This window comes from Salmo salar, chromosome ssa15, assembly GCF_905237065.1.
Source record: "Salmo salar chromosome ssa15, Ssal_v3.1, whole genome shotgun sequence".
In the NCBI taxonomy this organism is placed as follows: domain Eukaryota; kingdom Metazoa; phylum Chordata; class Actinopteri; order Salmoniformes; family Salmonidae; genus Salmo; species Salmo salar.
Window position 1 is genome coordinate 20,603,803 of NC_059456.1, and position 144,179 is coordinate 20,747,981.

General features: G+C 44.4%; 2 protein-coding genes and 1 pseudogene across 11 annotated transcripts; 1 reads left to right on the top strand and 2 right to left on the bottom strand.

Moving 5' to 3' along the window:
- Positions 1 to 2,857: 2,857 nt before the first annotated feature.
- Positions 2,858 to 29,626, bottom strand: LOC106571043 (homeobox-containing protein 1). 3 transcript variants are annotated; one of them, XM_014143690.2, is made up of 10 exons: positions 29,437 to 29,606; positions 27,997 to 28,286; positions 27,222 to 27,839; positions 21,812 to 21,897; positions 17,752 to 17,862; positions 16,214 to 16,367; positions 15,932 to 16,014; positions 14,251 to 14,346; positions 13,001 to 13,179; positions 2,858 to 3,257 (listed from the first exon to the last, which is right to left on the bottom strand). In XM_014143690.2, exons 3-10 carry the CDS (start codon positions 27,836 to 27,838, stop codon positions 3,123 to 3,125), a joined length of 1,461 nt encoding a protein of 486 aa, XP_013999165.1. In that variant the 5' UTR covers position 27,839; positions 27,997 to 28,286; positions 29,437 to 29,606; the 3' UTR covers positions 2,858 to 3,122. The 3 variants fall into 3 exon arrangements, with proteins under 3 accessions (XP_013999165.1, XP_013999164.1, XP_013999163.1); XM_014143689.2 differs by lacking the exon at positions 27,997 to 28,286 and having other exon boundaries at positions 13,001 to 13,176; positions 29,437 to 29,626; XM_014143688.2 differs by lacking the exon at positions 27,997 to 28,286 and having other exon boundaries at positions 29,437 to 29,626.
- Positions 29,627 to 36,507: 6,881 nt separating this feature from the next.
- LOC106571044 (kinesin-like protein KIF13B) lies at positions 36,508 to 95,036 on the bottom strand. Of its 8 annotated transcripts, none has more exons than XM_045695542.1 (43): positions 94,664 to 95,036; positions 94,429 to 94,524; positions 93,911 to 94,003; positions 93,558 to 93,651; positions 86,525 to 86,537; positions 86,349 to 86,409; positions 84,059 to 84,151; positions 83,460 to 83,640; positions 83,053 to 83,140; positions 82,724 to 82,858; positions 81,765 to 81,877; positions 81,525 to 81,636; positions 79,658 to 79,870; positions 73,115 to 73,225; positions 72,769 to 72,903; positions 72,452 to 72,582; positions 70,941 to 71,027; positions 70,592 to 70,779; positions 70,171 to 70,423; positions 69,682 to 69,844; positions 67,777 to 67,923; positions 65,637 to 65,786; positions 57,174 to 57,266; positions 55,964 to 56,137; positions 55,192 to 55,349; positions 52,004 to 52,136; positions 50,989 to 51,177; positions 50,437 to 50,536; positions 50,149 to 50,275; positions 49,853 to 49,908; positions 48,603 to 48,721; positions 48,157 to 48,333; positions 46,955 to 47,047; positions 45,857 to 46,015; positions 45,158 to 45,235; positions 43,853 to 43,912; positions 43,418 to 43,529; positions 43,083 to 43,216; positions 41,777 to 41,860; positions 41,566 to 41,589; positions 40,898 to 41,250; positions 39,459 to 40,867; positions 36,508 to 39,218 (listed from the first exon to the last, which is right to left on the bottom strand). In XM_045695542.1, the coding sequence occupies exons 1-43, from the start codon at positions 94,713 to 94,715 to the stop codon at positions 38,962 to 38,964; spliced, it is 6,798 nt and encodes a 2,265-aa protein (XP_045551498.1). In that variant the 5' UTR covers positions 94,716 to 95,036; the 3' UTR covers positions 36,508 to 38,961. The 8 variants fall into 8 exon arrangements, with proteins under 8 accessions (XP_045551498.1, XP_045551497.1, XP_013999166.2 ...); XM_045695541.1 differs by having other exon boundaries at positions 39,459 to 40,785; positions 40,816 to 41,250; XM_014143691.2 differs by having other exon boundaries at positions 39,459 to 41,250; positions 50,989 to 51,138.
- A 49-nt stretch (positions 95,037 to 95,085) lies between these two features.
- LOC106571045 (elongator complex protein 3-like) lies at positions 95,086 to 118,026 on the top strand (annotated as a pseudogene).
- The last annotated feature ends 26,153 nt before the right edge of the window (positions 118,027 to 144,179 follow it).

Below are 144,179 nucleotides of genomic sequence, written 5' to 3' on the forward strand. Positions count from 1 at the left end.
AGACCCGGCCATCCCGCTAAACTTTCAGCTCATACAAGGAGAAGACTGATCAGAGATGCAGCCAAGAGGCCCATGATCACTCTGGATGAACTGCAGAGATCTACAGCTGAGGTGGGAGACTCTGTCCATAGGACAACAATCAGTCGTATACTGCACAAATCTGGCCTTTATGGAAGAGTGGCAAGAAGAAAGCCATTTCTTAAAGATATCCATAAAAAGTGTCGTTTAAAGTTTGCCACTAGCCTCCTGGGAGACACACCAAACATGTGGAAGAAGGTGCTCTGGTCAGATGAAACCAAAGTCGAACTTTTTGGCAACAATGCAAAACGTTATGTTTGGCGTAAAAGCAACACAGCTCATCACCCTGAACACACCATCCCCACTGTCAAACATGGTGGTGGCAGCAGCATCATGGTTTGGGCCTGCTTTTCTTCAGCAGGGGCAGGGAAGATGGTTAAAATTGATGGGAAGATGGATGAAGCCAAATACAGGACCATTCTGGAAGAACCTGATGGAGTCTGCAAAAGACCTGAGACTGGGACGGAGATTTGTCTTCCAACAAGACAATGATCCAAAACATAAAGCAAAATCTATAATGGAATGGTTCACAAATAAACATATCCAGGTGTTAGAATGGCCAAGTCAAAGTCCAGACCTGAATCCAATCGAGAATCTGTGGAAAGAACTGAAAACTGCTGTTCACAAACGCTCTCCATCCAACCTCACTGAGCTCGAGCTGTTTTGCAAGGAGGAATGGGCAAAAATTTCAGTCTCTCGATGTGCAAAACTGATAGACATACCCCAAGCGACTTACAGCTGTAATCGCAGCAAAAGGTGGCGCTACAAAGTATTAACTTAAGGGGGCTGAATAATTTTGCACGGCCAATTTTTCAGTTTTTTTATTTGTTAAAAAAGTTTGAAATATCCAACAAATTTCGTTCCACTTCATGATTGTGTCCCACTTGTTGTTGATTCTTCACAAAAAATTACAGTTATATATCTTTATGTTTGAAGCCTGAAATGTGGCAAAAGGTCGAAAAGTTCAAGGGGGCCGAATACTTTCGCAAGGCACTGTATACACACACCGTCTGCCAGGGGAGTCTAACTCAGTCCACAGAGGGCCGAGTATCTGCTGATATTCACTCCCCCCCTTAAAGCAGGGGTGTCACATAGAAATTATAATAGACCTACATTTATACAGTTCCTTGACCATGTCCAGCCCACTATTAAATCCCTGAAATTAAAGCTGGACAGTCAGGGAGTATGGGAAAATCCATAAACGATGGTTAGAGGACTATCGTTTTAGCTAATTTTGACAGCGAGGAAATCTACTTTCAGTGCGGCCCTCCAGACTTCGTTGAAGACCGAATGCGGCCCCTGGGGGGAAAATTACTATTATTATTTTATTTTTTCAGCCAGTAGTTTTGAAAGTGGTGCTCATCCAATTGGGTACTACGTCATTCATTTCATATATGGTACGTCCTTCAATGAGGGCGAGTTAACCAAAAGCTTTGTACCGTCTGTCGACACTGAGATCGTCATTCACACGTTGCCGCCAATGGACGCGATCTTAGTGCTACCAAACTTCCAAGAAACTCACCCGCTGTTAGTTAATTTACTTGTGATCAAATTTAACCCTTAAAAAGACTAGATTCACCATCTCTGTAACACAGCTCTCAGGTCAGTTTGAAATTATATTATTATTATTATTATTTATTTATTTTTTAAATCAATGGGTGTATATCATTATTTAAGTCAGAAAATAATTGACCAAATCGCAGATTGTTCCTTTAATACCCACTGTCCTACAAGGCTAAACTGATCAGAAGTTAGCCCTGTGTCTTGTCTCATTTGGCTTTGGGTTACCAAGCCCTTCTGGCTTTCAGTATTGCTTTTTGCCGCATGCACATAACCATCCGCTACAGAAAGGAACTTCTGTATTTCTGGTGGCCATTCCATTTAAAGAACACCACGGACATGAGAAAAAAAGTCAATGTCAATGTTTACAAACCAAACGTTAAGATTCCAGTAGGAATGAAAGCTGTAGACTGCAGGATACATTGAACAGTAGGGAACAGTCTAGTCCAATCAGAACAGTCTAATCCACAGATCGACTACTCAACTGACTGTTCTCTGGCAGGGTGATAAACTACATCCCTCCCTCTCTTCCAGAAGTGTTAGTAAGAGGCAACTGATGCACTACCAATGCATTGCACAAGGAAATGGGTTCAGGGCAGCACAAGATGAGACAGTATGAGAAACCATAGAAATGGTATCACTTCTATTCTAGAATAGACAGACTTCTATTCTAGAACGTTCTAGAATAGACTTCTATTCTATGTCTCTGATGAGAACAGATACCATATATACAGTACAGCTGCACCCAGGCAGGATTGAGGTATGTGGGTCTGGGCTCAGAGAGGAGGAATGGGAAGACGATTTGACCAGGGCCCCAGGCCAGTGGCACCATATTGGGGTGGGGGGGTCCAGAGAAAAACAGCCATTTATTATCCTCCACTCAACTTTTTCACTCCGATGAGGACAGGACACAGTACACTGGGGCCGTGGAGGGCCAGGGAAAGGAGGATACAGTACACTGGGGCCGTGGAGGGCCTGAGAACCAGGGGAAGGAGGGTACAGTACACTGGGGCCGTGGAGGGCCAGGGAAAGGAGGATACAGTACACTGGGGCCGTGGAGGGCCTGAGAACCAGGGGAAGGAGGATACAGTACACTGGGGCCGTGGAGGGCCTGAGAACCAGGGGAAGGAAGGTACAGTACACTGGGGCCGTGGAGGGCCTGAGAACCAGGGGAAGGAGGGTACAGTACACTGGGGCCGTGGAGGGCCTGAGAACAAGGGGAAGGAGGGTACAGTACACTGGGGCCGTGGAGGGCCTGAGAACAAGGGGAAGGAGGGTACAGTACACTGGGGCCGTGGAGGGCCTGAGAACAAGGGGAAGGAGGGTGGCTGGAGTTTGATAGCTTCATTTGGTCGTTTTCACATTCCTTGAACACACAAACAATCTCTCACGCGCACACACACAAACACGACCTATCCTCTCTTGATTATTACCCTTCGCTCTCCACTCCTTCCTCTCACAGTCACTGTCCAGTAACCACCTCTTCAGTCATCGTCCGGGATCTCTGTCTTGATGTCGCTGGGCACCCCTCCAGTCCGGGACAGAGCCAGGATGGTGTGGTTGACTGCAGCCATCTCCACGGCCAGAGAGATGGGGTCCTGGTGGTCAGTACCATCATCCTGGAAGAAAGGGGGGGAGAAACAGATTATATATAAACTTGTTACTTTCTATTTTATTTAGAGGTCTGAGGGGGACTGATTTCTTCATCGCCTTCCTGCTGTTTTTCATAAATAGCCAGTGGGAGCGCTGTCTGACTCACGCAAGAACTGTGGCCCCAAACCCGACCGCAGGCTCGCAATGATATTTTACATGTACGTTAAGCGGCTCACTTTGCAGCCCCAGTACGAGCAATTTTGCCACCCTGAACAAATTCAAAATTCTATTTTTTGGGGGCCAGAGATAGACGTGGTATTATCAACCAATACGTTACACGTACACTACATGACCAAAAGTACGTAGACACCTGCTCGTCGAAAATCTCACTCCAAAATCATGGACATTAATATAGAGTTGGTCCCCCCTTTGCTCCTATAAACAGCCACAACTTTTCTGGGAAGGCTTTCCACGAGATGTAACATTCCTGTGGGGACTTGCTTCCATTCAGCCACAAGAGCATTGGTGAGGTCGGGCACTGATGTTGGGCGATTCGGCCTGGCTCCCAGCTGGTGTTACAATTCATCCCAAAAGGTGTTAGATGGAGTTGAGGTCAGGGTTCTATGCAGGCTAGTCAAGTTCTTCCACACCGATTGACACACCATTTCTGAATGGACCTCGCTTTGTACACAGGTGCATTGTCATACCGGAAAGGGCCTTCCCCAAACTTGGAAGTGTTTCCACTGTTCCAGCTATGCATTGCACATGGTGATCTTAGGCTTGTGCGCGGCTACTTGGCCATGGAAACCCATTTCATTCAGCTCCCGACTAACAGTTGTGCTTCCAGAGACTGTTTAAAAACAGAGGACAGACGATTTTTACGTGATACGCACTTCGCGGTCACGTTCTATGAGCTTGTGAGGCCTACCACTTTTCAGCTGAGCCGTTGTTGCTCCTAGATGTTTCCACCTCAGAATAACAGCACTTACAGTTGACCGGGGCAGCTGTAGCAGAGGATAAATTTGACAAACTGACTTGTTGGTAAGGTGGCATCCTATGACGGTGCCACGTTTAAAGTCAGAGCTCTTCAGTAAGGCCATTCTACTGCCATGTTTGTCTACGGAGATTGCATGTCCGTGTGCTCCATCTTATACAGGTGTGGCTGAAATAGCCGAATCGACTCATTTGAAGGCGTGTCCACATACTTTTGTATATACAGTGTAGTTTGAAAGAGAGCAGAGTTGGGGATAATAGGAACGTGGACACTTGACTTGAGCTACGCTTTGAATAACTTTAACCTGTTTAGGATAGGGGGCAGTATTGACACGGCTGGATAAAAAAAACGTACCCGATTTAATCTGGTTACCACTCCTACCCAGTAACTAGAATATGCATATACTTATTACACATGGATAGAAAACACCCTAAAGTTTCTAAAACTGTTTGAATGGTGTCTGTGAGTATAACAGAACTCATTTGGCAGGCAAAAACCTGACAAGGTTTCAGGCAGGAAGTGGCCTGTCTGACAAGGTGTCGTTCTTCTTGTCTCTGTTTATTGAAGAGTGAGGATCTTAGCTGTCCCGTGACACTTCCTACGGCTGCCATAGGGTCTCAGAAGGCGGCAAAAAGCTGAATCGTGGCTTTGCAGGCTCTGGCTGAAAAAAAGTAGCGCGTTTGGGTAGTGGCTGGTTACAGTACTGTGAGACTCAGGCTCGTGCCCGCGTCGACCGAAAGCTTTGTTTACTTTCCTCAGTTTAGCTAAATGGACATTCCCGGTCGGAATATTATCGCTTTTCTACGAGAAAAATGGCATAAAAATGGATTTTAAACAGCGGTTGACATGCTTCGAAGTACGGTAATGGAATATTTAGATTTTTTTTGTCACGAATTGCGCCATGCGCACGACCCTGATTTACCATTTCAGATAGTGTCTGGGACGCACGAACAAAACGCCGCTATTCGGATATAACGATGGATTATTTTGGACCAAACCAACATTTGTTATTGAAGTAGCAGTCCTGGGAGTGCATTCTGACGAAGACAACAAAAGGTAATCAAACTTTTATAATAGTAAAGCTGATATTGGTGAGTGCTAAACTTGCCGGGTGTCTAAATAGCTAGCCCGTGATGCCTGGGCTATGTACTTAGAATATTGCAAAATGTGCTTTCACCAAAAAGCCATTTTAAAATCGGACATATCAAGTGCATAGAGGAGTTCTGTATCTATAATTCTTAAAATAATTGTTATGCTTTTTGTGAACGTTTATCGTGAGTAATTTAGTAAAATGTTAGCGAATTCCCCGGAAGTTTGCGGGGGATATGCTAGTTCTGAACGTCACATGCTAATGTAAAAAGCTGGTTTTTGATATAAATATGAACTTGATTGAACAAAACATGCATGTATTGTATAACATAATGTCCTAGGGTTGTCATCTGATGAAGATCATCAAAGGTTAGTGCTGCATTTAGCTGTCTTCTGGGTTTTTGTGACATTATATGCTAGCTTGAAAAATGGGTGTCTGATTATTTCTGGCTTGGTACTCTGCTGACATAATCTAATGTTTTGCTTTCGTTGTAAAGCCTTTTTGAAATCGGACAGTGTGGTTAGATTAACGAGAGTCTTGTCTTTAAATAGCTGTAAAATAGTCATATGTTTGAGAAATTGAAGTAATAGGATTTTTAAGGTTTTGAAAATCGCGCCACAGGCTTCAAGTGGCTGTTACGTAGGTGGGACGAATTCGTCCCGCCTAGCCCATAGAGGTTAAAAGAGCGGGACGATTTACAGGCAGAGTAAAATACGTTATCAATATTTATTTCCTGTCAATGTCAGAGTCTAAACTATAGCCATACATTTTCATGGAAAGACCAATACATCGTTCTTCTCTGCCCAATAGATACTTTGCACTCAGATATTATTCAGACCTATCCTTGTTCCACATTGTTACGTTACAGCCTTATTCTAAAATGGATTAAATAGTTTTCCCCTCATCAATCTACACACAATACAACATAATGACTAAGCAAATATATATTTTTTTACTTAGTTAAAAAAAATGAAACATCACATTTACGTAAGTATTCAAACCCTTTACTCAGTACTTCGTTGAAGCACCTTAGGCAGCGTATACAGCCTCGAGTCTTCTTTGGTAAGACATTACAAGTCTGGCACACCTGTATTTGGGGAGTTTCTCCCATTCTTCTCTGCAGAGCCTCTCAAGCTCTGTCAGGTTGGATGGGGAGTGTCACTGTACAGCTATTTTCAGGTCTCTCCAGAGATGTTTGATTGGGTTCAAGTCTGGGCTCTGGCTGGGTCACTCAAGGACATTGAGACTTGTCCCGAAGCCACTCCTGCATCGTCTCGGCTGTGTGCTTCGGGTCGTTGTCCTTTTGGAAGGTGAACCTTGCCCCAGTCGGAGGTCCTAAGCGCTCTGGATTTGTTTTTCATCAAGGATCTCTTGCTCCGTACTTTGCTTCGTTCATCTTTGCCTCGATCCTGACTAGTCTCCTAGTCCCTGCCGCTGAAAAACATCCCCACAGCATGATAGTGCCACCACTAAGCTTCACCGTAGGGATGGTGCCAGGTTTCCTCCAGATGTGACGCTTGGCATTGAGGCAAGAGTTCAATCTTGGTTTCATCAGACGAGAGAATCTTGTTTCTCATGGTCTGGGAGTCCTTAGGTGCCTTTTGGCAAACTCCAAGCGGGCTGTCATGTGCCTTTTACTGAGGAGTGGCTTCAGTCTGGCCACTCGACCATAAAGGCATGATTGGTGGAGTGCTGCAGAGATGGGAGAATCTTCCAGAAAGACAACCATCTCCACAGAGGAACTCCAGAGCTCTGTCTGACTGACCATCGGGTTCTTGGTAACCTCCCTGACCAAGGCCCCCCCCCCGATTGCTCAGTTTGGCTGGGCGGCCAGCTCTAGGAAGAGTCTTGGCGGTTCCAAACTTTTTCCATTTAAGAATGATGGAGGCCACTGTGTTCTTGGGGACATTCAATGCTGCAGAAATGTTTTGGTACCCTTCCCCCAGATCTGTGACTCGACACAATCCCATCTCTGAACTCCATGGACAATTCCTTCGACCTCATGGCTTGGTTTTTGCTCTGACATGCACTGTCAACATTGGGACCTTATATAGACAGGTGTTCCTTCCCAAATAATGTTCAATAAATTGAATTTACCACAGGTGGACTCCAATCAAAGTTTTAGAAACATCTCAATGATGATCAATGGAAACAGGACACACCTGAGCTCAATTTCAAGTCTCATAGCAAAGGGTCTGAATACTTAGGTAATAAGGTATTTATTTTTTATACATTTGCAAAAATGTCTAAACCTGTTTTCACTTCCTCATTAGGGGGCATTGTGAGGAGATGAGGAAAAACAACATTTACACCGTTTTATCACAAGGCTGTAAAAAGTCAAGGGGTCTGAATACTCCAGGCCATTTAATTGAAACCACACATACTGTAGGCGCATTTGATCTCAACAAAGAGAGGAGCAGTAACAGGGCAATTCAATGTACTTATATTTTTGTTTCTTTGTTTTCTCTAAATAAGCTTAATTGTACAATTAAGTGGCCAAATACACTACATATCAAATATTTAGCAATAATAAAAATATTTGTGTGTGGGTCAATGTAAATTGTCCGGTGGTGATTTTTATGAATTGTTCAGCAGTCTAATGGCTTGGGGGTAGAAGCTGTTGAGGAGCCTTTTGGTCCTAGACTTGGCGCTCCAGTACCACTTGCCGCACGGTAGCAGAGAAAGGTCTTGGGTGACTGGAGTCTGACAACTTTATGGGCCTTCCTCTGACACAGCCTATTATATACAGTTGAAGTCGGAAGTTTACATACACTTAGGTTGGAGTCATTAAAACTTGTGTTTTTCAACCACTACACATATTTCTTGTTAAAACTATAGTTTTGGCAAGTCGGTTAGGACATCTACTTTGCGCATGACAAGTAATATTTCCAACAATTGTTTACTGACAGATTATTTCACTGTATCACAATTCCAGTGGGTCAGAAGTTTAAATACACTAAGTTGACTGTGCCTTTAAAATTCCAGAAAATGATGTCATGGCTTTAGAAGCTTCTGATAGGCTAATTGACATAATTTGAGTCAATTGGAGGTGTACCTGTGGATGCATTTCAAGGCCTACCTATATCATGGGAAAATCAAAAGAAATCAGCCAAGACCTCAGAAAAAAAAATTGTAGACCTCCACTAGTCTGGTTCATCCTTGGGAGCAATTTCCAAACGCCTGAAGGTACCAGGTTCGTCTGTACAAACAATAGCACGCAAGTATAAACACCATGGGACCACGCATCCGTCATACCGCTCAGGAAGGAGACGCGTTCTGTCTCCTCGAGATGAACGTACTTTTGCGCGAAAAGTACAAATCAATCCCAGAACAGCAAAAGACCTTGTGAAGATGCTGGAGGAAACAGATACAAAAGTATCTATATCCACACTAAAACGAGTCCTATAACGACATAACCTGAAAGGCCGCTCAGCAAGGAAGAAGCCACTACTCCAAAAGCTCCATAAAAAAGCCAGACCACGGGTTGCAACTGCACATGGGGACAAAGAAAGTACTTTTTGGAGAAATGTCCTCTGGTCTGATGAAACAAAAATAGAACTGTTTGGCCATAATGACCATCGTTATGTTTGGAGGAAAAGGGGGGAGGCTTGCAAGCCGAAGAAAACCATCCCAACCGTGAAGCACGGGGGTGGCAGAATCATGTTGTGGGGTGCTTTGTTGCAGGTGGGACTGGTGCACTTCACAAAATAGATGGCATCATGAAGATGGAAAATTATGTGGATATATTGAAGCAACATCTCAAGACATCAGTCAGGAAGTTAAAGCTTGGTCGCAAATGGGTCTTCCAAATGGACAATGACCCCAAGCACACTTCAGAAATTGTGGCAAAATGGCTTAAAGACAACAAAGTCTAGGTATTGGAGTGGCCATCACAAAGCCCTGACCTTAATCCTATAGAACTTTTGTGGGCAGAACTGAAAAAGTCTGTGCGCGCAAGGAGGCCTACAAAACCTGACTCAGTTACACCAGCTCTGTCAGGAGGAATGGGCCAATATTCACCCAACTTGTTGTGGGAAGCTTGTGGAAGGCTACCCAAAATGTTTGACCCAAGTTAAACAATTTAAAGGCAATGCTACCAAATACTAATTGAGTGTATGTAAACTTCTGACCCACTGGGAATGTGATGAAAGAAATAAAAGCTGAAATAAATCATTCTACTATTATTCTGACATTTCACATTCTTAAAATAAAGTGGTGATCCTAATTTAAAGACAGGGAATTTTTACTAGGATTAAATGTCAGGAATTGTGAAAAACTGAGTTTAAACGCATTTGGCTAAGGTGTATGTAAACTTCCAACTTCAACTGTAGGTCCTGGATGGCAGGAAACTTTACCCCAGAGATGGTAGTGCGGACGGCCCAGTACCTCTGTAGCTCCTTATGGTCAGAGGCCGAGCAGTTGCCATACCAGGCGGGGATCCAACCGGTCAGGATGCTCTCGATGGTGCAGCTGTAGAACCTTGAGGATCTGGGGGCCCATGCCAAATCTTTCCAGTCTCCTGAGGGGGAAAAGGTTTTGTTGTGCCCTCTTCACGACTGTCTTGGTATGTTTGGACCATGATAGTTTGTTGGTGATGTGGACACCAAGGAACTTGAAACTCTCGAACCCGCTCCACTACAGCCCTGTCGATGTTAATGGGGGCCCGTTTGGCCCGCCTTTTCCTGTAGTCCACGATCAGCTCCTGTGTCTTGCTCACATTGAGGGAGAGATTTTTGTCCTGGCAACACACTGCCAGTTCTCTGACCTCCTCTCTATAGGCCGTCTCATCGTTGAGAAGGCCTACCACTGTTGGGTCGTCAACAAACTTAATGATGGTGTTGGAGTCGTGTTTGGCCACGCAGTCGTGGGTGAAGAGGGCGTAAAGGAGGGGACTAAGTACACACCCCTGATGGGCCCCAGTGTTAAGGATCAGCGTGGTAGACGTGTTGCCTACTCTTACCACCTGGGGGCGGCACGTCAGGCAGCCCAGGATCCAGGTGCAGAGGGAGGTGTTTAGTCCCAGAGTCCTTAGCGATTAGCTTCGTGGGCACTATGGTGTTGAACGCTGTCCTGTAGTCAATGAACAGCATTCTCACATAGGTGTTCCTTTTGTCCAGGGGAGAAAGGGCAGTGTGGAGTGCGATTGAGATTGGATCATCTGTGGATCTGTTGGGGCGGTATGCGAATTGTAGTGGGTCTAGGGTGTCCGGGAGGATGCTGTTGACATGAGCCATGACCAACCTTTCCAAGTACTTCATGGCTACTGACGTGAGTTCCACTGTGCGGTAATAATTTAGGCAGGTTACCTTCGCTTCCTTGGGCATAGGGACTATGGTGGTCTGCTTGAAACATGTAGGTATTACGGACTCGGACAGGAGAGGTTGAAAATGTCAGTGAAGACACTTGACAGTTGGTTTGCATGCTTTGAGTACACGTCCTGGTAATCTGTCTGGCCCAGCAGCTTTGTGAATGTTGACCTGTTGAAAGGTTTTGTTCACATTGGCTACTGAGAGCGCTATCACACAGTCATCCGGAACAGCTGGTGCTCTCGTGCATGCTTCAGTGTTGCTTGCCTCGAAGCGAGCACAAAAAGGCATTGAGTTCATCCGGTAGGCTCGCGTCACTGGGCAGCTCGTGTCTGGGTTTCCGTTCGTAGTCCGTAATAGTTTTCAAGCCCTGCCACATCCGACGAGCATCAAAGCCGGTGTAGTAAGATTCAATCTTAATCCTGTATTGACGCTTTGCTTGTTTGATGGTTTGTCCGAGGGCATAGCGGGATTTCTTATAAGCGTCCGGATTAGTCTCTCGCTCCTTGAAAGCGGCAGCTTAGGAAAGTTAGGAGCACCAAATGCTTTTTTTGTTGAAGCACATCTGAAAAAGATTACGTTTCCTTTCTGTGCCACCAAATGTCTGCATATACTGGTAAAGACACCAGGTTGTTAGTAGGGCTGCATGATATGGGCAAAATTATTAACTTGTTGTTCTTTATGCTTCATATGGTTAAAAAGGTTGTGTTTTTTTACTCTTGATGAAGTACCGCATGCTCATTTGCTCATTACCGTAATGCGGTCTAATCTACAGTAACGTGGATCTGATTACCGAAACGCATCAATGATAAAATATGCATAGAATAATAATTACAGAATTCTAAATATTTGAGCATAAAATCTCATTTGCTCTTTATATTTGTGTACTTTGAAAAAAATACTAATTAGTTTAAAACGAATTATATGAACATGCCACAAGTTACGGTAATCAGAACGGATTAAAATGAAAATATACACAGAGTATACAAAACATTAGGAACACCTGCTCCATGACAGACAGACCAGGTGAAACTCAATATTAGAAAGGTGTTTTTAATGTTTGGTATAGTCAGTGTAATCAAAATGTTATTTTATGCAACGTTGGTGTAGTAACTTGTGCATCTTACGGTGTTACGGTAAAGACATTATTTTGGAAAATCTGCACAAATAAATTCAAATCTGAACAGGTAAGAAGATTCATTTAACAGACAATAATTAGATGGTATTTTATCTATTACAAAAATGCGGAAATTTTTTGGGACCAAGAGTAATACCAATATTATGAGAATCACCCACGTCATTCTGGTCCGTTTCCAACTGTTTGAAAAGCATGTTAGCCTGTCCACTTTGTTCATATGTTGAAATCAAGTGACCTACCTTATTTTGCCGAATTAGTTGTCAATTCATATTATAAATTGTGTTTTATGCGTATTGCACATTTATAAAAACACAAACTAGACAGCTAGTATAAACAGTCTTTGGCTAGAATACTGTTACATCGTACCATAATGCTGCGGGCGACAAACCGAGCATCCATTTCCCATAATCAATGTTCATTGATACTCTGGTTTTAGTTGTGTCTGCTCTGTATGCAACTTGAGGAGTTGAGACATAAGGGTATCGCTAGGAAAGGTAACTTCTCTCTTACAGTAAAATAACGTCTCTTTCATCTTTGTTGTTGTTGAGTGGAAGGTGGAGGGGCTGTGTGTGTGTGTGTGTGTGTGTGTGTAAACCGAAAGCAAGAGGTTTCACTCTTCGCCAAAATCTGTGCGTTTCTATGGCTTATTATGGAACTAAGCTTGTCGCCTGTTTTCCTGACTTTGGGGACAACGACTCCCATTGTTAGGGCAGAGATATGAGCATCTTGTCATTATATACAGATCTCTGGTGTGAATTAGAAGGTGTACACAGCAGAGGAGCGAAGAAGACCAGACCAAAAAGACAACATTAGAATAAGCGGACATAAATAATTTAAAAAAATTACAAAAAAATGTACTTGATTCTTGCGATACAATATTCCAAATGCCTGTGCAAAAATATAGATTCAAATTAAATCGAATGAATTTGATATCGCCCAGCCCTAAGAGGTAGGCTAGTGAACATGAATCAACCTGTGACTAGGACCTCTGCTTTTAATTCACTAGATGGCAACTACTCTTAAAAAAAAAATAATACATCTGCGGGACTAAAATATTTTCATCCCAAAGTTGTCTTCCTGACTGCCCGCTCCCACCCATAGCATGAAAAATTCCAACCGCGCCACAATGATATCCGTCAGGGCCCGGCGGACATCTCACAGGAATGCAGCTCTCTCTCTCTCCTTTGAATTGCATTTGTCAGGAATGTACTAAATAAATACAGTTTGATTTGGTTCCATACCTGTGTGGGTGAAGTGGGCTCTAGCCTGTAGAAGCCAAAGGGTCTGGCCATGGGTCTCTTGTCAAAGTAGGCCAGGTCACAGGCCTGTTCTGTGTAGTCGCCTCCATCGATGTCGTCGCTGTTGGAGTGTCCTCCAGGACTCTGGACGTCTATCCAATGGCTCTCCAGGATTGTGGCTTCTTGGGAAAAACAGAGCGCCGGTTATTATGACATAAAAACATTCCTTACCCTAGGATACTTCAACCTGGTGACTATCCAGGAGGACAAAGACAAAAGGAGCATCCTGTTTCTGCATAGATCAACGTATTTAGTGACGGGTCATAGGAATAGACTTACGTCCCAGCATGAATCACCATCAGAGCCTTATGACACGTCTGACTTAGTCAACTCCTCACAACTTCCTTAGTGTTACTGTCTGTGACCTCCAGCCAGGTGAAAGGTCATGACACCCACTGGATGGTTATGTCACTACGTGAACAATCTTATCACAGTTGGAATCTAGAATTCTCAAGGGAACACCACAGCTGTATACATAGATTTTTTTCCTATCAATTAAATTAATTTTATAATGCCCTTTTTACATCAGAAGTTAACAGACACCCAACCTAAACCCCAAACAGCAAGCAATGCAGAAGCACAGGTAGTAGGAAAAACTTCCAAGATGGAAGAAACCTAGAGGAACCAGGCACCAAGGACTGACCAGTCCTCTTCTGGCTGAACAGGGTAGACCAGAGAAACCAGGCTCTGAGGACTGGCCAGTCCTCTTCTGGCTGTACAGGGTAGACCAGAGAAACCAGGCTCTGAGGACTGGCCAGTCCTCTACTGGCTGTACAGGGTAGACCAGAGAAACCAGGCTCTGAGGACTGACCAGTCCTCTACTGGCTGTACAGGGTAGACCAGAGAAACAAGGCTCTGAGGACTGGCCAGTCCTCTTCTGGCTGTACAGGGTAGACCAGAGAAACCAGGCTCTGAGGACTGGCCAGTCCTCTTCTGGCTGTACAGGGTAGACCAGAGAAACCAGGCTCTGAGGACTGGCCAGTCCTCTTCTGGCTGTACAGAGATTTCTACGGGGGAGAAAGGGGGCCGTAGGATTAACCATTTAAACACAGAGACATGCAGCCAGACTAATAGAATAAATGGATGGCAGTGAAACAAAACTGAAGTCCTGCTGAAATCCTTCATTGTGAAACAGCCCCAGCGTCGCCCAGCCCACGTAACCAACGACGACAGAGAAACCCAGCCCACGTTACCAATATTAGCTCGTCTCTTGAGCTCCTTGCGTCGGTTGGCAAACCAGTTGTACACTTTAAGAGAGCTGACTCTCTCCAGGTCCGATAGCTTCTTCCCTGAAATAAAATAACATTCAGGAGATTAGATCATTACATTCCAAAGGGCAAAGTACACTGAAAAAAACTAACTCAACATGTAAAGTCTTGTTGCCGTGTTTCATGAGCTGAAATAAAAATAAAAAATCCCAGAAATGTTCCATTCTCACAAAAAGCTTAATTCTCTGAAATGTTGCACACTCATTTGTTTACATCCCTGTTAGTGAGCATTTCTCTTTTGCCAAGAAAAATCATCCACTTGACAGGTGTAGCATATCAAGAAGCTTGTATGGCGTAGTGCTGACTGACGTCATCGTTGTGGTGGATGTGGGGTTATGGTATGGGCAGGCATAAGTTACGCACAACGAGCACAATTGCATTTTATCGGTGGCATTAGAAATGCACAGAGATACCGTGACGAGATCCTGGGGTCCATTGTTGTGCCATTCATCAGCCGCCATCACCTTATGTTTCATCATGATAATGCACGGCTCCATGTCGCAAGAATCTGTACACACTTCCTGGAAGCTGAAAATGTCCCAGTTCTTCCATGGCCTGCATACTCACCAGACATGTACGACAGCGTGTTCCAGTTCCCACCAATATCCAGAAACTTCGCACAGCCATTAAAGAGGAGTGGGACAACATTCCACAGGTAACAATCAACAGCCTGATCAACTCTATGTGAAGGAGATGTGTCACTCTGCATGAGGCAAATGGTGGTCACACCAGATACTGACTGGTTTTCTGATCCACAGCTCTACTTTTTAACAGTACCTGTGACCAACAGATGCATATCTGTATTCCCAATCATGTGAAATCCATAGATTAGGGCCTTCATTTATTTCAAATGACTGATTTTCTGATATGAACTGCAACTTACTTAAGGTAGCTGGGCAGGACAACCCCTACACTACAGTCACAGGTAGCTGGGCAGGACAATCCCCTACACTACAGTCACAGGTAGCTGGGTAGGGCAACCCCTACACTACAGTCACAGGTAGCTAGGTAGGGCAATCACACACACTACAGTCACAGGTAGCTGGGTAGGGCAACCCCTACACTACAGTCACAGGTAGCTGGGTAGGGCAACCCCTACACTACAGTCACAGGTAGCTGGGTAGGGCAACCCCTACACTACAGTCACAGGTAGCTAGGTAGGACAACCCCTACACTACAGTCACAGGTAGCTGGGTAGGGCAACCCCTACACTACAGTCACAGGTAGCTAGGTAGGGCAATCACACACACTACAGTCACAGGTAGCTAGGTAGGACAACCCCTACACTACAGTCACAGGTAGCTAGGTAGGACAACCCCTACACTACAGTCACAGGTAGCTAGGTAGGACAACCCCTACACTACAGTCACGGGTAGCTAGGTGGGCCCACTACAGTCACAGGTAGCTACCACAGGTAGCTAGGTAGGACAACCCCTACACTACAGTCACAGGTAGCTAGGTAGGACAACCCCTACACTACAGTCACAGGTAGCTAGGTAGGACAACCCCTACACTACAGTCATAGTAAGTAGTAAAGCATCCTTCAGCTAAATCAGGTCTAGTAACAAAAGGCCAGTACAACAGTAAGGTGGACAGAAGTAAATACCTGGTTTCTGGATGACAGCGTTGCAGGCGTTAGAGATCTCCTCTCTCTTAGCTTCATCAGGGTACTGGTTGTCATTGAAGTAGCTGAGGAGAAGAGGTGGCCATCTCAAAACACAGATCTAGTCGGTGTCCCAAATAGCACCCTATTCCCCATGTAGTGCACTGCTTTAGACCAGAGCCCTCTCCACCCTATCCCCTCCCTCTCTTAAGTCATCTATGCTCTCTCTCCCCCTCCTCATCACAGCCAGTCATTCTTTCCTCTGGGTAAAGATGCTCTCCTCACCTCTCCATCACAGCCAGACATTCTTTCCTCCAGGTAAAACGACTTCCTCTGCGTAGCCGGAAAATTCCTGGGGCGGTACTTATATGGGGTGTGGTCTGTCTCCACTCCATTTCTTCCATAGCCATTGGGGCTGGGCGCATGTTTAGAGTGGCACCTAGAGGAGCCAATAGCAAGAAAGCATTAACTCACAACCTTATAACATGTCTAGTTTTCATGAGACACCAAATGAAACCAAAGAGGTACCATCTGAACTTCCGTCCAAATAGAAATAGTTGTTTTCATCCCCAATGCAGAATGTTTTAAAACCTTTTGCTCAAATGAATAGGACCCAGTATCAGAGCGGTATTACCCATCCTGTCAAAGTGATGCCTGCAGTCTTTGATTAATAAGGTGTTGGGTAGAGGTGTCCGGTCTTTCCATAATAAGGTGTTGGGTAGAGGTGTCCGGTCTTTCCATAATTAAGGTGTTGGGTAGAGGTGTCCGGTCTTTCCATAATTAAGGTGTTGGGTAGAGGTGTCCGGTCTTTCCATAATACGGTGTTGGGTAGAGGTGTCCGGTCTTTCCATAATAAGGTGTTGGGTAGAGGTGTCCGGTCTTTCCATAATAAGGTGTTGGGTAGAGGTGGCCAGTCTTTCCATAATACGGTGTTGGGTAGAGGTGGCCGGTCTTTCCATAATAAGGTGTTGGGTAGAGGTGGCCGGTCTTTCCATAATAAGGTGTTGGGTAGAGGTGGCCAGTCTTTCCATAATAAGGTGTTGGGTAGAGGTGGCCGGTCTTTCCATAATAAGGTGTTGGGTAGAGGTGGCCAGTCTGATTAATAAGGTGTTGGGTAGAGGTGGCCAGTCTGATTAATAAGGTGTTGGGTAGAGGTGGCCAGTCTGATTAATAAGGTGTTGGGTAGAGGTGGCCAGTCTGATTAATAAGGTGTTGGGTAGAGGTGGCCAGTCTGATTAATAAGGTGTTGGGTAGAGGTGACCAGTCTGATTAATAAGGTGTTGGGTAGAGGTGGCCAGTCTGATTAATAAGGTGTTGGGTAGAGGTGGCCAGTCTGATTAATAAGGTGTTGGGTAGAGGTGGCCAGTCTGATTAATAAGGTGTTGGGTAGAGGTGACCAGTCTGATTAATAAGGTGTTGGGTAGAGGTGGCCAGTCTGATTAATAAGGTGTTGGGTAGAGGTGGCCAGTCTGATTAATAAGGTGTTGGGTAGAGGTGGCCAGTCTGATTAATAAGGTGTTGGGTAGAGGTGGCCAGTCTGATTAATAAGGTGTTGGGTAGAGGTGGCCAGTCTGATTAATAAGGTGTTGGGTAGAGGTGGCCAGTCTGATTAATAAGGTGTTGGGTAGAGGTGGCCAGTCTGATTAATAAGGTGTTGAGTAGAGGTGGCCAGTCTGATTAATAAGGTGTTGGGTAGAAGTGGCCAGTCTTTCCATAATAAGTGTGAAGCTGATGCTGAGTAATTTGGCAGAGTACCATAGAGGTACATGATTCATCAGTGGACAAGGATGGTACACAGAGAGAGAGACGAGAGAGACGGGTACCTGGGGAGGTCTTCTCTAGCTGGTACCAGTGGTAGAAAGCTCTCTTCTTCTGTTCACTGAGGTCAGAGCCGTGTTGAAGCAACCAATGAGAGATCCTGCTCTGACTGATTCCTGGAACACACACACACACACACACGGTTAGAGAGGTAGCAGTCCTACCAACCAATAATAGTGTACCTGCCTGTGAGACTCTACACACATAGCCAGGAGAAGCCATCACTGCCGCCTGTAGCCCCGTCGCCTGTAGCCCCATCACTGCTGCTTGTAGCCCCAAAGCACGTAACAGGCTGACCAATACAAGGGTTGAAAAATTGGTGTCCATTCAGGCAAATTTGAGGCTTCTTGAGCCTGACAACGAGCCATCCTCAACAAGGTTGGAAAGTGACAGTGAAGATGAGGCCTCAGAGTCTGATGTTCAAGAGGTGGACATTGAGGAGGTCCAGGGAGAAGACATGGAAGCCTGAGAGGAAGACACCCAAAGCTTTAGTTTCTAGACTAAAATTTTACAGACGCATGTTGAAAATGTTTTTGGGAGAGGCGATGGATCATTGGGGATCATTCAATATTCCCTTTCTTTTGTTGTTCAGTGAAATCATACCATGTGAAGAGTCAACTCATTTCATTAAAGTTCAATTCATGACTAAATCGTTTTTCCCCCCCCATTTCTATTGGAAGGATTTAATAATTTGCAATTTTGTCCACATATTATAAGGTAAAAGGTTTATGTTTCTGTCTCCATTGTCATGACGTTGGCCTCTTTCTCTGGGTCCAGAGAACAGTTGAACCCCCTCCCTCTGCACCAGGCCTTTTCTATGCACCATCCCCCGACCTCTATACTTCTGACACAAGGCTGTGTGAAGGCTGTCGTAAAATTCCAAAGGAGAATGTCCTGCCTCATGGCCCCAGTATAAAGAGAGAGTGTTTTCATGGAGAGAACAAACGATTCTTCCACCTCACAGAATTGGAGAACCGAATGACATTTATGTTCTGGAGAAGGTATAAAAGATCAGGTGAAGAATCCAGCTACGAACTGGTCCGCTTGGTACAATTTTGTGAGGCTCATTAGAGACAATATGGCCATATTACCATACTAAGGTTTATATACTAGCCTCAGCGGTGAGACTTAAATCTAATGGTTGTATACAATGATTTAATAAGATTAAAGCTATTTGGAATATGTAGAGGCGCTATGTACTGATGTTAATGTGATAGAATAGTATTTCGGTTCAAAGCTTAACTCAGTCATCGGCACGCCCCCAGGGACACAGACAGGACAAGGTGTCATGTGACAGTTTTTCTACGTTCAGTATATAAGCCCACCCAGGGTTACTATCGAGACCAGGCCGCCACTCCATTACGAGTTGGCCAATAGGTTTGACCATGCATCCCTCTACTGAAGTTTAACCATACCACGTGGTTAAACTTTTAGACTATCAATACCGACAGAATAATAACAAGTCTTTGATATTAATTAATAGACCGCAGCTCGAAATTTGATATCATTGAACGCGAAGACCAACGAAACAGCCATTCTATAACGACATTAATGGGGAGAGAAAGAGAGAGAACTCTCCACAGAACGACGCTCCAACAAGGATCCCGACAACACACTGAGCGTATATATATATATTGATTGCAATTGTTCCCGAATGAGTGAGCGTTCATGTGCAAAGGATAAGCATATCAATTGTTAATATTTATCAACTCTGTAGGGTCTTCTCAGCTGACCCCCCCTTGTTGGTTTAACAAGCCACCATGCCGGTTTAGCCCACATTACTCTACCAATTCTTTGTGACGATAACTACTGTTTGTATGCTTTCTGTGAATTACTTTGTTTAGTAAATAAATGATTTTAAGACAGTTGATGTATGGATGACATAGTGAAGACTGGGTTCGTGCCGATACAACAATTTACGACGTTTGGAATGAGACTGGACGAGGTAAAATACAACATTTAAACCAGAAAATAAAATCGGTCAGATACTATAATATAGGAAAGTTATATTAGGAAAATTATAACTAATCTGAATATTTTCCTTGGTGTCGTGTCTTTGGGCACCATTAAACTGAAGACATGTTTATCAAAATAACTCCCTGTAATTATTATCACGCGATCAAACTGATTAATCGTTTAATTGTAATTAACTAGGAGATCGGGGCACCAAGGAAAATATTCAGATTACAAAGTTCTAATTTTCCTAATATAACTTTCCTATATTATAACATTATATATTATATTCTATTATAGTATAGGCCGATTATCTTCTGGTTTAAATGGTGCATTTTACCTCGCGTCCAGTCTCATTCCAAACGTCGTAAATTGTTGTATCTGCACGAACCCAGTCTTTACTAAGAGTCATCCATACATCAATTGTCTTAAAATCATTTATTTACTAAACTAAGTAATTCACAGAAAGTATACAAACAGTAATTATCGTCACAAAGAATTGGTAGAGGAATGTGCCCTAGTGGGCTAAACAGGCATGGCGGCCTGTTGAACAAAGGGTCATAAACGGTCAGCTGAGGAGACACACAGAGTTCATTAATATTAACAATTGATATGCTAATCCTTTGTACATGAACGCTCACTCATTCGGGAACAACTGCAATCAATATATATTTACGCTCAGTGTGTCGTCGGGATCCTTGTTGAAGAGTCGTTCTGTTGGGGAGATCTCTCTCTCTCTCTCAGCGACATTCATTAATGTCGTTATAGAATGGATGTTTCGTTGGTCTTCACATTCAATGATATAATTTCTAGCTGCAGACTATTACTTAATATCAAAGACCTGTTCTTATTCTGTCGGTATCAATAGTCTAAAAGTTAACCACGTGGTATAGTTCACTTTCAGTATAGGAATTGGATGGTCAAACCTATTGGCCAACTCGCAATGGAGTGGAGGCCTGGTCTGAAGAAAGTAAATCAGGGTGGGGTTTTATAGTGAACATAGAACAGGCTTGTCACATGACGCCTGGTCCTGTCTGTGTCCCTGGGGGGTGTGCCGATGACCGATTTAATCTTTGAACATAGAATGTATTTATCACATTAACATCAGTACACAGCATCTCAATGTATCACAAATAGCTTTATCCTTATTAATACATTCTATACAACCATGTGGATGCAAGTCTCATAGCTGAGGCTATTATGTAAACCGTTTTATGGTAATATGGCTATATTGTCTCTTCTGAGTATCACAAAATTGTACCAAGCGGACCAGTTCGTAGCTGGATTCTTCACCAATCTTCCATACCTTCTCCAGAAAATACATGTCATTCGGTTCCCCAATTCTGTGAGTTGGAAGAATTTCCTGTGTCTCTCTATGAACCATGTGGCAAGAGATTCACCTCTAGAATTTTACAACCCTTCACACAGGGCCTGGGTGGGGGTCAACTGTCCTCCCTGTACTCAAAGAGGGTAACGTCATGACAACACCATATAATATAGTAAATATATCTAAAGCAAACTTATACATTTAAATGGTATTAATATTAATTAGCATATATTCCCATTAATTCCCACAGAAAGTTTCCACCTCTGAATATTCCCCAGAATGTGCAACCCTAGCCATCACACATACTGTAGCCATCACACATACCATAGCCATCACACATACCGTAGCTATATGAGTAGATATGTCTGGTTAAATAAAATATATTATATTTAATTTAATGTCTGTGTGTGACAGACATCTGATTGCTGTGTGAGCCTTGTGGGAGGGGTTGTCAATTATAGTGGAAGCTTCAAGGTGTTACTGACCTGGGCCGCCGCAGTGTGCTTGTTAGTGACCTGGGCCGCCGCAGTGTGCCTGTTACTGACCTGGGCCGCCGCAGTGTGCCTGTTACTGACCTGGGCCGCCGCAGTGTGCTTGTTACTGACCTGGGCCGCCGCAGTGTGCTTGTTACTGACCTGGGCCGCCGCAGTGTGCTTGTTACTGACCTGGGCCGCCGCAGTGTGCTTGTTACTGACCTGGGCCGCCGCAGTGTGCTTGTTACTGACCTGGGCCGCCGCAGTGTGTTTGCTACTGACCTGGGCCACCACAGTGTGTTTGCTACTGACCTGTGACCTGGGCCACCACAGCCTGAGAGATTCTCCTGTTCCCCAGGAACAACTTGATCTCCTCCTTCACAATGCTGCCGTCTCTCCTGTGTACACACATACACAACAGTGCATAAATAGGCTAACCAGTGTTATTGTTATAATAGAATATATGCCATTTTAACAAAGCCTTTTAAAGTCCAAAGCGACTAAGTCATGAGTATATACATTTTGAAATGGTTTGGTCTCCAGCAGGAATCGAATCGACAATCTTGGTGTTACAAGCGCCACGCTCTACCAACTGGGCCACAACATTTTTGTTTTATCCTGAAAAATCCCCCAGTCCTTAGCGATTAAAAAAAATACCCATAACATGATGCAGCCATGTGTTATATTGAATTTGCTCCAAACATAACACTTTGTATTCAGGACAAAGTTATTTGCTTTGCCACTTTAGTACCTTGTTGCAAACAGGATGCATGTTTTGGAAGATTTTATATTCTGTACAGGCTTCCTTGTAACTCTGTCAATTAGGTTAGGGGAGTAACTACAGCGTTGGTGATTCATCCTCAGTTCTCTCCTATCACAGCCATTAAATGAACTGTTTTAAAGTCACCATTGGCCTCATGGTGAAATCCCTGAGCGGTTTCCTTCATCTCCGGCAACTGAGTTAGGAAGGAAGCAGTTCTGCATGGAAGAGCGGGCCAAAATTCACCCACAGGGATGTGAGATTTATCAACAACTTCCACGTTTGGTTGCAGTCATTGGAGCTAAAAGTTGGCACAACCAGTTAGAGTGTAAATGGGTAATTACTTTTACACAGGGGAAATGGTGTTGCATAACTTTGTTAACCTGTTGTGGATAGGGGGCAGTATTTTCACGGCCGGATAAAAAAAAACCTACCCGATTTAATCTGGTTACTACTCTTGCCCAGAAACTATAATATGCATATAATTAGTAGATTTGGATAGAAAACACTAAAGTTTCTAAAACTGTTTGAATGGTGTCTGAGTATAACAGAACTCACATGGCAGGCAAAAACCTGAGAAGTTTCCAGGCAGGAAGTGGCCTGTCTGACAATTTGCAGTCCTTCTGTTGCATCTCTATCGAAATTACAGCATCTGTGCTTCTAAATACGGTAATGGAATATTTTGAATTTTTTGGTCACGAAATGCACTCGCGCGTTACACTTTGGATAGTGACCTGAACGCACGAACAAAACTGAGGTTTTTGGATATAACTACAGATTATTTGGAACCAAAACAACATGTTGTTGAAGTCCTGGGAGTGCATTCTGACGAAGAACAGCAAAGGTAATCCAATTTTTCTAATAGTAATTCTGAGTTTAGGCTGCCCCGACGTTGGCGGGTCTGAATAGCTAGCCTTGATGGCCGAGCTATGTACTCAGAATATTGCAAAATGTGCTTTTGCCGAAAAGCCATTTTAAAATCGGACATAGCGATTGCATAAAGGAGTTCTGTATCTATAATTCTTAAAATAATTGTTATGTATTTTGTCAATGTTTATCATGAGTAATTTAGTAAATTCACCGGAAGTTTTCGGTGGGTATGCTAGTTCTGAACATCACATGCTAATGTGAAAAGCTGGTTTTTGATATAAATATGAACTTGATTTAACAAAACATGCATGTATTGTATAACATAATGTCCTAGGAGTGTCATCTGATGAAGATCAAAGGTTAGTGCTGCATTTAGCTGTGGTTTGGGTTTTTGTGACATATATGCTTGCTTTGAAAATGGCTGTGTGACTATTTCTGGCTGGGTACTCTGCTGACATAATCTAATGTTTTGCTTTCGCTGTAAAGCCTTTTTGAAATCGGACAATGTGGTTAGATTAACCAGAGTCTTATCTTTAAAATGGTGTAAAATATACTGCTAAAAAATAAAGGGAACACTTAAACAACACATCCTAGATCTGAATGAAAGAAATAATCTTATTAAATACTTTTTTCTTTACATAGTTGAATATGCTGACAACAAAAATCACACAAAAATAATCAATGGAAATCCAATTTATCAACCCATGGAGGTCTGGATTTGGAGTCACACTCAAAATTAAAGTGGAAAACCACACTACAGGCTGATCCAACTTTGATGTAATGTCCTTAAAACAAGTCAAAATGAGGCTCAGTAGTGTGTGTGGCCTCCACGTGCCTGTATGACCTCCCTACAACGCCTGGGCATGCTCCTGATGAGGTGGCGGATAGTCTCCTGATGGATCTCCTCCCAGACCTGGACTAAAGTATCCGCCAACTCCTGGACAGTCTGTGGTGCAACGTGGCGTTGGTGGATGGAGCGAGACATGATGTCCCAGATGTGCTCAATTGGATTCAGGTCTGGGGAACGGTCGGGCCAGTCCATAGCATCAATGCCTTCCTCTTGCAGGAACTGCTGACACACTCCAGCCACATGAGGTCTAGCATTGTCTTGCATTAGGAGGAACCCAGGGCCAACCGCACCAGCATATGGTCTCACAAGGGGTCTGAGGATTTCATCTCGGTACCTAAAGGCAGTCAGGCTACCTCTGGCGAGCACATGGAGGGCTGTGTGGCCCCCCAAAGAAATGCCACCCCACACCATGACTGACCCACCACCAAACCGGTCATGCTGGAGGATGTTGCAGGCAGCAGAATGTTCTCCACAGCGTCTCCAGACTCTGTCACGTGCTCAGTGTGAACCTGCTTTCATCTGTGAAGAGCACAGGGCGCCAGTGGCGAATTTGCCAATCTTGGTGTTCTCTGACAAATGCCAAACGTCCTGCACGGTGTTGGGCTGTAAGCACAACCCCCACCTGTGGACGTCGGGCCCTCATGGAGTCTGTTTCTGACCATTTGAGCAGACATGCACTTTGTGGCCTGCTGGAGGTCATTTTGCAGGGCTCTGGCAGTGCTCCTCCTGCTCCTCCTTGCACAAAGGCGGAGGTAGCAGTCCTGCTGCTGGGTTGTTGGCCTCCTCCACGTCTCCTGATGTACTGGCCTGTCTCCATGCTTTGGACACTACGCTGACAGACACAGCAAACCTTCTTGCCACAGCTCGCATTGATGTGCCATCCTGGATGAGCTGCACTACCTGAGCCACTTGTGTGGGTTGTAGACTCCGTCTCATGCTACCACTAGAGTGAAAGCACCGCCAGCATTCAAAAGTGACCAAAACATCAGCCAGGAAGCATAGGAACTGAGAAGTGGTCTGTGGTCCCCACCTGCAGAACCACTCCTTTATTGGGGGTGTCTTGCTAATTGCCTATAATTTCCACCTGTTGTCTATTCCATTTGCACAACAGCATGTGAAATGTATTGTCAATCAGTGTTGCTTCCTAAGTGGACAGTTTGATTTCACAGAAGTGTGATTGACTTGGAGTTACATTGTGTTGTTTAAGTGTTCCCTTTATTTTTTTGAGCAGTGTAGTTGATTGTTTGAGAAAACTGAATTGTGGTATTTTAGTTGGTTTTGTATTTCGCGCCATACGATGCCATTGGCTGTTGGCTAGGGGTTCCGCTAGCGGAACGTCTAGATGCAAGAGGTTAATTAAATAAAATAAGTATACATTTTTTTTTTGTTATTTGTAAACTATGCTGAACATATCTACTGTGCTATGATGTCTGAACTTGTGAAAACATAGACATCAATGATTGGTTCAGATTTGGTCCAGTCCGGAGCAACCAAATGTGGTATTTTTTTTGGGGGGGGGAGCTCATTACAATAATAGCCAGAGTGTAGAATAATACCCAATTTTGCATATTTCTACCTTTGTGTACTAATTTAGGGATCGTCACCATGAATATAATGCTATTCATATCCTTAATTTCTGTATAGTACAGATCAGGGACCCCATGATGTAATTCTGTTACCGGTTGTAAATCCACTTCACTTTACTGTAGTAGAATAAACAGAATAGATGTTTTCTAACTCAAGGTGTGATGTCATAGCTGACACCCCATTCTTTCTGCAGACATCTTTGAATCTTAATTCAGAGCAAATATTTGAGTTTCTGGAAAAAGGGTGGTAGCATACAAAAAAAAGAGGGAGATTTGACTAATTCTGTTACCAAACTTTATATCTGCACAGTTGTTCCAATAAATGTTGTTTCTGTGAAATTTGACACGTGGTAGCCTGACCGCTGGGCTCTCGATCAATTCACTTAAGCTCACAAGATCAGGCAGGTCAAACGAGGCTGTGTGGTTGTTCCATCAGATCAGGCAGGTCAAACGAGGCTGTGTGGTTGTTCCATCAGATCAGGCAGGTCAAACGAGGCTGTGTGGTTGTTGCATCAGATCAGGCAGGTCAAACGTGGCTGTGTGGTTGTTGCATCAGATCAGGCAGGTCAAACGAGGCTGTGTGGTTGTTCCATCAGATCAGGCAGGTCAAACGTGGCTGTGTGGTTGTTGCATCAGATCAGGCAGGTCAAACGTGCTGTGTGTTGTTGCATCAGATCCTGGTAACGTGGCTGTGTGGTTGTTGCATCAGATCAGGCAGGTCAAACGTGGCTGTGTGGTTGTTGCATCAGATCAGGCAGGTCAAACGTGGCTGTGTGGTTGTTGCATCCCATCAGATCAGGCAGGTCAAACGAGGCTGTGTGGTTGTTCCATCCCATCAGATCAGGCAGGTCAAACGTGGCTGTGTGGTTGTTCCATCCCATCAGATCAGGCAGGTCAAACGTGGCTGTTCCATCCCATCAGATCAGGCAGGTCAAACGTGGCTGTGTGGTTGTTGCATCAAATCAGAAAGACAGCCTTAAAATCGTGAGAGTGGTATGCAGTGAGAGTGGTAGCCTAAATGTGTTCATGATGTGTTTGGAGTGACTGGTATAGTCCTGATAGTGGTGGACTGGTGTATAAACTGGTATAGTCCTGATAGTGGTGGACTGGTGTATAAACTGGTATAGTCCTGATAGTGGTAGACTGGTGTATAAACTGGTATAGTCCTGATAGTGGTAGCGATAGTGTAGACTGGTGTATAAACTGGTATAGTCCTGATAGTGGTAGACTGGTGTATAAACTGGTATAGTCCTGATAGTGGTAGACTGGTGTATAAACTGGTATAGTCCTGATAGTGGTAGACTGGTGTATAAACTGGTATAGTCCTGATAGTGGTAGACTGGTGTATAAACTGGTATAGTCCTGATAGTGGTAGACTGGTGTATAAACTGGTATAGTCCTGATTGTGGTGGACTGGTATATAAAATGACATATTGAATAGGATCCCTGTTAGCCTGGGTACCATTCTGATAATCCATCATTCCACTCCTTGTACTCCATGTCACTCCAAATCCTTGCCACTCCTATGTTTGGCATGACACGGAGTATAAGGCGTGACAAGTTACCACAAAACAGATTCTGGATTTCAGGCTAGATCTCTGTAGGCTGGTGTGTGACTTTGACCCTGCCCTGACCCCTAACCCCATCATCACTGACCTCATAAGCTCCTCCACCTTATCATCGATTTCCAGCTCCTCCTCAGTTGCCTCGAACCCGAACGCCCTGGCGGCCGCTGCACTGTTCACCGGGTACCGCGGCGGCGAGAGCTTCCCATTGGGCGTCGCCACCAGGCTGTCCCGCCCCCCGTTCTGCGCCATGGTGACCAGTGACACTGGGGAGTGGCGGACGGCGGAGGGCAGGCTGGGCGGTGGGGAGGTGTCGTAGCTGTTGCTAGGCGACAGCCCCCCACGTGGTGAGAGGTACTGGGTCTGTGCGACGGTAGAGTTGGTGCAGGAAGAGGCCGGGGTGGTGTTGTTAACATTGCTGCTCCCACTGGTGGCATTACTATTAATAATAATACAGGAAGAAGATGTTGTAGAAGATGTGGTGGCTGCAGTGTTGTTGGAGGTGCAATTGGGGTCTGACACAGAGCCGCTTGCTCCTCCCCCGTAGGAGGTGCGATGCCCAAACTTGTCCCCGTGCTCGCGGTCCAGCCGATCTAGGGTGTCCATGCCGTGGAGGATCTCTTGCTTGGTCATGCCCGTACGCCGCAGCCTCTGGAGCAAGTCGATCTGCTCGATGGTGAAGCGAGGTTCGTCTGTGTAATGAGACATCCTGGAGAAGAGGAGGGAGAGGAATGGTAGGGGGGGTGAGAGAAGAAAAAAAATACACAGTGAGAGGAGAAGGGTAGAAAAGGCGTGAGGGAGAGAGAGAGAGGAAAGAAAGGGGAAGGCACAATTTTGTGGGGGACAGCAGCAACACACGCAGTCACCTTGAAAGCGTTAGCTGATCCTATCTCAATCATTTCGCTGTGCTTAAGAGCAATAACAAATGCACTTCTCCCTCTGAACGGCGTTCCACAGGCCAAGCATCTCTCTGAACGGCGTTCCACAGGCCAAGCATCTCTCTGAACGGCGTTCCACAGGCCAAGCATCTCTCTGAACGGCGTTCCACAGGCCAAGCATCTCTCTGAACGGCGTTCCACAGGCCAAGCATCTCTCTGAACGGCGTTCCACAGGCCAAGCATCTCTCTGAACGGCGTTCCACAGGCCAAGCATTTCTCTGTTTGGTTTCCATAAGCATTTCAGGGTAGAAGAGATTAATAGAGTCAACCAGGCTGCAGCACATTTTCCATCTTGTGAGGCAACATGACTAGATCTTTCTATCTTTTCTATCAGTAGAGACATGTTCCAAAGATGCACATAGGGACAGTTCTCTCTGCATGGTGTTTTGGAAAACAGATGTTACGATATACCGGTATTAATGCACGGACTGGTTTGGGTTTTTACTTTACCTTCTATAAAACGATAGTTGAATGTTTGGTTTGTTAAAAGGTAATAAGCCGTGTGTAACGCCCATTTGTATAGTTTACGTCGCTACTCGAGTCATCTCTCGCTCTCTTTCCACACAACCTAGCCCCCTGTCACTCAACGAGACCATTGCTGTTGCTGGAGTCAATGTTGCATATGTATCAATGACAGCGAGGCTGTTTTCACTTAGCTTAATATAAATCGACTAGCCTTCTATAATTACACTATTTGTTTGTGTTTCTTACAACTGCAAACAGCTGGGTGCGTATATAAACTGCCTCATGGACAATAAAAGTTTCCTAAATGGAATATGTATCTGGTTATTAAAGCTTGCACATGAGCGGAACACCCAGACTCAATCCCCAAATAATTCATGTCAAACATTCGTTTACATAACAGTCAATCTGTAATGCATTAGTTACCTCGCTGGCAAGTATGGCAAACAAAGGGAGTTGGTACAAAAACTGTTACTTCTACTGTAGCTAGTTAGCGTTCGTCGTTATGCCAGTCTATTTTTACTTGGTAGGTCAGTCTATCTGAAGGGCTAGTTAGCCAACGTTAGCTAGCTCTGTTTTCAGCTACAGTAGCAGTAACAGTTTTTGTACCAACTCCAACAAGCTAAGCTACCTAACTACTGCTTGTTTGGTTATTGGCTAACTCGCTATCAAACTCAAAATACTAAGTTAGCTATCTGACTTTTATCCATGCACTTAGCTAGCTAAAAAAATCGCTAAAACGACAACTGTTTCAGTTACATTTAAGTGGGTGCCTAGTTATTTTTACCAGATGGTAATATAGCTAACTGCTAAACCACCTACTGAAAAATGTTTGTTACAGGCTAGCTAGTTTACGTTAGCTAATTGACGGGCTAACGTTAGCTAGCTAAACATATCACATCTTACCTTGGCTCTCTATCTCGATGTGCCTCTGTACATTTGACCATTTAAATCGCACCACCACTGAACAGTGTGTGTGTGGGAGGGAAATGCCACTTTTTAACCGTCGCAACAACACATCGACCGCAGGATTGTAGATTTCAACTACAGGCTTATTGTCACAGAGTTTATAACCCCACAAGGGGAAACATCGCGAGATTTCCGGGAACGCTTCCCAAGCAGACCGGTCTGGGTTCGAGAAGTCAATAATTATTCCTTCGTTGTTCATTTTTTTTTAATCGAAATCTTAAAAAGGCACAACCTAAATTCGAGCCAATGCCTTAGGTAGTTGAACACGTTGTTATTCCAACCTCGTGAAATTGACAAACTGACACTATCTTTGTAAAAATATATATATATATTTTTTAGGTCGTGCCACAGCAGCCTTTGATTTTACATCTTGCAGTTCGTTGCGAGACGACCGTTAGACCAGATCACTTTGTGAGTTTAACGGGGATTTCTATTGTTATCAACAGTTTTAGACTATCTTTATAATGACTGTACTGTTTTTATTTTTTTTTGTACTGTTTTGACTTTGCAAGCACGGGTAACGGCATTTGTGGGAACCCGAGTGGCGCAGCGGTCTAAGGCACTGCATTTAAGAGGCGTCACTACAGTCCCTGGTTCGAATCCAGGCTGCATCACATCCGGCCATGATTGGAAGTCCCATAGGGCGGCGCACAAAATGGCCCAACATCGTTCGGGGTAGACCGCCAATTGTAAATAAGAATATGTTCTTCACTGACTTGCCTACTTAAATAAAGGTAAATAACGGAGTGACTGAAAGTGGGGGTGGCAGAAGTGGGCGGATCAACTGCTTTACAACAGCGCTCTGTAATTGGTTAGCCAGCTTTGATTGTGTATAGTTCTTAAAACGTTTTTGTTGATCAGATCTCTGCATGCAGAATTCTGCAAAAATATCCTCCGTGTACAACATAAAACACCAAATAATACATGCAGAGCAGAATTAGGACGATATCCGCTAATTATCAAAATCCAGAAAAGAGCAGTTAAATTCTACAACCACCAAGGAAGCGATTCCCAAACCTTCCATAACAAAGCCATCACCCACAGAGAGATGAACCTGGAGAAGAGTCCCCTCAGCCAGCTGGTCCTGGGTCTCTGTTCACAAACACAAACACACCCCACAGAGCCCCAGGACAGCACAATTAGACCCAACCAAATCACGTGAAAACAAAAAGATAATTCTTTCCAATGTGTCAAGTAATTAACAAAAAAAACGGAGCAAACTAGAATGCTATTTGGTCCTAAACAGAGAGTACACAGTGGCAGAATACCTGACCACTGTGACTGACCCAAAAGTAAGGAAAGTTTTGACTATGTACAGCCTTGCTCTTGAGAAAAGGCAGACCTGTCTCTCAAGAGAAGACAGGCTACGTGCACACTGCCCACAAAATGAATTGGAAACTGACCTGCACTTCCTAACCTCCTGCCAGATGTATGACCATATTAGAGACACACATTTCCCTCAGATTACAGATACACAAAGAATTTGAAAATGAACCCAATTTTGATAATCTATTGGGGGAAATACCACAGTGTGCCACAGCAGCAAGTTTTGTGACCTGTTGCCACAAGAAAAGGGCAACCAGTGAAGAACAAACACCATTGTAAATACAACCCATATTTATGTTTATTTATTTTCCCTTTTGTACTTTAACTATTTGCACATTTGACATTTGTATTGCCTATTATTTTTGGAACTTCTGTGAGTGTAATGTTTACTGTTCATTTTTGTATAGTTTTTCACTTTTTTTTATTATCTACTTCACTTGTGTTGGCAATGTTAACATATGTTTCCCATGCCAATAAAGCCCTTAATTAAAATTGAATTGAAACAAGCCTGGCAGAGCTAAAATACACTCTATTCTTGATAGAGAATCATACTGTGCCATTTGAATGTTAAAAAACACAAACACCTCACTTACAGCCTAAATATGAAAATAAAAGTAATTTTGACATCAGTTATTAGTCTACCAGTTTTTCATTTATTACCAATACACTATCATTATTAGTCCTATAACTTATGACGTCTGTCCAGCTATCATCTGATGACAAAATTGTGTTTTGTGAATAAGGCTAATTATAATTACTATTGTATAATTGGGCAGCAAACAGCCTATCAGTTTTTCATTTACCAATAAATCTATGTTTGATTATTATAACCCATGGCATCTATTTGACTATCATCAGATGACAGTAAAATAGTGTTTAGCTCAATATAATTACTCTTGTAGAATTGGGCAGCAAACCAGCTTAAAATGAAGAGTATTCAAGGACAAGGTTTAACAAAATCCATAATTAATATGACTCCCATCAGAAAACCACTGAACACAACAGACAAAAAGACAATGGCAAATGAACTTAATGACTTCTACATAAAGTTTTCTGCTATGTGTGTTAACATGCTCAACACCATTGTTACTGAGGACTGTGACCCCAAGTTAGAATTTAACCCTAGAGAGTCCACAAGAGTCTTTTAGCAAACTGACAACAGGGCCCGATGGCATCTCCGCTTTGTGCAGAGGAACTTACGCCAGCCTGGGTCCCTGTCCTTCAGAGGTTTGTACATTCTCACACGGTTCTACCTTGATGGAAGAAGGCAATCATCACCACTCTGTCTCACCAAGAAAACAACGACTGTAGACCTGTTGCTCTGACCTGCATCGTAATGCAGTGTTTTGAAAAACATCATGGTGTGTAAGCGTCAGTCAGACTAAAACACACTGTTGGACCTGTATCAGTTTGCTTACAAACGCAAACATGGCACTGATGACGCTATCCTCAGCATAGTGCATCTCATCCTGCGACATCTGGAGAACCCCAAGGCCTGCGTGCCACTGCTATTTGTCAATTTTAGTTCAGCATTTAACATCTTGCAGCTACACGTCCTCCTCAGTAAACTCAGACAGATGTCAGTCAATACCATCAGGTGGAATCACTTATTTCTGACCAATAGGAGCGAGTAAATGAGACCCTGTCTGAGCCCAAGGTCATTAACGGTGTGTGTCCCCCCAAGGCTGAGAGTTCACCCATCCTAGTCATAACTATACTGTCCAGTTTTCTGATGATACTGCCATTCTGGGTCGAAATGTGTAGACACTGACACTACTGTGTACAGGTCAGAGGTCAAGGATACAGTGTGTTGACCACCATCTCATCCTAAATGTCAAGTAAACTGAAGAAATAGTTTTTGACCTTTGTGGTGGTCCATAATGTGAACATTACTCAGATCCGCTCTTACAAATGTTCTGGGGTCCAACAATGCCTTTATTTTCTTCGTCGGTTCAGAGTCAAACAGAAGGTTATGCTCCTATTTTTATTTTACCAGGCAAGTCAGTTAAGAATAAATTCTTATTTACAATGACGGCCTACCGGGGAACAGTGGGTTAACTGCCTTGTTCAGGGTTAGAACGATAGATTTTTACCTTGTCAGCTCAGGGGATTCGATCTCGCAACTTTTCGATTACTGGCCCAACGTTCTAACCACTCGGCTACCTCCTACTCTATCAGGAAGTCATAGATAGCATTCTATTCAATGGCATTTCAGCCAAGTTTGGCAACTTGTCAGTTACTTTAAAAATCACAAATCAATTGCTTGGTCCAGACAGCCATGAAGATGATAGGTGTGAGGGAGGACTCGTCAACGCAGACTGTCTTTCAACAAAACTATCATGAGACACCCATAGTTTCAGCTCCCCCCCATTAGGCAAACGCAACAGGGTTCCGGTAATGGAAATTATATGATTAAAGGTTTGACTAAATGATTTCACTCAGAAACCATATAACCTGTTGAAATGTATTGGAAATAAGGCTATAATAATGGGTTAAAAACTATATTCCAATACTGTGTGTGAGTAAGACACTGTAACCACTTCAAAAAATGCAGGGCAGAGTTGATAAGACGACCTTGGGAAAGGAACAGGAGAAGATGTCTCCCTAAGTTAGGGAGAGAAACAACGGCCTGGGAATGGCTAGGCTGGCAAAAGATAAGGAGACAGGTGGTCTGGGTACTGTGGAAAAATACAGCCGCCTAAAGCTGGGTGGAGTTCTCTACTGGTGTGTGTGTGTGTGAATATAAAAGGCTTTGTACATTGTAAGGATTTCAGAGCTCTCATAAATAAACGTTTTGACCATTGTGGGCTGGTTCCCCAACCAGAATCTTACACACTCTGGTGGGGGCAGACTGAGTAGTTTAATTGAAGTTCGGTTTAAGAACATTGATAACTTAATTCCCGTAACAGTTCCTCAGTGTAAGCTGAACAGATATAAGCCCTTCTTCATCCCTGTCAGTCAAACTCATAACCAGCAGTATGTAGGAGGAGACCCTTTGCAATGTAATATACACAAAGTGTAGAAAACATTAGGAACACCTTCCTAATATTGAGTTGCACCCTCTTTTGCCCTCAGAACAGCCTCAATTTGTCAGGCCACAGAGTCTACAAGGTGTCAAAAGTGTTCCACAGGGATGCTGGCCCATGTTGACTCCAATCCTTCCCACAGTTGTGACAAGCTTTTACCTGGTCAGTCTATGTCATGGAAAGAGTAGGTGTTCTTAATGTTTTCTATACTCAGTGAACATACATACAGTACCAGTCAAAAGTTTGGACACACCTACTCATTCACTGGTTTTTCTTTATTTTTACTATTTTCTACATTGTAGAATGATAAAAGACAGCAACACAATGCAATAACACACATGGAATCATGTAGTAACCAAACAAAGTGATAAACAAATCAATATATATATATATATATATTTGAGATTCTTCAAATTAGCCACCCTTTTCCTTGATGACAGCTTTGCGCACTCTTGGCATTTTCTCAACCAGCTTCATGAGGTAGTCACCTGGAATGCATTTCAATTAACAGGTATGCCTTGTTAAAAGTTAACTTGTGGAATTTTCCTTCTTAATGCGTTTGAGCCAATCAGTTGTGTTGTGTCAAGGTAGGGGTGGTATGCAGAAGATAGCCCTATTTGGTAAAATATCATGTCCATATTATGGCAAGAACAGCTCAAATAAGCAAAGAGAAACGACAGTCCATCATTACTTTAAGACATGGTCAGTCAATTCAGAAAATGTTAAGAACTTTGAAAGTTTCTTCAAGGGCAGTTGAAAAAACCATCAAGCGCTATGACAAAACTGGCTCTCATGAGGACCACCACGGGAAAGGAAGACCCAGTGTTACCTCTGCTGCAGAGGATAAGTTCATTAGATTTACCAGCCTCAGAAATTGCAGACCAAATAAATGCTTCAGAGTTCAAGTAACAGACACATCTCAACAACAGTTCAGAGGAGAACCGAATCAGGTCTTCATGGTCGAATTGCTGCAAAGAAACCACTTACAAAGGACACCAATAATAAGAAGAGACTTGCTTGGGCCAAGAAACACGAGCAATGGACATCAGACCGGTGGAAATCTGTCCTACCACAGCATTCTGCAGCAATACGCCATCCCATCTGGTTTGCGCTTAGTGGGACTATCATTTGTTTTTCAACAGGACAATGACCCAACACACCACCAGGCTGTGTAAAGACCATTTGACCAAGAAGGAGAGTGATGGAGTGCTGCATCAGATGACCTGGCCTCCACAATCACCCGACCTCAACCCAATTGAGATGGTTTGGGATTATTTGGACCGCAGAGTGAAGGAAAAGCAGCCAACAAGTGCTCAGAATATGTGGTAACTCTTTCAAGACTATTGGAAAAGCATTTCAGGTGAAGCTGGTTGAGAGAATGCCAAGAGTGTGCAAAGCTGTCAACAACACAAAGGGTGGCTACTATAAAGAATCTCAAATCTAAAATATATTTTAATTCGTTTAACACTTTTTTGGTTACTAAATGATTACATGTGTTTTTTCATAGTTGACATATTCACTATTATTCTACATTGTAGAAAATTGTAAAAATAAAGACCATGGGAAAGAGTAGGTGTGTCCAAACATGACTGGTACTGCATTCGCTCCAGCCATTACCACGTGTCCGTCATCCCCTGTGGTCAGCTCACATCCCCTCACAGCAAACAGGACTCTCCGTGATATTATTTTTATTTCACCTTTATTTAACCAGGTAGGCAAGTTGAGAACAAGTTCTCATTTACAACTGCGACCTGGCCAAGATAAAGCAAAGCAGTTCGACACATACAACAACACAGTTACACATGGAATAAACAAAACATACAGTCAATAATACAGTACAAAAATAAGTCTATATACAAAGTGAGCAATGATGATGATGATGGCTACGTTGGTCTTTTAGACCAAGATCTCGTCTACAGCTACTAATAACTTCGGTAGCTACACCAAAGACACAGCTCAACGTGAATGGCAAAAATGTTAGCCTCTTTACCGTCATCTCTGCCGACCAAGACCAAACACTGTACATTTTAAAGCTCTGCAGCCACGCAAAACGGTATCGTGTCGCAACAAATATGCCCATGTAAACAAATTCGCTTTCCACAGGCATTATTCTGTTGATCCTCCCATTTATGTCGACACGCTACAGGTATGCGTTTAGTAGAGAGGAAGAGGCTGAACTCTGCGGAAATGTCTCCTTAGAGCAGATGGCGGTTTTCGTTGTTTGGTCAACAAGCAAGGTGTTTTTGTATGGAGAGCAATAAGTGTCGAATTTCGGAAGGTTTATTTAATCGAATATAAATGTCATAATTCTTAAGTTATGAGTGTACTGATGTAAGTAGGTAACGTGATATCTCGGCAATTTTGAGAAGGAAAAACCAACACTTTATATAGGAGTTGTGCAATTACCCATAACTGTCTAACTGACAACAGCCATACAGACAGAAAAACCTTGGAAGATGGATGATAGTTACATGGGAGTTGGAGCATGTAAAGAGTTTTAAGTATTGGTTCCAATTCATATACAAGGGTTAGTTACACAATACAAAATCCCGTTGTCTACAAAAAGTCAAAACAATTCTAACTTGGTAAAGATGCATCCACAGTAAAGTGTATTGGAACACCATATTGATATAAAACAAAATCATGTAGATCTGTCTCTTCCTCCATTATATATATTTTTAATTGTCCGTCTTAAAACATTCATAGTCAGATCAGATTGAATACCACAAGTATAAAAACATTTTGAAACGTATAAATTAAAAACAAGCCCAGTGTCAAACGTCTCAACCATTGTAGAGCTCATCATCCATTTGCTTCATTCTGATTCTCCCAGGTCTGCATTCTACCCCTCCACAATATTATCCCCAAATCACACTTGATCGAACAGATGATACACGGAATGATAAAACCTAGCAAAGTTTCAGTAGTATTATTACAAAATGGACAGAGTGCAAACTTGTTCAGAAGTTCAAGTATACAGTATATTTCCTCTTAGAAAAAAAACAGAAAATCAGAAAAAAAGGGCCATACTGTTCTACCAACATAGTTAATAAAATAAGGCAGATCATTTGTGGTAATGTCAATACACGTATTCCCCACTGGGTGGTGCACCAATTGTTAGTTAGAGCAACCCATTGGGCATCACGTATTTGGGAGTTCATCCCTATTCTCCAACACAATGAGACCCACTAAAGCCTTGTTCACACTAGCAGTTTGAAGTGACTCAAATCCCCTTTTTTTTTTTTAGGCATATCCGATTTTAAATCTTTTTTTTGTTTTTTCTGCAATCAGAACACCCAAAAAGCACATGGAATCAGATATTTTGAGATTCCTGGCAATGACTACTGTCTGAACTGTCAAATCTGATTTATTTTCCTTCAAGTGTTTTTTAAAAAACTTATTTGGCACATCTTGTTGCTTGCTACTCTGTTGACAGTTTCAACAACAACTTGTGGTAGCTAAGTAGCTTGTTAATTGTTTACAAACAAATTAGTGTATGTGCTAGCAAACTAAAACAGCTAGCTAGTTGACTGCTGTGGCCAGACAAAAATGACTCATTTTTAAAGTTGGATTATTTTATCCTTTGAGGCTTTATAAGTGTTCTCACGCTATGATTTTGAACATGCAAAGCAACTGGGAGACTTACATAGCAGGCATTGTTGTCAGTCAACTTAGCTTGCTGCACAACAGCTTTCTGAGTGAGAGGAAACACAAGCACCACCACCAATCAGCTTACAGCACCGCACACACGCCTGCCATTACCTTGACAACCAGCGCAGTCATGTCAGCCAATGACTACAGTCTGAAAACACACATCCGATTTGAGACATTTGTATAGCACGACGGGTGTGTGCACTGAGATTGAGGGACGAGCGTAGCAGTGACGAGATCTGACGTAAGACAATGCAGTCATTATTGATTTGCGCATTAAGAGCTGCAGTGTGAACAAAGCTTCAGAAGGACATGTAATGACATTACTTAAACCACATTAGTTATTTTAATGAGAACTTGAGAGTCCCTATCTGACTATGAAAGGCACTCAGGACTGGTAACAACAAAAAATACATTCAGATTATATGAAATAACAGTATAAAAGCCTGGATACATGGACTTGTACATTGATGCAGCATCATAAACTGGGCCTCTCCTCTATCTGTCCATCGATGGCTGGACTTTTAAAAATGAGCAAGATGTACATCTCTTGAAATGTTCCTGTGGTTTTCAGCTGCACCTCTACCGACCAGGGTTGGGATCAATTCCAGTTCAATTTCCGGAAGTAAACTGAAATTCCAATTTGGAATTGGAATTTCAGTGTCCTTCCTGAATTGACTGAATTGAACCCGACCCTGGTACCTTTTGTACAGCAATAGTGAGACAGAACTTCTGCACTGAACAAAAATATAAACTCAACATGTAAAGTGTCGGTCCCATGTTTCATGAGCTGAAATAAAAAGAACCCTGAATTGTCACTGAAATTTTGTGCACAAATTTGTTTACATCCCTGTTAGTGAGCATTTCTCCTTTGCCAAGATAATCCATCCACCTGACAGGTGTGGCATATCAAGAAGCTGATTAAACAGCATGATCATGACACAGGTGCACCTTGTGCTGGGGACAATAAAAGGCCACTCTAAAATGTGCAGTTTTGTCACACAACACAATGCCACAGATGTTTTGAGGGAGTATGCAATTGGCATGCTGACAGCAGGAATGTCCACCAGAGCTGTTGCCAGATAACTGAATGTTTATTTCTCTACCATAAGCCTCCAATAACATTTCCGTGACCAACAGACGCATATCTGTATTCCCAGTCATGTGAAATCCATAGATTAAGAACCTAATGAATTAACTTCAATTGACTGATTTCATTATAAGAAGTGTAAACATCTTTGAAATTGTTGCGTTTATATTTTTGTTCAGTGTACGTAGATCTCGCTTCTCCCTATGGTTAATTCTCACCTATGGAACTCTATATAGAGAGGATTATCCATCAGGGTTGGGCTCAATGCCATTTCAATTCAGTTCATGTCTCTCATAGAGAAGCATTGAAAATGTCAGTTTTCTTCCGGAATTGAAATGGAATTGACCCCAACCCTGCTACTCTCTCCTCTCAGCTGTTCCAGGACTTTCGGTTTTGTCCCTTGCGACTGGCCCCAGCCCCATCTCCCTTGGCTAGGGCAGTGAGGGCAGCCAGGTTAGGGCTGGACCCGGATAGGTTAGCACTACGCCGCTTCTGCTGCTGTCGCCGCTTCTGCTTAGCCCCGCCCCCGACTCCTCCACGGCTCACCCTATCAGGACGCACCAACACCCCGTAACCAGGGTTACAGTGGAAGTAGTGCTTTCCACCCACGGACCCGTCGTTTTTCCCTAGAGAGTGAGAGAGAGATTGATAGTGAGAGAACTGGGGAACATCCACCATAAAAATACTAATCACCCTAACATAATATAGACAATAACCTGTCATTCCAAATTAAATAGCAGAATCTTCCAAATTAGTAAAGGTATTTCTGACATAATAATGTTCACTGGGGCATTTCTGAGAACTCATATCAAAACACTGAGGTAGACGTCTAATCTAGATGAGATAACCTCTGCTATGTTACCTACCTGCAGGTAAATCCAGCTCCACTCCAACCCAGGTTCCCTCTGCAAAGTCTGTAGGTCCCACGTAGCTCACCGTACCACTTTTATTAGTTCCTACAGTCACAAACTCCCCCTCCTTCAGCCAGTCAGGCACGGCTGTGGCTACGTCAGTGGCTCCTTCATCTGAGTCGGACAGGATCTCCAGTCTCTCCAGAGGAACATACAGGTCATCACCCAGACTCCTGGCCCCCACTCCTTCTGCCCCTGCCTGGGATTCATCCTCAACTAAGATTGGTTGGAAGGACTTCAGGTCGGATGTCTTTACTCTCTGGATCTTGAATGCGTTGGCTGATGTGCTTCTGGAAGTGGGAGTTTTGACGACTAGTGCTAGGACAGGGTTTAGGGTTAGAAGAGGGGCTTTGGCTGGGACAGGGGTTGGTGTTGAGGTCAGAGCTGGATGGGCAGGTGTAGGGACTGGGACAGGGGTTGGTGTTGAGGTCAGAGCTGGATGGGCAGGTGTAGTGACCAGAGCTACAGCTTGGGCTGGTGCTGGAGCTGGGATTGGGGCTGGTGCTTTGGCTTGCTGGCTAGATGCAGGCTCATCAACTGGAGGTTCAACAGGGGTAGGTGCAGGTTCAGATTGGGCTGCCGGTGCCCGCTGGTCTAGAGGTGCCCGCTGGTCTAGAGGTGCCCGCTGGTCTTGTTCTTCTGGTAGCTCTGATGGAGGCTGGGACTGGTCTGGACCTGCTTCTACTGGTTGATCTGTTTGGCCTAGTACTGGTTCTGAACCAGCTGATTCACCCAGTCCTGTCTGTTCTGTGGCTGCTTGATCTGATTCTTGTGGCAGGGCTGGTGCTGGTGGAGACTGGTCCAGTGGTGAAGACTCTTTTAGACCTGGTGCTGATTCTACCGGTGGTTCTGGTTGATCAAATGCAGACTGTTCTGATACAGACAGTTCTGATTCTGGAAGATCCGTTACAGACTCACCGACATGTTGCTCTGTCTGGCCCCGTGATAATGACAATACTACCTCCGTCTCTGGTTGTTCGTGAGGTATCTCGGACTCCATTGGTTCTTCTACGTGGACTGGTGGTTCAGACTGATGTGACACTATAGACAGTTCATGTGTAGATTTATCTGGTGTGGACTGTGTCAGTGACTCTGACTGGACTGATTGTTCTGACTGGTTTGATACTACAGACGGTAGTAGTCTGTAGTGGACTTGTGTAGACTTGTCTGGCATGGACTGTGTCAGTGACTTTGATGGAGTCATGTCTTCAGGTTCTACTGAGGTGCCATGTGGTTCCAATGGGAGAGGAGATTCTGCTCTGAGTTTATCAGTCCTGTCTGCCTGGGGTGTGCTAGTGTCAGTCCTGTCTGCCTGGGGTGTGCTAGTGTCAGTCCTGTCTGCCTGGGGTGTGCTAGTGTCAGTCCTGTCTGCCTGGGGTGTGCTAGTGTCAGTCCTGTCTGTCTCTGAAGCCTCCAGGTCAGTAGCAGTGGCCTGAGGTATCTGACGAGTCTCCTCCTCTTCCTCCTGGTCGGCCATGTTACAGTCATGATGAAGATCCCGACCGATGCCTGCCTCGAACGACCTGTGCATCGCCTCAAAGCCATCTGGCCTGAGATTGGCTGACGGAGTGACGTCCCCACCAATCAGGTAGGGCTCTGACAGGGTTGCCGTGGAGACGCTGGTAGACGCCTCGCTGACCGGGCTGGGGACGGGGTCTTCCATCTCAGGGATGATGGGTGGTGGGAGGGGCATGGTTTTTGGGGCCTCTGATTGGCTCTCTGGGGGGATGATTTCCCCAATGGGAACCTGTGGAATTAACCATGGCGACAGACTAGTAATGGATGGTGTTGAGCATGATACTGTGCACACACACACACACACACACACACACACACACACACACTTCTAGGTGTAGGAGCCATGTAATAGACTTTTTTTATTAAGACCACATTTTGAATATTGCTTTGTGTGTCCTAATAACTCATTACATTGTCAGTGTGGCTGGATGGGCCAGTCTGACCTGACTGCCAGGTCGCTGGCTGGCACGCATTGTCCCTTGTTTAAAAATAAAATAAAAAATCCTAACTTGTTTTGCTGTGAAATAAATCAATTTCATTTTACCTGCATTATTTTCTTCATATTTTTCTGTAACAAAACCCAACAACAAATGTCAAATGTATTATTGTCAACAACTCTGTTCGGGACGTTCCCTTATTCGACAAGTGTTTGGCAAGATTTAAAAATCCCTCAAAATCGGAGTGACTAAGGAAATTTGGGCTAAACATTTTTAGAAATAGTCACTGCACTAGGGACATACGATCAAGTGACTTACCAGGTGACGACCAAGTGTGGTATCCAAGTCCTCTTCAACACTTGGTGACTGCACTATGATGAAAGGCAAGCTCTGAGGAACAGGCTAAAGATGAGAGTTTCATGTTAAAATTTGATCTGAGATTTTTCACAGAGTATATTGACAGTTAAATCAATTATTGATATCATTCCAGCCTCTGATCTAGGGACAGCACACAGATTCCAGCCTCTGATCTAGGGACAGTATCCAGATTCCAGCCTCTGATCTAGGGACAGTATCCAGATTCCAGCCTCTGATCTAGGGACAGCACACAGATTCCAGCCTCTGATCTAGGGACAGCACACAGATTCCAGCCTCTGATCTAGGGACAGCACACAGATTCCAGCCTCTGATCTAGGGACAGCACACAGATTCCAGCCTCTGATCTAGGGACAGCACACAGATTCCAGCCTCTGATCTAGGGACAGCACACAGATTCCAGCCTCTGATCTAGGGACAGCACACAGATTCCTGTCCCTTTTCTATTAAATCATCCTCCATTCTAAAATGTCCTTTCTGACCTGCTCAAAACCCTGGGAATTAAATAAAGCATTTATAGATATACATTCCAAACCTCTCTTTCTTCTCAGATAAGGGGTAAGGCACTACAGATATTGGTGGCAGATCAGCTGCCACAGCATACTCAAGAGTTCTAGATGAATTCTGGAATCACAGTGAGAACTGACAAGTGATTGTTTTCACATGTTTTGATTGGAAGATGGTAGCAGGAGACCTGTCAGCAGGTCCAAACAGAACTACCCTGTCATCCTCTGGCTCAGCCCATAACACCTGGAACTCAACCAGTGTCACATCACCTCTCCTGTCCACTCCACCACATCTTCACACTGCTGGAGAATACTCCCGTACAAAAGGTCCTTGGACAGATACAGTCTCGAAAAACCAGACTATGGCTGTTTCTACATGCAGTATGCTGAATGTGGGAGATAATGTGAATGTCTAAGAACTGACTAGAGATCAGTTGTTACTGTTATAGGTTAGCAGTCATGTTCAGCAGTAGTGTTGATACTTGTTGGGGGATAGGAGTCTGGTCTAAGAACTGACCAGAGATCAGTTGTGTTATTAGTTTAGGTATTACTTTATTTGGATAATAGATGGTTTGTAGATGTTCAAAACCTGTCAACAACATTTCAACTAACTATTCCCTGACCCTTAACCTTTATTCTAAACCTAACCTTAGTAACCAGTTGCTTACAAACAGATAGTTTGACCATCTGTAGATTCTCAATAGGGAACTATCCAAATAAAGTGTGGCCTTAGTTTAGTTTACCTGCTGGGGGACAGGAGACAGGTCTCTCTTCTCCTCCCTGGCGGAGAACAGGGACTTGAGCAGTTTGGGGACAGGAGGGACCAGAGCCTTGACTGGGGAGAAATAATAGGTAGCACGAGCACGCAGTGAGAGGCCTTGAGGTCGTACAGGAAGGAAGAGGAAGAAGAGAAGAGAGGAAGCTCTAAATTGGAGAGGAGAAACCCAACAGATGAAACCAGAGGACAGGCAGAACAGATAATATAATAGCAGCACCACAGCAGTGAAGGCTCAAGAGTGAGGAAAAGGATAGCGACCATTAGCCCTGAGGTTATATTGGAGGACTTTGTTGTTCTCACCAGTGTCAGGGAGGATGTTCTGGGCCAGAGGTAGAGCGGAGCTAGGGACGGTACGTCTGGAGTGGGACGGGGGAGGAACAACTGACAGGTCCTGGTGACTCTCGGACCAGCCCTGAGGATATCAGGGATGGAACAGTAGAATTTCTTTTGTTATATATCGTTGGTAGCGGGGTTCGGGTCAATTCCATTTCAATTCAGAAAGTAAACCAAATTCAAAATTGAAATGGAATTGACACCAACCCTGGTTGGTAGAGATGTGGTTACTGTTTTGTTGTTAGTAAAGGTGTTAGAGTATGTTGCCATGGTGTTTGATAGTTAAGGTGTTGTTAGAGTATGTTGCCATGGTGTTTGATACCCAAACTATAGAAGTTGCTGTACAGATGGGGGGGGGGGGGGTCTGTTTTTCTAGATGAGCCTAGTTTAGGGACGCCTCACCTTGTTGTCATGTAGCCTGTGGTTGGAGGACAGGTCCTGTCTGCTCCAGGATCCTGACAGCTAGAAGAGGGTAGAGACCAGGATGCTTAGCGGGACAGAGCGGGGTTCAAACAAGACTGTGTTAGCCTGCTGAGCTAAAGCCTTAGTTTAGAGAGCTAGCGCAAGTCTTAGGTTACACTGTCGTCTTTACAGGTTAACTAGTAGTTACTAAGCAGTACATTATTACGTTACTGAGATTATGGGAATAGCAGGCTGATGGTAGAGGCGCCCTCATGCTTCCCAGATGAAACAGTTTGGTAGAGTTGGTACATATAATATGACGACATTTTGTGACGTTTCTGTTCGTTTTGGATTTCATGACAGTTTTTAAATCGGAGCCGAAGTCTAAGCCCCATCGTTGGTGATTGGTCAACAGTAGGGATTCTTCAAAAAAGTATTTGTTGTCATTCAATGAGAGACGACTCGTTGTCATGGACATTTTTTTCCTTTGAAAAATACTGCACCAAACATTTAAGTTAGATGTAAAATATTGTTGTGTGACAAAACTGCACTTTTATTGTCCACAGCACAAGGTGCACCTGTGTAATGATCATGCTGTTTAATCAGCTTCTTGATATGCCACACCTGTCAGGTGGATGGAATATCTTGGCAAAGGAGAAATGCTCACTAACAAAGGATGTAAACTAATTTGTGCAGAGAAGAGAAATAAGCTTTTTGTGCATAATATTTCTCGGCTCTTATTTCAGTTCATGAAATCAAATGTTAGTAGTCACATGCGCCGAATACAACAGGTGAAGACCTTACAGTGAAATGCTTACTTATGAGCCCCTAACCAACAATGCAGTTACAAAAAATAAGTAATTAAAGAGCAGCAGTGAAATAACAATAGCGATACTATATACAGGGGGGTACCGGTACAGAGTCAATGTGCGGGGACACCGGTTATTTGAGGTAGTATGTAGAGTTATTAAAGTGACTATGCACAGATGACAACAGGGGACTGCAGATAGTCTGGGTAAGCATTTGACTAGATGTTCAGGAGCCTTTACAAAACTTTACATGCTGCGTTCATATTTTTGTTCAGTGTAAATTCATTCTGACTATTTTGGAGGAAGTGTATACTGGCTACGGCGTCTCAAGATGGACAAACAGTCCTATTGTCGTTTTTTTCCCTGCCCATTAAAAGGGAGTATGCGAGCACACTCGTTCTGTTGGGCTAGCCGAGTTGGGCTAGGCGCCAGCCGAACTGAAGCATGCTAAAGCCTTAAGGTGTAGGTAGATAGACCGTGTGATCTTATTTCTTACCCGGTTCACATTAGGAGAGCTGAGAGCACGTCTGGGAGACTTGGTCTTGACAGACAACCGCTCCTTCACGGCAACTTCCTACACACACACACAGGGTTTTTTTTTTATGTAAGAGGTGAGTGTCTGTCTGTCTGTCTGCGGACCTGTCTGTCTGTCTGTCTGTCTGCGGACCTGTCTGTCTGTCTGTCTGTCTGCGGACCTGTCTGTCTGTCTGTCTGTCTGTCTGCGGACCTGTCTGTCTGTCTGTCTGTCTGCGGACCTGTCTGTCTGTCTGTCTGCGGACCTGTCTGTCTGTCTGTCTGCGGACCTGTCTGTCTGTCTGTCTGCGGACCTGTCTGTCTGTCTGTCTGCGGACCTGTCTGTCTGTCTGTCTGCGGACCTGTCTGTCTGTCTGTCTGCGGACCTGTCTGTCTGTCTGTCTGCGGACCTGTCTGTCTGTCTGTCTGCGGACCTGTCTGTCTGTCTGTCTGCGGACCTGTCTGTCTGTCTGTCTGCGGACCTGTCTGTCTGTCTGTCTGCGGACCTGTCTGTCTGTCTGCGGACCTGTCTGTCTGTCTGCGGACCTGTCTGTCTGTCTGCGGACCTGTCTGTCTGTCTGCGGACCTGTCTGTCTGTCTGCGGACCTGTCTGTCTGTCTGCGGACCTGTCTGTCTGTCTGCGGACCTGTCTGTCTGTCTGCGGACCTGTCTGTCTGTCTACCTGTCGTAGTCGGTCCAGGGTGAGTATATTCTCCACAGCCAGGACACTGCGGAGGTACTTCTCTATGGCAGCCTCACTGTCCGCTGACTGGACATCCTGAACATCCACACTGGCTGCTAGTCTGGCCAGCATCTCTCTGTCCTCTGGACCCTGGACATCCTGGAGGAGGAAAAGCATCGATAATGTACAGGTAACTGCCAAAAGAATGCAAACACTTGAGGAAATGATGGATACAAAAAAGTACTGTATATTGAAAGCAGGTGCTTCCACAAAGGTGTGGTTCCTGAGTTAATTAAGCAATTAACATCCCATCATGCTTAGGGTCATGTATAATAATGCCTGGCAGGCCATTATTTTAGACATCATGACTATGCCCCATCCACAGGGCACGAGTTGTCACTGAATGAGCATGAAAACGATGTAAACCATATACCATGGCTGTCTCAGTCACCAAATCTTATGGGAGATTTTGAAGAAGCATCTGAGATGGTGTTTCCACCACCGTCAACAAAACACCAAAATGATGAAACAATGGTGTTGCTTCCATCCAATAGACTTCCAGACACTTATAGAATCTATGCCAAGGCGTATTAAAGCTGTTCTGGCTCGTGGTGGACCAACGCCCTATTAAGACACTTTATGTTGGTGTTTCCTTTATTTTGACAGTTACCTGAATAAGATAATGTATCATAGACAATGTATCAGAAATAATGTTTAATAGATAATGCACCGTAGATGATGCATTGTCAATAATGTGTCATCGATAATGTGTCAGAGCCAAAGATTATATGAAAACTGTTAGTTCTGGACACCCATCTAAAGTGACAATATCACAATGACCTCATCAACATGTGCCATAAATCATGAAAACAGACCTCAGCTAACTGGGTTTGGGCACCATTGAGATTGAAAGGTTTCTGGGTGCCATGTTGGCACCAAAACATTATGTACTTTTTACTATATTCTCCTGCTGAATCTTACCAGGTCTCCCTCCAAAAACAGGTATTTAACCTGAAGGGATTTTACCCAGTATACAAAGGTAACTGAAATTAAATGAGTTCACGGGTGTTGGTACCAAAACACCCGCGTTTCTCTCACCCCAGGTATGTTGGAGACGATCTCAAAGGTGACTCCACAGCCAGGGATGGTGCTGCGATGAGACATCCTCTTCATCAGACTCTGACCCCAACCCTGGTACATAACCATGAAATAAACATCCAACTGTACCCACGATATAAAACATCCACCTATACCCACGATATAAACATCCACGATATAAACATCCAACTATACCCACGATATAAACATCCACGATATAAACATCCACCTATACCCACGATATAAACATCCACGATATAAACATCCACCTATACCCACGATATAAACATCCACCTATACCCACGATATAAACATCCACGATATAAACATCCACCTATACCCACGATATAAACATCCACCTATACCCACGATATAAACATCCACGATATAAACATCCAACTATACCCACGATATAAACATCCAACTATACCCACGATATAAACATCCAACTATACCCACGATATAAACATCCACCTATACCCACGATATAAACATCCACGATGTAAACATCCAACTATACCCACGATGTAAACATCCAACTATACCCACGATGTAAACATCCAACTATACCCACGATATAAACATCCACCTATACCCACGATATAAACATCCACCATACCACATATAAATCCACTACGATATAAACATCCACCTATACCCACGATATAAACATCCACCTATACCCACGATATAAACATCCACCTATACCCACGATATAAACATCCACCTATACCCACGATATAAACATCCACCTATACCCACGATATAAACATCCACCTATACCCACGATATAAACATCCACCTATACCCACGATATAAACATCCAACTATACCCAATTAAGTTACATCATACAAATCATCATTGGTATAGACTGGATACTAATTATTAATTCATTATTATGCCCAGAAATGAATGAAGATTGAAAAAAACTACTGCTTAATACATGTACAACTGCATTATACAGGAGCAAGTTACTGAGCATATTCCTGACCTGTTGTCCAGTGTGTGTGATCTGAAGTCTGGTGTGTGTGTATGTGATCTGATGTCTGGTGTGTGTGTGATCTGATGTCTGGTGTGTGTGTGATCTGATGTCTGGTGTGTGTGTGATCTGAAGTCTGGTGTGTGTGTGATCTGAAGTCTGGTGTGTGTGTGTGTGTGTGTGTGTGAGATCTGAAGTCTGGTGTGTGTACGTGACTCCTACCTGTCGTCCGGCTAGGTTGACACAGATGCGTTTTCTGAGGACCAGCTGCATGTTAGCAGGGTGTGAGAGCTGAACTACGACCCTGACTGTCAGGTACACTCGGAGGTCAGCCGACACACCGCGACTCAACTGGGGACAGTCATGTACCGTAGAGTCCCACGACGCCTCCGCTCCAACCTGGTGAGGGGGACGATATGCCTGGTTCAACATCTAGCCCCCTAGTTACCTCTGATAGACCATAAAAAAAGGGGTCTGATAGGAGTAAGCAGCTTGGCAGAGATTCCACCGGGCCGGTAGCACCGGTTTCTACCCATCTGATCCTTTCAGATATATGAGAAGTGTCTAAAGAGAAGACGAGGTGTTGACTTGGACCAGGAGATCACTACTGGTGTTAAAGCTTCATTCTGTTTCAGCCCCAGTTTGTGTCTTTAAGAACTTTAGCTCACCTCTCCATCGGAATGTTTGACGATGTGCAGGTCGAAGAACTCATCCTCATCCTCCTGGTTCAGCATGGCGTCTAGACCTCCAGCCAGAGGAGCAGACAGGTTGTCCTGGAAATCATCAGCTAGAGAGACAGAGGGTTCAGAGTCAAAGCCAAAATACTTCTGATTTAACCTTTATTCTGTCAATGCTGAGACCAAGGTGTCTTTATTTAGACAGGGAGTCAATCCTGCTATGACCCGACCTGCAACCAGACTGGTGAACACTTACGATACATCTCGTAGCTACAGTAAGGGGGGGATCTAAGCTAACAGTTGATTAAATGATTCTAACATTTTTTTCTAGGCAAGACAATTTCGAGATGGACCTAAATAATTAAATCGGCATGAGGGGTCACCACCTTTGTGGAGAGGGAGCACACGGGGCCGCCTTCCAAACTCTGGGGATAATCGTCAGGTTAAAAAATGTGTGTCAATGACTCTGCAATCAAGGGGAACAGATAGCTGCAGCATGAAAAGATCAAGCAAATTAGCCCCAGGGGATTTTTGTTTTTGTTTTTAACATCTTTAAGCAAGGTGTCTAGCACATCACAAGTAGAAAATAAACATTCACTAGAAGTTGACTGATCTTCCAATGAGCCAACTGGAGTCTGAATGAGGGGCAGGCAGTCGACTGATCTTCCAATGAGCCAACTGGAGTCTGAATGAGGGGCAGACAGTCGACTGATCTTCCAATGAGCCAACTGGAGTCTGAATGAGGGGCAGGCAGTCGACTGATCTTCCAATGAGCCAACAGGAGTCTGAATGAGGGGCAGACAGTCGACTGACTGGCTGACCAGGGTCAAATAAACCACCGTTTATTTAAAATAAAAAGCCTGCCAAAATAAAATGCTTATTAAAAGCATCACTTCTCAGTTCTTTCAGTAACGATGCCAGAGTCTGACAACTTTCTTAGGCAGGGAAGGAGAAGAATTTCCATGCTTCAGTTCATTAAACAGTTCAGAAAATGCAGATGAATCAGCAGCAGTCCGATAGAAATTAGAGAGTAGAGTAGCTTGATTTAGCTTTCTTAATTGAGGAGTCACACCTATTTCTTAATTGAGGAGTCACTCCTATTTCTTAATTGAGGAGTCACACCTATTTCTTAACTGCCTGAAATGCTGCCAATTAGTTTTTCCTAACATGAAGGAAGGAGGAGAAGGAGAAGAGATAAGGAGAGAAGGAAAGAGAGGAGAGGAGAAAATAGCAGAACATACCACTAAGGTCCAGGAAGAGGACAGGAATGTGAGTCTCCATCCCAGGAACAGGAACTCTGGAACAGGGGAAATTAACCAATTAGAACACTGGGAGCTCACAGACCCCCCCCCCAATCCTCTACCTCTCTGCGGGGGCTCCAGGGATGCCTACCTCTCTGCGGGGGCTCCAGGGATGCCTACCTCTCTGCGGGGGCTCCAGGGATGCCTACCTCTCTGCGGGGGCTCCAGGGATGCCTACCTCTCTGCGGGGGCTCCAGGGATGCCTACCTCTCTGCGGGGGCTCCAGGGATGCCTACCTCTCTGCGGGGGCTCCAGGGATCCCGCTACCAGTCGAAGGTACCAGGACGGCGTTACGTTCCTCTGTCAGGGTCAGGCGACATTCTAACAGCTGGGCCTCCCTCTCCACGTCATCCTCCGACTTATCTACACACACATTACCATATTCAATGATTACAGTCTTGTCAGAAAGCTCCAGAAAGAGCAATTAGACAGAGGCTTTGAATCTGACTGGACTTGAGACAGCAGTCAGAGTACAGCTCATGAATATGCACTGTGTGTAATGTGTAAGTGTTAGTCAGGCTGACCGGGCTTTTGGACCATCTTCTGCAGGTGCTGGTCCAGGTACTCTTGTCTTGTAGTGAGGGTGGTCAGCCACTGGTCCCTCAACCTCTCCAGATCAACTTCCTACACACACACACACACCCCTCAGCTCCATCCCTCCTATATAGTTGTCTTCTCCTACACAGACTCACACCTCAGTCCCGGGCTATCTGATCTTGTCCAATAAGAACAACATCTTCTGTTCTGGTACGGTGTGCCCAACTGAAAAAAAACCCTGTGACTACTCTCCTTCACTCAACTCGTGGGGAGAATCTCCCCCTTCACTCAACTCGTAGGGAGAATCTCAACTGCATTCCCTTTATTCCTTCCTCTCCTCCTTCTCAAAGCCCATTGGATTGAAAGGTCAGAGGTTCCTCCCCTCTGACCTTTCAACCCAATGGTTCCTCCCCTCTGACCTTTCAACACAATGGGCTTTGAGAAGGAGGAGAGGAGTGAGGACACGAGGAGTCAAGGAAATACAATTGAGATTCTCCCCATGTCTCAGACTACCATAAAATGATTCCAGTCAATGTTACCTGATAGCTGTCCATGTCCTCATCCGAAGGGCGGGCCTGCCGAACCTCCACGTTGCCGATGGAAACATAGAGGACCTTTGTGGAGATGAGAGGCATGGTGCCCGAGTCCTGTACGGACCGGACCTCCACCTGAACACGACGAGACTGGCCCTGGGGAGGGGGAGACAGGGTCCAGGTTAGAGACTGGCCCTGGGGAGGGGGAGACAGGGTTCAGGTTAGAGACTGGCCCTGGGGAGGGGGAGACAGGGTTCAGGTTAGAGACTGGCCCTGGGGAGGGGGAGACAGGGTTCAGGTTAGAGACTGGCCCTGGGGAGGGGGAGACAGGGTTCAGGTTAGAGACTGGCCCTGGGGAGGGGGAGACAGGGTTCAGGTTAGAGACTGGCCCTGGGGAGGGGGAGACAGGGTTCAGGTTAGAGACTGGCCCTGGGGAGGGGGAGACAGGGTTCAGGTTAGAGACTGGCCCTGGGGAGGGGGAGACAGGGTTCAGGTTAGAGACTGGCCCTGGGGAGGGGGGAGACAGGGTTCAGGTTAGAGACTGGCCCTGGGGAGGGGGGAGACAGGGTTCAGGTTAGAGACTGGCCCTGGGGAGGGGGAGACAGGGTTCAGGTTAGAGACTGGCCCTGGGGAGGGGGAGACAGGGTTCAGGTTAGAGACTGGCCCTGGGGAGGGGGAGACAGGGTTCAGGTTAGAGACTGGCCCTGGGGAGGGGGAGACAAGGTTCAGGTTAGAGACTGGCCCTGGGGAGGGGGGAGACAAGGTTCAGGTTAGAGACTGGCCCTGGGGAGGGGGAGACAAGGTTCAGGTTAGAGACTGGCCCTGGGGAGGGGGAGACAGGGTTCAGGTTAGAGACTGGCCCTGGGGAGACAGGGTTCAGGTTAGAGACTTGTCCTGCAAGGATCACAGACTTTTAATACTAAACATCTAGTATACATCAAATAAAACAACTCTTGTAGACACTCCCAAGAGGGAGCACCAAAACACACCGTGTACTGTACACAGAAAACTAGCTACCTACCTGTCTGAGTTGGAAGATGCCACCAGTGCCTACGTCCTTGGGTGGTAGGACCTCTACAGGGGTGAACTCTCCTGCTTCATTCAGCTCCAACACCTGAACCCACAGCTCTAATCTACGAGTCACCTCACTCCACCTGGTCTCACACACACGCGTTATCATGACAGTAATCAAATCAAGCTTTATTTATACAGAACATTTCAGACATGGAATACAACACAATGTGCTTCACAGGAAAAAAACTAAAATATTTACTACACAACAAGTATAAACAGGATAAAAAAAACTAAAAGAAGAGCAAAATTGCACAACTAAAAAAGGGAAAATTGTCCAACTGAATGTATTCCACTGAAATGTGTCTTCCACATTTAACCCAACCCCTCTGAATCAGAGAGGTGTGGGGGGGGGGGTCTGCCTTAAAAACGACATCTTCGGCGCCCGGGGAACAGTGACCTAACTGCCTTGCTCAGAGGCAGAACGACAGATTTTCACCTTGTCAGCTCGGGGATTCGATCCAGCAACCTTTCGGTTACTGGCCCAACGCTCTAACCACTAGGTTACCTGCCACCTTAAGGTAAAGCGTAGCAACAAAAAAAAATGTTTTAAGATCTCTTTTAAATATGTCCACAGTTTCGGTCCCCCTCAGGTTCTCTGGCAGGCTATTCCAGAGGCTGGGGGCATAATAACTAAAGGCTGTCTCTCCATGCCTCGCAGTCCGAGGCTTATAAGACCAGGGCCAGAGGACCTGAGGGACCTACTGGGTACATAACTTAAAAGCATGTCTGACATGTATTGGGGTGCACAATCATGGATTGATTTAAAAACCAACAGAAGAATATTAAAATGTATTTTAAAACTCACTGGCAGCCAGTGCAGAGACCTTAAAACCAGTGTAATGTGTTCTCTCTGTCTGGTCTTGGTCACTACCCGAGCTGCTACACTCTGTATGTTTTACAGTTGACCAATGGCTTTCTTGGGTAGACCAGACAGGAGAGCGTTACAGCAGTCAACCTGCTTGTAATAAAAGCAATGAGTCTCTCTGCATCAGCCTGAGAGAGAAACGGACGCACCTTGGCAATGTTCCATAGGTGGTAAAAAGCTATTTTGGTCACATTCCTAATGTTTGATTCAAAATTGAGATCAGAATCTAAAATAATAACTCGTTTTTTTCCCCTGCCGTTTTATCTTTATTGCCCGTGAATTAAACTGTATGGCCAGATTCTCTCTCTGTGCTTTGGCTCCAACATAAGTATCTCCGTCTTGTCAGTATATACCAACCCCCAGCACCAATCACCTGACTCCACCTGGTTATATACCAACCCCCAGCACCAATCACCTGACTCCACCTGGTTATATACCAACCCCCAGCACCAATCACCCGACTCCACCTGGTTATATACCAACCCCCAGCACCAATCACCCGACTCCACCTGGTTATATACCAACCCCCAGCACCAATCACCCGACTCCACCTGGTTATATACCAACCCCCAGCACCAATCACCTGACTCCACCTGGTTATATACCAACCCCCAGCACCAATCACCTGACTCCACCTGGTTATATACCAACCCCCAGCACCAATCACCCGACTCGACCTGGTTATATACCAACCCCCAGCACCAATCACCCGACTCCACCTGGTTATATACCAACCCCCAGCACCAATCACCCGACTCCACCTGGTTATATACCAACCCCCAGCACCAATCACCTGACTCCACCTGGTTATATACCAACCCCCAGCACCAATCACCTGACTCCACCTGGTTATATACCAACCCCCAGCACCAATCACCTGACTCCACCTGGTTATATACCAACCCCCAGCACCAATCACCCGACTCCACCTGGTTATATACCAACCCCCAGCACCAATCACCCGACTCGACCTGGTTATATACCAACCCCCAGCACCAATCACCCGACTCCACCTGGTTATATACCAACCCCCAGCACCAATCACCTGACTCCACCTGGTTATATACCAACCCCCAGCACCAATCACCTGACTCCACCTGGTTATATACCAACCCCCAGCACCAATCACCTGACTCCACCTGGTTATATACCAACCCCCAGCACCAATCACCTGACTCCACCTGGTTATATACCAACCCCCAGCACCAATCACCCGACTCCACCTGGTTATATACCAACCCCCAGCACCAATCACCCGACTCCACCTGGTTATATACCAACCCCCAGCACCAATCACCCGACTCGACCTGGTTATATACCAACCCCCAGCACCAATCACCCGACTCCACCTGGTTATATACCAACCCCCAGCACCAATCACCTGACTCCACCTGGTTATATACCAACCCCCAGCACCAATCACCCGACTCCACCTGGTTATATACCAACCCCCAGCACCAATCACCTGACTCCACCTGGTTATATACCAACCCCCAGCACCAATCACCTGACTCCACCTGGTTATATACCAACCCCCAGCACCAATCACCTGACTCCACCTGGTTATATACCAACCCCCAGCACCAATCACCTGACTCCACCTGGTTATATACCAACCCCCAGCACCAATCACCTGACTCCACCTGGTTATATACCAACCCCCAGCACCAATCACCTGACTCCACCTGGTTATATACCAACCCCCAGCACCAATCACCCGACTCCACCTGGTTATATACCAACCCCCAGCACCAATCACCTGACTCCACCTGGTTATATACCAACCCCCAGCACCAATCACCTGACTCCACCTGGTTATATACCAACTCAGCAGTTGAATTTTCTTCATGGATTGTTTTTCTGTGTGATCCTGTTTGCAAACCACATGTCCTTTTTGGATACAACACCCATCCTTCCCTCTCCCCAGGGCAGAATGCTGTACCTCTAAGTTTCCCCCTCTAGCCCCACCCCTCTGCCCTTCTAGCCCCACCCCTCTACCCTTCTAGCCCCACCCCTCACCAGCCTACCCCGCATCCCCCACCAGCCTACCCCCACCAGCCTACCCCTCTACCTAACCTCTAACCCGCCATTCTACCCCTCGACCCCCACGAGCCTACCCATCTACCCTCACCAGCCTACCCCTCTACCCTCACCAGCCTACCCCACTACCCCCACCAGTCTACACCCCCCCAGTCTAACCCTACCTGCATACCCCTCTACCTAACCCCTTCACCCCTACCAGCCTACCCCCGCTGCCCCTACCAGCATACCTCTCTCTGAGGGTTCGTGTCTTGGCCTGAATGACCCCCAGGTCCCAGAGAGCCAGGTTCCTGCGGTGGTTGACTTGTTTATGTCCGAACACCTCGATGGCCACTGCCCCCTCCGCCACAAACTCCACAAACTCCTCGGACACACACACCTCCATCTCCTGGGAACAAACACACACAGAGCACACAACAAAAAGGCACATGAGACAAACACTGGACACACAATCATTCAAATTGTGTCAGATTATGAGCTCCAACACATCTCGCTTTGCTCTGGATACGTTCCCAAAATGTTTGGCTTTTCTAAAAATCATTGTTGGAGGATTCCCAGAATCAGGGAGAATACAGAACAAGCAGCAAGTTTCCGGATTTTGAGTTGATATGTCTGTCCTAGCAAGTCTGGTTATACACTGAACAAGTGGATAGACTATCTATGTGGATAGACTTCTCCTCTGTCCTACCTTACTTCATTATTACTAATTCTGTTCCCGGAGATGTGCCGCGGGCCTCCGTGCCCCAGGAGACGTGCCGCGGCCTCCGTGTTTGTGGTGACAGGCCTAACCCATTGTCCCACGTTGCTCCTGTCAGCTGTACACCCAGCTTTCAGTTACGAGTCTGTTTAATCAAATCTAATATGACCAACACATTATAGCACAGGACACATGCAGAAGTTTCTAAGCTTTTCTATACAATATGTAGAGAGACTCCTCTGCTGTCCTCTATGGCTATTAAAGGTTTCTAGGTCTGTCTCTATGCGACTACGCCACAGTCCCACCTTGCTACTGTCGAACAGCACGGTGCAGAGGGGCTCTTTGCTGGTGGCTGATGGAGGTGAGGGCTCCATCTCCGGGGCGATGAAAACAGGCTCGTCCTGCCCCCAGAAGTGGTACTGGCAGAACACAAAGTTACCCAGGTGACGGGGAAGACCTGTAGCCTGCAGGATCCTCACCTGGACAGAGGACAGGAGACACTCAGCGAACATATGAACACATTCAATAATACAGTCAAGTGACTATAGATTCTGAATGATCATTTCCCACAAAACACCGCTTTAAAAAAAGACAAGACAAACATTAGAAAACACTGTTTATTTTAAATTGAACCCTTAGCATCCAACGATTCATTGGGTGTAAAAATGTAGTTAGGAATTGATTTTGGACTGTTTGCAGAGGACACAGCAGTGATTGCTGAATGAAGTCAAACAGTAGCCAACCTAGTCATAGACTGTTCTCTCTGCTACCGCACGGCAAGCGGTACCGGAGCGCCAAGTCTAGTCATAGACTGTTCTCTCTGCTACCGCACGGCAAGCGGTACCGGAGCGCCAAGTCTAGTCATAGACTGTTCTCTCTGCTACCGCACGGCAAGCGGTACCGGAGCGCCAAGTCTAGTCATAGACTGTTCTCTCTGCTACCGCACGGCAAGCGGTACCGGAGCGCAAAGTCTAGGTCCAAGCGGCTTCTAAACAGCTTCTACCCTCAAGCCATAAGACTCCTGAACATCTAATCAAATGGCTACCCAGACTATTTCTATTGCCCCCCCGCCCCCCTCTTTTACACCTCTGCTACTCTCTGTTGTTATCTTCTGTGCATAATCACTTTAATAACTCTACCTACATGTACATATTACCTCAACTAACCGGTGCCTCCCACATTGACTCTGTACGGTCCCCCTGTATATAGCCTCCACATTGACTCTGTACCTGTACCCCCCTGTATATAGCCTCCACATTGACTCTGTACCGATACCCCCTGTATCCTGTATATAGCCTCACTATTGTTATTTTACTGCTGCTCTTTAATTATTTGTTATTCTTATCTCATACTTTTTGTTGTTGTTGGTATTTTCTTAAAACTGCATTGTTGGTTAAGAGCTTGTCAGTAAGCTTTTCACTGTAAAGGTCTACAACAGGTGTATTCGGCCCATGTGACTTATACACAATTTGATCGTTTTTTTCTCAGTACGTGTTCTCTGTTCAAATCTCTTACCACACACTCCATTTTGCGGGTCTCTCCATCTGCAGTGGTCTCCTCCAGCCCCTCGCTCCCCCGCCACACCTCTACATGGAGACGTCCTGCCACCTAACAGAGAGAAAGACACACAATCTCATTAACCATTTACACTCAGGGGGAAATTAGCCTATATGGATAGGGCTACATTGAAATGTTTCTTACAGAAGACATCTGAAAATGCATAACCATGGTAGCAATTGGGAAAAGGGAACAGTTTGGAGGTCATGGGAAAATGATTAGATCAAAAGGTGAGGACACAACAGTTCACCTGACAAAGACTGAATCCAAACTTTACATTGTTGATTTCATGTGCATTTTACGTTTACTGTACTTTTCACCACAGTTGTTAATGAAATCTGAAAACACACTGGATACATTCAGTAACATGACGAGAACATTCCTGGGAAATGTGGAGTAAGTGCAACATAAGACAAAGAAACAACAAGGGTTTGAGTGAGAGGACTAACTGGTGGACTCACACCTCTCCAAAGTGTACAAGGTTCCTAAGTCATTTATGACTCAAAGGAGAGTCTTCAGCTACACGTTGCGTTTTTTGAGCTCTCCTAGCTGAGTCGTTGAGGAACTAGAGCAAGCACACTTGTATTGTTTGGGACACAACCCAGCATCCTCACAACTGTTGTTTAGGCAATCCAAAAACGGACCATTATAAATCACAATCAGTCAGGTGGGCATCATTTGAAAGCTTGTTCTATTGCCAACATGACCAGCTAAGTTATAAAATATGATATTACAGTGTTAGGCTTTCACATGTAATTCAGGGAAACAGATCGTCAGTTTGGTGGCCATAGAAATGAGTCCTGAGAGGATTCAGGTGCGTGTGACACGACAAACAGGCTCATCGTGTTCAGAACAACCCAGAGTATGACACCATGTCGTCATATAACTGTACATCTAACAGGCTCATCGTGTTCAGAACAACCCAGAGTATGACACCATGTCATCATATAACTGTACATCTAACATAGTTGGCACTGTATATGAAATGAGATTTATGATATGGAAATGTGAAGTGCACATTTTGACTCACAGGTGTTTGGCTTGTTTGTATGATATCAAAGCGGTATTTATAATAATCCACAACAGGATTATAATTTAAAAAAATAGACTCTTAAATTTACAACATTTCCCTCACTCAGACAACAAAACATTTCCCTCACTCACACGTTACTGTACAGCCACTGAGCTCTGACGTCATCTATAGCATGTTACTGTACAGCCACTGAGCTCTGACATCTATAGCATGTTACTGTACAGCCACTGAGCTCTGACATCATCTATAGCATGTTACTGTACAGCCACTGAGCTCTGACGTCATCTATAGCATGTTACTGTACAGCCACTGAGCTCTGACATCATCTATAGCATGTTACTGTACAGCCACTGAGCTCTGACATCATCAATAGCATGTTACTGTACAGCCACTGAGCTCTGACGTCATCTATAGCATGTTACTGTACAGCCACTGAGCTCTGACGTCATCTATAGCATGTTACTGTACAGCCACTGAGCTCTGACGTCATCTATAGCATGTTACTGTACAGCCACTGAGCTCTGACCTCATCTATAGCATGTTACTGTACAGCCACTGAGCTCTGACGTCATCTATAGCATGTTACTGTACAGCCACTGAGCTCTGACGTCATCTATAGCATGTTACTGTACAGCCACTGAGCTCTGACGTCATCTATAGCATGTTACTGTACAGCCACTGAGCTCTGACGTCATCTATAGCATGTTACTGTACAGCCAATGACATCTATAGCATGTTACTGTACAGCCAATGACATCATCTATAGCATGTTACTGTACAGCCACTGAGCTCTGACATCATCTATAGCATGTTACTGTACAGCCCCTGAGCTCTGACATCATCTATAGCGTGTTACTGTACAGCCACTGAGCTCTGACATCATCTATAGCATGTTACTGTACAGCCACTGAGCTCTGACATCTCTATAGCATGTTACTGTACAGCCATCTCTGAGCCTGACATCATCTATAGCATGTTACTGTACAGCCACTGAGCTCTGACATCATCTATAGCATGTTACTGTACAGCCACTGAGCTCTGACATCATCTATAGCGTGTTACTGTACAGCCACTGAGCTCTGATGTCATCTATAGCATGTTACTGTACAGCCAATGACATCATCTATAGCATGTTACTGTACAGCCAATGACGTCATCTATAGCGTGTTACTGTACAGCCACTGAGCTCTGACATCATCTATAGCGTGTTACTGTACAGCCACTGAGCTCTGACATCATCTATAGCGTGTTACTGTACAGCCACTGAGCTCTGACATCATCTATAGCGTGTTACTGTACAGCCACTGAGCTCTGACATCTATAGCATGTTACTGTACAGCCACTGAGCTCTGACATCTATAGCATGTTACTGTACAGCCACTGAGCTCTGACATCATCTATAGCATGTTACTGTACAGCCAATGACATCATCTATAGCATGTTACTGTACAGCCACTGAGCTCTGACGTCATCTATAGCATGTTACTGTACAGCCACTGAGCTCTGACGTCATCTATAGCATGTTACTGTACAGCCACTGAGCTCTGACGTCATCTATAGCATGTTACTGTACAGCCACTGAGCTCTGACGTCATCTATAGCATGTTACTGTACAGCCACTGAGCTCTGACGTCATCTATAGCATGTTACTGTACAGCCACTTAGCTCTGACGTCATCTATAGCATGTTACTGTACAGCCACTGAGCTCTGACGTCATCTATAGCATGTTACTGTACAGCCACTGAGCTCTGACCTGATCTATAGCATGTTACTGTACAGCCACTGAGCTCTGACCTGATCTATAGCATGTTACTGTACAGCCACTGAGCTCTGACATCTATAGCATGTTACTGTACAGCCCCTGAGCTCTGATGTCATCTATAGCATGTTACTGTACAGCCACTGAGCTCTGACATCATCTATAGCATGTTACTGTACAGCCACTGAGCTCTGACATCATCAATAGCATGTTACTGTACAGCCACTGAGCTCTGACGTCATCAATAGCATGTTACTGTACAGCCACTGAGCTCTGACATCATCTACAGTGGGGAGAACAAGTATTTGATACACTGCCAATTTTGCAGGTTTTCCTACTTACAAAGCATGTAGAGGTCTGTAATTTTTATCATAGGTACACTTCAACTGTGAGAGACGGAATCTAAAACAAAAATCCAGAAAATCACATTGTATGATTTTTAAGTAATTAATTTGCATTTATATTGCATGACATAAGTATTTGATACATCAGAAAAGCAGAACTTAATATTTAGTACAGAAACCTTTGTTTGCAATTACAGAGATCATATGTTTCCTGTAGTTCTTGACCAGGTTTGCACACACTGCAGCAGGGATTTTGGCCCACTCCTCCATACAGACCTTCTCCAGATCCTTCAGGTTTCGGGGCTGTCGCTGGGCAATACGGACTTTCAGCTCCCTCCAAAGATTTTCTATTGGGTTCAGGTCTGGAGACTGGCTAGGCCACTCCAGGACCTTGAGATGCTTCTTACGGAGCCAATCCTTAGTTGCCCTGGCTGTGTGTTTCAGGTTATTGTCATGCTGGAAGACCCAGCCACGACCCATCTTCAATGCTCTTACTGAGGGAAGGAGGTTGTTGGCCAAGATCTCGCGATACATGGCCCCATCCATCCTCCCCTCAATACGGTGCAGTCGTACTGTCCCCTTTGCAGAAAAGCATCCCCAAAGAATGATGTTTCCACCACCATGCTTCACGGTTGGGATGGTGTTCTTGAGGTTGTACTCATCCTTCTTCTTCCTCCAAACACGGCGAGTGGAGTTTAGACCAAAAAGCTCTATTTTTGTCTGATCAGACCACATGACCTTCTCCCATTCCTCCTCTGGATCATCCAGATGGTCATTGGCAAACTTCAGATGGGCCTGGACATGCGCTGGCTTGAGCAGGGGGACCTTGCGTGCGCTGCAGGATTTTAATCCATGACGGCGTAGTGTGTTACTAATGGTTTTCTTTGAGACTGTGGTCCCAGCTCTCTTCAGGTCATTGACCAGGTCCTGCTGTGTAGTTCTGGGCTGATCCCTCACCTTCCTCATGATCATTGATGCCCCACGAGGTGAAAACTTGCTTGGAGCCCCAGACCAAGGGAGATTGACCGTTACCTTGAACTTCTTCCATTTTCTAATAATTGCGCCAACAGTTGTTTCCTTCTCACCAAGCTGCTTGCCTATTGTCCTGTAGCCCATCCCAGCCTTGTGCAGGTCTACAATTTTATCCCTGATATCCTTACACAGCTCTCTGGTCTTGGCCATTGTGGAGAGGTTGGAGTCTGTTTGATTGAGTGTGTGGACAGGTGTCTTTTATACAGGTAACGAGTTCAAACAGGTGCAGTTAATACAGGTAATGAGTGGAGAACAGGAGGGCTTCTTAATGAAAAACTAACAGGTCTGTGAGAGCCGGAATTCTTACTGGTTGGTAGGTGATCAAATACTTATGTCATGCAATAAAATGCAAATTAATTACTTAAAAATCATACAATGTGATTTTCTGGATTTTTGTTTTAGATTCAGTCTCTCACAGTTGAAGTGTACCTATGATAAAAATTACAGACCTCTACATGCTTTGTAAGTAGGAAAACCTGCAAAATTGGCAGTGTATCAAATACTTGTTCTCCCCACTGTATATCATGTTACTGTACAGCCACTGAGCTCTGACGTCATCTATAGCATGTTACTGTACAGCCACTGAGCTCTGACATCATCTATAGCATGTTACTGTACAGCCACTGAGCTCTGACGTCATCTATAGCATGTTACTGTACAGCCAATGACATCATCTATAGCATGTTACTGTACAGCCAATGACATCATCTATAGCATGTTACTGTACAGCCAATGACATCATCTATAGCATGTTACTGTACAGCCACTGAGCTCTGACGTCATCTATAGCGTGTTACTGTACAGCCACTGAGCTCTAACATCATCTATAGCGTGTTACTGTACAGCCACTGAGCTCTGACATCATCTATAGGATGTTACTGTACAGCCACTGAGCTCTGACATCTATAGCATGTTACTGTACAGCCACTGAGCTCTGACGTCATCTATAGCATGTTACTGTACAGCCACTGAGCTCTGACATCTATAGCATGTTACTGTACAGCCACTGAGCTCTGACATCTATAGCATGTTACTGTACAGCCACTGAGCTCTGACATCATCTATAGCATGTTACTGTACAGCCAATGACGTCATCTATAGCATGTTACTGTACAGCCACTGAGGTCTGACGTCATCTATAGCATGTTACTGTACAGCCACTGAGCTCTGACGTCATCTATAGCATGTTACTGTACAGCCACTGAGCTCTGACGTCATCTATAGCATGTTACTGTACAGCCACTGAGCTCTGACGTCATCTATAGCATGTTACTGTACAGCCACTGAGCTCTGACGTCATCTATAGCATGTTACTGTACAGCCACTGAGCTCTGACGTCATCTATAGCATGTTACTGTACAGCCACTGAGCTCTGACGTCATCTATAGCATGTTACTGTACAGCCACTGAGCTCTGACCTGATCTATAGCATGTTACTGTACAGCCACTGAGCTCTGACCTGATCTATAGCATGTTACTGTACAGCCACTGAGCTCTGACATCATCTATAGCATGTTACTGTACAGCCACTGAGCTCTGACATCATCTATAGCATGTTACTGTACAGCCACTGAGCTCTGACATCTATAGCATGTTACTGTACAGCCACTGAGCTCTGACGTCATCTATAGCATGTTACTGTACAGCCACTGAGCTCTGACGTCATCTATAGCATGTTACTGTACAGCCACTGAGCTCTGACATCATCTATAGCATGTTACTGTACAGCCACTGAGCTCTGACATCATCAATAGCATGTTACTGTACAGCCACTGAGCTCTGACGTCATCAATAGCATGTTATTGTACAGCCACTGAGCTCTGACGTCATCTATAGCATGTTACTGTACAGCCACTGAGCTCTGACATCATCTATATCATGTTACTGTACAGCCACTGAGCTCTGACGTCATCTATAGCATGTTACTGTACAGCCACTGAGCTCTGACGTCATCTATAGCATGTTACTGTACAGCCACTGAGCTCTGACATCATCTATAGCGTGTTACTGTACAGCCAATGAGCTCTAACATCTATAGCATGTTACTGTACAGCCAATGACATCTATAGCATGTTACTGTACAGCCAATGACATCATCTATAGCATGTTACTGTACAGCCACTGAGCTGACATCATCTATAGCATGTTACTGTACAGCCACTGAGCTCTGATGTCATCTATAGCATGTTACTGTACAGCCACTGAGCTCTGACGTCATCTATAGCATGTTACTGTACAGCCCCTGAGCTCTGACATCTATAGCATGTTACTGTACAGCCACTGAGCTCTGACATCTATAGCATGTTACTGTACAGCCAATGACAGCTATAGCATGTTACTGTACAGCCAATGACAGCTATAGCATGTTACTGTACAGCCAATGACATCATCTATAGCATGTTACTGTACAGCCACTGAGCTCTGACATCATCTATAGCATGTTACTGTACAGCCACTGAGCTCTGATGTCATCTATAGCATGTTACTGTACAGCCAATGACATCATCTATAGCATGTTACTGTACAGCCAATGACATCATCTATAGCATGTTACTGTACAGCCAATGACGTCATCTATAGCGTGTTACTGTACAGCCACTGAGCTCTGACATCATCTATAGCGTGTTACTGTACAGCCACTGAGCTCTGACATCATCTATAGGATGTTACTGTACAGCCACTGAGCTCTGACATCTATAGCATGTTACTGTACAGCCAATGACATCATCTATAGCATGTTACTGTACAGCCACTGAGCTCTGACGTCATCTATAGCATGTTACTGTACAGCCACTGAGCTCTGACGTATCTATAGCATGTTAATGTACAGCCACTGAGCTCTGACATCATCTATAGCATGTTACTGTACAGCCACAGCTCGACGTCATCTATAGCATGTTACTGTACAGCCACTGAGCTCTGACGTCATCTATAGCATGTTACTGTACAGCCACTGAGCTCTGACGTCATCTATAGCATGTTACTGTACAGCCACTGAGCTCTGACGTCATCTATAGCATGTTACTGTACAGCCAATGAGCTTCATCTATATCATGTTACTGTACAGCCACTGAGCTCTACTCATCTATAGCATGTTACTGTACAGACACTGAGCTCTGACATCATCTATAGCATGTTACTGTACAGCCCCTGAGCTCTGACATCATCTATAGCGTGTTACTGTACAGCCACTGAGCTCTGACATCATCTATAGCGTGTTACTGTACAGCCAATGAGCTCTGACATCTATAGCATGTTACTGTACAGCCAATGACATCTATAGCATGTTACTGTACAGCCAATGACATCATCTATAGCATGTTACTGTACAGCCACTGAGCTCTGACATCTATAGCGTGTTACTGTACAGCCACTGAGCTCTGACATCATCTATAGCATGTTACTGTACAGCCACTGAGCTCTGATTCATCTATAGCATGTTACTGTACAGCCACTGAGCTCTGACGTCATCTATAGCATGTTACTGTACAGCCACTGAGCTCTGACACATCTATAGCATGTTACTGTACAGCCAATGACATCATCTATAGCATGTTACTGTACTGCCAATGACATCATCTATAGCATGTTACTGTACAGCCACTGAGCTCTGACGTCATCTATAGCGTGTTACTGTACAGCCACTGAGCTCTGACATCTATAGCGTGTTACTGTACAGCCACTGAGCTCTGACATCCTATAGCATGTTACTGTACAGCCACTGAGCTCTGACATCTATAGCATGTTACTGTACAGCCAATGACATCATCTATAGCATGTTACTGTACAGCCACTGAGCTCTGACGTCATCTATAGCATGTTACTGTACAGCCACTGAGCTCTGACATCATCTATAGCATGTTACTGTACAGCCAATGAGCTCTCATCTATAGCATGTTACTGTACAGCCACTGAGCTCTGACGTCATCTATAGCATGTTACTGTACAGCCACTGAGCTCTGACGTCATCTATAGCATGTTACTGTACAGCCACTTAGCTCTGACCATCTATAGCATGTTACTGTACAGCCACTGAGCTCTGACGTCATCTATAGCATGTTACTGTACAGCCACTGAGCTCTGAATGTAGGCATTTATGTCCAATTCTGCCATTTTCAACCTGTATACGGGTACGAGTGTAAAGGGTTAACTAATGACTGAACATTTAGTATATTTGTCTGACATGTCACCCACGTAATCTGATTGATGACAGGCACTGCAGCTTAATGCCATAGAATGAACACACACACACCTCTCCCTTCTGGTTGATGATAGGTACAGCGTACTGCAGCTTGACGTCGTAGAAGAGACAGGCCAGAAACACATTGGCCACTCCAATCAGACTGTGGTTCTCCTGCTCGTCAAAGAACGGGTCGGCACGCTTGAAGTAAGAACGCATCACCTAGACAGGGGGAGAGAGGAGGAGAGGGGAAGGGAGAGACGGGGGGGAAAGGAGAAGGGAGAGAGAAAGGGAGAGAGAGGAGGAGAGGGGAAGGGAGAGACGGGGGGGAGAGGGGAAGGGATACGGGAAGGGAGACAAGGTGAGGCAGTAGACTTGGGCACTATCCACTTTTATTATCATTTTCTTTTTAAACGCTCTCCTTCATCTGAAATGATTGGAAAAGACTTGACCAGTGAAAACAATATGGTGGAAGTAGGTCATTACGTTGGCCTTACACCTGAGCTCTGTTCGAATACTCATACTAACCGTACTATTTGTGACATGAATTAAGTAAATAGTATGCTTACTGGTCATAGTATGGATACAGTTAGTATGCCAAAAAGTTCCCGGATGTTGTGCTAAATTCGCCAAAATATGAAGTATACACTCAGCGGACACTATTTCCGTACTTTAGGGCCCATAATGCAATTCTTCAGGAAATGGGCGTGGCTTCACATTTTCAGATGTGAAGAAAATGCCAGAAAAAAAGCATAATTAAATAGTTGCCAGCAGCACAGGTACAGTCACCAACGCTCTGGATAACATGAAAACAGCCTAACCAGCTCTGCTAGGGAGAGTAAAATGGGCAGAGTGTTCTCGTTTGTGTCTGGAACTAGCTAGCAAGCTAGCCAACGTTAGCCTGGGTGCTTGACTGCCGTGGTAAGGTCAGAACTAAAATCAAACCTACTCCTCGGCCTGAGCGTCCAGTGTGCGCTCAGAGAGCAAAACGCTCTGAATTTATAAACAAACAACCTGACAACGCTCTGAATTTATCAACAAACAACGCTCTGAATTTATCAACAAACAACCGCTCTGAATTTATCAACAAACAACGCTCTGAATTTATCAACAAACAACGCTCTGAATTTATCAACAAACAACCTGACAACGCTCTGAATTTATCAACAAACAACCTGACAACGCTCTGAATTTATCAACAAACAACCTGACAACGCTCTGAATTTATCAACAAACAACCTGACAACGCTCTGAATTTATCAACAAACAACCTGACAACGCTCTGAATTTATCAACAAACAACCTGACAACGCTCTGAATTTATCAACAAACAATCTGACAACGCTCTGAATTACGAGCGCACTGGCACTCCAGATTGAATTTAAGAACACACCCGAAGTTGTAAAATGTCTAACTAGTAATTTGTTATGCTAACTAGCTAGCAAGAGGTTGCATAGCAACAGCATCAACTTCCAGAACATTTAACATTTAAGTCATTTAGCAGACGCTCTTATCCAGAGCGACTTACAAATTGCCTTGAACCACTTTACAATAGTGCATCTAAATCTTTTAAGGAGGGGGGGTTAGAAGGATTACTTTATCCTATCCCAGGTATTCCTTAAAGAGGTGGGGTTTCAGGTGTCTCCGGAAGGTGGTGATTGACTCCGCTGTCCTGGCGTCGTGAGGGAGCTTGTTCCACCATTGGGGTGCCAGAGCAGCGAACAGTTTTGACTGGGCTGAGCGGGAACTGTGCTTCCTCAGAGGTAGGGGGGCCAGCAGGCCAGAGGTGGATGAACGCAGTGCCCTTGTTTGGGTGTAGGGCCTGATCAGAGCCTGAAGGTATGGAGGTGCCGTTCCCTTCACAGCTCCGTAGGCAAGCACCATGGTCTTGTAGCGGATGCGAGCTTCAACACGGTCAAACGGGTTCAGAAGACAGGTGAAGAGCTAGTATGCTCAACTGAAAGGATACTGTTCATTTACAGTATACTAAAATGAACTAATGGTATGTATATATACATACACACTCATTAAGTATGTAGTATACAGTGTGTTAGTATGGGTATTCTAACAACTCTGGTTTGTTATTTTAGATCAGAACAATGAAGGACAGGAGGGAAGAGGAAAACTTGGAGACAATCTAGAGGCTAGCGTCTGAGAAGTAGTTAACCACATCACTCAGCTTCACACACACACACACACGTTGTAAACTCACAGGGTTGTCTTCGTCATGGTCTTTCCACTCCTGGTACAGTTCTCTCATGTCCACCAGTCTGTTCTCCATCTTCTCCAGAGCCCAGATCTGTTTCCCTTTCCCCTTACGCCTCACCTCCACCGCGGGCTCACTCAGCACAGCGTCACGCTGGAGAGGGAAGACAGATTTTATTAGGATCTCTTTTCGTCCTCATTTGGACTAATCTTCCAAAAGTCCTTAAAACACAAATTTATAATAGGATCACATATAACACACTGTTACAAACAGACATAATACACTAACATATTAACCAGATAAATACTCTAACAGTCTATTGTGGCTCAGTTGGTAGAGCATGGTGTGTGCAACGCCAGGGTTGTGGGTTCGATTCGCACGGGGGACCAGTACAAATAAAAAAGTAAAAAAATAACAAAAAAATGTATGCACTAGTCACTCTGGATAAGAGCGTCTGCTAAATGATTAAAATGTAAAAATGTAATGACTCCATCTACCATTGTCCTGCTCAACTTTCCTATGTATTAGATTTAAAATGGTTTTAAAGTATTGTTTGAATTTATATATTGAAAGGTTTCTGGTTTGCTCAGATATATTATTCAATTTCTTTACTGCTCTAAAATCGACATGTTATTTTTCCTATTTCTCTTTTCTGTCTAGATAACACAGATGGACAATCTATTCCTAGTATTTACTGAATGTCTGTCTCTTACCAACTGAATACTGTTGTGAATACAGTTTGGTCGTTTTTAAATGGTGTACATGTGAAATACAATAAGCATGTTTCTTTCAATTATCTTGTTGATTGATGACCAACCAAGAGCATTGTGCATGACTACAACAGAAGAACCATATCTCTACCTTAAAACAATCCTTGCTGCTTTGTTCCGTTTAATTTGATTTATTTTACCTTTATTTAACTAGGCAAGTCAGTTAAGAACAAATTCTTATTTTCAATGATGGCCTAGAAACACTGCCTTGTTCAGGGGCAGAACGACAGACTTTGTACCTTGTCACCTCGGGGAATCGATCTTGCAACCTTCCGGTTACTAGTCCAACGCTCTAACCGCTAGGCTACCCTGCCGCCCCTATTAATCTGCAGCCTCCTAATTTCACCTGCTGTTGTATTTCCCCAGATCACAGAACAGTAGTTCACCTGACTCCCAATAAATGCTTGGGTTATTTACTTAAGAATCTTTCCTGGTAAATATTTAGCTATCCTTTTGATCATGCATGCAGTTTTAATATATATATTTTTACATAGATGAGTTATTTGAGGCGACAATGATAAGCAGTTGTCATGCTGCACTCCTAGACTTTGTTTTCTGCCACTTCCTAAATTTGTTCCCCCCCTCATACTTAATTGTATCCCATGATGTGTTTGGCTTTTTCCTCGTGGAACAGACCAGCATAACCCTGGTTTTCTTGGTGTTTAAAACAAGTTTGTTCCAGAAAACCCACTCCCTGATATTTCCCAGATCCACTTGTAGAGCTTGCTGTACCTATTGAACCGATTGTCTTGATATATAAATTGTAGTATAATCTGCAAATATAGTAGCTTGAGTTTCAGATAAGGCATAATGTTGTTGATTAGATAGATATCTCTAAGTAAAAAGAAGTGGCCCAAGGCAGCTGCCCTGCGGTATTCCACAGTTTAAAGCATGAGGGGAAGAAAATGAATGAATATATGAGAGAGAGAGAGAGAGAGAGAGAAGAGAGATAGATAGATAGATAGAGACACAACCCACTGCAACACCTCACATGAAAGCAGTGTAGAGAAACACAGCACTTTTGTCAGTATTTGTCTGACTGTGTAGTGTAAAGCTGATAGTGTTTTCATGGTAGTTACTGTGCAGTCAGTCAAACACACAAACACAGAACTTTCCCCCTCTTACACACACACCACCCTACCTTTCTGTTGGCATTGAGGTTAGCAGCAGGTATTTGCAGTGTGACCAGGTAGTCCGTCCTCTTGTTGAGTTCCTCAGCTATGAAGCCAGCCTCCTGCACCAGCAGGTTAGCTCTGACGATCTGTTCCCTCAGTCTACGCAGGCTACGAGTCATCATGGCCTCTCTACAGCACGGAGAGAGAGACAGAGGATTAGGGATGGTTTTAGGACCAGCAGGTTAGCTCTGACGATCTGTTCCCTCAGTCTACGAGTCATCATGGCCTCTCTACAGCACAGAGAGAGAGACAGAGGGTTAGGGATGGTTTTAGGACCAGCAGGTTAGCTCTGAGGATCTGTTCCGAGTCATCACCGCCTCTCTACAGCACGGAGAGATTTGGACCAACCTGTCAGTTACTATGTGATGATCTAGATGATTCCTGCTGATTCAGTATGTATGGGGAGTTGTGTCAAAGTAACTTATTCCGTGGCCGTTTAACTCTTGACCCCTCACCTGTCCTCACTCCAGCGGCGCATGCGTGTCTGGACGCAGGGTGATGATGCGAGCGATGCTGCTGAGGGTCCGGCTGGCTCCAGGCCTGCATGCCCAGGGCCCTGCAGCAGCAAGGTGTGTTTCTCTGCAGAAGGGAGCCGCTTCCTCAGCTGCTGCAGCTCCTGCTCGTACATCTGTCTCTGGCGCTCCAGAGCCGTCCTCTTCTCCTCCTCGTGCTGTCGCTCCAACGTCTGGAGGACAGACTGCATGGGGTCTGAGAGGGAGGGAGGAAGGGGAGGGACTGCTGTGAACAGACTGCTGAGCTGAATATAAACTTCTCATTCTGAACATGATGTCTGTATCTACCTTAGATGAATGCAATGGAAGTCTCTCTGGCTAAGAGTGTCTGCAAAATGACTACAATGTAAAATGTAATTGTCACCGTTGTTGCCCATGCCTTTCATCATGACCTCTGTCTGGGCGAAATCGTATCCGAAGCTGACCTCGCTGGAGACGTCACTGGCCGTATCAAAGTCCACCTCCAACTGGTCAGTACTGAGGCAACTCTTCATCACACCACCCTCCTCATCCTCACCCCCCGCATGGGCCAGGTGTCTGGGCAGGTTGATCCTAAGAGTGAGCGAAAGAGCGAGAGAGAGCGATAGCGAAAGAGCGAGAGAGAGAGAGGCTTAGACCAAAACAACAGTGTTTGTGCATAGACATAAATGGCTTCAATAGATCATAACAGCTGTCACTCTAGTAGAGGGACACAGCTGATCTGTAAACTCAACCTGAAGAAGTGGTTATTTCCCCACAGGATGCGGTCTCCATGGTGAAGCTGGACTGGGTTGGTGACTGAAGAGCCATTCACACACGTACTGCAGACAGAGACGGAGACATTCATGACTAATTACAGTAGATATGACAGAAATTAACTATAGCAGGTTGGTGTAGTTCTAGCAGTTTTGTTCCGTGCGTGGCGGTGTGCGTGTGTGTGTGTGTGTATGTTTAGCGCTACCGTGCGTTGCAGTGTGTGTTTGTGTGTGTGTGCTGCCTTACCGTGTGTTGCGGTGTGTGTGTGCAGCCCTACCGTGTGTTGCGGTGTGTGTGTGTGTGTGCAGCCCTACCGTGTGTTGCGGTGTGTGTGTGTGTGTGTGTGTGTGTGTGTGCAGCCCTACCGTGTGTTGCGGTGTGTGTGTGTAGCCCTACCGTGCGTTGCGGTGTGTGTGTGCGGTGTGTGTGTGTGTGTGTGTGTGTGCAGCCCTACCATGCGGTGCGGTGTGTGTGTCGTGCAGCCCTACCGTGCGGTGTGGTGTGTGTGTGTGGTGCGTGCAGCCCTACCGTGCGGTGCGGTGTGTGTGTGTGTGTGCGTGCAGCCCTACCGTGCGGTGCGGTGTGTGTGTGTGTGCGTGCAGCCCTACCGTGCGGTGTGGTGTGTGTGTGTGCGTGCAGCCCTACCGTGCGGTGCGGTGTGTGTGTGTGTGCGTGTGCAGCCCTACCGTGCGGTGCGTGTGTGTGTGTGTGTGTGTGTGTGTGGCGTGCGTGCAGCCCTACCGTGCGGTGCGTGTGTGTGTGTGTGTGTGTGTGCGTGTGTGCAGCCCTACCGTGCGGTGCGGTGTGTGTGTGTGTGTGTGCAGCCCTACCGTGCGGTGCGGTGTGTGTGTGTGTGTGTGCAGCCCTACCGTGCGGTGTGTGTGTGTGTGTGTGCAGCCCTACCGTGCGGTGCGGTGTGTGTGTGTGTGTGTGCAGCCCTACCGTGCGGTGCGGTGTGTGTGTGTGTGTGTGTGTGTGTGTGCAGCCCCTACCGTGCGGTGCGGTGTTGTGTGTGTGTGTGTGTGTGTGTGTGTGCAGCCCTACCGTGCGGTGCGGTGTGTGTGTGTGTGTGCAGCCCTACCGTGCGGTGCGGTGTGTGTGTGTGCAGCCCTACCGTGCGGTGCGGTGTGTGTGTGTGCAGCCCTACCGTGCGGTGCGGTGTGTGTGTGTGCAGCCCTACCGTGCGGTGCGGTGTGTGTGTGTGCAGCCCCTACCGTGCGGTGCGGTGTGTGTGCAGCCCTACCGTGCGGTGCGGTGTGTGTGTGCAGCCCTACCGTGCGGTGCGGTGTGTGTGTGCGCCCTCGTGCGGTGCGGTGTGTGGCTGTGCGGTGCGGTGTGTGTGTGTGCAGCCCTACCGTGCGGTGCGGTGTGTGTGTGTGCAGCCCTACCGTGCGGTGCGGTGTGTGTGTGTGTGCAGCCCTACCGTGCGGTGCGGTGTGTGTGTGTGCAGCCCTACCGTGCGGTGCGGTGTGTGTGTGTGCAGCCCTACCGTGCGGTGCGGTGTGGTGTGAGCACCACTCCAGTCTCAGCAGTGATATTGATGACACAGTGCTCAGGGTGGATGGCCATACCACACAGCTGGATATCCTGAGAGTCAGCAGAGCCCACACGCGTGTGCTCCTACACACGGGACACAAACATGGGACAGACCATAGAGAGGTGGGTTAATACGTTATTACATCAGCCAAGCCCGCACGCGTGTGATCCTACACACGGGACTCAATCACTACCATGAAAAAAATAAAATATATATCCCAGATTGTAGCTTTAAGATCTGTAAATAGGATGTTAAGTTGCTGACGGTACCTTTAGGTAGTAGACCAGCAGTTCGTTGAGGGCGGGGTCAGCGTTGAGGTTGACAAGGAAACACTTGTCATCTACCACTCTGATGCCAGACGACTGGAGAGAGATACCTAGAGACTCCAACTGTTTCTGTCTCTCCTACAGCACACACACACAGTGGACAGTAGTAAAAAGGAGTAGACAACTGAAGACAGTAGACAATCGTAGACAGGAGAAGACAGTCGTAGACAGTCAAAGACAGGAGAGAGATACTTAGAGATTCTAGCTGCTTGTGAGGAAAGAAACATAATAAAAACACAGAAAACGATCAGTACAGCAGGACAGAGCAGAGAAATGTACGTGTAGCTACCTGAGCGACTGCCTCGGTCTTGCATAGTTTCTGCTCCCAGCTAACAGTCATCTCCTGGATCAGCTTCTCCGATTCCTCCAGCCTGTCCTTCAGATCTGGAGCCTTCATGGACTGACAGGGAGAAGAGACAAATCAAATAGACATTTTATTCATCACATGCTTGGTCAAACAACAGATGTAGACTAACAGTGAAATGCTTAATACAGGCCCTTCCCAACAATGCAGAGAGAAACAGAAGAGAAAAATAACATAGACAATGACTAATGATAACTTGTCTATATACACAGAGTACCAGTACTGAGTCCATGACCAGGGGTACGAGGTAATAACTTGTCTATATACACAGAGTACCAGTACTGAGTCCATGACCAGGGGTACGAGGTAATGGAGGTAGATATGTACATATAGTTCTTTGGAAAGTATTCAGAAAGTAATTTATTAAAAATAAAAAACATGAAATATGACATTTACACAAGTATTCAGACCCTTTACTGAGTACTTTGTTGAAGCACCTGTCATGAGATCAGCTTGGCACATGGCTGACAGATAGCCAGAGCGAAGGGGGGGTTTATGACTTAACAGCCGGTAATAAATAGTTTGCAGAAACTCTTTCTTGCCCTGCAGTACTGGGAAACAAATCCCTTTGTCTACAGAAGACCTTTGGAACAATATTCATAACACAGGAATGTTATTAATGTTCCATGGGGGATCTAAAGAATTATCCTGTCATGTGGTTTATTATTTTGTGATGTCATTAAGGATGGTATGACAAAGTAACTGTGAAAGTGTATGCGTCCTATGTATCAAGTTTACATCTAAATGTGGTAGAAATATATTAAACATATAGTTTTGTGAAGATAAACATGTGATTTTTGCCTTCTAAATGAGATAGTTGTTTTTCATATAAACTTGCGCCCAGTCACGCCCAAGTGACCTCAGAGTTAGCATCAGCATGACAGAACACCCCTTTGGCCAGAGTGCTTAAAATGACTCACTAAAGAATTCAACTCTACAGACCAGCCGACGTACAGCATGAGCTGAACGTTACAAATGGTTAAAACTACAAGACCAGACAGTGTGGAGTGGTGGCTACACGGCTGAAAATGGTGAGACCCAAACATTGCCGGGTTACTACTGGCGTGTAGTCAGGAGCTGAACCCTGAACAAGCAATCAATCATCGATACCAAAAGACGTTAGTCTACACGTTGAAATGGTGAGAAACTCCAAAGCTCTCAACCCCAACACTATAAGAGAAGATAACCTCACCTAGGAGACCAGAAACCTTCAAAGTCTGCAGCGATGCATGTAAAAGAGGACCTAGAACTTTGACTAAAGACACAAGGTGGGAAGGAGAATCCCCACAGACCACCGTTGGTACATCTGAAGTCTCTTCTAACAAACACTCCACTACCAGAGAAGCTCTACAAAGGACAATGTGACTTCCGGTGGACAAACCAGAGCCTTACATACATCAACAACTTCACCATTGGAGTCATCGAGTTCAACAGAGATGTAACTACGATCAAGGACAGCTACTCATAAATATATATATTACATTTCTAATCCAAATAACCAGTGGTTAGGGTGCTAACTATAAATATTTACCTGAGCGTAGCTTCCAAATGTATCCAAGTGTTGTCTTACTCCCTCTCATTACCTACCCCTCCATCTCCATGTGTAACACCGTCATATCTCGTCAGCCCACTATTGACTTTTATCTCATGTAAGTGTGTACAGTCGTGGCCAAAAGTTTTAAGAATGACACAAATATTAATTTCCACTAAGTTTGCTGCTTCAGTGTCTGTAGATATTTTTGTCAGATGTTACTATGGAATTCTGAAGTATATTTACAAGCATTTCATAAGTGTCAAATGCTTTTATTGACAATTACATGAAGTTGATGCAAAGAGTCAATATTTGCAGTGTTGACCCTTCTTTTCCAAGACCTCTGCAATCCGCCCTGGCATGCTGTCAATTAACTTCTGGGCCACATCCTGACTGATGGCAGCCCATTCTTGCATAAGCAATGCTTGGAGTTTGTCAGAATTTGTGGGGTTTTGTTTGTCCACCCGCCTCTTGAGGATTGCCCACAAGTTCTCAATGGGATTAAGGTCTGGGGAGATTCCTGGCCATGGACCCAAAATATAGATGTTTTGTTCCCCGAGCCACTTAGTTATCACTTTTGCCTTATGGCAAGGTGCTCCATCATGCTGGAAAAGGCATTGTTCGTCACCAAACTGTTCCTGGATGGTTGGGAGAAGTTGCTCTCAGAGGATGTGTTGGTACCATTCTTTATTCATGGTTGTGTTCTTAGGCAAAATTGTGAGTGAACCCACTCCCTTGGCTGAGAAGCAACCCCACACATGAATGATCTCAGCATGCTTTACTGCTGGCATGACACAGGACTGATGGTAGCGCTCACCTTGTCTTCTCCGGACAAGCTTTTTCCGGATGCCCCAAACAATGGGAAAGGGGATTCATAGAAAATTTCTTTAATATCTTACTGGCAGCAAGATCCTTGCCTGTGAGGCCCTTTATGTGCAAAGCAATGATGATGGCACGTGTTTCCTTGCAGGTAACCATGATTGACAGAGGAAGAACAATGATTCCAAGCACCACCCTCCTTTTGAAGCTTCCAGTCTGTTATTCGAACTCAAATCAGCATGACAGCGTGATCTCTCGTTAACACAGCCTCACACCTGTGTTAACGAGGGAATCACTGACATGATGTCAGCTGGTCCTTTTGTGGCAGGGCTGAAATGCAGTGAAAATGTTTTTGGGGGATTCAGTTCATTTGCATGGCAAAGAGGGACTTTGCAATTAATTGCAATTTATCTGATCACTCTTCATAACGTTCTGGAGTATATGCAAATTGCCATCATACAAACTAAGGCAGCAGACTTTGTGAAAATTAATATTTGTGTCATTCTCAAAACTTTTGGCAACGACTATGTGTATTCTGTGTTAGTAAATAAATGATTAAATCAGTTTGTGTAGTACTGAATATTCAGAAAGGCTTGGGTTTCTTGCGAATCAAAGGATTATGCGACGTTCGGAATGAGATTGATGAGGTAATTCATAATTGACTGTTATTCATGTAAGTGATACAGTTGAAGTCGGAAGTTTATATACACTTAGGTTGGAGTCATTAAAACTTGTTTTTCAACAACTCCTCAAATTTCTTGTTAACAAACTATAGTTTTGGCAAGTCGGTTAGGACATCTACTTTGTGCATGACACAAGTAATTTTCCCAACAATTGTTTACAGACAGATTATTTCACTTATAATTCACTATATCACAATTCCAGTGGGTCAGAAGTTCACATGCACAGTCAACTTAGTGTCTTTAAAAAAAAATCCAGAAAATGATGTCATGGCTTTAGAAGCTTCTGATAGGCTAAATGACATCATTTGAGTCAATTGGAGGTGTACCTGTGGATGTATTTCAAGGCCTACCTTCAAACTCAGTGCCTCTTTGCTTGACATCATGGGAAAATCTAAATTAAATCAGCCAAGACCTCAGAAAATAAATTGTAGACCTCCACAAGTCTGGTTCATCCTTGGGAGAAATTTCCAAACGCCTGAAGGTACCACATCCATCTGTACAAACAATAGTACGCAAGTATAAACACCATGGGACCACGCAGCCGTCATACCGCTCAGGAAGGAGACACGTTCTGTCTCCTCGAGATGAACGTACTTTGGTGCGAAAAGTGCAAATCAATCCCAGAACAGCAGCAAAGGACCTTGTGCTGGAGGAAAAACAGGTACAAAAGTATCTATATCCACAGTAAAACGAGTCCTATATCGACATAACCTGACAGGCCGCTCAGCAAGGAACAAGGCACTGGCTCCAAAACCGCCCCCAAAAAAAGCCAGACTACGGTTTGCAACTGCACATTGGGAAAAATATCGTACTTTTTTGGAGAAATGTCCTCTGGTCTGATGAAACAAAAACAGAACTGTTTGGCCACAATGACCATTGTTAAATTTGGAGGAAAAAGGGGGAGGCTTGCAACCTGAAGAACACCATCCCAACCGTGAAGCACGGGGGTGGCAGCATCATGTTGTGGGGGTGCTTTGCTGCAGGAGGGACTGGTGCACTTCACAAAATCGATGGCATCATGAGGCAGGAAAATTATGTGGATATATTGAAGCAACATCTCAAGACATCAGTCAGGAAGTTAAAGCTTGGTCGCAAATGGGTCTTCCAAATGGACAATGACCCCAAGCATAGTTCCAAAGTTGTGGCAAAATGGCTTAAGGACAACAAAGTCAAGGTATTGGAGTGGCCATCACAAAGCCCTGACCTTAATCCTATATTGCAAATTTGTGGGCAGAACTGAAAAAACGTGTGCGAGCAAGGAGGCCTACAAACCTGACTCAGTTACACCAGCTCTATTAGGAGGAATGGGCCAAAACTCAGCCAACTTATTGTGGGAAGCTTGTGGAAGGCTACCCGAAACATTTGACCCAAGTTAAACAATTTAAAGGTACCAAATACTAATTGAGTGTATGTAAACTTCTGACCCACTGGGAATGTGATGAAAGAAATAAAAGCTCAAATCAATCACTCTCTCTACTATTATTCTGACATTTCACATTCTTAAAATAAAGTGGTGATTCTAACTGACCTAAGACAGGGAACTTTTACTAGGATTTAATGTCAGGAATTGTGAAAAACTGAGTTTAAAATGTACTTGGCTAAGGTGTATGTAATCTGCCGGCTTAAACGCTAAAGATATATAGATACAGTTGAAGCCGGCAGATTAATAGTCACGTCACGACACACCTTTGCAGCGATTACAGCATCGCATCTTCTTGGGTATGACGCTACAAGCTTGGCACATCTGTATTTGGGGAGTTTCTCCCATTCTTCTCTGCAGATCCTCTCTCTGGGATGGGGTGCGTTGTTGCAGAGCTATTTTCAGGTCTCTCCAGAGATGTTCGATCGGGTTCAAGTACGGGCTCTGGCTTTGCCTCGACCCTGACTAGTCTCCCAGTCACTGCCACTGAAAAACATCCCCACAGCATGATAATGCCACCACCATGCTTCACCATAGAGATGGGGCCAGGTTCCCTTCAGATGTGTTGCTTGGTATTCAGGCCAAAGAGTTCAATTTTGGTTTCATTAAACCAGAGAATCTTGTTTCTCATGGTCAGAGTTCTTTAGGTGCCCTTTGGAAAACTCCAAATCGGGCCTCTCTACCATAAAGGCCTGATTGGTGGACAGCTGCAGAGACATTTGTCCTTCTGGAATGTTCTGCCATCTCAACAGAGGAACTCTGGAGCTCCGTCAGAGTGACCATCGGGTTCTTGGTCACTTCCTTGACCAATATCTTCTCTCCCGATTGTTCAGTTTGGCTCACTGTGTTCTTGGAGACCTTCAATGCTGTAGACATCTTTTTGTTACCCTTCCCCAGATCTGTGCCGACACAAACCTGTCTGGGAGTTCTGCGGACAATTCCTTAGACTTCATGGGTTGGTTTTTGCTCTGACATGCACTGTCAACTGTGGGACCTTACATAGACAGGTGTGTGCCTTTCAAATCATGTCCAATCAATTGAACTTACCACAGGTGGACTGCAATCAAGTTGTAGAAACATCTCAAGGATGATCAATGGAAACAGGAAGCACCTGAGCTCAATTTCGAGTCTCATTGCAAAGGGGCTGAATACTTATGTAAATAAGGTATTTATATTATCTATATTTAATACTTTTGCAAAAATGTCTAAAACCCCGTTTTCTCTTTGTCATTATGGGGTATTGTGTTTAGATTGATGAGGAATTGATTTTATTTGATCCATTTTAAGATAAGGCTGTAACGTCACAAAATGTGGAGAAAGGCAAGGGGTCTGAATACTTTCCGAAGGCACTGTATAGGTTGGGGTAAAGTAACTTGGCAACAGGATAGATAATAAACAGTAACAGCAGCGTTTGTGAGTTAGTGCAAGGGGGGGTGTTAATGCATTTTCTTGTTTGCTCGTAGAGTGCGGTCTTAGTGCCAGCATAAGTTTGTGATAGTAAATGGATGAAAACTCATAGTAAATAGTAAGGTCTACAGCTTATCATGAGGTATTCTAACTCAGGCGAGTAGAACCTCGAGACTTCCTTAACATTAGACATCACACACACCAGCTGCTGTTAACACACACACACACACACACACACACACACACACACACACACACACACACACACACTCCTCTCCTTCAGATCGGGGGCTTTTATAGACTGACAGAGAGAAGACACACAACCCAGCAGCAGTCACTTAAGCTGAGGGATGGGGCTGTAAAAACGAGACTACTCTCATTCAACCACAAGCCACAAGTCATTCAACCTGTGTTCTAAGTCTAGCCGTTAGCTACTAATCAGTAGTCTGAAAGGTTTTCATTGATCATTAATCCATGTTAGTCTCACCAAGGTAAGAGCTGTTCAAGATGGCAGCATTGTGTAAAGTTACGAAAGTTTCACAGTCGATGTGTACCTCCGCCTCAGTAAGCTGGGGATGCCTGTTATATAATTATTAACCGTTCAGTACCTCAGCCTCAGTGAGCTGGTCTCGTAGTTTTTCCACCTCCTCCCGTAGCTCTCTGATGATGCGTGCGTTGGGGTCTTCATTGACGACGGCGTGGTTGACGATGCTCTTAGCCCGGTCAGCATAGCGCAGCGTGGACAACGTCTCGTCATAGTTATCAGCTGCTGGACTCACCGTGGCCACCATGGCTGTCCTGCTGTTACCACCCAGACTGTCCTGTAGAGGGAGGAAAAAGACACAAGGAATGTGAAATCTGAAGATGTGGTTACTCCATTTAAAAAACAAACAGTTTTTCCACATACAGTATCAGTCAAAAGTTTGGACACACCTACTCATTAAAGAATTTTTCTTTTTGACTATTTTCTACATTGTAGAATAACAGTGAAGACATCACAAATATGAAATAACACATATATGGAACCATGTAGTAAACAAAACAAAGTGTTGAACAAATTAAAATATATTTTAGATTCTTCAAAGTAGCCATCCTTTGCCTTGATGACAGCTTTGCGCACTCTTGGCATTCTCTCAAGAAGCGTCACTTGGAATGCTTTTCCAATTGTCTTAAAGGAGTTCCCACATATGCTGAGCACTTGTTGACTGCAGATTTTTAACTCTGCAGTCCAACTCATCCCAAACCATCTCAATTGGGTTGAGGTCGGGTGATTGTGGAGGCCAGGTCATCTGAGGCAGCACTCCATCACTCTCCTTCTTGGTCAAATAGCCCTTACACAGCCTGGAGGTGTGTCGGGTCATTGTCCTGTTGAAACACAAATGATAGTCCCACTAAGCACAAACCAGATGGGATGGCATATCACTGCAGAATGCTGTGGTAGCCATGCTGGTTAAGTGTGCCATGAATTCTAAATAAATCACCAACATTGTCACAGGCAAAGCACCCCCACACCATCACACCTCCTCCTCCATGCTTCACGTGGGATTCACACATGCGGAGATCATCCGTTCACCTACTCTGCGTCTCACAAAGACACGGTGGTAGGAAACAAAAATCTCAAATTTGGACTCATCAGACCAAAGGACAGATTTCCACCGGTCTAAAATGTCCATTGCTCGTGTTTCTTGGCCCAAGCAAGTCTCTTATTATTATTGGTGTCCTTTAGTAGTGGTTTCTTTGTAGCAATTCAACCATGAAGGCCTGATTCACGCAGTCTTCTCTGAACAGTTGATGTTGAGATGTGTCTGTTACTTGAACTCTGTGAAACATTTATTTGGGCTGCAATTTCTGAGGCTGGTAACTCTAATTAACTTATTCTCTGCAGCAGAGGTAACACTGGGTCTTCCTTTCCTGTGGCGGTCCTCATGAGAGCCAGTTTTATCATAGCGCTTAATGGTTTTTGCGACTGTCGTTTCTCTTCGCTTATTTGAGATGTTCTTGCCATAATATGGACTTGGTCTATCTTCTGTATACCCCCCTACCTTATCACAACACGACCGATTGGCTTAAATGCATTAGGACGGAAAGAAATTCCACAAATTAACTTGACAAGGCACACCTGTTAATTGAAATGCATTCCAGGTGACTACCTCATGAAGCAGGTTGAGAGAATGCCAAGAGTGTGCAAAGCTGTCAAGGCAAAGGGTGGCTACTTTGTTAAACAAATCAAAATATATTTTATATTTGAGATTCTTCACTTTTTTGGTTACTACATTATTCCATAGTGTTGACGTCTTCTATTATTCTACAATGAGAAAATAGTAAAAATAAAGAAAAACCCTGGAATGAGCAGGCGTGTCCAAACTTTTGACTGATACTGTATGTAGTGTGGAAGGAGAGACCAGGTCAATACTGTTACAGTTGGAGAATGTGAAACGGTAATAACCCATATAATGGAATTATGGCTAGGCCTACCTTGAGTAGCCAGGTCAGAACTGAGTCTCTGTAGGGAACAAACTTGGTCTTGTTCTTCCCTGCTCCTTGGTCTGCCAGCGCTGAGATCACCAAGCCCAGTGTGCTTAGAGACCTGGCCACACCCACAGTAATGAATGTTAAGAAAAATATGAAGACATCAAAGTGTGTTACATTTTGAGACAGAGGTGAGAGAGAGAGAGAGAAAGACAGAGAGATGAGAGAGAGATCTAGAGAACATACTTGTTGATGTTGCTTCCTTCCTTCATTCTCTCTCCAGTAGCTCCAGTCTTAGCAGCTCTCTCACTGCCGGCCAGATCCACCAGACTCAGCTTACTGACCTTCTCACCACTCGTCTACGAAACACCACATGGCTCTAAATGGAACTCTACGAAACACCGCATGGCTCTAAATGGAGCGCTACGAAACACCGCATGGCTCTAAATGGAGCGCTACGAAACACCGCATGGCTCTAAATGGAGCGCTACGAAACACCGCATGGCTCTAAATGGAGCGCTACGAAACACCGCATGGCTCTAAATGGAGCTCTACGAAACACCGCATGGCTCTACGAAACACCGCATGGCTCTAAATGGAGCTCTACGAAACACCGCATGGCTCTAAATGGAGCGCTACGAAACACCGCATGGCTCTAAATGGAGCGCTACGAAACACCGCATGGCTCTAAATGGAGCGCTACGAAACACCGCATGGCTCTAAATGGAGCGCTACGAAACACCGCATGGCTCTAAATGGAGCTCTACGAAACACCGCATGGCTCTAAATGGAGCGCTACGAAACACCGCATGGCTCTAAATGGAGCTCTACGAAACACCGCATGGCTCTAAATGGAGCGCTACGAAACACCGCATGGCTCTAAATGGAGCTCTACGAAACACCACATGGCTCTAAATGGAGCTCTATGGAAAAGGTCATTTGTTGGCAACACAACGTTCGCAACAAAGCCAGCTGCAGAAAATAAAGGCAGTGGAGCAAAATTGAAAGTATTTTTTTGTTAATTAAATTACTTTAGATGAATGTCCAGTGATTTAGTGATGGTCCGTGACAGTGTGTGTTGGACCTACCCCAGAACCCAGGTCCGTGACTGTGTGTGTTGGACCTACCCCAGAACCCAGGTCCGTGACTGTGTGTGTTGATCCTACCCCAGAACCCAGGTCCATGACTGTGTGTGTTGGACCTACCCCAGAACCCAGGTCCGTGACTGTGTGTGTGAGGATGATGTTGAAGACGGCGTGGGACCTGCTGCTCTCCTCGTTCATATTGGTGGCTGCTACTGTACGAGACTTGTTACCTTCTGACATCAGACACTCTATGTCCTGCAGAGAGAGGGAAAGAGAGAGAAAGAGAGAGAAAGAGAGATTGTATTGGCTGGTCTCTCTAATGTAAGCATTTAGATATAGTAGCAACACCAGTCCTCTCTTGAAAAATAAATGTTATTCCAATGTGACCAACCTGGGCCAACAGAGGTAAACAAAATGATATAAGACTTAAAACAACTATATAGGAGCACCTTATAGCAGGCTACAGCCAGACGGGACAGACCATCAACGTAAGGCCCGAACACCTTGTGTTCTCTCACTCGCAGGGCCTGACGACTTCTGAGAACAGACAGGTTGTTATCATTACAGACGATCCTTTTGGGGGGACGACAAAAAAAATAAAAAAAATAAAAAAAAAACTTTTCTACCCTTGATCACTTGGAATAAATGTTTTCATCATGTGTGAGAGAGACCATCTTTAAGCAGCGATATGAATGTTAGTGTTCAGTGTGTTAACCCAGGATGTAGCAAAGGGACGGCTCTCTTTTACTCATGTTTATCTGTCTTTTACTGTGGATTAAAACATTTTAAAAACTTGATGTGGATAAAATCAAAAAAATCAAAATCATCACAAAAACTGAGTTCCTGTTCTCCTCACCCTTTGGGATCCAGTAGATCCCGAACCTTCTCGTTGTAGATCTCCATAAAGGAGACCTCGACAGTGAAGCTCTCTCCCTCCCTCTGTTCCAGTAGGGTTCGGTCAAACAGAGAGCTGCACAGCCGCGGGATCAGACCTGGCTGCTCTGACGAACCCATCATGGTGTACGACTTCCCAGAGCCTGGTGGGGGGCACACAGACAAATCAAATTCCGAGGATCAGTGAAGTTTAGCCAATGAAAAAAAAAAAAATAAAAAATAAATCACTGGATCAGGAGGGCTCAGCCAATCAAAGCTAGAGAGGTGAGGCACTGCCAATTAAGTCACAGGCCAAAAGCTTTTTCTTGAGAAAATGCAAAAGAATAAATTGGACTAAAAGTGCTTGAACCGAGTTTGAAGTGTGTCACATGGAGTGTTATTGAATATCTGAGTAACTACTCTAATATGGTAATTCCTGCCTTTCTAGGTTCCCGCATTTCTAGGGAGTTTTTCCTAGCCACTATGTTTCTGCATCGCTTGTTCTTTGGGGTTTTAGACTGGCTAACTGCTGATGTAAAAAGGGATTTATAAAATACAATTGATTAATTGACTGGTACCAACCTGTCTGTCCATAAGCGAAGATACAGGCGTTATAGCCCAAGAAGGCATTGTCCAGAAGACTTTCTCCAAGGCACTGGAACACGACATCTTGACCTGAGAGACACACATTACATTCCAACTGAGTTGCATTAGAATATGTGGATCTTTCTCCAAGGCAGAGATTTCTCTTCCCTGAAGACAAGAGGCTGGTTCTCCAGGTCTGTTCCTTTCTACAGGTGTACTAGTTCAGTTAAAGACAGAGCCTGTTTTTCCCTCCACGCAGCGCTCTGGGACCAGGAAACACAGTGCTTCCAGTCCCTCCACGCAGCGCTCTGGGACCAGGAAACACAGTGCTTCCAGTCCCTCCACGCAGCGCTCTGGGACCAGGAAACACAGTGCTTCCTGGTCCCTCCACGCAGCGCTCTGGGACCAGGAAACACAGTGCTTCCAGTCCCTCCACGCAGCGCTCTGGGACCAGGAAACACAGTGCTTCCTGGTCCCTCCACGCAGCGCTCTGGGACCAGGAAACACAGTGCTTCCAGTCCCTCCACGCAGCGCTCTGGGACCAGGAAACACAGTGCTACTAGTACAGTGTGTATATCAGTGTGGATGACGGATCACCACCTCAAGCTGAACCTCGGCAAGACGGAGCTGCTCTTCCTCCCGGGGAAGGACTGCCCGTTCCATGATCTCGCCATCACGGTTGACAACTCCCTTGTGTCCTCCTCCCAGAGTGCTAAGAACCTTGGCGTGATCCTGGACAACACCCTGTCGTTCTCCACTAACATCAAGGCGGTGACCCGATCCTGTAGGTTCATGCTCTACAACATTCGCAGAGTACGACCCTGCCTCACACAGGAAGCGGCGCAGGTCCTAATCCAGGCACTTGTCATCTCCCGTCTAGATTACTGCAACTCGCTGTTGGCTGGGCTCCCTGCCTGTGCCATTAAACCCCTACAACTCATCCAGAACGCCGCAGCCCGTCTGGTGTTCAACCTTCCCAAGTTCTCTCACGTCACCCCGCTCCTCCGCTCTCTCCACTGGCTTCCAGTCGAAGCTCGCATCCGCTACAAGACCATGGTGATTGCCTACGGAGCTGTGAAGGGAACGGCACCTCCATACCTTCAGGCTCTGATCAGGCCCTACACCCAAACAAGGGCACTGCGTTCATCCACCTCTGGCCTGCTGGCCCCCCTACCTCTGAGGAAGCACAGTTCCCGCTCAGCCCAGTCAAAACTGTTCGCTGCTCTGGCACCCCAATGGTGGAACAAGCTCCCTCACGACGCCAGGACAGCGGAGTCAATCACCACCTTCCGGAGACACCTGAAACCCCACCTCTTTAAGGAATACCTAGGATAGGATAAAGTAATCCTTCTAACCCCCCCCCCTTAAAAGATTTAGATGCACTATTGTAAAGTGGTTGTTCCACTTGATATCATAAGGTGAATGCACCAATTTGTAAGTCGCTCTGGATAAGAGCGTCTGCTAAATGACTTAAATGTAAATGTAGTACAAAACCTGTTCTAAGGCTGGGGTTTACACAAAACAACTTGCATGCAATTTTAGTTGCTTGCAGCAGAGTTACTTCTTGATTGCTTCGTGAAACACCCCACCTGCAACTAATAAAACAACTCATCTGCTACTTGGTTAAATCCAATTGAATCTTTTCAATTTTGTGCAACTAGTTGAAAGCAACAGCCAATCAAAACGAATGCGTTTGTCATGTGATCGATTGTAAGGTTCGGAACGCTGACCCAGTTGTCATGTCAACGGGAGATGTATAAACAAACAGCGTCATTAGGGCTAGTAAAGGTTTCTGTACATGGTTTGGAAGTCAATAAATGTAAATTGTGAACTCAGACCTCTCTCAGACCAGTTTCAACTGGAATTGTTCAACGTGAGCTACGCTAGCTAGTGAGTTTGTTGTTAGCTTGGTTAGCTTGTTGCTAACAGTTCGCCGATTTTAATTGTGGTATTCTAAACTCACTCCATGTCATCTAAGGCATTAGGCCTCCTTACACTGGGACTTCACCAATTATTTGTTTATACAACCACTTCGTTATTGTATAAGGATTGATTTAGACAAATTTAGCTACATTTCATAAAGACATTTGTCCTGTTATCCTGGGTGTAGTGTGAAATTGCCCCTAGATGCAGTTCCTGGGTCCATTTAGCAATGGTTAAGGTTAAGACTGGGCAAAGGAAATCTGATCCTAGGTCTGTACCCAGGAGAAACTTCACCCCAGAGCATTATTTTGTTATTGAATAAAAAAAAATAAATATGTATTCAACATTTTGATATGTAACTAACCTGCAAACTTGTCTGTGTCGGCCTCATCCATGGACCAGAAACAGTGGTCATAAGCAAAGACCTGAGGGGGAAATGACAGCCAGTTGAGGAACACACACACACACACACACAAAACCTTAGTAGTGATTAAATAGTGATTTTGTAACCTCAGAATACTGTCCTGGTTAAGGGCTCACCTTAGGCTGATTCCTGGACAACATAGGAGAAATAGAAAGCCACAGTTAAAACAGCTTACCTCAAAACAAAGTGGGCTAACTAATAACACCAGTGTAGAATAGCATTCAGGTATAGGGTAAAACATTAAGCTGTTAATAACATATTTACTAACTAAGTCCGAATGTGACAAAACATTTTTTTTGTTTTGTTAAATCATCACAGGCTTAAAGCTGTAAATGCAACTAATCTTCATGCCATGGCTCTGAGACGTGAGAATGCGGTGACCTTCACTCACTAAAGGCCTTGGAACGATTAGGCTAGGCTAGGCCGCGTGCCCTTCAAACACAGACGGACATTCCTCCTCTCCTATATTAAAACAACAACTTCAATATGGTTCAATTTATTTTATGTCCAAGGTAATGACACCTTATCCATCTGTACAGACTACCATTCAAAAGTTGTGTGTGTGGGGGGGGGGGGTCACTTACAAATGTCCTTGTTTTTGAAAGAAAAGCACATTTTTTTGTACATTCAAATAACATCAAATTTATCAGAAATACAGTGTAGACATTGCTAATGTTGTAAATGGCTATTGTAGCTGACACCTGTTCTGATTAAAGATTTATAAAACTGGCCTTCTTTAGACTAGTTGAGTATCTGGAGCATCGGCATTTGTGGGTTCGATTACAGGCTCAAAATGGCTAGAAACAAAATAACTTTTGGCTCAAAACCAGAAGAGAAAGAGGAGTTTGAGGCCCCTGGCTGGGCCACTCAAGGACATTCAGAGACTTGTCCCAAAGCCACTCCTGCGTTGTCTTGGCTGTTAGGGTCGTTGTCCTGTTGGAAGGTAAACCTTTGCCCTAGTCCGAGGTCCCGAGTGCTCTGGAGCAGGTTTTCATCAAGGATCACGCTGTACTTTGCTCCGTTCATCTTTCCCTCTATCCTGACTAGTCTCCCAGTCCCAGCCGCTGATAAACATCCCCACTGTATGACGCTGCCACCACCATGCTTCACCGTAGGGATGGTGCCAGGTTTCCTCCAGACATGTCGCTTGGCATTCAAGCCAAACATTTCAACCTTGGTTTCTTCAGACCAGAGAATCTTGTTTCTCATGGTCCGAGAGTCTTTAGGTGCCCTTTGGCAAACACCAAGCAGGCTGTCATGTGTCTTTTACTGAGGAGTGGCTTCTGTCTGGCCACTCTACCATAAAGGCCTGATTGGTGGAGTGCTGCAGAGATGGTTGTCCTTCTGAAAGGTTTTCCCATCTCCATAGATGAACTCTGGAGCTCTGTCAGAGTGACCATCGGGTCTTGGTCACCTCCCTAATCTAGGCCCTTCTCCCCTGATTGCTCAGTTTGGCTGGGCGGTCAGCTCTAGGAAGAGTCCTGGTGGTTCCAAACGTCCATTTAAGAATGATGGAGGCCACTGTGTTCATGGGGACCTTCAATGCTGCAAAAATGTTTTGATACTCTTCCCCAGATCTGTGACTCGACACAATCCTGTCTCAAAGCTCTACGGACTATTCCTTCGACCTCATGGGTTGGTTTTTGCTCTGACATGCACTGTCAACTGTGGGACTTTATATAGACAGGTGAGTGCCTTTCCAAATCATGTCCAATCAATAGAATTTCCCACAGATGGACTCCAATCAAGTTGTAGAAACATCAAGGATGATCAATGGAAACAGGATGCACATGAGCTCAATTTCGAGTCTCATAGCAAAGGGTCTGAATAATTATGTAAATAAGGAATCTGTTTTTTATATTTAATACATTTGCAAAAATGTCTAAAAACCCGTTCTCTTTGTCATTATGGGGTATTGTATGTAGATTGATGAAGAATTTGTTTTATTGAATCCATTTTAGAATAAGGCTGTAACGTCACATTTTGTGGAAAAAGGCAAGAGGTCTGAATACTTTCCGAAGGAAGTGTATAGGTTGGGGTAAAGTAACTAGGCAACAGGATAGATAAACAGTAACAGCAGCGTATGTGAGTTAGTGCAAAGGGGGAGTTAGTGCATTTTCTTGTTTGCTCGTAGAGTCAAGGGGTCTGAATACTTTCTAAATGCACCGTAAGTGAAGGTTGTCTATAAGTTTATACAGTACAGGTAACTGCCAGAATAAAGGAAACAATTGAGTAAATGAGGGATACAAAAAAAAGCAGGTTCTTCCACACAGGTGTGGTTCCTGAGTTAATTAAGCAATTAACAACCCATGATGTATAGAAATGCCAAGTTGCCCATTATTTTGGTTTCCATGGTTAGAAGAGATCTCAGTGATTTTAAAAGAGGGATCTCAAAGGAGCACAGGGTTATTTTTAATTTTTTTTAATAAACATTTTTTAATTTTTTTATTTAACTAGGCAAGTCAGTTAAGAACAAATTCTTATTTACAATGATGGCTTACCGGGGAACAGTGGGTTAACTGCCTTGTTCAGGGGGCAGAACGACAGATTTTTACCTCGTCAGCTCGGGGATTCGATTCAGTAACCTTTCGGATACTGGACCAATGGTCTAACCACTAGGCTACCTGCCAGTTAAAGGGTGTGTGTGTCAGTCACCAGATCTCTACCCCTTTGAACACGTATGAGAGGTTCTAGAGTGGCACCTGAGAGCATCTCCCCCCATGATCAACAAAACACCAAATTATGGAATTTCTTGTGGAAGAATGGTGTCGCATCGAGTTCCAGACACTTGTAAAATTTATGCCAAGGCGTATTAAAGCTGTTCTGGCAGCTCGTGGTGGACCAACGCCCTATTAAGACACTTTATGTTGGTGTTTCTGGTATTTTTTGGGCAGATACCTGTACATACCAACTATACTTAGAAAGTGGGTGATTTTATAATTTCTGTATATTTATGCCTAGTTGCAACTAAACCACAAGGTAGCTTGGCTGACTTTAAACAAGACCCTCCTGTGTAGAAGTAGTGTGTGTTACAGGCCCCTTATGAAAGAGCAACATTGGCTTCTCCTGGCTTGCTAGAGCATTCCTCAACTCTGATAGCTGGCACATCTTCACAGCCAGCAAAAAAAATTTAAAATAAACACACTCTCTCTCCTTTTTTCTCCCGCTCTCTCAAGGGGCTCCAACAATACATGTTAAAAGCATCCCTGGTGAGAATACCCCACAATAAATTACTGATTTAGTTTGTCAGTACATAAAACATTCCATCCCAGATAAGACCGTAAAGACAGCAGGTTTATTATAGCCCAAGGCCTCCGCTGGTTGAGATCCTCCACTAGCTGTCTACTAGCCTTGTGATCTCCTAAACCAATATAAAAACCAATCATATTATAAGAGACCCATATTGAATACTTCAAGGATATTTATTCATTAAAAAAGGCCCAGACGTCGCTGCAGCAGCCTCATGCTCTGGTAAGATCGTCCCTTAATAACCCAAATGGAATCTGGGAAGAGATCCATTCTGAAGCCGGCAGAAGCCTGTAAAACATGTTCATATTGCACAGACAGACAGCACTGCAGCGTGTCAGGGCAGAAATCACAATCAAAAACAAAATGTCCCTACTGCTGATTGTAGACTATAGAAAGGGGCCCATAGGCTAACTAACTAACCCCCCAACTAACCAGGGCCAATAGGCTAACTAACCCCCCAACCAACCAGGGCCCATAGGCTAACTGACCCCCCCCAACCAACCAGGGCCCATAGGCTAACTGACCCCCCCCAACCAACCAGGGCCCATAGGCTAACTGACCCCCCCCAACCAACCAGGGCCCATAGGCTAACTGACCCCCCCCAACCAACCAGGGCCCATAGGCTAACTGACCCCCCCAACCATCCAGGGCCCATAAGCTAACTGACCCCCCCAACCATCCAGGGCCCATAAGCTAACTGACCCCCCCAACCAACCAGGGCCCATAGGCTAACTGACCCCCCCAACCAACCAGGGCCCATAGGCTAACTGACCCCCCCAACCAACCAGGGCCCATATGCTAACTGACCCCCACCAACCAACCAGGGCCCATAGGCTAACTGACCCCCCCAACCAACCAGGGCCCATAGGCCAACTGACCCCCCCAACCATCCAGGGCCCATAGGCTAACTGACCCCCCAACCATCCAGGGCCCATAAGCTAACTGACCCCCCAACCAACCAGGGCCCATAGGCTAACTGACCCCCCCAACCAACCAGGGCCCATAGGCTAACTGACCCCCCAACCAACCAGGGCCCATAGGCTAACTGACCCCCCCAACCAACCAGGGCCCATAGGCTAACTGACCCCCCCAACCAACCAGGGCCCATAGGCTAACTAACCCCCCAACTAACCAGGGCCCATAGGCTAACTAACCCCCCAACTAACCAGGGCCCATAGGCTAACTAACCCCCCCAACTAACCAGGGCCCATAGGCTAACTAACCCTCCCAACTAACTAGGGGCCATAGGCTAACTAACCCCCCCAACTAACCAGGGCCCATAGGCTAACTAACCCCCCAACTAACCAGGGCCCATAGGCTAACTAACCCCCCCAACTAACCAGGGCCCGTAGGCTAACAAACCAGGACAGGCATTTGTTCTGGAGGTGAATACCTGCTGAAACAGGTCACCACCTCACCTGGGCAGGTAGACAATCCCTCCTGTGAGCATCCGTCACATCTGCACACTCACTCACTCACTGACTGACTGAACAGCATGAGTACAGAACAGACACACCCTTTGTAAAGAGAGACACAGGCCAGGCCAGAGCAAGGAGGAGGATAGAGGAGTGGAATGAGGGTTAGAGCTAAGTTAACAGACAGGGCTGACTCTTTCTGTAACTGAGTCTACATACACTGCAGCTGTAGCTCTTTAATGGAGCTGATGACACAGAAGGTATATTAGTGTAGGTAGTTTAGGCTGATGACACAGAAGGTATATTTGCCAACTTTAATTATATTTGCTGACACCCTAAAGTAAAATTTTGGCACCAGTAGTGTAGCTATCTAGCTATACAAACCACCCCCTCCGCAAACACGCCTTCTCCGATGTTGGTTACAAGGCAGTACTTATTTAAATTAGATAAGAGAATATAATGTTAGCATTGGTGTATTAAAATGAGTTGAGGTGATATCACCCTATCCCTTTAGTCATCCCGTCTCCTGAATCCAAGTGTTTGACATGTGGGAAGGGAACAGTAACAAACTTGATCAATGAATAAGTAACAGTCATTTTTCATACTTTGGTCATCACACTTTGATCTGGTTTTATCCAAATATCGTCCAATTTCATGAAAAACATGATTTTAACTGTTCATGACCTTTATAAGAAAATAAATCAGTCTCAAGACATCAATGGGATTTGTGCCACAAATGCTAAAACGTTAGCATGTGGAAACCATGGTAGACAACTAAACCAAGGCATGGATTGCTGTCATACCCAGTCTATAGACATACAAAATAGGAAACCAGCAGGCCATTTTGTAATTTGGGTGGACTAACCATTTATGTGAAACCTTTTTTGTTTATTACGTCATAACACACGTGCTTCTACACCTGCATTGCTTGCTGTTTGGGGGTTTAAGGCTGTACATTTGATTTGATTTGTATCTGCAACAAATCAGTTTGGTGGAAACACACCATTGGTGGGAAAATGTGCATATGTTTTTTTATGCTGATTTTTTTGAATATTCACATGAAAATTTGTCACCAACTGGATGGAAACCGAGCTAACGACTCCAAAATAAACAAAAGTTATTTTTTCCCTATAATCTTCCTGCAATTGAACAACCTTCTGGGGGGGGGGAAGCATTTTGTTACTTTTCAACAAGCTAGTAGTCCATGATAAGGGTTGACCTCGAGAGGAGACATATGACCAGTCCAGTGCCCTAGAAAGCCAACGCAGAGCATGACATCTCAAGCCTCTGTTCCAACGTACACTAATCACACCACTTACAATGAAGCCTTGTACAGTGGATGTCGATTACGGCAGCCAACCACACTTCTCAGATTCAGAGGGGTTGGGTTAAAAGCCTAAAACACATTTTCAGTTGAAGCTATTCAAATTGTACCACTGACTAGTTATCTCCCCCCCCCCCCCCCCTTTCCCTTCCCAGTGCCTTGAAAAAGTATTTGCCCCCTTTCTGATACTGCTACCAGAACTTCAACCAAACCCACATTTTTTATACTTATTTTCTTATTTGTTCACTCAGGTTCCCTTAATCTATCTAATATTAATTAGATAAAGGGAACCTGAGAGAACAAATAATAAAATAAGTATAAAAAAAATGTCTGTTAACAAAGTATGAAACACACAATTCCCCTTTGTGCCACCTTCTGCTGCAATGACTCCAACCAATCGCTTGCTGTAGTTGATCAGTCTCTCACGTCGCTGACATGGGTGCCATTATGCCTGGCGAAAACCAAAACACTGCATTCCACAGTAAGAACCTCATACCAACGGTCAAGCATGGTGGTGGTGGTAGTGTGAAGGTTTGGGGATGCTTTGCTGTCGTGGCAGGACTTGAAAAGAGCAGTTCATGCTTGAAACCCCCCCCCCAAAATGTCACTGAGTTACAGCAGTTCTGCATGGAAGAGTAGGCCAAAATTCCTCCACAGTGATATGAGAGACTGATCAACAACTACAGGAAGTGTTTGGTTAGAGTCATAGCAGCTAAAGGTGGAACAACCAGTTATTGAGTGTAACGGGCCAATTACTTTTCACACAGGGGCATTGGGGGCATTTGTTCATGAAATAAATAAAATAAATATGTAATTGTTGTGTTATTTGTTCACTCAGGTTCTCTTTATCTACTATCAGGTTTTGGTTGAAGATGTGAAAAACATTCAGTGTCAACAATATGCAAAAGTAGAGAAAAGGGGGCAAATACTTATTGACTGTATCTGGCATGTATTCTAAGTCGTAAGCTAGTGTAGGCAAGACATTAGAACGTAACCATAGTGATATCTAATAGCTGCCAAAGAATGAGCCGTCGCTGTCCTCATACCTTGAGCTGACCGCAGCATTCCTAGAGCTCCCGCTGAAAAGGTTTGTGTGTGTGTGTGTGTGTGTGTGTGTGTGTGTGTGTGTGTGTGTGTGTGTGTGTGTGTGTGTGTTCCGACCTGGGGTCTCCCTTGCTCAGGTTCTGACTAGCTGGATTCAACACTGTCTGGTTCCCGTTCATCTCCACCACACATTTAGTCTTCAGGTCCTTTTCTGGTGAGGAACACACAAGACATGCAGTATACAACAACAACAGTTGTGATGGGTCCAGGAATAGCTGATGATTCAAGGGTGCTTAAAAATAAATACAAAATCACACAGCTAGTGCATCAACATAGCCAAACCGACATGTCCTAATGTTTACATAATGAATAGAGGAGGAGTTTTTTTGTTTATTCTAATAATGAAGCACCATGCTATTTCAGTCCATGTCAAGCAAGCACTGGTCACAAGGTTTGTGTTATGAACTCACCTCTTCTGTTCATTGGTCGGAGGCGAACAGCGACCTTTACATTGGAGTTACTCAAGTTGTCGACCATGGCGTCTGGCAGCAGGTTTTCTGTTTCTGGAATGAATCAGATTCATTAATAACGCATACCATTACTGTGTACACGTATGAATCGTGCCACATCCCTCTTTGTATACATTCTAGTTATCTACCTATTAGTTTCATCTTGACAAAATGTACAAAACGCCCGAATGGTTGATCTCTAAAAATCACAGGTTATTAATCATACGAAGATATAGAAAGTCAACTATAACTACCCCCACAGACAAACACATGCATGTAATTGTTGTGCTATTTGTTCGGCAAAATCATTGGCAAGGAGATTCCTGCAAAAATATTATTAGGTATATACGTTATGTATTCAATCCAGTGCGTCCCAAGAAGGAATGAAGGCTGTCCGAAAAGCCAACTCTCGCAACAACAACAAACAAAAAAGTTACAACTAAAAAGAGTTTAGCTGACAGAGAAAGCTGTCAACTCACCGTGAGAATAATTCTTATTTCTCCTTTCCTCGAACTTCCCAAATGCAGGCAGTTCTCTTCCAGAAGTGCACCTTCCTTGGTTAGCCTGCGTGTTAGCTGGGTAAAAACAAACATGCATATGGTGACATTGGCGGACAACAAATATAAACAGTTTAGATAGCAAGTTGTCTTGAGTTCTTGCTATTATAAAAATTCTCAAAAAACACAAATTACACTCATGGTGTTGCAAACTCACGGGGAACGACGACAGCGCATTGCGAGAATGAATCGTTTTTCACCTGTTGCATTTCCTGATATCGCCCGTAGAGATCACTGAAGTCATCCTAAACTGTCCTGAAACCTTAACCGGATTTAGTGGGGTTACAAATTGCGCCACTCTTGTAGATCTGCGCAAAGGACTGATCGTCAAGAATAAACTGTTCGAGAGTACCCTGATTTATTGTAGATGTTTTTGTTTTTTTATCTTAAAGTTGTATCAGAAAATATACTGTCTATTTATAGTAAAAAGTGGTGGAAAAGATTAGCATTATTGATGTATTTTTTGAAGTATTTTTCAAAAGCTCCTTCCAATTGAGACAGCGTCCAAGATTTAACATTATTTTGTTATTAACAGGGAATTAATGTGAATAAACAAATAAACGCTGTGATGTTATTTTACGACAGTTTCCCGCAGCGGACGGCAGGTCTCGTGCAAGCATGTTGTTTACAAAATGGACAGTTCTCTCTCTTCTCTAACTTATTTTAGGCTTTAAAACGCGTTTCGTATTGTGAATTGAGAGTGTTAACGTTACAGAAAGATATGGGGGAAGCCATAGAAAAAGAGTAAGCGTGTGGAACTATCCTCTACATTTCAGAAATGCTTCTATCTCTCTGCTTGGGTTTGCTAAATTAGCCATGTTGCTAATTTACAATTCAGCTAACTAGCAAGGAAAAGCTGCATATCTATGTAATCAATCAACCAACCAACCCTGTATTTATTTTTATAGACTATTAAAGAGTGAGAATGCTAGGTATGGGTTGAGTATCTAAAAGAGCTAGCTATTTATCTATGTTGTTGCTATGTGACGATAGCTAGCTGATCTGAGCCGAGTAGAGCTGATGATGATGATGTCATCAATCAGCTGGTCGAAGCGCATGAAGAAGGAAAAGACGTCACCCTCAACAAGTAAGACCCTCAACCTAACCAAACGTTAGCTACCTAACCCTAATCAACTGCTTTTTGGTAATTGGTTACTATTCTTATCTACACTATATATACACAAAAGTATATGGACACACCTTCAAATGAGTCGATTCGTTGCTGACAAGGTGTATAAAATCGAGCACACAGACATGCAATCTCCATAGACAAACATTGGCAGTAGAATGGCCTCACTGAAAAGCTCAGTGACTTTCACCATGGCACCTTCATAGGATACCACCTTTCCAATAAGTCAGTTCGTCAAATTTCTGCCATGCTAGAGCTGCCCCCGGTCAACTGTAAGTGCTGTTATTGTGAAGTGGAAACGTTTAGGAGCAACAACGGCTCAGCTGCAAAGCGGTAGGCCATACTAGCTCACAGAACAGGAGTGCTGAAGCGTGTAATGCATACAAATCCTCTGTCCTCTGTTGCTACACTCACTACCGAGTTCCAAACTGCCTCTGGAAGCAACGTCAGCAGAAAAACTGTTCATTGGGATCTTCATGAAATGGGTTTCCATGGCCGAGCAGCCGCACACAAGCCTAAGATCACCATGCACAATGCCAGGCGTTGGCTGGAGTGGCATAAAGCTCACCGCCATTGGACTCTGGAGCAGTGGAAACGCTTTCTCTGGAGTGATGAACATCACTTCACCATCTGGCAGTCCGACGGATGATTGTGGGTTTGGTGGATGCCAGGAGAACGCTACCTGCCCCAATGGATAGTGTGAAATGTACATTTTTGTGAAGGAGGAATAATGGTCGGGAGCTGTTTTTCATGGTTCAGGCCCCTTAGTTCCAGTGGTGGGAAATCTTAACGCAACAGCATACAATGACATTCTAGACAATTCTGTGCTTCCAACTTTGTGGCAACAGTTTGGAGGAGGCCCTTTCCAGTTTCAGCATGACAATGCCCCCGTGCACTAAGCGAGATCCATACAGAAATGGTTTGTTGAAATCGGTGTGGAAGAACTTGACTGGTGTGCACAGATCCCTGACCTCAACCACAAAGAACACCTTTACTCTTGGAAGCAAATCCCTGCACCAATGTTCCAACATCCAGTGGAAATCCTTCCCAGAAGAGTGGAGGCTGTTATAGCAGCAAAGGGGGGGACCAGCTCCATATTAATGCCCATGATTTTGGAATGAGATGTTTGACTAGCAGGTGTCCACATACTTCTGGTCATGTAGTGTATCTAAAAGCTCCCAGTCCACCACCGCGCCAAAGCCCTTGGGGATGTGTCTTGTGATCCACCAAGTAAACAAAGCCTTGTGTCATGCCAGAAACCTGTCTTAAGCTCAAACGGACTTGGCTGCCACCTTGTGATGTTCCAGGTGTATTCACCAATAACCAAAGAGACGGGACAAAACAGGGAGTGACCTACCACAATTTGTCCTATAGAAACTCACATTTTCGTATCCGATTTAAAAACGCTTTGCTACGGTTTGCTAAGTTGTACGCTAATGAATACAACCCTGAATGGACTTACACTAACCTCCTCTTTAAAACTCTTCTTTACACTTCATTATCAGGGTGACGACCAAGAGCTCCGCTTAGTATGGTCTGTTAGCCCAGCCCAGCCCAGGCTAGTCAACCTCATAGCTGCTGTTCCACCCCACTACCGTGGTTCCCAAACTCAAGGCCAAGCCTATCCGCACTGCCAGCGGTGTGTGTGTGTGTGTACTTAAAATAGACAAGCATTTAACAATTGAAATTAAGTTGAAGACAACACAAGGAACGTGTGTACTTATATCTCTTTGTCCAGATTGCTGAAGTGGCTGTGATGTGTAAACCCCATCGCTGTCCTCACATCAGTTTCACAGGAAACATCCGTGTGTGAGTACATTCATGATGTAGCTTCAGTGAGACCAGAGCGTTTCTGGCCACAGTGTCCTATTGATTTATACAAAATAATAATTGACTATAAAAAAAGAATTACCAGCTATGTATGTATTTATTTGATTTATTTATTTATTGATCAGAAAAATAACCAGCTATTTAATTGTGAATCTGCTTTCTACTCCCAACAGCTACTGTCCAGGTGGTCCGGACTCAGACTTTGAATACTCCACACAGTCTTACACTGGCTACGAGGTAAACCATTCATAACTGTTCCCCCTAAAGCCTACAAGCTCATTACCAGCTCCCTATGGGCTATTCAGGCATCTAGTCAAAATGGTCTCTTCTATAATTCTTCCCCTGTCAGCCGACATCTATGAGAGCCATCAGAGCATCTTATGAGCCCTACCTGCAGACCAGACATCGGGTAGAACAGGTCAGTGACACCTTCCTGCACACACTTCTAGTTACCCGTCACATTTTTTTGCTCCCATTATGGTTTACGCTACAGAAGTGCTGCTGTAATACAATAATAATGGATTGCATTTACATAGCACTTTTTCTTGTCTGTCTCTCCTGTCTGTCTGTCCTGTCTCTCTCCTGTCTGTCTGTCCTGTCTCTCTCCTGTCTGTCTGTCCTGTCTCTCTCCTGTCTGTCTGTCCTGTCTCTCTCCTGTCTGTCTGTCTGTCCTGTCTCTCTCCTGTCTGTCTGTCCTGTCTCTCTCCTGTCTGTCTGTCTCTCCTGTCTGTCTGTCTCTCCTGTCTGTCTGTCTCTCCTGTCTGTCTGTCCAGTTGAAGCAGCTGGGCCACAGTGTGGACAAGGTGGAGTTTATAGTGATGGGAGGAACCTTCATGGCCCTGGCTGATGAGTGCAGACACTACTTCATCAGGAACCTCCACGACGCCCTGTCAGGACACACCTCTAACAATGTAGCTGAGGCCGTCAGGTAACACTGCTACCCCCTCCCTTGAACCCCTGTCGGGACACGCCTTTAACCCCTGTCGGGACATGCCTCCAACCCCTGTCGGGACACGCCTCCAACCCCTGTCAGGACACGCCTCTAACCCCTGTCGGGACACGCCTCCAACCCCCGTCGGGACACGCCTCCAACCCCCGTCGGGACACGCCTCCAACCCCCGTCGGGACACGCCTCGTACCCCCCCGTCGGGACACGCCTCGATCCCCCCGGTCGGTACACGCCTCGGACCCCCCCCGTCGGGACACGCCTTGGAAACCCTAACAAGCTAGCAGAAGCTGTCAGGTACTACTAAAGTAGACCCTAGGATGTATATTATTTGGTAGGACTCTCTGCTCCCTCTGGTCTCTGTGAAATAGTTCCTGTCTGGGGTGTAATGGTTAGTTGGTTCCACTAGATGGAACTGATGCTGCTTCCACCTGCACACAGCAATGTCTTTTTCTATTGGCACAAGCACTGTTCATAACAAACTGTTCACACCCCTCTTGTTGGTGGAGAGAATTTAGCAGTTTTAAAGCTACATTTCTTTGCAATTCTACACATTTTGCTATGTCTAGTGTGTATTCATCTGATATGAGTGACTAAACAAATTACAATAATATCTATGGGCTTAAAAACCTAAATTAAATAACATTAGCTGACATGGGCTAATTGATCTGGACATTTCTAATTAGCTCTCCAAGGTATGTAATGACTGACATGACAAGAGGAACTGATTTACATTTTACATTTTAGTCATTTAGCAGACGCTCTTATACAGAGCGACTTACAGTAGTGAATGCATACATTTCATACATTTTTTGAACTGGTCCCCTGTGGGAATCGAACCCACAACCCTGGCGTTGCAAACACCACGCTCTACCAACTGAGCCGCACGGGACTAATGATGTAATACCCAATTTAGAAATTGCAACTTGTGCATTCTACTATTACAACTTTCAAGAGTAAATTTAAAGGCGGACACAGTTCCTTTAAAAAAAAAAAAAAAAACATTTTAAATAGTTAAAATGTATTTTGTATTTTGGCTGGAGGGGGACCCGCCCCCCTGCCGACCCCTCACACCCCACCTAAGGGGGGCACCCCATAGTTTTGGAACCACTGCTGTAGAACATATTTGATCTATTTCTCAGCCAAAATACTTATACCTTATTAACCTATCAGACAAATGAAGAAGTGTACATTTGATCTGATATTTGTTTAGTTATGAAGAGAGGGGATTATAAAGTTCACCCTAGTGTCCCCTACGGCTTGGTGTGTCTTTGGGAGTTACAACATGACTCTCTGCTTTGGCCCTTCATTGCAGAAGGAGGGAGAAGTTTTGTGTGACTTCTGGGAGATCAATAGAAGATTGAGGGATGTGATAGAGGAGTTGGGGAATGGAGGTCTGGACCCTGAGGGCTTGTTTGTTAGTCTGTATTTATTCCTTAGTAGCTGATAAGGTGTGTGTGTGTGTGTGTGTGCACCCGCGCTTCTGTATTGCTCATCCAGCAGTGTTATCAGCACGTTCGTTAAGACGGATTACTCTAATTGTTGTGGCTGCTTATCAGGCTGAGACGTGGGAGGCTCTTCTCTACTGTCTGTCTGTCTGCCTGCCTCTGCACCTGCCTGTCTGCCTGCCTCTGCACCTGCCTGTCTGCCTGCCTCTGCACCTGCCTGCCTCTGCACCTGCCTGTCTGCCTGCGTCTGCACCTGCCTGCCTGCGTCTGCACCTGCCTGCCTGTCTGCACCTGCCTGCCTGCCTGCGCCTGTCTGCGCCTGCCTGCCTGCCTGCCTGCCTGCGTCTGCGCCTGCCTGCCTGCGTCTGCACCTGCCTGCCTGCGTCTGCACCTGCCTGCCTGCCTGCCTGTGTCTGCACCTGCCTGCGTCTGCACCTGCCTGCCTGCCTGTGTCTGCACCTGCCTGCCTGCCTGTGTCTGCACCTGCCTGCCTGCCTCTGCACCTGCCTGCCTGCCTCTGCACCTGCCTGCCTGCCTCTGCACCTGCCTGCCTGTGTCTGTGCCTGCCTGCCTGCCTGTGTCTGCGCCTGCCTGCCTGCCTGCGTCTGCACCTGCCTGCCTGCCTGTGTAAGCAGGTGTGCTCACTGGCTTGTGTCAGTGATAAAGTAGTCATGTTTCTCCGAGTCCCACTAAGCCTCTGTTCGTTTGATGAGAAAAGCTTCAGTATTTAACAGCCATTCAGATAATAGCATTTTCATTGACGACTGTCAGCCAATCGGATGTGTTCTCTGGAGCAATAACTCCTGTGATTTGTCTTAAGTCAGTCATCGGATTGTTAGAAAGGACATTATGTTTCCAGTAATAGGTTGGAGGAATATGAGCTGAGATGACTGGTCTAGATGATGACTGTGGTCGTCAAACCTAACGACGGATCTAGATTGTTTTATCGTTGTCAAACCTGTCCAAGTGGAGAAAATGACAGCCAGACTGAAGAGGCAGATGTCTAATCTCAATTCACTCTGAATCTGCCCTCGTTGGTCCTGCAGTTTCAATACATCCTGGATCTGCCCTCCTACGTCCTACAGTTTCAATACATCCTGGATCTGCCCTCGTTGGTCCTGCAGTTTCAATACATCCTGGATCTGCCCTCGTTGGTCCTGCAGTTTCAATACATCCTGGATCTGCCCTCCTTGGTCCTGCAGTTTCAATACATCCTGGATCTGCCCTCCTACGTCCTACAGTTTCAATACATCCTGGATCTGCCCTCGTTGGTCCTGCAGTTTCAATACATCCTGGATCTGCCCTCGTTGGTCCTGCAGTTTCAATACATCCTGGATCTGCCCTCGTTGGTCCTACAGTTTCAATACATCCTGGATCTGCCCTCCTACGTCCTACAGTTTCAATACATCCTGGATCTGCCCTCGTTGGTCCTGCAGTTTCAATACATCCTGGATCTGCCCTCCTTGGTCCTGCAGTTTCAATACATCCTGGATCTGCCCCCCTAAGTCCTACAGTTTCAATACATCCTGGATCTGCTCTCCTTGGTCCTCCAGTTTCAATACATCCTGCATCTGCTCTCCTTGGTCCTCCAGTTTCAATACATCCTGCATCTGCTCTCCTTGGTCCTCCAGTTTCAATACATCCTGCATCTGCTCTCCTTGGTCCTACAGTTTCAATACATCCTGCATCTGCTCTCCTTGGTCCTACAGTTTCAATACATCCTGCATCTGCTCTCCTTGGTCCTACAGTTTCAATACATCCTGGATCTGTTCTCCTTGGTCCTACAGTTTCAATACATCCTGGATCTGCTCTCTTTGGTCCTACAGTTTCAAGGGGGTTGAAGTTACACAGAGAAAATGTAACTTTGTTGTGCCATTTTAATGACGGGATTTATTATGTCCCACATTTTCCTGCCAGTGACTTGATGGAGTGGGGTTGTCCTGGTACTTGCTCTTGAGATCGAAGTTGCCCCTAATGTAATCGCAGATCTACAGTTGAAGTCGGAAGTTTACATACACCTTAGCCAAATACATTTAAACTCAGTTTTTCACAATTCCTGACATTTTAATCAGAGTAAAAATTCCCCGTCTTAGGTCAGTTAGGATCACCACTTTATTTTAAAAATGTGAAATGTCAGAATAATAGTAGAGTGATTTATTTCATCACATTCCCAGTGGGTCAGAACTTTACATGCACTCAATTTAGTATTTGGTTGCATTACCTTTAAATTGTTAAACTTGGTCAAATGTTTTGGGTAGTCTTCCACAAGCTTCCCACAATAAGTTGGGTGAATTTTGGCCCATTCCTCCTGACAGAGCTGGTGTAACTGAGTCATGTTTGTAGGCCTCCTTGCTCGCACACGCTTTTTCAGTTCTGCCCACAATTTTTCTATGGGATTGAGGTCAAGGCATTGTGATGGCCACTCCCAATACCTTGACTTTGTTGTCCTTAAGCCATTTTGCCACAACTTTAGAAGTATGCTTGGGGTCATTGTCCATTTGGAAGACCCATTTGTGACCAAGCTTTAACTTCCTGACTGATGTCTTGAGATGTTGCTTCAATATATACACAATTTTCCTCCTTCATGATGCTATCTATTTTGTGAAGTGCTCCAGTCACTCCTACAGCAAAGCAACCCCACAACATGATGCTGCCACCCCCTGCTGCTGCCACCCCCGTGCTTTACAGTTGGGATGGTGTTTTCGGCTTGCAAGCCTCCCTCTTTTTCCTCCAAACGATGGTCATTATGGCCAAACGGTTCGATTTTTGTTTCATCAGACCAGAGGACATTTCTCCAAAAAGTACGATCTTTGTCCCCATGTGCAGTTGCAAACCATAGTCTGGCTTTTTTTTGTGGTGGTTTTGGACCATTGGCTTCTTCCTTTCTGAGCGGTCTTTCAGGTTATGTCGATATAGGACTTGTTTTACTGTGGATATAGATACTTTTGCACCTGTTTCCTCCAGCATCTTCACAAGGTCCTTTGCTGTTGTTCTGGGATTGATTTGCACTTTTCGCACCAAAGTACGTTTTGCTCCTTCCTGAGCAGTACGACGGCTGCGTGGTCCCATGGTGTTTATACTTGCGTACTATTGCCTTCAGGCATTTGGAAATTGCTCCCAAGGATGAACCAGACTTATGGAGGTCTACAATTTCTTTTCTGAGGTCAAGGTTGATTTATTTTGATTTTCCCATGATGTCAAGCAAAGAGGCACTGAGTTCGAAGGTAGGCCTTGAAATACATCCACAGGTACACCTCCAATTGACTAAAATGATGTCAATTAGCCTATCAGAAGCTTCTAAAGCCATGACATCATTTTCTGGAATTTTCCAAGCTGTTTAAAGGCACAGTCAACTTCTGACCCACTGGAATTGTGATTTTAAGTGAAATAATCTGTCTGTAAACAATTGTTGGAAAAATGACTTGTCATGCGCAAGGTAGATGTCCTAACCGACTTGCCAAAACTAAAGTTTGTTAACAATACATTTGTGGAGTGGTTGAAAAAATAGTTTTATTGACTCCAACCTAAGTGTATGTAAACTTCTGACTTCAACTGTATAATCCCATTATTAAGATTCCTTTATTGTCCAATTGTACACAAGGTCAAACAGGAAGTTTGGTTCTGCTTTATCCCAACCCCTCTGAAATACATGCATACATTTTTTATTTATTTTACCTTTATTTAACTAGGCAAGTCAGTTAAGAACAAATTCTTATTTACAGTCTTAGCCTAGGAACAGTGGGTTAACTGCCTTGTTCTGGGGCAGAATGACAGATTTTTACCTTGTCAGCTCGGGTTTTCTATCAAGCAACCTTTCGGTTACTGGCCCAACGCTCTAACCCCTAGGCTACCGGCCGTGTCATACATGCACAGAGGTTGGTGTAGGAGGCTAGACGCATTACCCTCAATCTGAACCCGTTCAGACATTTGTATCAGCAAGACTGTTACTGACCTCTTCTCCCTTCTTCTTTCCTCGTTTTAGGTGCTCAGAACGCAGTAACACAAAGTGTGTGGGCATCACCATCGAGACGCGTCCTGACTACTGTCTGAAGAGACACCTCAGTGACATGCTGGGGTACCGCTGTACCCGGCTGGAGATAAGGGTTCAGAGCGTCGACGAGGACGTAGCACGGGACACCAACAGGGCTGAGGTTAAGGGTCAGGAGAGGGTTTTGAATGGAGTCGTCATAGCGACTGCTAGTGATATGTCTTTAGTCTAACTCATAGCCGCTGGTACCCCTGGACATGGACTCAGTACTGGTACTCTGTGTATATAGACAAGTTATTACCTCGTACCCCTGGTCATGGACTCAGTACTGGTACTCTGTGTATATAGACAAGTTATTACCTCGTACCCCTGGACATGGACTCAGTACTAGTACTCTGTGTATATAGACAAGTTATTACCTCGTACCCCTGGACATGGACTCAGTACTGGTACTCTGTGTATATAGACAAGTTATTACCTCGTACCCCTGGACATGGACTCAGTACTGGTACTCTGTGTATATAGACAAGTTATTACCTCGTACCCCTGGTCATGGACTCGGGTACTCTGTGTATATAGGCAAGTTATTACCTCGTACCCCTGGTCATGGACTCAGTACTGGTACTCTGTGTATATAGACAAGTTATTACCTCGTACCCCTGGTCATGGACTCGGGTACTCTGTGTATATAGACAAGTTATTACCTCGTACCCCTGGTCATGGACTCGGGTACTCTGTGTATATAGACAAGTTATTACCTCGTACCCCTGGTCATGGACTCGGGTACTCTGTGTATATAGACAAATTATCATTAGTCATTGTGTATGTTATTATGTTTCTCTCTGTATTGTTGGGAAGGGCCTGTATTAAGCATTTCACTGTTAGTCTACATCTGTTGTTTGACCAAGCATGTGATGAATAAAATGTGTATTTGATCTAAGGGGCAGAGACTCAGAGTTGGAATGGAGTCATAGCTACTAATCATATGTTGTTTATTCACGACTCGTATGTCACTAGTCATGTCAGTCGTCATAGCTACTGGTCCCGTGTGGCTCAGTTGGTTAAGCACAGCACTTTCAACGCGAGGGTTGTGGGTTCGATTCCCACGGGGGACTAGTAGGGGGAGAAAAAAGTAGGAAAATGTATGCACTCACTACTGTAACTCGCACTGGATAAGAGCGTCTGCTTAGTGACTAAAATGTATCTTGTATATGTTAGTCTTAGCCACTGGTTATACAGTGCATTCGGGAAGTATTCAGACCCCTTGACTTTTTCCACATGTTGGATTAACTTGTGATTTTGTTTTTTACCCTCATCAATCTACACACAATACCCCATCATCACGAAGTAAAAACAGGTTCAGAAACAACATGAAATATCAAATTTCCGTAAGCATATTCAGACCCTTTACTTAGTACTTTGTTCAAACACTTTTGGCAGCTGTAGTATCTTAAGATACTTCTTAGATTGATGACTCCGGACACGTAACTACATTTTAGTATTTTAATTGTAACTTAGAATTACATTCCGAGGGGAGTGTAACAGTTTAGCTTCCGTCCCTCACCTCACCCCAACCTGGGCTTGAACCAGGGACCCTCTGCACACATCAACAACTGACACCCCACGAAGCATCATTACCCATCGCTCCACAAAAGCCGCGGCTCTTGCAGCGCAAGGGGAACAACTACTTATGGTCGCAGAGCGAGTGACGTCACCCGATTTATTAGCGCGCACCACCGCTAACTAACTAGCCATTTCACATCGGTTACAGGAGCACCTGGCGTAAGTTACCTGAGGCTTTCTCAAGGACATTCAGAGACTTGTCCCGAAGCCACTCATGCCTTGTCTTAGCTGTGTGCTTAGGTTCGTTGTCCTTTTGGAAGGTGAACCTTCACCCCAGTCTGAGAACCTGCTCCAGAGCTCTCAGGATCTCATCAAGAATATCTCTGTACTTTGCTCCGCTCATCTTTCCCTCGATCCTGACTAGTCTCCCCGTCCTTGCTGCTGAATAGCTTTGCCACATTATGATGCTGCCACCACCATGCTTCACCGTAGGGATGGTGCCAGGTTTCCTCCAGATATGACGCTTGGCATTCAGGCTAAAGAGTTCAATCTTGGTTTCATCAGACCAAAGAATCTTAATGTTAGTGTTAATCCTAGCCGCTTGTTATTTGTCAGTAGTGTTAATCCTAGCCGCTTGTTATTTGTCAGTAGTGTTAATCCTAGCCGCTTGTTATTTGTCAGTAGTGTTAATCCTAGCTGCTTGTTATTTGTCAGTAGTGTTAATCCTAGCCGCTTGTTATTTGTCAGTAGTGTTAATCCTAGCCACTGGTTATTTGTCAGTAGTGTTACTCCTAGCCACTGGTTATTTGTCAGTAGTGTTACTCCTAGCCACTGGTTATTTGTCAGTAGTGTTAATACTAGCCACTGGTTATTTGTCAGTAGTGTTAATCCTAGCCACTGGTTATTTGTCAGTAGTGTTAATCCTAGCCACGGGTTATTTGTCAGTAGTGTTAATCCTAGCCACGGGTTATTTGTCAGCACAATGTTGTGTGTGATGTGTCTGTTACAAACTCACCATGTAATCTGTTTTGTGATCCTCATAGTGATTGTGAGGGGGGTGTGTTACGTCTTTGTGTGTGTGTCCGTCCAGAGATCACACTGAGGGCGGTGTGAGTCCTTCCACTTCTCCAAAGATGCAGGTTTCAACGTGGTGTCTCACGTGATGCCTGACCTTCCTAACGTTGGTATGGAGCGAGACAACCAACAGTTCATAGTGAGTCTCACTCACTCACTCACTCACTCACTCACTCACTCACTCACTCACTCACACAGCGGGATGTGGAGCAGTATCTATCTACACCTGAGTGTATAAAACATTAAGAACACCTGCTCTTTCCATGACAGACTGACCAGGTGAATCCAGGTTAAAGATAGGATCTCTTACTGATGTCACCTGTTAAATCCCCTTCAATCAGTGTAGATGAAGGGGTGGAGACAGGTTAAAGAAGGATTTTTAAGCCTTGGGACAATTTGAGACATGGACTGTGTATGTGTGCCATTCAGAGGGTGAATGGGCAAGACAACATATTAATTTGCCTTTGAACAGCTGCCTTTGAACAGCGGCCTTTGAACAGCTGTAGGTGCCAAGCGCACCGGTTTGTGTCAAGAACTGCAACGCTGCAGGGTTTTTCGCGCTCAACAGTTTCCCATGTGTACCAAGAATGGTCCACCACCCAAAGGACATCCAGCAAACTTGACACAACTGTGGGAAGCATTGGAGTCAACATGGGCCAGCATCCCTGTGGAACGCTTTCGACACCTTGTAGAGTCCATGCCCAGACAAATTGAGGCGCTTCTGAGGGCAAAAAAGGGGGGGAGGGGGTCCAACTCAATGTTAGGTGTTCCTAATGTTTGAAATACTGTGTATATTGCCAAGAGTTTTACAAGAGAGGATGATGTAGTTTGTCAGCATTTGTAAAATGATCTAAACACATTTACACATGGATACTGTACTTTTTATATTTGAGCAGAACTGCACCTTCAGTTGTCTGTCCCTGATTTTTGAAAGAGCTCCATTTTTTATTTTTTTATGTGCGATAGCTAATTGTTCCACAGCATGTTGACTGGACCCAACCCACCGCCGCGGTTCTCCAGCTCTGTCTGCGTCCCAAACGGTTCCCTATTTAGTGCACTACTTTAACCAGGGCCCTACATAGGGGATAGGGTCCCACTTGGGATACTCGGTCTGTCTCCGTTCTTATGAACCAGGTAGTCAGCCTGTGGTGACTCATAGCTTCATTTTACAGAGAAGAGTCATTTTACAGTGTTTTTTAATGGGTAGATCGTTACCGGTTGGCGTGAAACCGTAGCAGGCCAGACAATCTGCTGAGGCTTCTGTACTACGCCCTCCTCTCCTCTGCTCTGTTCAGTGTGTGAACATCGTTTTCACACTGCACTAGCCTGGTTACTCATCCACTGTAGTTGCTATGGTAGTGAACCGTGTGTATAGTTGCTATGGTAGTGAACATTTTATCTGTGCAAGCCAGCACAGGATGGTTTGGCACAACAATAGTGTGTGTGAGAAAAGGTTTAGTCCATTCAGAGCCAGCTAGTGTAAAATGACCTCTCTTCTACAGCCTCTGTTATACGTCTGCCTCCTTTGTTCATTTCCAAATGGCTACCAAAACGTTCAGTGTTGCTGCCTGGTACAGATGTAAGAGCATTACCCACACTACAGTCGTGGCCAAAAGTTTTGAGAATGACACAAATATTAATTTTCACAAAGTCTGCTGCCTTAGTTTGTATGATGGCAATGTGCAAATACTCCAGAATGTTATGAAGAGTGATAATATGATTTGCAATTAATTGCAAAGTCCCTCTTTGCCATGCAAATTAACTGAATCCCCAAAAACACATTTCCACTGCATTTCAGCCCTGCCACAAAAGGACCAGCTGACATCATGTCAGTGATTCTCTCGTTAACACAGGTGTGAGTGTTGACGAGGACAAGGCTGGAGATCACTCTGTCATGCTGATTTGAGTTCGAATAACAGACTGGAAGCTTCAAAAGGAGGGTGGTGCTTGGAATCAGTGTTCTTCCTCTGTCAACCATGGTTACCTGCAAGGAAACACGTTCCGTCATCATCATTGCTTTGCACAAAAAGGGCTTCACAGGCAACGATATTGCTGCCAGTAAGATTGCACCTATATCAACCATTTATTGGATCATCAAGAACTTCAAGGAGAGTGGTTCAATTGTTGTGTAGAAGGCTTCAGGGCGCCCAAGAAAGTCCAGCAAGCGCCAGGACCGTCTCCTAAAGTTGATTCAGCGGCGGGATCGGGGCTCCACCTGGACGAGCCTGTTCAGGAATGGCAGCAGGCAGGTGTGAGTGCATCTGCACACACAGTAAGGCAAAGACTTTTGGAGGATGGCCTGGTGTCAAGAAGGGCAGCAAAGAAGCCACTTCTCTCCAGGAAAAACATCAGGGACAGACTGATATTCTGCTAAAGGTCCAGGGATTGGACTGCTGAGGACTGGGGTAAAGTCATTTTCTCTGATGAATTCACTTTCTGATTGTTTGGGGCATCCGGAAAAAAGCTTGTCCGGAGAAGACAAGGTGAGCGCTACCATCAGTCCTGTGTCATGCCAACAGTAAAGCATCCTGAGATCATTCATGTGTGGGGTTGATTCTCAGTCAAGGGAGTGGGCTCACTCACAATTTTGCCTAAGAACACAGCCATGAATAAAGAAAGGTGCCAACACATCCTCCGAGAGCAAGTTCTCCCAACCATCCAGGAACAGTTTGGTGACGAACAATGCCTTTTCCAGCATGATGGAGCACCTTGCCATATGGCAAAAGTGATAACTAAGTGGCTCGGGGAACAAAACATTGATATTTTGGGTCCATGGCCAGGAATCTCCCCAGACCTTAATCCCATTGAGAACTCGTGGTCAATCCTCAAGAAGCAGGTGGACAAAAACCCACAAATTCTGACAAACTCCAAGCATTGCTTATGCAAGAATGGGCTGCCATCAGTCAGGATGTGGCCCAGAAGTTAATTGACAGCATGCCAGGGCGGATTGCAGAGGTCTTGAAAAAGAAAGGTCAACACTACAAATACTGACTCTTTGCATCAACTTCATGTAATTGTCAATAAAAGCCTTTGACACTTATGAAATGCTTGTAATTATACTTCAGTATTCCATAGTAACATCTGACAAAAATATCTAAAGACGCTGAAGCAGCAAACTTTCTGAAAAATAATATTTGTCATTCTCAAAACTTTTGGCCACGACTGTACAGCGGGGGTTTATCAAGTCTACCTGTACTAGACAATCACTCACTCAGTCTAACCTTTTACAATGTCAAGGATCCACAGTCTTCAATAATTAGATGGTATATTATACCGTGGGAATTGAAAATGTTTAAAATATTAGCAATAATGACAGTATTAAATAATTCACATACTAAGCTAAATTGTATGCTCAAGAAATTTTGGAAATTATTTTATACTAAAACAATTCCTCAGCGAAAGATTGTGTTTTAAAAAGTACTTTTCTTTCTCAAAGGTAGAGGTCAAAATGATTGACACCCTTAAGTCTTTTATAAATACATTTGTCAAAAGTTTAGTCCCATATTCATAGCACGTATTGACTACATCAAGCTTGTGACTCTCTCTAAATTTGTTGGATGCGTTTTGAAGTTTGTTTTGGTTGTTTCAGATTATTTTCGGCCCAATGGAAATGAATGTTAAATAATGTATTTTTAATGCCCGGTATACACCCACACCATTCCAACAAAGAAAAGCTGCTTTTTAACATAGTTAGTTCATTAAAAAAACATTTGGAAGGAAAATTATTTCTCTAATATTGTAATTAATTATAAGTTTTAAGTTCAAAGAAATCTGGAAACAGTGGAGTTACTTTAAAATCATAATAAGATCCCATGAACAGGGGAGGAGATCATCCTTCATCAGACCACCTACTCTAAGATGTTTTGTGAATATGGGCCCAGAGGTACATCACTAACTGGTCCAGACCTCCTACCAGACTTTACCAGACCTCCTACCAGACTTCCTACCAGACTTTACCAGACTTCCTACCAGACTTCCTACCAGACTTTACCAGACTTTACCAGACTTTACCAGACTTCCTATCAGACCTCCTATCAGACTTCCTACCAGACCTCCTATCAGACCTCCTACCAGACTTTACCAGACCTCCTACCAGACTTTACCAGACCTCTTACCAGACTTTACCAGACCTCTTACCAGACTTTACCAGACCTCTTACCAGACTTCCTATCAGACTTTACCAGACTTCCTATCAGACTTTACCAGACTTCCTATCAGACTTTACCAGGCTTCCTATCAGACTTTACCAGACTTACTATCAGACTTTACCAGACTTCCTATCAGACTTCCTATCAGACTTTACCAGACTTCCTATCAGACCTTTTACCAGACTTCCTATCAGACTTTACCAGACTTCCTATCAGACCTTTTACCAGACTTCCTACCAGACCTTTTACCAGACTTCCTACCAGACCTTTTACCAGACTTCCTACCAGACCTTTTACCAGACTTCCTACCAGACCTTTTACCAGACTTCCTATCAGACCTTTTACCAGACTTCCTACCAGACCTTTTACCAGACTTCCTATCAGACCTTTTACCAGACTTCCTATCAGACCTTTTACCAGACTTCCTACCAGACCTTTTACCAGACTTCCTACCAGACTTCCTACCAGACCTTTTACCAGACTTCCTACCAGACCTTTTACCAGACTTCCTACCAGACCTTTTACCAGACTTCCTACCAGACCTTTTACCAGACTTCCTATCAGACCTTTTACCAGACCTTTTACCAGACCTTTTACCAGACCTATCAGGTACTCTGTATCCCAGTAAAGAGGCTTACGTGCGTGCGTGTTGGTATGATAGTAATCGGAGTTTGAGAGCAGGATATTTTAATGGGGTATTTGGCCAAATGTCTCCTTCGAGTCACTGTCCTGCTTTCCTATCGTACTGACACACACACACACACACACATCTGCGTCACTGGAAGCTCCTGTTCTTTATCAGCTCCCCCCTCCTCACCTCCCCTGGAGATCACTCTGTGTTCTGCTGTGCTGCTATCACAGGACCCAGCTGGGAGGCTGTCGCTTGGGGCTAGGGGTGATAATGGATTCTCATTACAGTATGTCTGTCGACGTAACAGTTCCCAAGCTCGATCTCTCTCTCTCTCTCTCTCTCTCTCTCTCTCTCTCTCTCTCTCTCTCTCTCTCTCTCTCTTATCTACCACTGTGCACCTGGCTCCTCTGAGGCCCAAACAGGACAGGATTGTAAAATCACAAAATTCCCTGGTTTTCTAGAAATCCTAGTTAGAAGATTCCTGGGAAAAGCAGGATATCTGAGATCCTCCAACTGGGATCTCCGGGAAAACCAGGGAATTTTGCAACCCTAGATGTATATACCACTGTGCAGTCTCCTCCAGTCCACTTATCCAGACAGGACATGAATCTACCACTAGGCAGGCTCCTCCAGTCTCCTTATCCAGACAAGACATGCATCTACCACTAGGCAGGCTCCTCCAGTCCCCTTATCCAGACAGGATATGAATCTACCACTAGGCAGGCTCCTCCAGTCCCCTTAGCCAGACAGGACATGAATCTACCACTAGGCAGGCTCCTCCAGTCCCCTTTGCCAGACAGGACTGAATCTACCACTAGGCAGGCTCCTCCAGTCCCCTTTGCCAGACAGGACATGAATCTACCACTAGGCAGGCTCCTCCAGTCCCCTTTGCCAGACAGGACATGAATCTACCACTAGGCAGGCTCCTCCAGTCCACTTATCCAGACAGGACATTAATCTACCACTAGGCAGGCTCCTCCAGTCCCCTTCGCCAGACAGGACATGAATCTACCACTAGGCAGTCTCCACCAGTCCCCTTATCCAGACAGGACATGAATCTACCACTAGGCAGTCTCCTCCAGTCCCCTTAGCCAGACAGGACATGAATCTACCACTAGGCAAATCAAAAATCAAATCAAATTTATTTATATAGCCCTTCGTACATCAGCTGATATCTCAAAGTGCTGTACAGAAACCCAGCCTAAAACCCCAAACAGCAAGCAATGCATGTGAAAGAAGCACGGTGGCTAGGAAAAACTCCCTAGGAAAAACTCCCTAGAAAGGCCAAAAACCTAGGAAGAAACCTAGAGAGGAACCAGGCTATGAGGGGTGGCCAGTCCTCTTCTGGCTGTGCCGGGTGGATATTATAACAGAACATGGTCTAGATGTTAAAATGTTCATAAATGACCAGCATGGTCAAATAATAATAATCATAGTAGTTGTCGAGGGTGCAACAAGCACGTCCGGTGAACAGGTCAGGGTTCCATAGCCGCAGGCAGAACAGTTGAAACTGGAGCAGCAGCATGGCCAGGTGGACTGGGGACAGCAAGGAGTCATCATGCCAGGTAGTCCTGAGGCATGGTCCTAGGCAGGCTCCTCCAGTCCCCTTATCCAGACAGGACATGAATCTACCACTAGACAGGCTCCTCCAGTCCACTTAGCCAGACAGGAAGGTGATAGGATGTGAGAAATATGAATCGGTCTGTCACAGACTGACCAAATAGTCCCTCGTCACTCAGTCCACTTAGTGAGAAGTTTTTAGTTGTTGTTTTTTATTTAATTGAACCTTTTATTTAACTAGGCAAGTCAGTTAAGAACAAATTCTTATTTACAATGACGGCCTAGGAACAGTGGGTTAACTGCCTTGTTCAGGGGCAGAACGACAGATTTTCACCTTGTCAGCTCGGGGGATTCGATCTCGCAACTTTTCGGTTACTGGCCCAACGCTCTAACCACTAGGCCACCTGTCTCTAACCACTAGGCTACCTGCCTCTAACCACTAGGCTACCTGCCTCTAACCACTAGGCTACCTGCCTCCCCAGGTCAGGGTAGTTGTTTTGTGTGCTTCTCTACTCCTCCCTACAGACCATATCAACCTCTCTGGAAATATAAGTACCTTATCTTATCTTGTTTGTCAAGCTCCAAACTCACAAAATCCTATTTCAACTAAGAGTTGTCCTATTGTACCAGAGAGGCTGTTTAAACTTCCTCTTTCAACACTTCTAGTATGTCTGTAACCTCTCTGCCCTCCAGGAGTTCTTTGAGATCCCAGCGTTCAGGCCAGATGGGATGAAGCTGTACCCCACCCTGGTTATCAAGGGGTACAGGTCTGTATGAGCTGTGGAAGACCGGTCTCTATAAGAGCTACTCCCCCTCTGCCTTGGTGGATCTGGTGGCACCCACCCTGGACAAGAGTCTACCGCGTTCAGAGGTGTGTGTGTGTGTGTGTGTGTGTGTGTGTGTGTGTGTGTGTGTGTGTGTGTGTGTGTGTGTGTGTGTGTTCGCGAGAGGTAGAGGATCTATAAGACCTAAAACACTTTGTAAAGTATGTACATTATAGTACGTTGTAGTCATTTAGAAGACGCTCTGATCCAGAGATACTACAGTAGTCATTTAGAAGACGCTCTGATCCAGAGATACTACAGTAGTCATTTAGCAGACGCTCTGATCCAGAGATACTACAGTAGTCATTTAGCAGACGCTCTGATCCAGAGATACTACAGTAGTCATTTAGCAGACGCTCTGATCCAGAGATACTACAGTAGTCATTTAGCAGACGCTCTGATCCAGAGATACTACAGTAGTCATTTAGCAGACGCTCTGATCCAGAGATACTACAGTAGTCATTTAGAAGACGCTCTGATCCAGAGATACTACAGTAGTCATTTAGCAGACGCTCTGATCCAGAGATACTACAGTAGTCATTTAGCAGACGCTCTGATCCAGAGATACTACAGTAGTCATTTAGCAGACGCTCTGATCCAGAGATACTACAGTAGTCATTTAGCAGACGCTCTGATCCAGAGATACTACAGTAGTCATTTAGCAGACGCTCTGATCCAGAGCCACTACAGTAGTGAGTCCATTCATCTTAAGATCATTAGGTGCGACAACCACGCCTGTCATTAAAGTAGCTTTTGTAATTTTTGGGGACTCTTCTATCCTAGCTTCAGGGGGATGCTGGTTCCACCATTGGGGTGCCAGGACAGAGAACAGCTTTATACTACCTAAATTAAGAACAGTGCCTTCGGAAAGTATTCAGGCCCCTTGACTTTTTCTACATTTTGTTACATTACAGCCTTATTCAACAACAAAACAAATCAGTAAATAAATAAGTGATCAATCGAATGCCACAACCCCATAATGACAAAGCAAAAACAGGATTTTAATTTATAAAAAATGTAAACGATCACATTTACATAAGTATTCAGACCCTTTACTCAGTACTTTGTTGAAGCACCTTTTGGCAGCGATTACAGCCTAGAGTCTTCTAGGGTATGACGCTACAAGCTTGGCACACCTGTATTTGGGGAGTTTCTCCCATTCTTCTCTGCTGATCCTCTCAAGCTCTGTCAGGTTGGATGGGGAGTGTCGCTGTACAGCTATTTTCAGGTCTCTCCAGAGATGTTTGATCGGGTTCAAGTCCAGGCTCTGACTGGGCCACTCAAGGATATTGAGACTTGTCCCGAAGCCACTCCTGCATTGTCTTGGCTGTGTGCTTAGGGTCATTGTCCTGTTGGAAGGTGAACCTTCCGTACTTTGCTCCATTCATCTTTGCCTCAATCCTGACTAGTCTCCCAGTCCCTGCCTCTGAAAAACATTCCCACAGCTTGATTCTGTCACCACCATGCTTCACCATAGGGATGGGTGCCTGATTTCCTCTGGAAGTGACGCTTGGCATTCAGGCCAAAGAGTTCAATCTTAGTTTCATCAGACCACAGAATCGTGTTTCTCATGGTCTGAGAGTCTTTATGTGCCTTTTGACAAACTCCAAGCGGGCTGTCATGTGCCTTTTACTGAGGAGTGGCTTCCGTCTGGCCACTCTTGGTAGAGTGCTGAAGGCCTGATTGGTGGAGTGCTGCAGAGATGGTTGTCCTTCTGGAAGGTTCTGCCATCTCCACAGAGGAACTCTAAGAGCTCTGTCAGAGTGATCATCGGGTTCTTGGTCACCTCCCAGACCAAGGCCCTTCTCCCCGATTCTTCAGTTTGGCCGGGTGGCCAGCTCTAGGAAGAGTCTTGGTGGTTCCAAACTTCTTCCATTTAAGAATGATGGAGGCCTCTGTGTTCTTGGGGACATCATGACGTGTGAGTGTGTGTGCCTTTCCAAATCATGTCCAGTCAATTGCATTTACCACAGGTGGATTTTAATGAAGTTGTAGAAACATCTCAAGGATGATCAATGGAAACAGGATGCACCTGAGCTCAATTTCAAGTCTCATAGCAAAGGGTCTGAATATTTCAATTTTTTTATTTAATACATTTGCAAAACTTTCTAAAACCCTGTTTTTGCTTTGTCATTATGGGATATTGTGTAGATTGCTGATTCTTTTTATTTATTTGATTTAATCCATTTTAGATTAAGGCTGTAACATAATGTGGAAAAAGTCAAGGGGTCTGAATACTGTACTAAGGCACTGTATTCTTATGTAATGCTGACTACTCCGTATGTAGTCAACATTTCAACTTGGAAACTAGCCAATTAACTATTTTAAAGAAATATGGCTCAGTTCCAAAATCCACACCATCAACCCACTTAGTATGAAGTAATGTACTGCATTAGACATGCCTTCTTAGTGGTACGTTGGCATGGACATTTTAAAACACAGCTAACATGCCATACCACCAATACATGTCGTATGATAAGTAGTATTGCTATTTTGGATATTGGAACACGCCATAAACGCACTCCTGTGTGTGTCTGTTTCTCAGGGACATCGCCATGCCTCTGGTGAACTCTGGAGTGGAGCGTGGTAACCGCCGAGAGCTGGCTCTGGCCAGGATGAAAGACATTGGGATGGAGGTGAGACTTAAACCACATGGAAATACATTGTGTAAAAACATTGTATTATTAAGTAATAAATCCAGAGGTTGTGTGGTATATGGCTAATATACTGCGTTGACTCTCGTAATAATACTCCAAATAGAACAGTGAACAATTTTTTTAAATGTTATTATTATTATTTTTTTTTACTTGTATGTCGTCTCATTTACACATTTTTCAACCAATCAGCATCCAGGACCCAAACTACCCGATTTAAAAAAACAAAACAATTTTTTAAATTTTTTTATTATTTATTTATTTATTTATTATTTTAGATTCTCCATTATCAACTGGCTCGTTCGAGCCCTTAATCCTGATTGGCTGACAGCCATTATCGATCAGGTACATCAGACCGTATGACAAAACATATTTTTACTGCTCTAATTACGTTGGTAATCAGTTTCATAATAGCAATAGGGCACCTCGGGGGTTTGTGGTATATGGCCAATATACCACGGCTAATGGCTGTTCTTAGGAACGATGCGAAGCAGAGTATACAGCCTGGATACAGCCATTAGAAGTGGTATTTTGGCCGTTTACCACAAACCCCCAACGTGCTTTATTGCTGTTATAAACTGGTTACCAATGTAATTAGAACAGTAAACAAATTGTTTGTATCATACCTGTGGTATACGGTCTGATATTCACACGGCTGGAATGCTGTTTCAGCCAATCGGCATCCGCGATCTAAACTACCAGCTTCATAATAATGTATATTTACGATACAATGCTAGGCCGTACTATAGTTGGTCATACATAGCGGTAGTTGGCTAGTTAGGATACATGATCATAATGTCTTTCTCTCATCCACTAGTGTCGAGATGTGAGAAGTGGGAATCCAGGAGATCCATCACGAAGTGCGTCCCTACCAGGTGGAGCTGATTCGTAGAGACTACGTAGCCAACGGTGGCTGGGAGACCTTCCTGTCCTACGAGGACCCAGAACAAGACATTCTGATTGGTCTACTGCGTCTGTCGGCACTGTTCCGCTCAATCATTTCGCCCCGAGCTCAAAGGGGGTCTGTCCATTGTGCGTGAGCTGCACGTCTATGGCAGTGTGGTTCCTGTCAGTAACAGAGACCCCAGCAAGTTCACACACACACACTAACCCTGATCCTGGACAGATGTAGAACTACAGCCCAAGCTCTTGTTCCAACACAGCATTATTCAACTATTCCTAGCTACTAAACTAATCATCAAGACCCTTTTTTTTAAGTTGAATCAGCTGTTTTAACATAAAAGACAGTGATTTTAAGTTTGTTAAGTCTTTTAATGAGTTTTTGTTAAGCTCCGTGGTTGGTTTATCTCTAATTTGTTCCTCCTGTTTGCAGGGCTTTGGGATGATGCTGATGGACGAAGCAGAGCGGATCGCAAGAGAGGAACAACGGCTCCGGGAAACTAGCCGTCATCTCAGGTGGAACTATTTTTCTCTCTCTCCCTCTCCTCCATGCCAAGGAGACGGATGGTCCAGTCTGTCATTCTAATTCCTCTCTGTTTGTTCATTGTCATGCTCCACAATGTTTTGAATATTCTGTAATATATGATATGTGTCTGTGTTTCAGGTGTGGGAACTAGGAACTACTACAAGGAAGATGGGTTATGAGCCGCAGGGACCGTATATGGTGAAACACCTGGAGGTGTCTGTAGTCATACTGGGGAATGAAAACCTGTTTTAGTATCATGTCTTTTGCGTGTATTGGTAAAAATAAATATCTTTATTTATTACTAGTATGTGTTTGTTACTTTGGAGACACTGCAGAGTACAGAGTACATATGCTTGTGGTATCAGAGGGCACAGTGAGTACAGCATACCAGTCTTAAAGAGCTCATTCCCAAAGTATCCTTTTATCTACTGACCCAGAGTCAGATGAGGCCCTTTATCTACTGACCCAGAGTCAGATGAGGCCCTTTATCTACTGACCCAAGTAATGAGGCCCTATCTACTGACCCAGAGTCAGATGAGGCCCTTACTACTGACCCAGAGTCAGATGAGGCCCTTTATCTACTGACCCAGAGTCAGATGAGGCCCTTTATCTACTGACCCAGAGTCAGATGAGGCCCTTTATCTACTGACCCAGAGTCAGATGAGGCCCTTTATCTACTGACCCAGAGTCTGATGAGGCCCTTTATCTACTGACCCAGAGTCAGATGAGCTCATGGATAACATTTTTATGTCTCTCTGTCCAGTATGAAGGAAGTTGATAACTAGCATTAGCGTAATGACTAGCATGCTAGCAGATACCCATAGACTTCCAGTCATTGCGCTAATGCTAGTTAGCATCGGCTCAAAAAAACACCTCTAATTTGCTTCGTACTGGACACAGAGGCATAAAAATGGTGTCCACTTTAGTTCATCTGACTCTGGGGAAGTAGAAAAAGGCGTCATTGCCAAAATCCCGAAATATCCCTTTAAGCTTACAGTGGTCTGTGCTTCCTCGGTCATACAGTCCAGCTTTATGAGATAACTTTAGGAGGCTGTTTAATTTCATGGGTTTTAATGAATCATGTTACCAGTGAGATGAGGAAGACTGCCAACCAGTATGATTCACTCTTCATTGGGGCGGCTGGTAGCCTAGTGGTTAGAGGCAGGTAGCCTAGTGGTTAGAGGCAGGTAGCCTAGTGGTTAGAGGCAGGTAGCCTAGTGGTTAGAGGCAGGTAGCCTAGTGGTTAGAGGGTTGGACTAGTAACCCGAAAGGTTGCAAGATCAAATCCCCTGAGCTGACAAGGTAAGAATCTGTTGTTCTGCCCCTGAACAAGGCAGTTAACCCACTGTTCCTAGGCTGTCATTGAAAATGAGAATTTGTTCTTAACTGACTTGCCTAGTTAAATAAAGAACAGACTTGGCACTGTATAAATGGACAGTCAGTGGGGAAAGTCCTCTCTCTGAATGTATGTTTTATAATCACATGGTTTTATTTTATAGGGCAGGACATTAAATAGTGTTATATACATGTTTCTTTTTAAACCTCTGTTAATCTGTGATTTCCTGTTTAGTTTTATTTCAAACATAAATGTTACTTTTGTTTTGGGTTTGGACATATGATTTCTCTTTCATTTGCTGTTTCATGGAATAAAGTATATTTAACAGTTATTTTAAATGTAGCGAAATTACGTTGCCACGAGCAGCACCGCAGATATTGAGATGAGTGAGATGCAAGACTTCGCTCTCACACGGTCACTCAACTGTATCTGAGCATGTGCACGGATTGCTTCGCACTGTTAGGGCCCCGAATCAGACTTAGGAAATTACACCTTTCTTTTATGCAAGCCTTTCCTATACTCTTCTCAGTTGGTATTCAGATTTGCCTTTATCAAGGTAAGGGGTTTTTGAAGGCATGGTTCTCTTGCTAAATAAGTGTAATTCGACCGATGAAAACCCTCCCAACTTGCTGGCCAACAGATATTCTTGTGGAGTTTTCATTCAATAGGGTTTTCAGTACGTTCATACATTCATATTTACTGGTAATAGAGAAAGCCATCCCTTTAAATACAATGTACCTTTTTTTAAATTAGAATTTTGTCAACAGACTCAATAGAATATATTGAGAGAAAGGGTTCCGAATATTCGAGATCAATGATAGGATGCCATCTAAATATATGCATATTCATCTCTTTTTCAGCACCAACTGATATATTTAAAAAAAAAACATTTTGTTTTTTAAATACTGATATTGTAGATTATTTAGGGTTAGGAAAGTAGGAATCATAAATGGGTTTGCCAAGCCTTTATAAATGAAAGAAAAGAAAACAGTGGTTTGATTCATTCTGACATGTGCCACATTAAGTTCTTTAACCCATGGTAATGTTGGGAGATTAGTATGCGTAGAATTCTAATAGGGAGAATAGTGTACACTAGTAGGCTATACCCTCGTCTATTGCCTGTACTAACCACGGAACTGTGATGACACGCACCATACGTTGGGTTCAGACTGTTACTGCTTGGTCTGCTCTCCGCTCCATAACGATTGAATTAGTCTACATGTTTTAAAAAAAAAAAGATTAATTGTTACTAATGATCCCCAGCAACTACCACACGGCCGTGACAGCGTTTACAGAGGGAGCAAATTAAGGTAAATGGAATTAAATGGAATGATAATGTAGGCTATAACAATTTGAAGGGAACTAACATTAAATTGACAGTTGAATATGTGTGGTTATTAGGCCTACTGACGTCCGATACTGATGGTGACTAATGTTTAACATGATAGGAAATAAAGTCAGAGGTAGTCTATAATTAAGACATTTGAGAGTGCCTATCCCTGCAAGTTACACAGCCTTAAAGTTTTAATTCTGCATAATGGCACAGCATTTCACACTTTACAGTGGGAAAGTTGATATGCTTCTGTTTGCTGCCATATGACTGGTTTCACGTCTCCAGCGATTATAAGGTCAGATCTAAAATAAGTGTCATTTATATTCACAATCCCCTTATTCAAATGGATGACTCATTTACCTAGTGTTTATCAATAGCTGTTATCAAGTTGTAAATGACAGTGAATGCAGAATGGTGTTATTTCTATCAGAAAACAATTAAGTAGATGCTTTTCCCACTTGGAACTGGTAGGTTTGCTAGACCTTATTCATGGTTTCCTCACTAGTAAAGGTGGTGAAATTATTAGGGAATTAAGTCAAGATACGCCTCCAACACACCTTCATTAATATGGTGTATCTGTAGACACACCAACAACACACCTTCATTAAACAACTTCTTCAGGATTGGCGGGTCCCCTGCGGGACGGTTCAGCTAACGTAGGCTAATGTGATTAGCATGAGGTTGTAAGTAACAAGAACATTTCCCAGGACATATCTGACATTGGCAGAAAGATTAAATTATTGTTAATCTAACTGCACTGTTCAGTTTACAGAAGCTATTACAGTGAAAGAATACCATTCTATTGTTTGAGGAGAGTGCACAGTTTTGAACATGAAAAGTTATTAATAAACAAATTAGGCACATTTGGGCTGTCGTGATACAACATTTTGAACAGAAATACAATGGTTCATTGGATTAGTCTAAAACTTTGCACATACGCTGATGCCATCTAGTGGCCAAAATCTAAATTGCACCTGGCTGGAATAATACATTATGGCCTTTCTCTTGCATTTCAAAGATGATGGTACAAACAAATTAAAAAAAAGTAGTTTTTTTTCTTTGTATTATCTTTCACAAGATCTAATGTGCTATATTCTCCTATATTCCTTTCACATTTTCACAAACTTCAAAGTGTCCTTTCAAATGGTACCAAAAATATGCATATCCTTGCTTCAGGGCCTAAGCTCCAGGCAGTTAGATTTGGGTATGTCATTTTAGTCGATTCTTTAAAAAAACAAAGGGCCTGATCCTTAAGAGGGTGTATCTGTAGACACACCTCCACCACACCTTCATTAATATGGTGTATCTGTAGACACACCTCCACCACACCTTCATTAATATGGTGTATCTGTAGACACACCTCCACCACACCTTCATTAATATGGTGTATCTATAGACACACCTCCAACACACCTTCATTAATATGGTGTATCTGTAGACACACCTCCACCACACCTTCATTAATATGGTGTATCTATAGACACACCTCCAACACACCTTCATTAATATGGTGTATCTATAGACACACCTCCACCACACCTTCATTAATATGGTGTATCTGTAGACACACCTCCACCACACCTTCATTAATATGGTGTATCTATAGACACACCTCCAACACACCTTCATTAATATGGTGTATCTATAGACACACCTCCTCCATACCTTCATTAATATGGTGTATCTATAGACACACCTCCAACACACCTTCATTAATATGGTGTATCTATAGACACACCTCCACCACACCTTCATTAATATGGTGTATCTATAGACACACCTCCAACACACCTTCATTAATATGGTGTATCTATAGACACACCTCCAACACACCTTCATTAATATGGTATATCTATAGACACACCTTCATTAATATGGTGTATCTGTAGACACACCTCCACCACACCTTCATTAATATGGTGTATCTATAGACACACCTCCTCCATACCTTCATTAATATGGTGTATCTGTAGACACACCTCCACCACACCTTCATTAATATGGTGTATCTGTAGACACACCTCCAACACACCTTCATTAATATGTTAATATGGTGTATCTGTAGACACACCTCCAACACACCTTCAACTGGCGAGTGTAGAGAGTGCAGGGATATTGTTATCCATGTCGGCACCAGCGATGTTAGGATGAAACAGTCAGAGGTCACCAAGCGCAACATAGCTTCAGAGTGTAAACCAGTTAGAAAGATGTGTCGGCATTGAGTAATTGTCTCTGGCCCCCTCCCAGTTAGGGGGAGTGATGAGCTCTACAGCAGAGTCTCACAACTCAATCGCTGGTTGATAACTGTTTTCTGCCCCTACCAAAAGATAGAATTTGTAGATAATTGGCCCTCATTCTGGGACTCACCCAGAAACAGGACCAAGCCTGGCCTGCTGAGGAGTGACGGACTCCATCCTAGCTGGAGGGGTGCTCTCATCTTATCTATGAACATAGACAGGGCTCTAACTCCTCTAGCTCCACAATGAAATAGGGTGCAGGCCAGGCAGCAGGCTGTTAGCCAGCCTGCCAGCTTAATGGAGTGTGCCACTAGAACAGTCAGTGTAGTCAGCTCAGCTATCCCCATTGAGACCGTGTCTGTGCCTCGATCTAGGTTGGGCAAAACTAAACATGGCGGTGTTCACCTTAACAATCTCACTGGAATAAAGACCTCCATTTCTGTCATTATTGAAAGAGATTGTGATATCTCACATCTCGAAATAGGGCTACTTAATGTTAGATCCCTCACTTCCAAGGCAGTTATAGTCAATGAACTAATCACTGATCATAATCTTGATGTGATTAGCCTTACTGAAGCATGGCTTAAGCCTGATGAATTTACTGTGTTAAATGAGGCCTCTCCTCCTGGTTACACTAGTGACCATATCCCCCGCGCATCCCGCAGAAGTGTTGCTAACATTTATGATTGCAAATTTAAATTTACAAAATAAATGACTGCGTCTTTGTCTTTTGAGCTTCTGGTCATGAAATCTATGCAGCCTACTCAATCACTTTTTATAGCTACTGTTTACAGGCCTCCTGGGCCATATACAGCGTTGCTCACTGAGTTCCCTGAATTCCTATCAGACCTTGTAGTCATGGCAGATGATATTCACATTTTTGGTGACTTTAATATTCACATGGAAAAGTGCACAGACCCACTCCAAAAGGCTTTCGGAGCCATCATTGACTCAGTGGGTTTTGTGCCTCTTGGCCTCTAAACCTTCAAGCTCCATACTGGACCCTATTCCAACTAAACTACTGAAAGAGCTGCTTCCTGTGCTTGGCCCTCCTATGTTGAACATAATACATTTACATTTGACATTTTAGTCATTTAGCAGACGCTCTTATCCAGAGCGACTTACAGTAGTGAATGCATACATTTCATGATTTTTTTGGTTTGTTGTTGTTGTAATAAATGGCTCCCTATCCACCGGATGTGTACCAAACTCACTAAAAGTGGCAGTAATAAAGCCTCTCTTGAAAAAGCCAAACCTTGACACAGAAAATATAAAAAACTATCGGCCTATATCGAATCTCCCATTCCACTCAAAGGTTTTTGAAAAAGCTGTTGTGCAGCAACTCACTGCCTTCCTGAAGACAAACAATGTATATGAAACACTTCAGTCTGGTTGTAGACCCCATCAAAGCACTGAGACTGCACTAGTGAAGGTGGTAAATTACCTTTTAATGGCGTCAGACCAAGGCTCTGCATCTGTCCTGGTGCTCCTAGACCTTAGTGCTGCTTTTGATACCATTGATCACCACATGCTTTTGGAGAGATTGTAAACCAAATTAGTCTACATGGACAAGTTCTGGCCTGGTTTAGATCTTATCTGTCGGAAAGATATCAGTTTGTCTCTGTGGATGGTTTGTCTTCTGACAAATCAACTGTACATTTTGGTGTTCCTCAAGGTTCCGTTTTAGGACCACTATTGTTTTCACTATATATTTTACCTCTTGGTGATGTCATTTGGAAACATAATGTTAACTTTCACTGCTATGCGGATGATACACAGCTGTACATTTCGATGAAACATGGTGAAGCCCCAAAATTGCCCTCAATGGAAGCCTGTGTTCCAGGCATAAGGAAGTGGATGGCGGCAAATGTTTTACTTTTAAACTCGGACAAAACAGAGATGCTAGTTCTAGGTCCCAAGAAACAAAGAGGTCTTCTTTTGGATCTGACAATTAATCTTGATGGTTGTACAGTCATCTCAAATAAAACTTTGAAAGACCTCCGCATTGCTCTGGACCCTGATCTCTCTTTTGACGAACATATCAAGAATATTTTAAGGACAGCTTTTTTCCATCTTCGTAACATTACAAAAATCAGAAACTTTCTGTCCAAAAATGATGCAAAAACATTAATCCATGCTTCTTGTCACTTCTAGATTAGACTACTGCAATGCTCTACTTTCCAGCTACCTGGATAAAGCACTAAATACACTTCAGTTAGTACTAGACACGGCTGCTAGAATCTTGACTAGAACCAAAAAATGTGATCATATTACTACAGTGCTAGCCTCTCTACACTGGCTTCCTGTTAAAGCAAGGGCTGATTTCAAGGTTTTACTGCTAACCTACAAAGCATTACATGGGCTTGCTCCTACCTATCTTTCCTATTTGGTCCTGCCATTCATACCTACACGGACGATACGGTCACAAGACGCAGGCCTCCTTATTGTCCCAAGAATTTCTAAGCAAACAGCTGGAGGCAGGGCTATCTCCTATAGAGCTCCATTTTTATGGAATGGTCTGCCTATCCATGTGAAAGATGCAGACTCGGTCTCAACCTTTAAGTCTTTATTGAAGACTCATCTCTTCAGTAGGTCCTATGATTGAGTGTAGTCTGTCTCAGGGGTGTGAAGTTGAACGGAAAGGCACTGGAGCGACGAACCGCCCTTGCTGTCTCTGCCTGGCCGGTTCCCCTCTCTCCACTGGATTCTCTGCCTCTAACCCTATTACGGGGGCTGAGTCACTGGCTTACTGCTCCAGTTTCAACTGTTCTGCCTGCAGCTATGGAACCCTGACCTGTTCACTGGACGTGCTACCTTGTCCTGGACCTGCTGTTTTGGACTCTCACTCTGCCACACCTGCTGTCTCTAACTCTAAATGATCGGCTATGAAAAGCCAACTGACATTTACTTCTGAGGTGCTGCCATGTTGCACCCTCCACAACCACTGTGATTATTATTATTTGACCCTGCTGGTCATCTATGAACGTTTGAACATCTTGGCCATATTCTGTTATGATCTCCACCCGGCGCAGCCAGAAGAGGACTGGCCACTATTCAGAGCCTGGTTCCTCTCTAGGTTTCTTCCAAAGGTTCCTGCCTTTCTAGGGAGTTTTTCCTAGCCGCCGTGCTTCTACATCTGTATTGCTTGCTGTTTGGGGTTTTAGGTTGGGTTTCTTTACAGCACTTTGTGACATCGGCTGATGTAAAAAGGGCTTTATAAATACATTTGATTGATTGATTAATATGGTGTATCTGTAGACACACCACCACCACACCTTCATTTAGTTGATCTCCACCAATAACGAATAGCAGGTGAATGGGGGTGAATAGGGGGTGAATAGTGGGTGAATAGCGGGTGAATAGCGGGAGAATAGGGGATGAATAGGGGATGAATAGGGGGTGAATAGCGGGTGAATAGCGGATGAATAGGGGGTGAATAGCGGGTGAATAAGGGGTGAATAGGGGGTGAATAGCGGGTGAATAGGGGGTGAATAGGGGGTGAATAGCGGGTGAATAGCGGATGAATAGGGGGTGAATAGCGGGTGAATAGGGGGTGAATAGGGGGTGAATAACGGGTGAATAGCGGGTGAATAGTCCCGTGTGGCTCGCTTGGTAGAGCATGGCACTTGCAATGCCAGGGTTGTGGGTTCGATTCCCATGGGGGACCAGTATGAAAAATGTATGCACTCACTACTGTAAGTCGCTCTGGATAAGAGCGTCTGCTAAATGACTAAAATGTAAAATGTAAATGTAAAATGAATAGGTGGTGAATAGGTGGTGAATAGGGGGTGAATAGGTGGTGAATAGCGGGTAAATAGCGGTTGAATAGCAGGTGAATTGCATGCCGTTTTCGTGCTTAAGTTCATGGTCAGAATACGCATATAGGCAAAAGTGCATAAAAAAGGGAATTACTTTCCATTTACGCGCACTTAACTCTGCTCGGAATCAGGCCCTTAGAGTGTTGTAGGTACCTGCCCAAAACAGCAGACAAGCTGACCTTTGCCCTTCAACACTATGCTGTTTGACTTCCTGCATTTACAGCATATCGCTGAGTCTAAGTTAAATTTTTGCCATTGCTTTGTTATTAAATGTGTTTACTATTGATAAGAGTTTCTGCTAAATGTAAAAAAATATATAAATGAAGGCCTACTTGACTGTCAGAGAATGCCTTTAAGATAAATTCTCAAATTATCCTGCATGAGTTTCCTGTAAAAAACAAGAGTACAGAAATGTCAGATGTCTGAAAAGAATAGAACATTTCAATGATAAAAAAAATAAATAAAAATCAGCCTTTCTCTTGGACTCTGAAACCCCATTGAGGTAAACCTACACTCGATCCCTCCGATGTCAACAACTACAGACCAGTATCCCTTCTTTCTTTTCTCTCCAAAACTCTTGAACGTGCCGTCCTTGGCCAGCTCTCCTGCTATCTCTCTCAGAATGACCTTCTTGATCCTAATCAGTCAGGTTTCAAGACTGGGCATTCAACTGAGACTGCTCTTCTCTGTGTCACGGAGGCTCTCCGCACTGCTAAAGCTAACTCTCTCTCCTCTGCTCTCATCCTTCTAGACCTATCTGCTGCCTTTGATACTGTGAACCATCAGATCCTCCTCTCCACCCTCTCCGAGTTGGGCATCTCCGGCGCGGCCCACGCTTGGATTGTGTCCTACCTGACAGGTCGCTCCTACCAGGTGGCGTGGCGAGAATCTGTCTCCGCACCATGCGCTCTCACCACTGGTGTCCCCCAGGGCTCTGTTCTAGGCCCTCTCCTATTCTCGCTATACACCAAGTCACTTGGCTCTGTCATATCCTCACATGGTCTCTCCTATCATTGCTATGCAGACGACACACAATTAATCTTCTCCTTTCCCCCTTCTGATAACCAGGCGGCGAATCGCATCTCTGCATGTCTGTCAGACATATCAGTGTGGATGACGGATCACCAGCTCAAGCTGAACCTCGGCAAGACGGAGCTGCTCTTCCTCCCGGGGAAGGACTGCCCGTTCCATGATCTCGCCATCACGGTTGACAACTCCCTTGTGTCCTCCTCCCAGAGTGCTAAGAACCTTGGCGTGATCCTGGACAACACCCTGTCGTTCTCCACTAACATCAAGGCGGTGACCCGATCCTGTAGGTTCATGCTCTACAACATTCGCAGAGTGCGACCCTGCCTCACACAGGAAGCGGCGCAGGTCCTAATCCAGGCACTTGTCATCTCCCGTCTGGATTACTGCAACTCGCTGTTGGCTGGGCTCCCTGCCTGTGCCATTAAACCCCTACAACTCATCCAGAACGCCGCAGCCCGTCTGGTGTTCAACCTTCCCAAGTTCTCTCACGTCACCCCGCTCCTCCGCTCTCTCCACTGGCTTCCAGTTGAAGCTCGCATCCGCTACAAGACCATGGTGATTGCCTACGGAGCTGTGAAGGGAACGGCACCTCCATACCTTCAGGCTCTGATCAGGCCCTACACCCAAACAAGGGCACTGCGTTCATCCACCACTGGCCTGCTGGCCCCCCTACCTCTGAGGAAGCACAGTTCCCGCTCAGCCCAGTCAAAACTGTTCGCTGCTCTGGCACCCCAATGGTGGAACAAGCTCCCTCACGACGCCAGGACAGCGGAGTCAATCACCACCTTCCGGAGACACCTGAAACCCCACCTCTTTAAGGAATACCTAGGATAGGATAAAGTAATCCTTCTAACCCCCCCCCTTAAAAGATTTAGATGCACTATTGTAAAGTGGTTGTTCCACTGGATATCATAAGGTGAATGCACCATTTTGTAAGTCGCTCTGGATAAGAGCGTCTGCTAAATGACTTAAATGTAATGTAAATGTAAGGTAAAGTATCTGGCTCCATCACCATGGCAGCACTTCAGATGATGTGTTCTAGAATCTACAGTAGCCTATCAGAGGTGGTGCTCGGCGCAGGTCAGGAAACCCCAGATGATGTGTTCTAGAATCTACAGTAGCCTATCAGAGGTGATGCTCGGTGCAGGTCAGGAAACCCCAGATGATGTGTTCTAGAATCTACAGTAGCCTATCAGAGGTGGTGCAGGTCAGGAGACCCCAGATGATGTGTTCTAGAATCTACAGTAGCCTATCAGAGGTGGTGCTCGGTGCAGGTCAGGAAACCCCAGATGATGTGTTCTAGAATCTACAGTAGCCTATCAGAGGTGGTGCTCGGTGCAGGTCATGTTCCCCATCCACTGCACTGTCACTGAGTGGCCTGATCAGTCCTGCTGTCTGCATCCCAAATGGCACCCTATTCCCTATATCAGGGGTATTCAACTCTGACCCTACCAGGTCCGGAGCCTGCTGGTTCTCTGTTCTACCTGATCATTAATTACACCCACCTGATGTCCCAGGTCTAAATCATTCCCTGATTAGAGGGGAATCACCCACCTGATGTCCCAGCTCTAAATCAGTCCCTGATTAGAGGGCAATCACCCACCTGGTGTCCCAGGTCTAAATCAGTCCCTGATTACAGGGGAACAATGGGGAAAAAAAGTTGAGTTCGAGGGCCCTACGTAGTGCACTGCTTTTGACCACTAAAAGTAGTGTACCACAGTATATAAGGGAACAGGGTGCCATTTGGGAAGTCCCCACGGTCTCCCTAAAAGAGGCTTGTGAATTGAAAAATGGCCGGCAATAAAATGGGTAACCTACATACATGGAGACCATGGGAAGATCTCAATTGCATTCTCCTTGCGTCCTCTCCGTGGGAGAATCTCAATTGCATACTCTTCGCTTCCTTTCCTCTCTACTCACCTCCTTCTCAAAGTCCCATTGGATGAGAAAACTAGAGGTCCCTCCTCTATGACCTTCTCCTCCAGTGGGTTTTGAGAAGGAGTTGAGGTGTGAGAACATGAGGTTTATACAATTGAGATCTTCCCCCGTATCTCATATTCCCAGAATTCTTCAGTGTGGTGTGAAGTCTGAACGAGCGCTCTGTCATTTCCCGGCTGAGGAATTGTGTCGTGACTTTGCTGTGTGTTACTGTTTCACTTTCAACACTGACACAATGAGCAATGTGGGTAATATTGCTTCTCCTTATTTGTTTTTATTAAGGATTCCCATTAATTCCTGCCAAGGCAGCAGCTGCTCTTCCTGGGGTCCAGCAACATTAAGGCAGTTATGTACAATTTACAATATTACATGACATTTCATTTCATAACACTTTTCACAACACATTAAGTGTGTTCCTTCAGGCCACTACTCTTCTACCACATACAGTGGGCTCCAAAATTACTGGCACCCCCGACTGGCAATGCACAAACAATATAATTATAGAGATAAACTCAAAATACCAACATGTGAGAAATACTGTACTTTATTAATGTTTCAATGGAACCCACCAAAATCATACAATTATTTAATACAAAATACATTTCTCCAAAATCAAGGTTTCATAATTATTGGCACTCCTCACTTAGCACTTAGTGCCACCACCTCTGGCAGGGATAACAGCATGGTGTCTCTTCCTGTAATGTTTGACAAGGTTAAGGAACACATTTGGAGGGATTTTGCACCATTCCTCTATGCAGATCCTTTCAAGATCCTTCACATTCTTGGGTTTTGTTCTTATCAACTGCCCTCTTCAACTCAGCCCACAGGTTTTCTATTGGATGGAGGTCCGGCGACTGAGATGGCCATGGCAGAACAGTGATTTTGTTGTCACAGAACCATTTCTGTGTGGATCTTGAGGTCTGTTTTGGGTCATTGTCTTGTTGGAAAGCCCACCTACGGCCAAGTCCCAGCCTTCCGGCAGAGGCAACCAGATTGTCAGCCAAAATTGCCTGATACTTGGTGGAATTCATTATGCCATCAATCTTAACCAGTGCCTCTGGACCTCTGGAATTAAAACAGCCCCAAAACATCACTGATCCACCACCATATTTCACTGTGGGTATAAGGAGCTTCTCCTTGTATGCATCTCTGTTTCGACACCAAACATGCTCAAGGTGTATCTGACCAAAACGTTCAATTTTGGTCTCATCTGACCAGAACACCTTCTTCCAGTCATAATTTAAATGACGTTTGACAAACTCCAAGTGCTTGCGTCTGTGTCTTGGGGTCAGAAAGGGCTTTCTTCTGGAAACCCTTCCAAAGAGCCTGTGGTTGTGGAGGTGGCGTCTGATGGTGCTTTTTGAAACCTGGTGACCCCAAGACACCACCAAGGTCTGCAATTCTTTCACAGTGATTCTTGGGGATTTTGTTGCTTCTCTCACCACCCTCCTCCCTATCCTGGGGGGCAAAATGCATTTGCGTCCTCAACCCGTGAGGTTTTCAACTGTTCCATATGTTTTGAATGTTTTAATAATTGCCCTGACAGAATTCAGTCATATATTCAATCGTTTGTGGATCTTCTTGTAGCCATCACCAGATTTATGAAGGTCTATGACCATCTGTCCCTTTTGAACGGCCAGTTCTTTTGTTTTCTTCATGGTGTTGGATGACAAAGGGATATTGCATGCGTGTTACCTCATTTTAATACCCTAGTGAAACAGGAAGTGATGTAATGGCTCAATATAGTTCCTTAACACTTAGATACATTTAAATAAGTGGAATTTAATTCCTGGTTTAATATTGGTAGATGTTATTTACATTAATATTTAAGGGTGCCATTAATTTTGAAACCTTGAATTGGAGAACATAGATTTTTTATTAAATCAATAAATGATTGTGGTGGGTTCCATTGAAACATTAATAAAGTACAGTATTTTTCACATGTTGGTATTTTGAGTTTGTCTCTATAATTATATTGTTTATATTTTTTAAAGTATTGTTTGTCCATTGCCAGTCAGGGGTGCCAATAATTTTGGAGCCCACTGTATATACAATACAAAATCTGTGTGTGTAGTGTGTTTTATCATGTGTGTCTGTTCCTGTGTGTGTGTCTTCACAGTCCCCGCTGTTCCATAAGGTGTATTTTAATCTGATTCTACTGCTTGCATCAGTTACCTGTTGTAGTTTCATGTACCGTAATTTCCGGACTATTAAGCGCACCTGAATATAAGCCACACCCACTGAATTAAAAAACATATATTATTTTGAACATAAATAAGCCGCACATGTCTATAAGCCGCAGGTGCCTACCGGTACATTGAAACAAATTAACTTTACACAGACTTTAACGAAACATGGCTTGTAACAAAAAATAAAAAATTGGCAGTAAGCTTTAGTTGTCTTTTTGCACTGAGTCAATTCCTCACGCTGCTGTTTCCAATGTCTTATCATCGACTCATTAAGACCAAGCTCCCTTGCAGCAGCTCTATTTCCTTTTCCAACAGCCAGATCAATCGCCTTCAACTTGAAAGCTGCATCATATGCATTTCTCCGTGTCTTTGCCATGATGAGGGTGACAAAATGACTACCGTAATCAGAATGATGGGAAGTTTGAGAGCGCTCGATTTAATCTAAACAGTAAACAAAAAAGTTGTTTGACCTTAACCCGTTCTGCAATTTCATTGGTCTAATGAAAGCTTCATGCCGCCAAAAAACTGAGCACGTCACAGAATGTGTTTCTTTTGGATAAAAAAAAATTGAAAGCGGGAAAAATCCATATATTAGCCGCGTCATTGTTTAAGCCGCGAGGTTCAAAGCCTGGGAAAAAAGTTGCGGCTTATAGTCCTGAATTTACGGTAGTCATGGTTCTTCGTAATACTGTGCGCCTCCCATAGTCTGTTCTGGACTTGGGGACTGTGAAGAGATCTCTTGTGGCATGTCTTGTGGGGTATGCATGGATGTCCAAGCTGTGTGATAGTAGTTTAAACAGACACCTCGGTGCATTCAGCATGTCAATACCTCTCATAAATACAAGTAGTGATGAAGTCAATCTCTCCTCCACATTGAGCCATGAGAGATTTACATGCATATCATTAATGTTCGTTCTCTGTGTACATTTAAGGGCCAGCCATGCTGCCCTGTTCTGAGCCAATTGTAATTTTCTGAGGTCCCTCTTTGTGGCACCTGACCACATGACTCAACAGTAGTTCAGGTGGAACAAAACTAGGGCCTGTAGGACTTGCCTTGTTGATAGTGTTGTTAAGAAGGTAGAAACTAGGGCCTGTAGGACTTGCCTTGTTGATAGTGTTGTTAAGAAGGCAGAGCAGTGCTTTATTATGGACAGACTTCTCCCCATCTTAGCTACTGTTGTATCAATATGTTTTGACCATGACAGTTTACAATCCAGGGTTACTCCAAGCAGTTTAGTCACCTCAACTTGCTCAACATCCACATGATTTATTACAAGATTTAGTTGAGGTTTAGGGTTTAGTGAATGATTTGTCCCAAATACAATGCTTTTAGGACTAACTTATTCCTTGCCACCCATTCTGAAACTAACTGCAGTTCTTTGTTATGTGTTGCAGTGATTTCACTCGCTGTAGTAGCTGACGTGTATAGTGTTGAGTCATCCGCATACATAGACACACAGGCTTTACTCAAAGTTGCATGTCATTAGTAAAGATTGATTGAAAAAAAGTAAGGGGCCTAGACAGCTACCCTGGGGAATTCCTGATTCTACCTGGATTATGTTGGAGAGGCTTCCATTAAAGAACACCCTCTGTGTTCTGTTAGAAAGGTAGCTCTTTATCCACAATATAGCAGGGGGTGTAAAGCCATTATAGCAGGGGGTGTAAAGCCATAACAAGATATCCCTCTAGTGGTGTGGGGGCTGTGCTTTGGCAAAGTGGGTGGGGTTATATCCTGCCTGTTTGGTCCTGTCCGGGGGTATCATTGGATGGGGCTACGGTGTCTCCTGACCCCTCCTGTCTCAGCCTCCAGTATTTATGCTGCAGTAGTTTATGTGTCGGGGGGCTTGGGTCAGTCTGTTATATCTGGAGTATTTCTCCTGTCTTATCCGGTGTCCTGTGTGAATTTAAGTATGCTCTCTCTAATTCTCTTTCTTTCTTTCTTTCTTTCTCTTTCTTTCTTTCTTTCTTTCTTTCTTTCTTTCTTTCTTTCTTTCTTTCTTTCTTTCTTTCTTTCTTTCTTTCTTTCTTTCTTTCTTTCTCTCTCTCGGAGGACCTGAGCCCTAGGACCATGCCTCAGGACTACCTGGCACTATGACTCCTTGTTGTCCCCAGTCCACCTGGCTGTGCTGCTGCTCCAGTTTCAACTGTTCTGCCTGCAGCTATGGAACCCTGACCTGTTCACCGGACGTGCTACCTGTCCCAGACCTGCTGTTTTCAACTCTCTAGAGACAGCAGGAGCGGTAGAGATACTCTCAATGATCAGCTATGAAAAGCCAACTGACATTTACTGTAAGAGGTGGGTACTGGCGGCAGAGAAGTCAGGCGCAGGAGAGCAAAACTGTGTTTTACAACGACGCAGTTTAATAGTAAAAACCACCGGAAAACAGAACAATCAATAAATGGGTACAAAACCCGTCGCACACCAGACATAACGTGCACAAAAACTTACAATAAACAATACCGGACATGGACATGGGGGGAAACAGAGGGTTAAATACACAACATGTAATGATGGAATTGAAACCAGGCGTGTGAGAAGACAAGACAAAACAAATGGAAAATTAAAAGTGGATCGATGATGGCTAGAAGACCGGCGATGCCGAGCGCCGCCCGTACAAGGAGAGGAACCAACTTTGGCGGAAGTCGTGACATTTACACCTGAGATGCTGAGATGCTGACCTGTTGCACCCTCCACAACTACTGTGATTATTATTATTTGGCCATGCTGGTCATTTACGAACATTTGAACATCTTGGCCATGTTCTGTTATAATCTCCACCCGGCACAGCCAGAAGAGGACTGGCCACCCCTCATAGCCTGGTTCCTCTCTAGGTTTCTTCCTAGGTTTTGACCTTTCTAGGGAGTTTTTCCTAGCCACTGTGCTTCTACACCTGCCTTGCTTGCTGTTTGGGGTTTTAGGCTGGGTTTCTTTACAGCACTTTGAGATATCAGCTGATGTAAGAAGGGCTATATAAATACATTTTATTTTATTTTGATTTGATAACACATACATTTTTCCAGCAGCAGACTATGATCAATAATGTCAAAAGCCGCACTGAAGTCTAACAAAACAGCCCTCACAATCTTTATATCATCAATTTCTCTCAGCCAATCATCAGTCATTTGTGTAAGTGCTGTGCTTGTTGAATGTCCTTCCCTATAAGCGTGCTGAAAGTTTGTTGTCAATTTGTTTACAGTAAAATAGCATCGTATCTGGTCAAACACAATATTTTCCAAAAGTTTACTAAGCGTTGGTAACAGGCTGATTTGTCGGCTTTTTGAGCCAGTAAAGGGGGCTTTACTATTCTTGGACAGCGAAATTACTTTTGCTTCCTTCCAGGCCTGAAGGCACACACAGTAGGCTTAGATTGAAGATACGGAAAATTAGAGTGGCAATATCGTCTGCTATTTTCCTCAGTAATTTTCCATCCAAGTTGTCAGACCACTGTGTCAAGTTGTCAGACCCCTTATGCTCCCTATCTCTCTCTCGCTCTCTCTAGCCTATTGTCACTTTGAAGTCAACGCGGGTTTGGGTTTCCCCCTATCCAGATTGAATTTGAGAATTCCATTAGAGCCAGCTCGAATTTGGCCCTGATTTAAAGTGCCAATGGAAACGGGGCTTCTCTCTGCTATCAGCTGTGAAATCTAAAAATACTTTCCCCTCAGAATCCCTAACTGCTAATTGTCTCACCTACAGTCCCCTCATGTCAAGACTCAGTGTTTTCATGTTATAAGATGTTAATAATTTGGTGGCTCCACCACCTCTCCATCTGTCCTCCTCAGCTCCCCCACCTCTCCATCTGTCCTCCTCAGCTCCACCACCTCTCCATCTGTCCTCCTCAGCTCCACCACCTCTCCATCTGTCCTCCTCAGCTCCACCAACTCTCCATCTGTCCTCCTCAGCTCCACCAACTCTCCATCTGTCCTCCTCAGCTCCACCACCTCTCCATCTGTCCTCCTCAGCTCCATCACCTCTCCATCTGTCCTCCTCAGCTCCACCAACTCTCCATCTGTCCTCCTCAGCTCCACCACCTCTCTATCTGTCCTCCTCAGCTCCACCACCTCTCCATCTGTCCTCCTCAGCTCCACCACCATCTCTCCATCTGTCCTCCTCAGCTCCACCACCTCTCCATCTGTCCTCAGCTCCATCACCTCTCTCCATCTGTCCTCCTCAGCTCCATCACCTCTACATCTGTCCTCCTCAGCTCCACCACCTCTCCATCTGTCCTCCTCAGCTCCACCACCTCGCCATCTGTCCTCCTCAGCTCCACCACCTCCCCATCTGTCCTCCTCAGCTCCACCATCTCTCCATCTGTCCTCCTCAGCTCCACCAACTCTCCATCTGTCCTCCTCAGCTCCACCACCTCTCCATCTGTCCTCCTCAGCTCCATCACCTCAGCCTCCCAGTTTGCCAGCCTGGCATACCAACTGATTTTTGTACGTTTCATCGGACTAAGTGGCTACTGAGGACTGGAGAAAGCAGACGTATCCAATTCATATTAATATCGTTTTTTATCTAAACAAAAATCTTTTAAAAAATCTAACAAAAGAAATGAAATTAAATAAACACATACAAAGAAAAAATTATGAACACTCGCACCTGACATTCCCCTCTTACTAGCTCTGACTTGATGCAGTTAGCTACTTTATTGAAGAACATTTTACTTACTATGACTGTGATATGTGGTTGTTCCACCTATCCATCTTAATAAGATGAGGGCACTAACTGTACGTTGCTCTGGCTAAGAGCGTCTGCTAAATTAATCTCTAAAATGTCATGTAAAATTTCACCACAGAGTTCTGGAGCAAGCAGACTGGAAGCCTGGGGTCCGAACTGATTTCATATATAGCATTTCTAATAAAATCTTATCCAGCAGGTTTAAAAAGGTGCAGCGAAACGCTTGTATTCAATGCTTGAAATGCACTGTTATGAAACGTAGCGAAATCAAGTGAAACGTACAGTAGCAAAATACGTCTCTGTGGCTTTCCCTGCCTGATGAAGATGACCTGAAGATGAGACCGAGGCACCTGAGCTATCCTCACTTAGCCAAGGTAAGACGGTGTCTAAATCACCGAGGCAAGGTCAGACGGTGTCGAAATCACTGAGGCAAGGTCAGACGGTGTCTAAATCACTGAGCCAAGGTCAGACGGTGTCTAAATCACTGAGCCAAGGTCAGACGGTGTCTAAATCACTGAGCCAAGGTCAGACGGTGTCTAAATCACTGAGCCAAGGTCAGACGGTGTCTAAATCACTGAGCCAAGGTCAGACGGTGAAATGGCAAAATTAACAACATTAATTTAGAATGAACCCTACAATTAGCAGTGTTGGGAGATTTGGAAAGACGTAGCCAGGAAAGACGTAGCCAGGAAAGACGCAGCCAGGAAAGACGAAGCCAATCAATCAACAATATTATAATACTCTTAGCAAAAATATGTCTATTTAATTTACGATCTGTGGATACTATGTACCTTTAATTTACAATCTGTGGATACTATGTAGCTTTAATTTACAATCTGTGGATACTATGTACCTTTAATTTACAATCTGTGGATACTATGTACCTTTAATGTACAATCTGTGGATACTATGTACCTTTAATTTACAATCTGTGGATACTATGTAGCTTTAATTTACAATCTGTGGATACTATGTACCTTTAATTTACAATCTGTGGATACTATGTACCTTTAATGTACAATCTGTGGATACTATGTACCTTTCATTTACAATCTGTGGATACTATGTACCTTTAATTTACAATCTGTGGATACTATGTACCTTTAATTTACAATCTGTGGATACTATGTACCTTTAATTTACAATCTGTGGATACTATGTACCTTTAATGTACAATCTGTGGATACTATGTACCTTTAATTTACAGTCTGTGGATACTATGCGATTAGAAAGGGTTAAGATGTGTGTAGAACATCACAGTACAACTGAAAGATATATTGAAGAGGAGTCTACGAAGATACTGTAGGTGGGATGGGCTGAGAGACACTATATATAGGTAATCTACTGTAGGTGGGATGGGCTGAGAGACACTATATATAGGTAATCTACTGTAGGTGGGATGGGCTGAGAGACACTATATATAGGTAATCTACTGTAGGTGGGATGGGCTGAGAGACACTATATATAGGTAATCTACTGTAGGTGGGATGGGCTGAGAGACACTATATATAGGTCATCTACTGTAGGTGGGATGGGCTGAGAGACACTATATATAGGTAATCTACTGTAGGTGGGATGGGCTGAGAGACACTATATATACAGCTAATCTACTGTAGGTGGGATGGGCTGAGAGACACTATATATACATAATCTACTGTAGTTGGGATGGGCTGAGAGACACTATATATAGGTAATCTACTGTAGGTGGGATGGGCTGAGAGACACTATATATAGGTAATCTACTGTAGGTGGGATGGGCTGAGAGACACTATATATGGTAATCTACTGTAGGTGGGATGGGCTGAGAGACACTATATATAGGTAATCTACTGTAGGTGGGATGGGCTGAGAGACACTATATATAGGTAATCTACTGTAGGTGGAATGGGCTGAGAGACACTATATATAGGTAATCTACTGTAGGTGGGATGGGCTGAGAGACACTATATATAGGTAATCTACTGTAGGTGGGATGGGCTGAGAGACACTATATATAGGTAATCTACTGTAGGTGAGATGGGCTGAGAGACACTATATATAGGTAATCTACTGTAGGTGGGATGGGCTGAGAGACACTATATATAGGTAATCTACTGTAGGTGGGATGGGCTGAGTGACACTATATATAGGTAATCTACTGTAGGTGGGATGGGCTGAGAGACACTATATATAGGTAATCTACTGTAGGTTGGATGGGCTGAGAGACACTATATATAGGTAATCTACTGTAGGTGGGATGGGCTGAGTGACACTATATATAGGTAATCTACTGTAGGTGGGATGGGCTGAGAGACACTATATTTAGGTAATCTACTGTAGGTGGGATGGGCTGAGTGACACTATATATAGGTAATCTACTGTAGTTGGGATGGGCTGAGAGACACTATATATAGGTCATCTATTGTAGGTGGGATGGGCTGAGAGACACTATATACAGCTAATCTACTGTAGGTGGGATGGGCTGGGCGTTAGCCCAAATGCCTGCAGATGGTGCTATTGTGTCTTTTCATTTTACCGTCCAAAAGGGAATCTTAGCAGCTGGCTCGTATCCCCCATGGACTGGTTCCGACTTAAAACATACTCCATGTCAATGCCTTGGTACGAACCATTCCACAGGGGATACAAGCAGTAGTGGTGCGTGGGTAAAATCACAGGGGATACAAGCAGTAGTGGTGCGTGGGTAAAATCACAGGGGATACAAGCAGTAGTGGTGCGTGGGTAAAATCACAGGGGATACAAGCAGTAGTGGTGCGTGGGTAAAATCACAGGGGATACAAGCAGTAGTGGTGTGTGGGTAAAATCACAGGGGATACAAGCAGTAGTGGTGTGTGGGTAAAATCACAGGGGAAGCCAAACCAGAAGAAAATGCCATATTACAACCTATGTTGTGGTAATTGTGTTGTTCGCTCCACAGCCTGTAAATTCATATCCGGCCGTGATTGGGAGTCCCATAGGGCGGTGCACAATTGGCCCAGCGTAGTCCAGGTGTGGCCGGGATAGGTCGTCATTGTAAATAAGAATTTGCCTCGTTAAATAAAGGTTAAATTTAAAATAATATTAATAATTTGACAGCGTGATATATAGGCCTAAAGGTCAAGACAATAAGAAGACACAGTGGCAGAATAAATTCAACCACACCTTAAGTTTCATCACAAAACCGGAGAGCGACCTCTGTCTGGTGAAATCCACAAAGCATATTGCATGTAACAAACAGTTACATGACCTACAGCAGGGATCAAGCAAGTTAATGTGGTAGGATCAGTTACACTTCTGTGTAGAATGTATTTTTATAAACTGAACACCTTTCAGTTTTCTTTCCTTTTGTCTGCTCACAATATGTGTATTTTTCAATACAACACGGTATTAGTTTTGAATACTTATGACAAAAAAATGTATGTTTAATTATCAAACAAATTCTTCAATAATAAAGGCCCATGATAGGCACTCATTAGCTATCCTTCCTACAACAGGCCACTGGTAGGAATTTCTGCTCCGTTTCATTTCGGACAATAATATAGAGTGGGACTGGAAACATTTGACAGAGGAAAATAAGCTATTTCTGAGGTATTTCAACAATACTTTAAACAACGCCACTTTATATAATGTTCTCATACCCTACATTGCTCATCTCATATATATATACTGTACTCTATACCATCTACTGCATCTTGCCTATGCCGTTCGACCATCACTCATTTATATATTTTTATGTACATATTCGTATTCATTCCTTTACACTTGTGTGTATAAGGTAGTTGTTGTGAAATTGTTAGGTTATATTACTTGTTAGATATTACTGCATGGTCGGAACTAGAAGCACAAGCATTTCGCTACACTCGCATTAACATCTGCTAACCATGTGTATGTGACAAATACATTTGATTTGATTAGATTTTAATAGTCATGTCGAACAAAGAGATATTTTAGATACAGTTATCCCACATTATGGGGTTATTAGTTGAATCAACAGTTGGAGAGATGGGGAGACTCCTCGACGAGTGTGCTGCTGTTTTGGAGAATTAAGACAATAGCTTACTGAAGAGAGAAATGGAGCGTGTGAATACAACCAACAAGGTGAGTGAGTGCATCATCAAACCAGAGAGTTTGTCCGCCGGCATTTGCCCCACCACTTTTCAATCTGCCACAACACTTTTCAATCTGCCCCATCGCCTTTGATTTGGTTTAATAAATATTGATGTAAACACATTAAAAACAGGGACAAAGTAATGAATTTCAGACTGTTTTTCCTTTACTTTGTTACCTCGTGTACAAGTAGTCTGTGCTTCAGTTCACATCGGAGTGGTGTAGCTTGTGTGTTCTCTGGTATTATTGTGTTCCCAACAATTGGATGTTCATTCCACCATCTACTATGCGGGTGGATAATAAATATAACCAAAAAGTGAATTACACGGGTAAATTTTTTTTTGTCAAACTATCAAAAATAAATGTTAAACTAAACAAAATCAACCTGCTTTTCTGTTCAAATCCAAAATGCAGGTCCCCACACATGCTCAGAATGGTCCTGTGTGGGCAGGACATTTTCTGGCGACAGTAGTCATTGCGGTGCTGCTGCCGTGAAGTCTTGGAGCACCAAAAATGTATCAGCTGCAGATATGACGTCCAGCTTTGTCACATTCGTCGTAAAGATGGGACCAAGGCGCAGCGGGAATGTGTATGCTCATCTTCTTTATTGTGAATAAAAACCAAAACAAACACTTAAACAATGACGCGAAAACAGTCCTGTGAGGCACACAGCTACACTTACGGGACAACTACCCACAAAAAAACCATGAAAAACACCCCTACTAAATAGGACCTTCAATTAGAGGCAATGAGGAACAGCTGCCTCCAATTGAAGGTCAACCCAATAAACTAAACATAGAAATAGAAAGACTAGAACGAACATAGAAATATACTAACATAGAACATGAACCAAAAACCCCGAAACACATAAAACAAACACCCCCTGCCACGTCCTGACCAAACTACAATAACAAATAACCCCTTTACCGGTCAGGACGTGACAAGCTTCTTGGACACTTGTGTGGTACAATTAATAACTGTGGCTATAAATACTACCAAATCCACCTTCTTTACAATGAGTGTATCCAGATCACTCGATTGACGTAAAACAACTGGTTGCGGGTGCCACTGCTATATCCTCTTTAGGACTGTGGCCTCTTGCCCCTTACACTCTCTTCACCGCCTCCATATAGGAGATCTGATGTACAGCCCTGATCCTTGACACTTCAAACTCTTTCACCCTAACAGGGCCCTCAAAGTATTATCTCCACCACAGTTGCAACATTTTCCATTCACAGATTCTTCAATAACATATTTCTCCCATCTGCAAACATTTGACATGTGGCCATTTTTTTTTTGTTTTTGCAATTCCACTGTAGTGGTTTCGGACACAAATGCTCTCACCGCATACATCACATATCCAAGCTTCACATGTGCAGAAAGGGTCTCCTCAAACAACAATAGTCGATAAGCTTTTCTCCGTCTTTCTATTTACCATACAGGTCAGTCGACGTGCACTGACCACTACTGGGATGTGCAATGACCACTGAGCCTATCGATACTATTGTTGTTTGAGGAGACTACCTACACAGATAGATTCACAGAATCCACTAGATGGCACAGCCACAAAGTCAAAATTGTCTATATTGTAAAAATTCATAAAAAACTAAAATGTGCTTTTTTTTTGTCTTAATTGAAGGTTAGATTTAAGGCATCCGCATTCTTCCCAAACAACGTTTTTGTTCGATTTGGCCTTCGGCAATATATATAGGGTTTAAAATCACATATTAATAAGATACATTGTAGAAATAAGGAGGGTTTATAACTTTGTGACCATGGTAACTAGTGATGACCCAAAAATTCCGACTTTGACGAATTGACTTGTTGGAAAGATGGCATCCTATGAAGGTGCCATGTTGAAAATCACTGAGCTTTTCAGTAAGGCCATTCTACTGCCAATGTTTGTCTATGGAGATTGCATGGCCGTGGGCTCGATTGTTATACATCTGTCCGCAACGGGTGTGGCTGAAATTGCTGAATCCACTAATTTTAAGGGTGTCCTCATGCTTTTGTATATACAGTGCCTTCGGAAAGTATTCAGACCCCATGACACTTTCCACATTTTGATATGTTATGTACAGCCTTATTCTGAAATTGATTAAATTGCTCTTTTTCCCTCATCAATCTACACACAATACCCCATAATGATTAAGCAAATTTTTGCAAATGTATTATTAAAAAAAAAGGAAATATAGCATTTACATAAGTATTCAGACCCTTTACTTAGTACTTTGTTGAAGCACCTTTGACAGTGATTACAGCCTAGAGTCTTTTGGGGTATGATGCTACAAGCTTGTCACACCTGTATTTGGGGAGGTTCTCCCGTTCTTCTCTGCAGATCCTCTCAAGCTCTGTCAGGTTGGATGGGGAGTGTCGCTGCACAGCTATTTAGTTAGTTATGCTATCCCCTGAATATGAATGTTCAGTTTTTTGGGGGCTTTTCAGAGTCTGTGGATGATGAAGCCGTGTAATACAGACTGATTTAATTCAGAGTAGCTCTGTTGGACGGAAACACTCTGCTACATAAAATACCTTACTTCCCCAACCTTGTTTGAAGTGGGGGGGTTTTTCAAATTTTTTATTAACCTGAATTGAAATGGCTCTGTTACCGGAGGGAATACTGTATTTTAATATAAGATGGGGAAACCAGGGCTCCATTATGTTACCCATGGTCTGGTGGGTGACTTACGGAGGGAGGGAGGGAAGGACACTTCCCAGGCTGTCGAAGTAGTGGCTCATTTCTCCGCTGCCTCCTGTTGTTTTGTCTTCCCAGAGCCTATGGATGGATGGACGATAGTTCTACTACAGTAATTATTACAGTCAGTCATGTGCTCATGGTTGAAGGATCAAGGGGATGGCTGGTTGTTGGTCTCACAGACAGTAATACTGATATCTGTCCTGAGCCCGTCTCCCTACAGATTGTAGTCTCACAGACAGTAATACTGATATCTGTCCTGAGCCCGTCTCCCTACAGATTGTGGTCTCACAGACAGTAATACTGATATCTGTCCTGAGCCCGTCTCCCTACAGATTGTAGTCTCACAGACAGTAATACTGATATCTGTCCTGAGCCCGTCTCCCTACAGATTGTAGTCTCACAGACAGTAATACTGATATCTGTCCTGAGCCCGTCTCCCTACAGATTGTAGTCTCACAGACAGTAATACTGATATCTGTCCTGAGCCCGTCTCCCTACAGATTGTAGTCTCACAGACAGTAATACTGATATCTGTCCTGAGCCCGTCTCCCTACAGATTGTAGTCTCACAGACAGTAATACTGATATCTGTCCTGAGCCCGTCTCCCTACAGATTGTAGTCTCACAGACAGTAATACTGATATCTGTCCTGAGCCCGTCTCCCTACAGATTGTAGTCTCACAGACAGTAATACTGATATCTGTCCTGAGCCCGTCTCCCTACAGATTGTAGTCTCACAGACAGTAATACTGATATCTGTCCTGAGCCCGTCTCCCTACAGATTGTAGTCTCACAGACAGTAATACTGATATCTGTCCTGAGCCCGTCTCCCTACAGATTGTAGTCTCACAGACAGTAATACTGATATCTGTCCTGAGCCCGTCTCCCTACAGATTGTAGTCTCACAGACAGTAATACTGATATCTGTCCTGAGCCCGTCTCCCTACAGATTGTAGTCTCACAGACAGTAATACTGATATCTGTCCTGAGCCCGTCTCCCTACAGATTGTAGTCTCACAGACAGTAATACTGATATCTGTCCTGAGCCCGTCTCCCTACAGATTGTAGTCTCACAGACAGTAATACTGATATCTGTCCTGAGCCCGTCTCCCTA

Excerpts from the sequence above, each read along its gene's own strand:
- LOC106571043 (XM_014143688.2), bottom strand. The coding sequence starts at position 29,477 with ATGGTCAAATGTACAGAGGCACATCGAGATAGAGAGCCAAG. Across the intron at positions 27,840-29,436 it reads CATCGAGATAGAGAGCCAAG|GATGTCTCATTACACAGACG; the intron begins GTAAGATGTGAT and ends CCTCTTCTCCAG. Across the intron at positions 16,015-16,213 it reads TGTCTGGCTGTGATGGAGAG|CTACTTCAATGACAACCAGT; the intron begins GTGAGGAGAGCA and ends TCTTCTCCTCAG.
- LOC106571044 (XM_045695539.1), bottom strand. The coding sequence starts at position 94,715 with ATGCAACAGGTGAAAAACGATTCATTCTCGCAATGCGCTGTCGTCGTT. Across the intron at positions 72,583-72,768 it reads TGCTGGTCTACTACCTAAAG|GAGCACACGCGTGTGGGCTC; the intron begins GTACCGTCAGCA and ends TCCCGTGTGTAG. Across the intron at positions 47,048-48,156 it reads TCAACCTAGCCGGACGACAG|GGTTGGGGTCAGAGTCTGAT; the intron begins GTAGGAGTCACG and ends GTTATGTACCAG.